This window comes from Psammomys obesus, unplaced genomic scaffold, assembly GCF_907164565.1.
Source record: "Psammomys obesus unplaced genomic scaffold, mPsaObe1.curated_primary_1811, whole genome shotgun sequence".
Taxonomy (NCBI): Eukaryota; Metazoa; Chordata; class Mammalia; order Rodentia; family Muridae; genus Psammomys; species Psammomys obesus.
The window spans coordinates 5,085,721-5,210,392 of record NW_026596466.1 but is presented as its reverse complement, the minus strand read 5'-3'; the positions used below and the strand labels follow the sequence as shown (position 1 = coordinate 5,210,392).

At 55.1% G+C, this 124,672-nt stretch overlaps 6 protein-coding genes across 8 annotated transcripts in view; 4 read left to right on the top strand and 2 right to left on the bottom strand.

Annotated features, from left to right (window-relative positions):
* LOC129670153 (cytochrome c oxidase assembly protein COX19) overlaps positions 1-5,292 on the bottom strand; it is a 6,844-nt gene extending 1,552 nt beyond the window's left edge. The window contains exons 1-2 of the mRNA XM_055598615.1: positions 5,107-5,292; positions 3,214-3,329 (exon numbers count right to left, since the gene is read on the bottom strand). Of these exons, the coding sequence (XP_055454590.1) occupies positions 3,214-3,329; positions 5,107-5,188 (198 nt within the window). The 5' untranslated portion in view covers positions 5,189-5,292. The remainder of the gene's footprint in view (positions 1-3,213; positions 3,330-5,106) is intronic.
* Positions 5,293-12,458: 7,166 nt separating this feature from the next.
* LOC129670188 (cytochrome P450 2W1) lies at positions 12,459-18,153 on the top strand. The gene is made up of 9 exons (XM_055598663.1): positions 12,459-12,641; positions 13,556-13,718; positions 13,928-14,077; positions 14,151-14,308; positions 15,768-15,938; positions 16,225-16,363; positions 16,447-16,631; positions 16,816-16,957; positions 17,070-18,153. Exons 1-9 carry the CDS (start codon positions 12,459-12,461, stop codon positions 17,255-17,257), a joined length of 1,479 nt encoding a protein of 492 aa, XP_055454638.1. The 3' UTR covers positions 17,258-18,153.
* Positions 18,154-19,862: 1,709 nt separating this feature from the next.
* CUNH7orf50 (chromosome unknown C7orf50 homolog) lies at positions 19,863-114,589 on the bottom strand. 2 transcript variants are annotated; one of them, XM_055598489.1, is made up of 5 exons: positions 114,527-114,589; positions 110,064-110,389; positions 24,681-24,871; positions 22,074-22,155; positions 19,863-20,946 (listed from the first exon to the last, which is right to left on the bottom strand). In XM_055598489.1, the coding sequence occupies exons 2-5, from the start codon at positions 110,190-110,192 to the stop codon at positions 20,773-20,775; spliced, it is 576 nt and encodes a 191-aa protein (XP_055454464.1). In that variant the 5' UTR covers positions 110,193-110,389; positions 114,527-114,589; the 3' UTR covers positions 19,863-20,772. The 2 variants fall into 2 exon arrangements, with proteins under 2 accessions (XP_055454464.1, XP_055454465.1); XM_055598490.1 differs by having other exon boundaries at positions 110,064-110,193; positions 114,527-114,567.
* On the top strand, positions 42,396-57,264 carry Gpr146 (G protein-coupled receptor 146). 2 transcript variants are annotated; one of them, XM_055598485.1, is made up of 2 exons: positions 42,396-42,477; positions 53,428-57,264. In XM_055598485.1, the coding sequence occupies exon 2, from the start codon at positions 53,453-53,455 to the stop codon at positions 54,452-54,454; it is 1,002 nt and encodes a 333-aa protein (XP_055454460.1). In that variant the 5' UTR covers positions 42,396-42,477; positions 53,428-53,452; the 3' UTR covers positions 54,455-57,264. The 2 variants fall into 2 exon arrangements, with proteins under 2 accessions (XP_055454460.1, XP_055454461.1); XM_055598486.1 differs by lacking the exon at positions 42,396-42,477 and adding an exon at positions 50,220-51,315.
* LOC129670076 (uncharacterized) lies at positions 64,962-73,905 on the top strand. The gene is made up of 3 exons (XM_055598487.1): positions 64,962-65,020; positions 65,120-65,258; positions 72,559-73,905. Exon 3 carries the CDS (start codon positions 72,579-72,581, stop codon positions 73,548-73,550), a length of 972 nt encoding a protein of 323 aa, XP_055454462.1. The 5' UTR covers positions 64,962-65,020; positions 65,120-65,258; positions 72,559-72,578; the 3' UTR covers positions 73,551-73,905.
* Positions 81,872-86,583, top strand: Gper1 (G protein-coupled estrogen receptor 1). The gene is made up of 2 exons (XM_055598484.1): positions 81,872-82,060; positions 84,383-86,583. The coding sequence occupies exon 2, from the start codon at positions 84,616-84,618 to the stop codon at positions 85,741-85,743; it is 1,128 nt and encodes a 375-aa protein (XP_055454459.1). The 5' UTR covers positions 81,872-82,060; positions 84,383-84,615; the 3' UTR covers positions 85,744-86,583.
* Positions 114,590-124,672: the final 10,083 nt, after the last annotated feature.

The following is a 124,672-nucleotide window of genomic DNA, read 5'->3' as shown; positions in this document are numbered from 1 at the left end:
ACACACACACACACACACACACACACACACACACACACACACACACAGCTCTGCAGGGACACAGGACTCCAGCCCTGGGAGGCTAGGACCTAACCACAGGTCACCTGCCCGAAGGTTGCAGGGCGTGTGTGCTGAGCGTGGCTTGTCGGTGGCTTTGAAGCCACAGATCACAAGCCCAATGTTGCTGGCCCTCACTGTCAGAGAAAAATGACCAGCCAAGGAGGACACAGTTGAGGTGACAGCTCCCGCCCCCTGCAGGCCTTCACTGGCCTGGAGCCAGCTGCCAAAAGACCAGAGGCTTCAGTTCATGGCCGTATCTGTGAGCCAAGTGTGGGGCAGAAACAGGCTGCAGGCTAGCCGGGGCTCATCACAGACTGTCCCGAAAGAGGGATAAACAAAGGGCTGGGGTGATGGCTTGCTTGGTGAAGGGCCTGCCTCGGGAGTTTGATAGCTAGGACTCGTGTCCTGAAGCCCGTCTGGGTGGCCTGTGCTTCTAACCCCCGGCTGGGGAGGTGCGGATGGGCGAACCATGGGGCCTCCACACACAGCCAAGAGGGCTGCTCAGTGAGCTCCAGGCCAGCGGGACTGTCTCAAAACATGGGGTGCGCGGCCCCTGACACCCACAGCTGGCCTTCCATGCCAACTGCAGATATGCACACATACAGAGAAACAGGGCCAAAGGAACACCTCCAGGGTGCCTCGGCCACATAAGGGGCGTACCTACAAAAATGTCTTAGGGATTTCTGCGGCTGGGGCCACTCAGATGGGCCCCGAGATGTGCTCTGGAGCCTTCCCGGGGCTTGGCCATGCCTGCCTGTCCCGGCACCACACAATCCATCCCCCGTCACCTCTGCCTCTCTGGAGGTGCAGGCAGGAGGGCTGCAAAGGAAGCCACGCTCCGAGGTTCCCGTTCCCAGGAGGCCTAAGGAGGGATACTTTGATTTTATTTTTAATTGCATTTATTTATTCATGTATTCACTCTCTCCATCTCTCTCTGTGTAGGTTCACACCTGTGCTAGGTCAACTTCAACTGTATGTTTAATGATTTCATTAGCAACCAATCTAAGAAAACAATGAACCAGCCAAGTATGCTGTCATACGCCCGTCATCCAAACACTCAAGAGGCTGAGGCAGGAGGATTGCCAGAAGTTTCAGGCCAGCCTGGGCTATTAGACCCATTAGCCTGGATACTTAAAAAATAAAGCAAAACAAAACAAAACACCAGACAAACCCATTGACATCCTTGCTTGCCTGTGTTCGCCCGGCTGAGGCCCTTCCTTCCCAGCTCGGGGACATCTGTTCTACGTGGTGCTGAGTGTGGCACAGAGTGTGGAACTGAGAGGCGTCGTTGCAGCTCACCCACTGACAAACAGGCAAGAAGTCCTTCTGCTTGTCCTCCCCAAAAGCCTTGTCAGGCCAACCAGTCACTTCCCCAGGGGCCCCAAACCAGCCTCACCCTCAGAGCAACCATAGGCAGCAGCCGCTGGCGAATCTGTGCCAGGTGCTGGGGCCAAAACAAATCTGCTTTTTTTTTTTTCTGGTGGTGGTAGTGGGGGGATACCGTAGATAGAACCCAGGGCCTCCCTTGCTCTGGAACGCATTTCACTGAGCCACCCTCAGCCCCTCACTGGGGGCATCTCAGGCACGCGCTCTACCACCGAGCCACACCCAGCCCTGTTTCTCTTATTATTTTGTGACAGGATCTCACTAAATTGCCCAGATGGTTTCTAAGCTTATTCTGTAGCCCAGGCTGACCTCAAGCTCTCCATCCCCCTGCCTCAGCTTCTTGAGCAGCTGGGGTGACAGGCCCATGTTACAGGCCCCAATATTGCTCTTACTCGCTGAATTTGCCCAGCCTGTCTGCAGGAACCTTTTGCAGACACCAGGACTCAGAGACTGAACCTGGGGAAGGCAGGAACCTGCTCGCATCCTCATTCCCAGGCCGCTATCGCTGTGGCCCTCTTCTAACACTTAACATGGCCATCTTTTGAGGCCACAGGCAGTCACCCTGAGGTTCAGTTCCAGCCGTGTGCCACCTGAAGGCAGCGAGAACACGGCACACTCACGCGCTGTTTGCGGTGGCAAGGAGAGGCCTTACAGTTACTTGTCCCCACCGCCAGAGCCAAAACACCCACACGGTGACCCCGCAAGGCCACACCTCAGGGACTTGTCTGGCTCTGTCACACACAAAAAAAGTAGGCTCAAGTGGACATCTCCCATCTGGAGAGAGTGAAGTGCCTGAATTCCTGTGTGAGCAACTCAACAGGACCCCACCCCCACACTCCCAGCTTCTTCATATTTACAGTCAGAACAGCTCTTTTCTAAGGCAAAGCTCCACAGAGTGAGGTTTCTGTTGTGTTTCCAGGTAAACTTGGGGGAGGAATGCTGTAGCATCCATCATTGCTTAAATCGCCTATTGTCCCCATGACATTCCAGGCAGCTCTCAATGGAAGACTCCGAGAGGCTTGTTCTTACGGGCTGAGAACCTGAAGGGCATGAAAACCTGTTGGCTCAGTCAGCGCTGCCGGGATCTACGATTCTGAAAGCTTAATGACGGGGGACAAAGCTCTGAGGAATGAGGGCTGCGGATAGGACTGTCACTCAGGAAGAGGTGCCCAGGGCAGCCTGGCAGCCTTGTGCCGCCTCGTCTGCTAAGCTGCGATTCCTCCGGGCAAACATCAGCCACTGTCACGTAGCCGGGCAAGGAGCTGGGTTGATAAAACGGACCCCGGTTCCCTCCCTAGAACTGGCTAGAACTTCCTGGAAGCTGGGTGTGCTGTGGGTTTCAATCCCAGCACTGGGAGGCAGAGATGGGAAAGCCCTCAGCTTGCCTGTTGCCAACCTGGCCTAATCAGTGAACCCAGGCCCTCGACAGACCCAGTTCCCAGCACCCACACGGTGGCTCACCACACACACGCACACACACACACACATAGAAAAAGAAAGAAAGAATCCAGGCGTGGTGGCACACGTCTGTAATCCCAGCACTCGGGGAGGAGAGGCAGGCAGATCTCTGTGAGTTCAAGGCTAGCCTGGTCTATAAAGTGAGTCCAGGACAGCCCAGGCTACACAGAGAAACCCTGTCTGGAAAAAAATCAAACAAACAAACAAAAAGCAGAGCAGACCCCTAGGCCTGAGCAAGGTGCAGTGACTGGTCAGGTCAGGCTGGGAGCCACAGGAAGCTGGAACCAGGAAGGACCTGTGAGGGTGTACTTGCCTTTGCATCCTGCACATTAAATACTCTTTAGATTCATTTCTGCACAAAGCGTTTTCATAATTCTTGTCACGGAGACACTTCATGAATTTTTCTTTAAAGCTTTTACATTCACCTAGGAAGAAAAGAAAGGCAGCATGCTAAGGCCTGACCTGCTCACAGGAACAGCCTTAGGAGCAGCGCTAGGGTTCCTGTCAAAATTCCTTCCCCTAGTGAGTCTGTAGGTGCGGCTCTGAGGGAGTGTGCACACTCTGAGGGAGTGAAACACATGGCATACAGTCCCTGGGGTCCGACTCCTCTGCACTTCAAAACAAGGGCCCTGGAGAGATGGCTCTCCAACGCTGGCTGCTCCCGCAGAGGACCCGAGCTTGCTTCCCAGCACCCGTACTGAGGAGCTAACAAACGCCTGCCACTCCAGCTCCAGGGCATCAAACAGCCCTCTCTGGCCACCAGGAGGGCGTCTGCACACACACGGTGCATGGACATACACTCAGAAACACATAGATGTACACACAGTTAAAAAACTAAAATAAAGCCAGCCATACCAGACACACATGCAATCCCAGCCCTTCAGAGGCAGAGGCAGGAGGATCTCTGTAAGTCTGGGGCCAGCCTGGTCTACAGAGTGAATCCAGGACATCCAGGGCTACACAGGGAAACCCTGTCTCGAAAAACAAAATGCAAAATTAATTAATAATTAATTTAAAAAGTACATTTTTAAAATGGAAATTTTACCAATGAAATGTTGGTAAAGAAATCATAGAGACGGCTCAGCAGATAAAGGTACTTGCTACCAAACCTGACAACGGGTTTGATCTCCAAGACCCACATGGTGGAAAGAGGCCCCCCTCCCCACCCCTCCACAGGTTGTCCTCTGACCACATGTGTATCATGGCACATCCCAAACACACTAAATAAATAAATATAACTTTAACGCTGTCTCTGGAACTGAGTTTCCACAATAGCTTACCTGATGCTCAGTCTATACTAACATGCTCCAGAAACACAGGGTCAGCAGCATTTCTCAGGGCTGTCCTTGTTTGGTTGTGGTAGGTTTGGGAGGGGGCTGAGGACTGAACTCAGGGCCTCCTGTTCCTGTGAGGCACCTGTTCAGCCTCTGAGCTATAGCCCCAACCCTCTCCTGGTAGTTTCTGGGGTTTGTTTTTGGTTTGGTTTTTTTTTTGTTTTTTTTTTTTTCCTTATTTCTTTTTCTCTTAATGTTTCAGTTTTCTAAAACTAACTATAGACTATAGACTTCAGAACTGTGAATGTTAACCCTCTGGGCTGGGGGCGTGGCTCACAGGTGGGGCACTTGTCGAGCATGGGCCTGTGCCCTGGCTGGTGGCTCTCTGGAATGAGGATCCTCAAGATTCGGATTCCCTGCCTGCACTTCCACAGGGCTCTGAGCAAGCCCAGCCCCCACGGCCTGAGAAGCGCCTGTAATTCTAACTGCTCTGCATCCCTAGGTTCAGTTCCTCATTACCCAAATCCAACACATATGACCCTACCATGCAGGTCTATTACCCCACGCGCTGCTCCTCAGCTTCAGCATCCCTACCTTGGCTTTCAGACCCTTGATCCGGCACCCCAGACACCGTCACATCCAACATCCAACTCCTCAGACACTCCACCTGTATCCGGTACTCTGACCCTACCACCCAGATCCTGCACCCATAACCCTGTCACACAAACCCAGCACCCCTGACCCTGGCATCCAGAGCCAGTATCCCAGACCCTGCCACTCACCTCCAATACCCCTGACCCTGGCACCTGTCACCGAGAAACAGCACTGCAGAGCCTACTACCCAGACTCAGCACCCCAGACGCTGCCACCCAGATTCAGTACCCCTAACAATGCCACCAGCAGCAGCCGGAGCCTCGCCTCGCCTCACCGAAATGGTCCAGCGGGAAGCTGCCTTTGTCTGGTGGCCGCGGTTGGAAGCTTTTGGTCCCGAAGTTCATTGCGGTCGACATGACGGCGGAATCAAGAGCAGAGAGCAGCGGCGACGCAGGACGGGCGGTCGAACACCGAGCAGGCCCAGGAAGCGCCGAGCTAGTCGAGCGCTGGGCTGGCCCCGCCCAGGCCCCGCCCTGCCCGCCCGTCCGTCCCCGCCGCGCTGTGAAAGGACCCGCGCTTTGTGGCTGCAATCAGATATTTACCAAGCAGTCATCTTTTGGTACCGATGAGCAAACAAGGCCTAAGAGGTGCAGCCGGAGGGCGTCAGTTCGTGTCCCGGGACCTTCATCCCACCCATCTTCCTACCCGGGTTTCACCGTTTGCTCAGAAGGTCTAACGAAGGCCAGAAGCTCACTAAAGAAGCGGTGGCAGCTTACTGTGGATGTTGTGACACAGTGCCACAAACAGAGGTTTTACAAACAGAGGTTAAACCAGTGTCTCACACTGGTAGTCCCAGAGCTCGGAAGGCCGAGGAAGGAGGATTGCCTGCGTGTTAGGCAAACCTGGGCTGTGCCGCAAGACCCAGTCTCACAAAACAAAACAAAATCGCATCTTCTGAGGTTCAAGACACCAGAAGCCTGAGCCTAAGGTGTGGGCCATTAGCCCTAATGTTGGCTGCTGTCCCTACGGCCTGCTCCAGGGAGCCCAGGTTACCCCGGACCCCCAGCTTCTGAGGTGTTCTGTCAATCTTGGGTAAATCTGGGCTGCTAGAACAATGCCCCTCCTGGGTGTCCATCTCTGGGCGCATCATTCTCCACGCGTCTGTATCCAAACATACCTTTTATGAGGGCATTGCCACACTGGGGTAGGGCCATCCCAACAATCTTTTTCTTTCTTTTCTTTTTTGTTTTGTTTTGTTTGAGACAGGGTTTCTCCTGTGCAGTCCTGTCTGTCCCGGAACTCTCTCTGTAGACCAGGCTGGTCTCAGCGATCCACCTGCCTCTGCCTCCCGAGTGCCGGAGTTAAAGGTGTGCTCCACCACGCTTAGCTGATCCCACCGATCTCAACCTCAGCTGCTCACACCTGCACAGCACTACTGCAAAAGAGAGCACCAGGTCCTGGGGGCTGGGATGTGCCACGCAGATCTGGGAGGAGTCTGTGGAAGTGAGATGCAGTCTACCGGTTTGCTGCTGTTGTTACGGCAGTTAACACGTGTGTCCAGCACTCCTGCTTTTCAGCTTGAGGGGGACAGAGCAGACTGCTTGTGTCCTGCCTCCCCGAACTGACTGTGGTCGTAAGATGTGTCCTGCATTTCATCCCAGTTAAAAATGGTTCCTGCACTCCACACCAGGCCAGGCCCTGGCAGTGAGCAGGATATGCATTCTAGCAGCTCCTTGGGGCCAGCTCTCCCGCTACAGTTCGTGACATCACTAATGTGCCCAGTTTTGGGGAGGAGGAGCAGCTCCCAGGGGCCTCAGTGAGGTGCTTGCTCAGCAGATCTGCCTGCCCCCTTTTACCTTGCTGGACTCCCCTCCTCCATAGGCATCCATTGGTCTCCTTGCTGGATCCCACGCTGTGTGGGAAGCCGGATTTAGCTTCCTGTGTCCAGGCCTACAGATGGCCTTGCAGAGGGATACCACCTCCCTACCCAAACCTCCAGAAAGCTGGGGAGATGGGCTTAGCAGACAAGAACACTTGCTATACAAACGTGAGGACTTGAGTTCAAATCCCCAGAGCTCACCAAAAAAAAAAAAAAAAAAAAAAAAAAAAAAAAAAAAAAGGAAAAGGCAGATGCTGTGGTCCTGTAACAGCACTGTAAGGGCTTGGTGCTGGCTGACTGCCAGCCTGGCCTGTCACAAGGGGATAAGGTGGAGAGTGGTGGTAGAGCAGCACACAGACATCCTCTGGTGTCCACACTTGCATGGGGTACACACACACATATATGTGTACATGTTCCACACACATACTTGCGCGCAAGCACGTGCACCCACAGTTAAAGGGAGACTCCAGAATGAAAAACGTACTTTGTACTTGTCTTATAAACAGCTTTTTTCCACCTTTTCTTTGCCTGGAACCAGGGGCCACACACTGAGTTACTCATTAATGCTTTTTAAGCTGTGAACAATGATGGCCTTTATAACTCAACCAGCCGGCCTTTCCACTTAAAATGAAAGGACATCTCTGTCCCTGAGGAGGCAGGATCTCTGTCAGGCAGCCCCAAAGAACCAAGAAAGCAGCAGGGGCTACGACAGCCAGCTTTGAATCCTCCATTCCTAGAAAATGGCTACTGCCTTGTCTGAGCTCTCTTCTGTTGCTTGTTTTGATTTTGGTTTTAGTTTTGGTTTAAGACAGGGTCTCACTCTATAGCTCTGGCTAGCCACAAACTCACAGAGATCTGCCTCCCTCTGCCTCCTAAGTGCTGGGTTTTCAAGTGTTATGATCAAAAGTGTACACCCTGGCCAGTGAGGGAGGTGTGTGGTGTGTGTGTGTGTGTGTGTGTGTGTGTGTGTGTGTGTGTGTGTAGTTGGATGCACCTGGGTGTGCACAGAGGCCAGAGAAGGATGTCAAGCATCTTCTTCCATATTGCTTTGAGGTGGGGGTCTCTCTCTGAACTGGAAGCTCACCATTTTGGCAAAGCTGGTTCACCAACAAGCTCTCAAGATCCACTTGTCTCTGTCCCTGCAATGGAGGCTCAGCCCTGCCTGCCTTTTTATGTGGATGCTAGAGATTCAAATTCAAGCCCTCATGGTTGTGCAAAAGAACTCACAGTTTTGACCTTAGGCTGATGATGGGAGCATGCCTATGTCCTTGGACTGTTGGTGTTCTACACCTGGGCTCTAGCACCTGCCTAGAAACACCCCCCCCCCCCCGTAAGAGGCTGTGGGCATGGCTCAGTGGTAGAGCCCCTGCCTAGACCCTCCCCCCAGTGAGGGACTGGGGTGTGGCTACAGTAGATCTCTTCTGTCCTGGCCTCTGGAGTGCTACAGTATCCCCAGAGTGTCCCTAGATCCAAGTGTGGGACATACAGACCCCTTCTGAAAGAAAGATGACATTGTATTACATGGCGGACATATGACAGGGAGCATCTGTGTTTTCACCTTCGGTGGGTATCTGGCCACCTCCACATTAGGTCAAGGCTAGATGTAGCCCGAGCCAGCCAATCAGAGCTCTGCATACCAGGATCGCCCAGGGCATCTGTCAGCCTGCCCCCACCAAGCAAATCTGATGAGAACAGACCCTCAGCGGATTGAGCAACCTTGCTGGAGACGGTTGGTGACACACCTTTCCTGGGTGTGGGGAAATTCCATAAAAATTAAAAAAGGAAATGGCCCTGGGGCTGCTGGGGATGTAGCTCAGTAAAGCTAAGATTTAATCCCCAGCGTGCGCACACACACACACACACACACACACACACACACACACACACACGAACAGCCACCAGGCATGATGGTGAACTCCTACAATGTCAGGAGAAACAGTGGGGGGGGGGGGGAAGTAGTTCAAGGTCAACCTGGGCAACACAAATAGATCCTGTCTCAAAAAACTGAGGACTGGGGATGTAATTCAAGAGCAGAGTGTTAGGTCTCAAACCTAACACTGGGGAGGGGGAGACAAACAACAAACTGGCTGAGGTGCCTATTTAACATACCAAAGCTGGCCTGACTGCCAGATTCTCCCAGCATTCCTCAGTCTCTACCTGTTACAGGGTAGGTATGGCTGGCACACCTACTTTACCTATGCCCTACCCATACTGCGCCCCCTCCTCTAAGCTTCTGGAGCCCAGGGGTTGGCCTGCTCTTCCCCCCAGCTCCCCTCTCCTGTATAACCCACCCATTTTGGTTGCCCAGCTCTTTTTGTGTACCCTCTCCTCTTCTATCTTCCCCCTCTCCTCACATAGCTCCACTCAGGGTCATGTTCACTCTGGACTCTCCCAGATGTCCCTGCCTCTGGCTATGCTCTCCCTCACATCCACAACAAACCTTCTCCTCCACCATACCCAGGAGCAGACATATCCTTCCTTTTTATTTTTTTCTTTTATAGAGCACCTATCTAGAATCCCCTATTAAGGACCTGGGGACTGAGGGTGTGGTTCAGTGGTAGAGCATCTGTCTAGAGAATCCCCCAGTGAGGGGCTGGGGTGTGGCTTGGTAGTAGAATACTTGTTCATCAAGGCCTTGGGTTTGATTCCCAGCACCACAAGAAATAATAACAAGCTCCAGCAGCCTTGTTCAGGCATCCCTTTGCTCCTATTTTGCAGCATCTCTTATGGGTATGGACAGTTCTTAGTATTACTACATAGAACAAGCTGGTCCAGAGTTCACGATCTTTCTGCCTTAGCCTCTCAGAGCCGGGATCCCAGGTGTGCTCACCTCCCTCTGTTCTACCCTCCTGTCTTTAGCACATTGCTTTGTGACAGCTTGAGACTGGGAACAATGTGAAACTTACACCCCCCAGGCCCGGCCCAGCAGAGGAGGCCGTGTCTAATTCTGGGTACACAGTCTTGTTAAAAATAGCACCAAACAATGCATGATGGGCATATGGCGGGGGACACACTGGGCTCAAGGAAGCTGTTGGGTGATGGGGTGATGATACTTGCTAGACTAATTGTGGTAATGGCCCAGACACATGTCAAAACTCATCAGGATCTGTTTTAAATTGCTCTCTCTCTCCCTCTCTCTGTCTGTTTCTCTCTCTCACACTGGTGGCTGGGGCCCTGGGCCTTGTGCATGCTCACTGAGTGATCTTCTGCTAAACTGTACCTATCTGCAGCCCAGACTGAGTGCTTCATGCATGTGGCTTAGCATTGTAAGTGTGGAGAATAGACGGGTAAGCTGTGCAAGCATGAAGACTTGTGATCCACCCCCTGTACCCAAGTAAAAAGCCAGGCAAAGAGTATGTGGCACACACTTGTAATCACAGCACTGAGGAGGCTGAAACAAAGGCCCTGGAAGGCTAGCTGGGCAGCCAGCCTCGCAGAACTGATGAGCTTCAGGCCAGTGAGGACCCTGTCTGAACAGGGGATCTGCAGGGCTCAGGGGTAAAACGCTTGCTGAGCTGAGGAGCCCAGATCCTATGTAAAAGTGATGTCCTTCCTGCCTGAAATCCCAGTGCTCCTGCAGCAAGATGGAAGGTGAGGACGGGAGAAATCCCAAAAGCCCTTAGGCCGGCTTAGCGTTTCATATGCAGCTGCAAACAGGGGATCCCGGCACAAACAAGGTGGAAGAACTGACAACACAGCCCATCCTCTGACCTCCACACACATGCTGTGGCACACGTGTGCCTTCACGTAAGCCATAAATATGCTTATAAAAAGACACCACACACACACCTTTTCTCCTCTCTCTCTCTCTCTCTCTCTCTGGAAACAGAGTTTCTCTGTGTAGTCCTGGCTGTCCTAAACTTGCTTTGTAGACCAGGCTGGCCTCAAACTCACATCAATCCACCTGCCTCTGCTTTCCTGACTGCTGGGATTAAAGGTGTGTGCTATCACACCAGGCCACACACACCCTTTCACTGGGCTGGGTGCCAGTAATCTAAACCCTAGGAAAATAGGGGCTGGAGGATTAGGAGTTCAAAGCTAGCCTCCATTACAAACTGAGCTGAATGTCAGTCTGAGCCATGTGAGACCCTGTATGAAAAAGACATATCAACAACAGCAACCACCTTCCCCCAAATAGCCCCCACGGTAGCTGGCTAGTGTTGCCTGTAATTCCAGCCCTGGGGGCGGGGGCAGAACCAGGGAGACCTGGGCTTCACCAGTCATGTTACAAGCCCAGATGCTGCAGGGGGAGCTGCCCGGATATGAGGACACTTAATTGACCCAGGCAAGTGCGGGGTGAGCCTCTGAGTTTCTCGCGCCTGCTCCTGGAGGGTCTGCAGACTCCAGCCCTGATCCCCTGACAAGCCTCTTGCCCCGGCCTGTCTGGCTTCGCTACACCTACCCTGCGCATTACCTTGTCCCTGACAGCCAGGCAGATCTCCCAGCTGCAGTGTGGACTCTACAAAACAGCATCTGCCTTGACACCCCCTCCCCCATCCAATGCATGTTCAGTGGCAAACGGACTCACAGCGGTCTTGCCCTGGGATTGTGACAGCAGAAATGTCTGCTGCTGATTTCCGTAGCCCCATTCCTGGCCAAGGCTGGCACACATCAAGTGCTCAATAAGTGCTTCCTGCAGCAATTATGGAGATGCCCCTGGCTGGGTAGGATCCCTTGGGTACTCAGTAAGTAGCCTGGGTAGCAGTTGGTTGAAGCATGACCCAGACACCCACAGTGGTGATAAGGAGCTGCCCCAGCCCGGGCTCGTGCTGTCCCAGGGACTAGACGTGCTAGGTCCCCATGCAGGTGAGACGCCGTCTAGGCTGGGCTGGGCTCCAGAGGCAATGCAGGGGAGCAAACCCGGGTGCAGCGAGTGGGGACGGCTTCTGCTTCTCCTCAGCTTGCTCAGGGTGTGGACGACACCTCAGGGGACGGGCCTCACGGCGAGGGGCCCTGCTGCTGGGGGGGGAGGGGAGTCCAGGTGCCTCGTGTTGAGGCAGGCTGTGGGAAGCAGCTCAGCTACTTCTGGTGCCAACAGCCGCCCACCCCACACAGCCCTTTCTCGCAGGGACACCTCCTCCCCAGGGAGGCCACCAGGATTTAAGAGACAGTCTGCTAGATGGCCCTTCAGTGTGTGGGTGGCCCTGCCCCTTACCCCAGGCTGCTGGGGTGAGCTCTCTCCACCTCAGCAGACACTGGCTACGTCTGAGGCCCATGGACTCTGAGGCCCTTGTGATTAGAGAGGCCCTTAATGGCTGCACAGGGCATTCAGTGTACACAGGCCCTGTTCCTGCTGGGCCCTAGGGTCTTGCCTCTGGAGGCTACAATCTGAGGACCCAAGGGCCTCTTCCTTTCAGTCTCCAAGTCTCAAACTCCCGGAAGTTTCCCTTTGATGGGAAGACTGTGTAGAACTAACACGTTTCCAGAGTTGGGGACAGAATAGACAGTGGGGTCTGACCTTGTCACTGGAACCCGGGGACACATGGAGGGATCTGGGTATCCTGGAAGCCTGGCCCCACATGGCCCAGCCTTAGACAACCTGTGAGCGGAATGCCTCGGCCCTGTACCTCCTACAGAGGTCCTTTCAGCCCCTTAACCCAGGCCCCCTGCCACAGGGGCGACCCTACATTCCACACAGCCTGTAGCTTTAAGCCTCCTGCTGGGCTGTCCCCTGCAAACTGCTTGTTCCACATTCTCGGGGTGGTGGGGTGGGTGGGGTGCCGGCACGCCCTGGGGAGGATGGCTATAAGGCAGGGCTCCCCGGGCCCCTGGAGAGCTGAGGATTTGCTACCGGGCGGGCGCTTCACATGGGTCTGCTGCTCCTGGGTGTCTGGGGGATCATGCTGTTCCTGGGGCTCTGGGGGCTACTCCGGGGCTGTGCCTGGGACCCCACCCTGGCCCCTCGGTGGCCCCCTGGGCCTCGCCCTCTGCCATTCCTGGGGAACTTGCATTTGCTGGGTGTGACCCAACAGGACCGGGCGCTGACGGAGGTAGGGTGAGCAGCCCTCTGTCACCTCGCAGCCTGGATGGTATCCCTGTCCCAGCCCAGACAGGGGAAACCAGTAGGAGATGCAAGAAGCCACGATGGGCTTGTCCCAAGGGAGCAGATTTGGAAGTGACCTAGGTTGGGGAGTGTCGTTCATTGCTGTGTGCTTGTTTCGAATGCTCTGGGACTTGGTTCTAGCCCAGCACTGCAAATAAAAGAAAGAATATATAAACAAATACAGCAGGGAAGTGCAGCCCAGGGTCAGGGTTCAGGAGTGGGGGGCAGGGTGGGCTCCCTGGGGTGTGAATGGGGGAAAGCCTGCAGGTTCGGGGACAATGAGGAAGAGCTGAAGCAGGGTAGAGCTGCATAGAGCAGTGCCCTTGTCTGAGTAGGGTGTTTCTGGGGTACGGCTTCTCCCCAGGACCCAGAAGGGATGCTAGCTGCACTGCCACTAGCCAGGGCTAAATGGTTCAGTGGGGGTTGGGGGGAGGTCCTTGAACTTTGTCTTGGGGGGGTTGTTTGCAGAGAAGTCTACATAGCTTCAGAGTTACCTTCGAGTGGCTCTGCTCCACCTTTCCTAGGGTAGATCAGATTAGACTCCAATGTGGCTGCAAGCACTGGTTTAGGGGTTCAGGCCTTGCCTCAGGGCTGAGTCTGAGGAGCAGACATCTGTAGGCCCAGCCATGGCTTTTGGGAAGACCCACACAAATTAAACTCCTGCTTTCCCAGTTTCAGCGTTTTGTCTCTGAAATGGGGAGATGGCAGTCTGACCAGTGCCCCCTCTTGGAGACTGGAGGGGCTCGTGGGGTTCCTGACAGCTCTTAATTGCCCAGCCTCCACACAGTACTGCTGTCGCTAAGCCCAGCTCTTGGAAGGCGGGTGGAGGCCGCCTGCCTGACGCCTGTCTGTCCCCACCAGCTCTCCGAAAGCTATGGGCCAGTGTTCACAGTCCACCTGGGAGCTCAGAAGACCGTGGTGCTGTCGGGCTACGAGGTGGTGAGGGAGGCCCTGGTTGGGACTGGGCATGAGCTGGCCGACCGGCCCCCAATCCCCATCTTCCAGCTCATCCAGCAAGGAAGGGGTAAGGGCACGGGGAGGGGCATTGGCCTCTTGGAGTGGTACTGGGGAGGGACAGGAGCAGTGATTGCAAACCAAGAGGAGTACGACCCGGGGTAACCTCTGAATGGGAGGAGCTTGGAGTCCAGCCAACGGCCCCCCAAAGTGGGGCCCCTGTTCCCTGCATACATCAGCAGGAGCGGCTGGCACTCACGGCTCAGGTCTACCTGGCAGGCATCTTCTTTTCTTCTGGAGCTCACTGGAGGGCAGCTCGCCAGGTCACGGTGCGCACGCTGCACAGCCTGGGTGCGGGACAGCCACCCATGGCAGCCAAGGTGCTTCAGGAGCTGGCCTGTCTTGAAGCACAGCTGGACAGCTACGGAGGTGAGTCGGGGACCAGGGTGCCCCTCCCGGCATCCCTGCCCACCTGAGGCCTGCCTTCCTCCCTGACCTCCAGGCCAGCCCTTCCCCCTGGCCCTGCTGGGCTGGGCGCCCTGCAATGTCACCTTCACGCTCCTCTTCGGCCAGCGCTTTGACTACCAGGACCCCGTGTTCGTGTCCCTGCTGAGTCTCATTGACCAGGTCATGGTCCTGTTGGGGTCACCTGGCATACAGGTGAGAGGTTGTCACCCCATAGCAGACTGAGCCCTAGTTGAGCTGGGGCGTGGGGGCAGCTCTGAACCCTGAGGTCAGGGGCGGCTGGTTCCCAGCACTGGTCCCCCTTCCCCCAGCTGTCAGCCCTGTCACTCTTCAAACAAGGGGTGCTGGGGCTGGGGACGTGGCCTCATTGGTAGAGCACTTGCCTGGCATGTATGCAGCTATGGGTTTCGTCCCCAGCACCCCATAAACCGGACCTGTGGTACACACCTGTAATCCGATCACTCTGGAAATGAGTCAGGGGCTCATAAATCCAAGGGCATCCTCATATTGAGTTTAAGGGCGGCTGAGGCTACATGAGACCCTGTTTTGCAAAACAAACATAAGATGGACAAACATATGACACTGGTGTTGGTTGGCATGTTTTGCACCAAGTCCTACGCTCCCTGGCAGCTGGGACATCTGGACCGAGCAGTCCCACCTTTCCCCATATCCCTCACAGTGACAGGAGGAGGGGAGGTCCCGGAAGGAGGTCCAGAGGTCCCGCACACCAGGCACCTTTCCTTGTATTTATTTTTTGAGAGAGGGTCTCTCTAGTCCTGACTTTCCTGGAACTATCTATGTGGACAAGGCTGGCTTCGGACTCACTGAAACCCACTTGTCTCTGCCTCCTGAGTGCTGGAACTAAAGGTGTGTGCCACCTGGCTAGGCACCTTCTTGACCACAGCCTCCTCATCACAGAAATCACAAAAAATCATCCCTGCTGATGTCCAGGGCCCTAGAGTCTAAAGAGTCCTGGCTTTGAGCTAGACACTGAAGCCTAGACATTCAGCATCCAGCACTAGCCCTTACTGCTCGGCCCTGGCTCAGACTGAGCCCCACAGGGATGGGGGGGCAGCCACTGTGGTGAGTGTGCCCTCAGGCTTGGGTTTCCACTCAGGTAGTCAGAACAAGCAGTGAGCTCAACCCCAGAGTACTCCCTGGGGGATGGAGGAGGAGGGGGTCCGGGTAGTAGAGATGGGCCTCAGCACTTTAGAGAAATATGTGGCATTTCCAGCCAGCAATTGCCAATATAGGGGCAGCTGGAATTCTGAACACTCCAGACCCACTCCACTGTAAGCCTCCCAAGACCTGTGAGCTACCCTATAGCTGTGACTCCTTCTCCATGGTAGCCATCCCTCTCCTGCCCTTCCCCTTCGTCACTGATCCCCAGGCAGCCATCACGGTTGCTTCTTGCACAGAGCCATCCAAGTGTATCAGGTCAGCTGGCTCCTTCCTGAACACCGAAATATCCTCCTGGCCCCTGGACTCCCAGGACAAGCATCCAGCACGTCTGGTGCCCTCTTGTGGCCGGGGGCAGCATTGCCCTGCCACGTTGGTCCAGAGCCTGGAGCCGGATGCGCCTGCTGATGGCTTACTCATAGGAACTGTCTGTCACCTCACCTCTACCCCACCCCGCTGTCTCGCCCACTCTCAGCTATTCAACACCTTTCCCCGGCTGGGCGCCCTGCTGCGGTTGCACAGGCCTGTCTTGAGCAAGATCGAGGAGGTGCGGGCCATCCTGAGAACCCTCCTGGAGGCTCACAGACCGCCCTTGCCAAGCGGCCGCCCCCGAAGTTATGTGGAAGCTCTTCTTCAGCAGGGCCAGGTGTGGGCAGAGCCAGGGAGTCCTCAGAGACCCGTGGTGGGCGGGGGTGGGGCCCCAGCTCAGGGGAGGGGTACTGGGTGAGGGCTCTTTCCCATCTACTGGGGACCTCTGGGAGTGTCGGTCTCCTCCTCCTCGCGCCTGGCCCCTGAGAGTACCCGGAGTGCGGAGTGCACAGTGGGGCTGGGCGGACCTCCAGGCCTGACTGCTACCCATCCTCTGGGCCACAGGACTGGGCTGGGGTTGGCTCCTCGGAGATTCAAGCCCAGTTCTGACCACCTGCCTGCAGGAGGATGACCCCGAGGACATGTTTGGTGAGGCCAATGTCCTGGCCTGCACACTGGACATGGTCATGGCTGGCACAGAGACCACGGCAGCCACGCTGCAGTGGGCAGTCTTCCTGATGGTTAAGCATCCTAGAGTGCAGGGTGAGAGTCCCTCCACGGTAGGGGGCGGAACCCCCTAGGGGTCAGGGGTGAGCATTCACCCAGAGTGCCACCCTTGGGCCTAGGTCGTGTGCAGGAGGAGCTAGACCGAGTGCTGGGCCCTGGGCGGCTACCCAAGCCGGAGGACCAGCGGGCCCTGCCCTACACTAGCGCCGTGCTGCACGAGACACAGCGGTACATCACGCTCCTGCCCCACGTGCCCCGCTGCACGGCTGCTGACGTCCAGCTGGGTGGCTACCTGCTCCCCAAGGTGGGGCCCGCCTCCTTCTTTCCTTTGACCTGGGGTTTGTAGGGGACTTCCTGGGTCTCATAGCCACCTGTGAGAGTGTGACTCCCATGTGGGGCAGGTGGGAGGAGCTCCCCCAGGCGGCACTCTGCCTCCTCCCTTCCCCTTTGAGCCCATCTGCCTACCCTGGCACCCCTCTGGCCTACAGGGCACTCCCGTGATCCCTCTGCTGACCTCGGTGCTCCTGGACAAGACCCAGTGGGAGACCCCAAGCCAGTTCAACCCACACCACTTCCTGGATGCCGAAGGCCGCTTCGTGAGGCGGGGGGCCTTCCTGCCTTTCTCCACTGGTAACCTGCTGGCCCTCAGCTTTCCGAGGGTGCCTCAACCAGCTCTCGCCCACCCCTCTCCCCTCCAGGAGCAGGGCGGGCACCCGACACAGTGCTTCAATTTCTCTTGCAGGCCGCCGCGTCTGCGTTGGGGAGAGCCTGGCCAGGACAGAGCTCTTCCTGCTGTTCGCTGGCCTCCTCCAGCGGTACCATCTGCTGCCCCCGCCCGGCCTCAGCCCGGAGGACCTGGCTCTGCGGCCCGCCCCAGCCTTCACTATGCGGCCACCTGCCCAGACCTTGAGAGCTGTGCCTAGGTCCTAGGGTGCTCACACACTGGAAAACGACCACAGCCTAGCCTACCCAGGGTGCACTGCAGGCGATGGGGCAGATGTAGTGTTCCCAGCAATGGATGATGGACAAACAGTGCCTGCACTGTCCCTCCGGACCACAGTGGGGCCAGATTGCCTGCCGGCTGGAAGCTGGCCTTTCGTCTGGGCCTCAGGGCAGGCAGGCATACCTGCCCAACCCAGCAGCCCTACTGGCTTGATATGGTGCTTGCAGAGTCCTAACCCACCTTCCGGCCTACATCCCAAATACCTCACACAGCTCCACACTCTGGTTCCCAAGGCAGCCAAATCTCCAGAACACAGGGTCCACCCCAGTCCCTTCACTGTTCCCCCCGCCCCCAGGCCCTATCGTTGGCTGCACCCAGGCTCCCACCAGGCCACGGTGGTCCCCATACCCAGATGTCTGGCCTGTAGCCCTTCCACAGCCCACAGTGTACCCTTGTACCCTCCCATCTCCCTAGGGAGAGTCTGCCAGCCAGTTTGGGGTGCTCCACCTTTGGCTGGTGCCAAGGGGACCCCAGGGGCTGCCTGAACTTGACCACAGGTGGCATTTCTGTTGTGACGACACTCTGTGGTCACCTGAGGCAGGAATGCATGAGGAAAAGAGCCTCTTCCCACTGACATCCTAGGAACCTTTCCCAGCTTCCAGATGCCAGCTCTCACTGACAGTGAGGAACCCACCACATTTCGCTTTTTGACTTGGCTCCCAAGAAACTCAGAGCTACACTTCCTGATCCTCCCACCCTGCTCCTTTGTGTTGTTTGTATTCCTGGCTTCTCAGTGTGCTCACCTGAGGCTCTGAAACTCTCAGGCTGACAGCCCAGCTCCGGCAGAGCCCTCTTCAGCAGCAGCCCTGCAGCCCCTGGTACGGCTGAGGACAGTGCGGGGCTTCCCCAAGTGGGAAAGGCCAGGGCTAGATGCCACTTTGATCAGCAGGAGCCAGCCGGAGCACGTGTGAGACCCAGATCAGGCGACACTAGGGTTGCTCCTGGCGAGGAGAGCCTGGCGGTTGGTGACAGGCTAGTGCTGACTGAAGGGACATGAATGAGTTACCCTTGGGCGCTGACGGCGCACAGCTTTAGTGCTGAAAGCACTAAGTTTAATTAAACCTGAGGTGATAGAAGTGACAGACACAGGCTGGGGACAGGGCTTTGTAGGTGAGGTCGGGTCTGGCTACAGACAGCCAGATCGCCTGGGACCCGTGACCCAGGGAGAGGTCCATGCTTTGGCTGGCTGCCTGTCTCCCCACATAGCTATAGTACTAGGCCACTGTGTCCAAGTGCTAGCGACCTGTGAGAAGACCATCCCTCTGTTTGAGAACAGCCTTTTGTGTGTGTGTGCAGCCCTGGCTATCCTGGAACTCACTCTGTAGACCAGGCTGGCCTTGAACTCAGAGAGCTGCCTGCCTTTGCCTCCATGTCCATCCTAACAGTTGACCCAGGGACAGCTCAAGTGAGCTGGTAGGCTGGTAGGCTGGCAGGGTTAGAGGGCGCTGGCCCAGCTCATCTTCTCTTCTGCCACTGGGCATGACTTGCTTAGGGATTGTGGAAGTAGGGACCGCCCTCTAGTGGCAGTAGGGTCTGAATGGCCGGCCCTGGAACCCTGGCTGCTCTCACAGGCTCCGGAGGCTGTGGAACGCCTGGCCCTCCAGGCGCTGAGGGCAGCCCGGCTTCAGCCCAGCTGTCCCATCTCCTCGCTGTGACCCATGTTCTGACCACTTGGAGCGGCACGTGGGTGGTGGAACTCTGTCCTCTGGGCTGCGGATCAGAGCAGCTGTCATCACCCGAAGGAGGGCCTTGAGGGCCTGGGCTTGTCAACATCCCACGTAGGAAATATGTGCGTGGAAGGTCACCTGAGTGCTCTGAGTGCCCAGCCACAATCCCCTCCTGCCTCCTTAACTGTGGGCTGCAGCCTGCTTGGGCAGAAAATGCCGGGCAAGGCAGACATTCTGTGCAGTGATCAAAACTCACAAGTAAAAGGTGAGGCTGGTTTGTGTCAGTCAGTGCACTCCTTTATACCAGCACTCGGGAGGGGGAGGCAGAGGCAGGTGGATCTCTGAGTTTGAGTCCAGCCTGGTCTACACAGTGGGTTCCAGGTCAGCCAGGGCTACACAGAGAAACCTTGTCTAGAAAAACGAAAAGAAAAGAAGAAAAAGAAAACAGTAAAAGGTGTTACAAATCCTGGTTGTTTCCTGGTGTCATACAGCACGATTCACCTGCAGTCTTGGTTCTGAACACACACACTATCCGCGTCCTCATGACATGTAATACACAGCCTGAAACCCCTTGGCCCAGGGCCAGGTAGTTTCAGTCTTGGGGCTTTATTTGGTTTTGAGACAGGCTTTCTCCGTGTAGCCCAGGCTGTCCTGGAACTCACTCTGTAGACTAGGCTGGCCTAGAACTCAGAGATCTGCCTGAGAGCTGGGATTATGCATGAGAGTCTCAGGGCTTTAAGGACAAAGGTTTCAGTCTTAAAGCCGCTTATGGAAAACAGCCTTCCATGGTTTTGTCTCCCCCTCAGCCTCTCAGAAACAAAGCTATGTTATCTGCAGATTGTGCCGAAATAAACAGTCATGAATATGCAAATGTGCTTTCATCTTTAATAAATTGCAAATTATATGTATTCAGAATTGTTTTAAAATAAACTTCTCATGATCTAGTATACATTTATCTGTAAACCTCTTTTATATACTTCTATAGCCAGGGGACACTTTGGTGCAAAGGGTGCTTTGGGCTGGAGAACAGGACACAGAAGGCGGACACTGCATGGCTTCCTCGAGGACCCCAGGGAACCCACTGCTCACTGAGCTAGACTTGTGTCGCCCATCCCCCGTGGCTGTCTGTGCCCTCCCTATGTGGCTTTTATGGATGACTCCATGGTCTGAAGGGAAAGTCCCCCAGTGGGAGTGGGTATGTGTTCTGATGGTGACACCAGTCCAGACAGAAATGTAAGGTCATTCGTTTCCAACAGGCTGGCTGAGACAGTCAATGAAAAATGAATGCTGCTGGCCCGTGGCTGCTGAACTGAGGAGGATCACAGAGCAGCAGCCTCTGGTAGCTTGTGGGCAGCCGCACGGGCCCAGGGTCCTCGCTACAGGCCCCTAGCGGGTCTCCCTGCAGACAGGTGAGTTACGTCTAGGCTGCACTGCAGAGGCCCTGACTGAGTACGTAGGAGACCACCACCCCAACAGCAGGGAGTCCCGGTTGATGGAGAAAGCCAGCATGGGCCAGTCTCTAAGATATACCTGGTGGGAAAACAGAATCTGTTCACAGCCACGCTGGGGCCACAGACGCGCGGGTGGCACCTCGGAGTCAGGAGACCATGTTCAAGTCTAAAGGCATCAGCTTGTAGGGAGGGGGATGGAGGGCTCTTCCCAGAACTTAGGAAGGAAGTCCTCGAGCCAGATAAGCTTCTGGAGACCTGCTTGATCCCATAGTGGTGGGAGGAGGTGGCCAGGGTGTCCTCAGGGCCCAAGGCTGCCCCCTCCCATTAGGAGAGCAGCTGCAGCACCTGCCGGAGGCGCTGCACCTTCCCCAGCGGCGGGTCTCTGGCCTCATCCATCTCCTGCATCAGGGCCTCAGCCTTCTGGATCGTCAGCTCTCGGGCACTGCCCTTCAAACCCTCGAGGTAGTTCAGCAGGGTAAAAAAGTGCTCATCAGGGACCTGGAGGGCGAAGGGGGCAGTGTTGAGGGCCAGGGCATGGGGACCCTGAGCAGTGGGCAGGCAAGGTACTCACGTGGAGACAGCAGCAATGGGAGACTGGGCTTTCTCCCCGTGTTTGCGGGGGGGCTGGGGGGACAACCTACGTCACCCTCACGATGGGGTCTCCCACCAGAGCTGTGTGCAAAGGACCCCAGACCGCCTGTTGCTCTTTGTCAGGACAAGAAGTGGGCACACGTGGGAAAGAGGCCAATGCGCAGGCTCGGCACTCCCGTGACTCAGACATTCCCTATATACATTTTAAAAACTTCTTTTCTTTTGAGACATCATCTCTAGCCCAGGCTGGCCTTGAACTTGCTAAATACCCAAGGATGACTGTACAACCCCTCATCCTTCTCCCTCTCCTGGGGCAGTGCTGGGATTACGGGTGTGTACCACCATACCCGGTTTATACAGTGCCCGCTGGGCACACGCTCCGCCCACAAGCCCCAGCCTCTGACTCTGTTTCTATTAAGATCGTCTGTTTTCAGTATATCCACCTCCGTATAGAGGAGGTGCATGTCCTTGCCTGAAGGTGGGTGGGGCTGACAGGCATGGCTCCCACTTGGTGCCTCCAAGGGGCACGCAAGGCGCATCCTACGCCCTGTGCGACAGAACAGTGACACATAAGGGGACTGCCTGCCTGCCCTGGGGGGAGGGGTGTGAAGCTCCAGCAAGACAAAGGGCTTCTGGGAGCTCAGGGTGGCTCCTGCCCCTAACTTAGCTGGGAGGCTGTTTCCAAATTCTACCGCATCCCAAGGAACCAAATCCTGCCTTGAGAAGAGCCCAGCACATGCACACTCTTGCACAGGTGCACAGGCAGGTGACACTGGGGACAAGAAAGGGATCAAGGGTCCTGGCAAACGGGTAGAGGGGACCCCACGACGCACGGGACCACAGGGGCTACGTGTGCCTACGTGTGCAGAGTCCCTCTCCTGGGTCCTCCCCGCTGTAGATGGACCTCATAGCAGGTGAGCTGCCCTCCCTGTGGAGGACCCCATCTACGTGTCCGCCCACCACACACGGCCTCTATGGGCTGAATGTCCACTGCCCATGGAGGGCCCACCCTGGCCGGACCACCGTGAGCACACCTTGTCCTCGTCATACATGTGCAGCAGGAGCCATGTCTGCCTCGTCTTCTGGAATTTCCAGCTCTCCTGCTTCCGGGCCCACCTGGGAACCAAGACAGACACTCAGGGTATGGAGAACAGTCCCGGGGCTCAGGTCACCTGAGAACATGGTGGCAGAGTCTGGCTCAGGGGGATACCCACTTTGGGGGTCCCTCAGTCTACCTGGGCTCCTACATTTGTAACATTAGGGATACAGCGCCATTTTCCAGCTCCACAATTCATTTTACAACATGAACGGGAGCTCCTTCTAGATTTCCTGAATTCATGAACTCTTTTATGCCTTTTCTTTTTTTTTTTTTGAGACAGTCTTGTATAGCCAAGCTGGCCTCAAATTCACCGTGTAATCAGGCTGATGACCATGCCTCAGTCTCTAAGTGCTGGAACTATAGAAGAGTGACAACATGCCTGGCTCAATTATTGATCTTTTCCTTTCTACTTTCATGTGTGTGCACATTTGCAAGCTTGCAGGTGTATGTGTGTGTGTGTGTGTGTGTGTGTGTGTGTAGGTCTGAGGTTGGAAATCACTGCAATCATTCTTCCAGGGGCTCTTAATCAAATGCAGATCTTGCCAATATGGCCAATCTCCCTAGCCAGTTTGGACTGGGGATTCCTAATCTCTGCCATCTGAAGATGGACTTACAGGCAGGCCCCACGCTTTTACTTGAGTTCTGGGGAGCCACACTTGATCCCCCAGCTTCTATGGTAAACGTTTTAAGGACTGAGTCCACTCCCCAGCCTTGGTTCATGAATTCATCACTGGTGTTTCTGCCTAGGCTGGGGCAGGTCTGGAACGTGCCATCATTAGTGGACATTTCCTTGCAGGCCCCTGAGTGACTGGGCATGACCACCAGCCCACCCGCCAAGTCTCTACATCCTCCTGGGCAGAGGCACCAGGGTGGAAGGACCAAGCCTGGTACTCAGCCTCGCACCTCGGGCCCTTGCTCTGGCTCTCACAGCTGCTGCACAAGGCTCACAGGCTGTCTGTCCACTGAAGCCACAGTTCCTCATCGTCCTCCTGAGCTCTACCCAATACCCACCTGAATGTTCAGCCAGGTCCAAGGAGGGGCTCAGGGTGTGCAAGGCCCTCAAAGGCAGTGAGTCATCTTCCGACTTGCGTCCTGTTTCAAGTTCCCTATACCACGTATCCCTCCACCCCTCACAAACCCTAACTCCCCGAGAACAGCTCCTCAAGAGCAGAAGAAGGCAAAGGGACAGGATCAAAGGGGAGGCAGGACACCAGCCTGAGAAAGTCAGCTAGAAGTTACATACAGACTTGCATCGCTCAAGCTGAAGCGGTTATTTGGCTGGGCTAATTCTGAACTCAGTGGGCTGCAGGGTGGAAGCAAGTGGCCCTCTGACAGGACAAAGGCACCTTCAGGTCCACCCTTGTCCCTGGCTGCTCTGTAGTTGGGAAAAGTGAGGCTGTGCCATCCACCCCGATCTGGATACAAAGGCAGAGAACGAAGGGGCATCACAGCTTAAGCACACCCGGGGGAGCAAAAGTCTTGGGTTTCCTTAAAAACTCAGTTATGTGGTGTAAACTGGTTTTTGTTTTAATCCCAAGTGTGGGATTTGGAGTTGCTTTTAGTTTGTCCACAGCTGATAACTGCCTCGGGCGGCTCAGAGAGGGGCATGGTCTTTGCTAGCTGGTTAGAGCCTCCTTCGGGCTGGGAGAGTCGAGTTATCTTTGCCAGCTGAACTCTGGGAGAGTATAAATATGAGAGAGAGCGAGAGAAAGAGAATGAGGGTTTTGAGGAGACAGACGGAGGAGGAAGAAGCTGCTTGTTCATTCCACTGCTGCCGTTTGCCTTTGCTGGACTGCTAGATATCCTGACGACTGAGGCTGGCATTTTCCCAAAGAACCAGATGAGCCGACCAGCGGGAAGGGGAAGGGGCTGGAGGGACAGCCTAGTAGTTAAGGGTGTGTACACTCTTGCACCTGGACTCCAGCTCCAGGGATTCTGACACTGTCTTCTGCCTCCAAGAGTATATGAATTCACGTGCAGGAGTGCAGAGAATTAAAAATAAAACTGCCGGTCTCAGTGGGCACGCCTTTAATCCCAGCACTCAGGAGGCAGAGGCAGGCTGATCTCTTAGTTTGAGGCCAGCCTAGTCTACAGATCGAGTCCTCCGGGATAGCCAAGGCTACACAAAGAAACCCTGACTTGAAAAACCAACAGATAAAATAAAATTTAAAAACAAACAAACAAACAAACAAACAAACAAACAAAAACACCTAGAAGATTCCTAGCTGCAGAATTGTCACAATTTAAGGACTCGTCCTCCCCACCTTCCGGAACACCCATTTTCAGTGCTCAGGTAGATGGGGGTACGTCTGCAGGCTGGGCACACAGTGGCCACAGGACAAAAGGGTAAAAAGAAAAGGGGAAGCGCCTGAGGGCAGTTCTGTGGCCATGGGAACAGACAGGGCAGCAGCTTCTCCAACACCAGTCAAAAGGTGACTGGGCTGGACCATCTACCCTTCCCCACCTGCCACAACACACCAGCCTCTGCCCAGCACCGTGGCAGTGGCAGCATGTTCTAGATTCAGCCCATGACAGTACTTACCCTTGGAGGTACTCCAGGGCCAGAACGGCAGCCGAGGGGCTGGCTGGCAGGGTCTGCACCCTGGCTGTCTGCGCCCCAGCAATGCCTGCCTCTCGCAGCCGCTTCTTCTCTTCCTTCTTCCGCTCCTTCTTCAGTTTCCTCTCCACGACCCTCCTCTCCTCTGGGGACAGCTCAGGGCTGGCCTCCCGCACCTGAAAGTCAAGGACAGGCTATCAGTGTGGGTGTGGATGTGGGCCCAGGCCAGCATACTGCCCGCCCACCCTTCTAGTCACAGTCCACAGGAGGTTCAGAAGGTCACATGTGGGAGGCAAATGTGGGGTCAGCTGAGGTGCTGGGCACCCGACAGGTGTCAAGTGGACAGATGGCAGTCTCTTCCCTTCATTGCTTCCTGAGCCCCGTGCAGTGACCACAGCAGCCATCAGAGGGCAGCAGTGCCACGGACACGGCATCTGTTCTTTTCTGGCAAAGGAGGCTGCTGGCTCTGGCCCTTCCTGAAGACCCAGGCTCTGGTGGGAGGTGGAGGGCGGCTGGCGTGGTCTCCCGCTAGGCACACCTCTCCACGAGGCCCCCCGCAGAGCGGGAGCTCAGCCACGGTAGGGCTTTGCCCGCCCTCGGGAAGCACCACTCCCGGAGGCACCTTGCCAAGGAAGTCCACGCCTGCCCTCCCTCCCTCCTCCTCCCCCGGGAGCATGCCTGAGGCCAGCACTGCAGAGGCATTCAGCAGTGCCAGAGAGCTCAAACCATGCTGTCTTTCCTGGAAAAAGCAGAAGCAGTGCTGACTCTGACGTAGCCAGCAGCCCGGAAAGGGCGTGGGGACATGAGGAAAAGAGGAACAGAGCACACCACCCCAGCCTTTCCAGGAAGGGCGTGCTGTGCTGTGACCCCAGGTTCCCAGTGGTCCCACCCCCCAGGGCTGAGTAACTGGATATGGATACAGCAAACAGAAGAGCTCCCTTGCCTTTATGTGGTGCAGGTCTTTAGCCCCAGCACTCGGGAGGCAGAGGCAGGCAGATCGCTGTGCATTCAAAACCAGCTTGGTTTACAAAGCAAGTCTGGGACAGCCAAGGCTCCACAGAGAAACCCTGGCTCAAAAAACCAAAACCAACCAACCAACCCAACACCTCCCCAAACCCAACAAAACAACAACACAAACAGAAGCGCTCCCTCCTCCGTGGGAACCCCAGACCCACAGCCCAAGCATAGGACACATCTGCTCAACAAGAGCAGTTTCCTGTCAGTCTACTGAGGAGCTGGGACAGCAGGGACTCCAGAGGCCACAGCAGGGCACCGTCCCCACACGGCAGCCTTTGCCTGGCGCCCAAGGCAAACTCTTGCTTCTCTTCCCCACAGACACCTTGCATCCCCTCAAACTGGAGAGGTTCCAATTTGAGGTGGCATTCTGGGCAGGGTGCTAGGGTCACGAAGAGGAGCCTGGGGGTGTCAACTTGGGCCCTGGGGGCAGAAGGGGAGTCTGGTTGCCCCAGCTGCCAGCTGCGTGGCTGAGTGCTGTATAAACTGCAGCACTGAAGGAAGTGGACAGGCCTCCCTGGGCAGGCCTGCCTCTGACCCCACACCACATGGGTAGCAAGGCACCACCCAGGCCAGGGTCCATCAAGGGAGCAGGCAGGGCAGCGGGGAGCAGTTTGGTGCGTGAGCTGGGGAGGGTGGGAAGCTGGTGGGTGTGATCTCTGCACAGCCCCAGGATCCTGCTCTCTGCGCCTGGAGATGCTGCCTGCACACAGACTAGCAGCAATGATGGTTCTTTGATGTCCCCTGGGGCTCTGCAGCCTATACACCCCCCTCCACTGGGAGGCCATGGACCCTGGATTGGACTGGTGCAAGAAGCCACGAAAAACCAATGGTAGACTCCAGGCTGCTCGGGAAACCGGCAGAGACACTGTCCGAATGAGACCCTGGTGGACAGGCCATCCCATGGGTTCTCTGGGGAACTGAGTCCACACGGACGCCGCACTTCTGTTCCCTACCGGGTCCCGCCTGGGACTCAGCCACATGGCGGCCTCATTATGGAACTTCGATCATCAAGTACAAGAATAACTTCCTGCTTCTGCTGCAAGTGCTCTGAGGTCCCTCTTCAGGGACCCTGCCATGCTGTCTCTAGCAGGTCTGAGCTCTCCTCCAAGGCTCTGCCACACTGTTGCCTGTCTGTCCACGATGCTAGTAACACTCTTCTAAAAGACAGACCTGCTTCCACGGTGGTGGTTCTCAACCTGGGGGTCGTGACCCCAAAGATCGTCAGGAAACAGATATATACCTTACAATCCACAACAGCAGCAAAATTTACAGTTATGAAGTAGTAACAAAAGTAATTTTATGGCTGGGGGTCACCACAACCTGAGGACATATGTTACGGGGTCCCAGCCTTAGCAAGGTTGAGAAGCACTGCTCTGCGGTAGTCTGCCTCAGGGTGCCCCATGAACGCCTCCCACCCCCACCCCACCCCCTCACACTGCCCCTCCGAGGGAGAACACGCTGGCCCCTGTGAAGACTAGAGGGAGGTCTCTATCTGTAGCCATTGGAGTAAGCACATCTCAGCACTGTGACGTCTGTGCCTTGGGATCTGATGAAGAGACAGGACAAGCAAGGCATCAGTCAAGGCAACAGAACGGGGGCTGGGACCATAGCTCAGCTGGCACAGTGTCGGAGCTCCTGGAACTGGAGTTATGGATGGTGTGATCATGTGGGCACTGAGAGTTGGAACTGGGTCCTCCGGAAGATTGACAAGTGCTCTACACCGCTAAGCCACCTGCCCAGCCCTCTGGTTTCAAGAGAGGGACTTGACATGTGGCCCAGGCTGGCAACTCTGTCTCTGCAGCCTCCGCAGTGCTAGGATGAGAGCCGCCTTTCCCCTGCTCCCCCTTTTAAAGACAGGAGCTTATATAGAGAGCCTTAAACTCTCTATATAGCGTTGCACACACATGCAGTAAAAAGCACCACAGGGTGCGGAAACGGCTCTGTGGTTTAGTGTGCTTCTTGCTCTTACAGAGGACCTGGGTTTGGTTCCTGGCATCCACATGGTGGCTCACAACCATCCAGAAGCTCCAATGCCCTCTTCTGAACTCTGTGGGAACACGTGCGGTGGGCATGGGTACTCATAGGTAAAACCCGCACCCATGTAACAGTCTAAACAAGACTTTTTCTGTTTTTGTTTTTTCGAGACAGGGTTTCTCTGAGTAGCCTTGGTTGTTCTGGGCTCACTTAGTAGACCAGGCTGGCCTTAAACTCAAGAGATCCACCTGCCTCTGCCTCCTGGAGTGCTGGGATTACAGGCGTGCACCACCTCGCCCGGCTAAAAGTAAGTTTTTTAAAACCCACAAAGTGCCGTTGCATCAGAAACATCAACTGGGGACCTCAGCCTCCTCCTGCCGGGTCTTGTCTGGACATTTCCTTTCAAAATGCTTTCCTGTCCTGCATTAAGCTCCATTTCCCTTGAGAAATGGTACTAATTTCACTTGAAAGCGCCCTGTGCACTTGTTGAAAACCTCAAACAAGATCTCCAGAGAGCTGACTGGATGAAGCCTGGCTCCTCGTTTGGGAATTTGGAGTTCCTGTCTGTCCCATGGTACAATGGGACACTTGGGTGGCCAAAATAGACTCCACACCCTGTGGAGGGTCCTTGTGTGGATGGTGGGCTGGCCACCTTGTCATCCCTACCACAGCCCAGAGGTGGCAAGGAAGCCAGTTGTGCTTGGTAGGCCAACACTTCGGGGCCACAGCAGAATCAGCACGCATTTGGGGTTTCTCCACCCACATCTGCCATCAATACTCTTGGTTTGCAGCTGAGTCAGGCCTCAACAGCCTTGGCAGCTAAATTCAAGATTGCCTGGCCCCTATTACACACTAGGAGGCCTTGGAACGCAAACAGGAGAGCAAGAGGGCCCACGACAGGGTGCCAGCCGCAGCCTGAGCTGTGAGACCAGGTCCTCATTATCCCCAAGACTCAAGGTCTCATGCGCTCATGGATTTGAGAACAGGTTCCAAGCACAGGACTTTCCATCGCTGACATACACTGGTCCGTCCATCTGCTAAGCAGCCTGATGGGGCTGGGGTTAGCTTCAAGCTGTCCCACAATTATAAAGCCCAGGCTAGCCTCCACTTGGAGGCAATCTTGCCTCAGCCTCCCCCAGTTCTGGGAGCAAATACAAACACTCTACCCAAAGGCATTCAGAAGACTCCTGGCCAGCCATTCTGGGCCACGGCAGTAATAGGAGCCTGGCCTGTCTGTGCCTGTTGTAAGGCAAGGCTGCTTCACTCTATCGCCTATGAGCAGGGCCATCCAGGTCACTGGCGTTTTCTGCCAGAGAAAGACTCTGGCTAGCGCTGTCTCTTGCCATCACCAGGTGCATGCAACCCCAGGATCAGCCTTGAACTCAGGGCGGCTGCGTGGGCTTCGCTTGTTTGTTCACAGATTTCATCAGGAACCCCTGGCTGAAACCTGTTTTTGAAGCCTCAGGGCCTGAGGAGACAGGTGAGTACGGCAGCACACCCCCTGTGCCTCAAGGCCCTCAGGGTTCCACAGAGGTCCATAGAGCACTTCTGTGTGGAAGGCTGAGAAAGGGCCTTCACCAGCTGCTGAAAGCTGGGCCGCGTCGCTTAGCTGTTACTCCATGCTTCTCTATGAAAAAGACCTACCCAGGGCAGCGTTTCTACAACATAACACCTTCAGCTCAGGTGATGCGGTCAGCATGGGGCAAAGCAGGACTTGTTCTCTCTCCTCATGGCCCAGTGTCGCTCTGGATGCCATTGTTCAAGGCCCAGAACCAGAGTCTTAGGGACCTTTCTTTACTCTGTATGCTAAGTGGGCACTCCCTGCTTGCCACACTTTTGTTTTTCAAAACATAGCATAAATAACACTCAGGATGAGAGTTCAAGGCTAGCCTAGGCTCTACAGTAAGTCTGTCCCAAAATAAAAACCTCAAAGGCTCAGTTGTAGAGGGCCAATGCCAGGAACGCTGCTTTGTAGGGTCCTTCTCCTTGGAGTAACTGAGGTCAGGGGTAAGGATAAACATGGCTGAGGACCCTCTCTCGTCCCCACCCCATCTGCGTGAGCAGAGCAGCCGCACTGGGCACATGCCTGAGGGGCAGGGAATCCAATCCTTCCACCACACACACAGGACAGCGTCCCAAGGGCATGGCAGGTGGGCTGACGGGTCTTCCGCCTACCACATACCCAGGCGGTGCCTCTGTGGCTGGGGAGTGCTCGCTGACACCCCTGCACCCGTCCACCAGCCACTGGGATGCTTTAGGTATGGCCTCCAAGTGACAGCGATGTCTGAGGGGAAGGACATGAGCCCTGTGGAGGCTGAAGGGGCTGGATGCCAAGGCCGGTGGACTCTGGTCTAGAGACAGGGTGTCTGTTCCCACTGCCCAGCCCACAGCCGTGTCTCCCCCCCCCCACGTGGAAGCAGCCCGAGTCCAGGGTCCTACAGAGATGTGCAACCTTGAGAGCCCACTCTAGTTCCCAGACTTCAGCAGACTATTGCCCAACTATGTGCACACACAGCAGCAAAGTTTTCTGAAAACAAAATGAGAAAATAATGAAGAGTGAGGAGGGATCGTGTTTTAAATGAAGCTTTTTATTAGGAGATAATTATGGAAACACAGGTGATGTGGGAAGTGACGTTGGGACAACTGCCAGGCCACGTGGTCTCTTTATCTGGTCACGCACAGTGGATTCACCTTGCTACACTGGATACACACGCCCAGGGGAACCTGGAAGGCCTGATCTCCCTTCCCTCCCTCCTCAGCATCTTAGACTTAGATGATTAAGAGGCACCTTGCTTCTTCCTCTGGAGAGGAACCAACGTCCCTTCCACTCTGAACCACGAACGGCCTGCAGAGCCGCACACCCGGCTCAGGACGGTCCTGCGCGCACAGGCTGCTGCCGAAAGCCGGCGGTCTGCGGGCGGTGTCTGCGGGCAGTGCAGGGGTGGACGCCGGCTCTGTCGTCGAGGCGCTCACAGGCAGGCACACGTGAGCTCCTGGAGGACAGGGACGGTGGCCGCCCCGTCCGCTCTGCATCCGTGCTCTCGACACCTCAGTGCCAAGGCCAAGGGTGGTGCCCACCCAGGTATTTCCTTCTAGAAGTGAGTTTTAAATGCACAAAGTGCCAGGGCACCCCTGCTTCCTCAATGAACTGAACCGAGGAACTGAGCAGCAGATCTGACGCTCCACCTGGACAGTAAGATGAAGGAGACGGAGCCATCACCAGCTGCCAGGGGAAACAAGAACCCCTGAAGTGATGCCGGGCCCAGGCTCTGTCGGGACATAGGCCCTTCTGCAGTCATGGCAGAAACATCACTTGGGGGTGGGGGAGCTTATCAGACAGGGTAAAACCTGACCGTGACCGTGAAGGGAGGATTCTGGACCCCTGAGAAGCGCCTCTCTTCCACCCCCACAGGGCCTCTAGGCTGGGAGTGCCCCCACTGCAGGAGGGCTTCCGTGGTTCTCTGACCTCAACCCACCTGACTCAGGCTGACCGGCCCCACTGACAAGCTTACAAAGGGCCCATCGGTTTTCTGGGTACTAATTCCTACGACCGCCTTACAACCTGCCATTCACAGGTCCGTCCTCCATCACTCCCCGGCCCAGCTCCACCACGGGAGCAGACACACCCCGGAGCTTGAAGAACTGGGCAGGGGCGGAGACTTTGCTGACTAGGATGAGGGGCTGGCCACAGAAGATAAACCCACCATCTCTGTCCCTTTCTTTGCCTGCAGGTCACAGGAACTGGGCCCAGCAGCTCAGCTCTGGCTAAAGTTCAAGTCTACACTCAATTAGTCCATCAGAGAAGCTCCTGGGCCAAGAGCAAGGACAGAACCAGAGAACCAGTCCCTGCCACTTGAATCTCTCTCTCTCTCTCTCTCTCTCTCTCACACACACACACACACACACACACACACACACACACACACGGTGGTGGTGGGGGACAGGGGATGACAAGACAGGCCTACACCCAGGTTTATTCAGAAGCAGCGGACAGGCAGGCCTGGAGGCTCTGCAGGCCTGGAGACGAGGAGGTCTCTGAGCAGACACCTGCAGTAGGAAACCCTGAAGGGAAGGAGTGGGGTTCTGAGACGAGGAAGCTGCACACAGCTTTCTATCTAGTCGGGCATGACAGGACTCCATGCAAAAGAGGGAGGCAGGCAGATGGGATCAACTGCCCCCTGCTACTGCGTACATTCCCATGCCGGGAAGGGCCTGCTGGCTCAGAACCCCTGTGCAGGCAGAGGCCACACCGCATCCCCGGGGCTGAGTCTGTCTCGTCTGCTTGGCTTCAGCGGCAACCTAGCTGTAGGCCTGTTTAAAAAAATGTCCTGAAGAGGCCCGCTCCTTTTGTAGTCCCTGGCTGGCTGGCTTCTCTCTAGCCAGGGCCAGGTACCCACTTCCCCTTCTCTAGAGCTTCATGCTTGCCCACCACAGAGATGGCTGCTCCCACATCCACAGGTCCCAACCCCAATCCTAGCTGAGCCTCTGAGTAGACAGACAAGGCCTTTGATTTTGCCTTCCTCTGGACAGCAGCTGTCTCCACATGCAAACCTGCCTGGTGGGCTCCCAAGTGACATTAGGCTCACGGCAGCTTTCTCGCTGTGCCTGACAGAAAGTGACTCACTAGGAACCCAGAACTACCCTGCTTCTACAGCAGAAATGTGAAGACAGCTCTGGGTCAACGAGGGCAGGGACGCCCAGAACAAACACAGAGGCACAAATGGCGAACACGGTCCGGGACAGCTGGTGCTACCTTGTTTGTGCTGATCTTGCTATTTTAAAGCAAATGGACTCGGAATGCTTTCAAGCCCATCAGGCAAAGTGCAGAGTCATCCAAGGCAGGGGCGCATACAGCTGCAACTGCAGAAAATGGTGTCTCAAGGAAAAAAACGGAACATTTATGCACAGTAAGACTTATTAAACACCAGGCTCCCGAGCTGGGGAGCAGCCTGTGACCCTATTCCTTCTGCTCCCGGCCAGGTGACGTTGCAAGTGGCGGCCTGCGAGCACAGACTGCAAAGTTCTCACCTAAGGGCCCCAACCTCACCACCTTCCCCTAGACCTTAGGAGCTCCTGCAAAAGGCGCGCCTGAGCCCCGCGCAGTGGAAAGGCGCAGTGGAGAGAGCGACCGGTCCCTGGGGAGAAAAGAGAAACCCAAGAGGCTACTGTGGCAGGCAACACCGAAATCAACGTTACACAGGACTTCATTAAGCAAGTGCCCGTAAGGTTTGCCATTACGCCCCTCCCGGAGTTCTTCACTGAGTTGCCATTTCTGGGTTAGGGCTCTGCACACACCCTACACATCCTCGATTGCCCACACGGTCGGTGGGCTGGTTAATCGGGCAAGCCATCTCAAAGCCAGCCGGCCACTAAGGCGACCAGCAGGGCCCTGGCTGCGGGCCTGGGGCGCAGGGAGCGGAGCGGTGGGAACACCGGGGCGACCTCGCGTGGCTACAGGGCGAGGCCGCCCTCCCGAGCCTCGGGGCCACCTGGCGCCGCCCGCACCCGGACGCGCACTGACCTGGCTCGCTCGCAGGCAGCCGAGAGTCGCTGGCGCGGGCTGCCAGCACCGGAGCGCTCTACAGCAGCCAGCCGGGGACTTGGCCGGAACCAGATCCAGCCGGCTGGACAGTGACGCAGGCGCGTCTGCGCCCGCGGCGTGTGGGCGTGGCCTCTGCCGGTGCACGTGCCCGCACCTCCGGGCTGCGCGTAAATCGTAAATTGGGCATGTGTGTGGCCTCATCCCTGTATAAGCAGGGCTGTGGCTGGGTTTTGCGCTGCGGACCTGGGTTCCGTAGCTCTCCACACAAAATCTGGAGGTGGAGAGGCTCTCAGCAGTTGGGAGCATTTGCTGATCTTGCAGAGGGCCCGTTGGGTTCCTAGAACCCACACATATCTGCATTTCCAGCTCCAGAGGGGCGCGCGCACGCACACACACACACCCCACACACAAAGTGAACAAACGAACGAACGAATGGATGGATGGATGGATGGATGAACAGGGACAAAAAAAAAAAAGGAAAAACCCAGCGATCCTTCTGCCTGGGCCTCTAAGTGCTGTCATTACCGGAACAAGACACCTTGCCAGGTTGGTTACGAACATGCTGCACGTCCACACCAAAGCCTCTGGACCTTGGCAGTTGGGGCAGTACGGGGACGCACCACGGCTGATGGCAGGGCATGTGGTGAAAGGAGAAAGTCTGCTCCCGAGGTTTTGAGGCTTGTGCTCTCGCCGTTCATACAGCACTGAGAGGTCCGCCCACTGTAAGCGCGGTCAGGAAGAAGGGCTGGCATTTCTGGAGACACACGGAGGAGCTGTGGCATCAGAGCGGGCCACGGACAGGGCACAGGGCACACAGTGGCAGACTCCAGTGGGGACACGGAGGTGGTTAGATCCTCTGTGCTATTTTTCCAACAAGGTAACCCCTAACTATTTCAAAATACAAAGTTGAAAATAGCAAAGGTAAAGGAGAGGGGAGAGGACTTTGTGCATTGGCTATCCTAGCTAGTGTTTTGTTTTTTTGAGGAACAGCAATTGAGAAAATGCCTCTGTTAGGCCTGTAGGCAAGTCTGTGGGTGCGTTCTTTTTCATATGTTTGTTAGTGCTTGATATGTGAAAGCCCAGGCCACTATGGGAGTGCCATCCCTGGGCAGGTGGCCCTGGGTGCTGTAAGAAAGCAAACTGGTTAGGCTGCAGAGAGGAAGGCAGTGAACAACTCTTCCTTTGGTGTCTGCTTCAGTTCTTTCCTTGAGTTCCTGTCCTGACTTCCCTCTACCCTGTGTGACCTAAAAGAAATAAACCCTTCCCTCCCCAGTTGCTTTTGCTAACTATGTTTTACCACGGTAACAGAGAGCCTAATAACTAAGACAGCTGGGATTGGCTGGGCAGCCCAGGGCACCCACCCCAGCAGAGCCACTGGCTGATGGTGACAACCTTGGGGAATGAACTCAGTGGTGGGAAGCCCTCCCTAGACTCAGCACCTCCCGGCAGACCAGCCTGGGTTTCCTCCCGCCTTCCTTTCATCAGGGTGCATCAGGTGAAAACGTGAAAATCTCAGGGGGTGGATACAGCCTAGCCCACATGACACCCACCCCCACAAAACAGCGCAGCCGGTTTCCTCCAGCCTGGTGGACAGCAGCATGCATCTCTGTGTGATGCTCACTGTGGACTTCTCCAGCGTGTGCCCATCTATACCCAGCTGGCCAGATCTGGGGATCCGGGCCCTTCATGCACATTTCTGGGGAGAGAGACAGCTGCTGCCACTTGACTGACAGGTGGGGCAAGCAGTGATTGAAAGGCAGAGTCCCAGGCACCTGCGGTGCACAGTGTGCACAGCACGAGGGAAGTGTTATCTACGTGGCTTTCCTTCCTTCCTTCCTTCCTTCCTTCCTTCCTTCCTTCCTTCCTTCCTCCCTCCCTCCCTCCCTCCCTCCCTCCCTCCCTCCCTCCCTTCCTTCCTTCCTTCCTTCCTGAGACAGAGCTTCTCTGTATAGCCTTAGCCACACAGATCTGCTGCCTCTGCATCAAAGGTGTGTGCCACCGTATCGACTAAAGGTGTGGAAAGAAAAGACACCTCCCAGTACACTCTAGTCTGTAGCCACACAGAAAGCTCCAGGGGATCCAACTGTTCCTGGGGCAACAGTGTGTGTGTGTGTGTGTGTACTCGCGCACACACACCTTTGAAGGGCCTCACTTATTTACATAATGATTTAGGGGCTGGAGAGATGGCTCAGGGGTTAAGAGCACTCCCAGAGAACTGGGGTTCGATTCCCAGCATCCATACCAGGCAGCTCACGACTGCCTGTAACTCCAGTCCCAGGGATCCCGGTGGGCACTGCTGGAACAAGGTGTATGCACAGACAGGTACACTTACTTCAATAAAGAAACAGAAGGTAAGGAGTGCCAGGGTTACGGCTGCATGTCACATCTGGCTTCCTTTTCATTTCTGCTTTTTAAGAATTCCTTTTAGATTAATTCATCTGTGTGGAGGTTGCGTCTGCACGTATGTATGTGCATGCCTGGTGCCTGTGGAGGTCACAAGAGGGCCCTGGAAATTAGCCTTCAGTCCTCTGGGAGAGCAGCGAAAGCTCTTCATGGCTGACTCATCTCTCCAGCACCTCCCCACTTCCCCTTTTCTTTTTGGAGACCTGACTGTTCTGTATGGCCCTGGCTGTTCTGGAACTCATACCAGGTTGGCCCTGAACTCACAGGGATCCACCTACCTCTACCTGGTAAGGTGTGTGCCACCATACCTGGCTTCCATTTGGTTTTTAGTTCCATGTAGACTCCAGGGACTGGACTCAGGGCATCGGGTTTGCATGGCAAGCACGTTTACTCACGGAGACAGCTCACTGGCCCAGGTCTTACTATTTCTATAAACGTTTATTTATTACTTTGGCAGGGGGTGGTGATCACCTCCTCACCCCCCACAGAAGAGCACACGCCGAGTCTCAGAGGGCAGAGGGTAATTTAAGGGAATTGGTTCTCTCCTTCTACCATGAGGGTTCCTGGGACTGAATTCAGGCTTGGCGCCAAGGGTCTTTACTGGCTAAGTCTTCTTTGCTGAGTGTGGTCTCACTCTTTAGCTCAGGATAGCCTCAAACTTAAAGCAACCCTGCTGCTTCCATGTCTGGTGGGAGTTGGGTGCAACGAAGCTCTGTGAATACAACTGAGTGCCGTCGAAGGGCGTCAGCACCAAGCTAGGTTGAGCTTGCACTGAGCTCTTGTACAAACCCTTTCAGAGCTTCGGAGAGAGATGAAAATTGTTAGGTGGGCACTGGAGATGGCTCAGCGGGAACAGTCTTGCCCTATAGACGAGGGGACCCAGGTTGGGATCCTCAGGGCTTTAGTTTCTTTTCCTGCTGTGATAAAATGTCCTGACAAAAGCAACTTAAGGGGGGACAGGTTTATTTTGGCTCACAGTTCAAGGTCAAGGCCACCATATCAGAGAAGTCAAGGCAACAGGAACTTGAAGCAGCTCACAACGTGGTGTCAGGGAACATGGCGAAATGAACGCTCAGCTCCCTCTCTCTATTTACACAGCTAAACTCCTAGACATGGGATGTTTCTGCCCATAATAAAGATGGGTCTTTTCACATTAATTAACATGCTCAAGATAATCCAGAACAGGAATGTCTGGAGGCCTGTCTCCCAGGTGACTCTAGATTCTGTCAAGCTGATGATTAACACTACCTGCCACGCCTGACATCCAAGTAAAGAGCTGGGCCTGGTTCGCTCACGTCAGTCCCAGTACTGGGGGGTGGGGACAGGACGCTCCCAGCCAGCCTAGCCTAATTAGTGAGCTCCAGGATCAGGGAGTGTACTGGCTATTTTTATGTCAACTCGGCAGAGGCTGGAGCCTCAGGAGAGAGGGACTCATTGAAAGAATGTCTCCATAGGATTGGCTGTGGTCAAGCCTGTAGGGGATTTTCTTAATTAGTGATTGGTGGGGGAGGGCCCAGCCCATTGTGGGTGGTGCCATCCCTGGGCTGGTGGTCCTGGGTTCTATAAGCAAGCAGGCTGAGCGAGCCACGATGAGCAAGCCAGTAAGCAGCACCCCTCCGTGGCCTCTGCATCAGCTCCTGCCTCCAGCTTCCCGCCCTGTTTGAGGTCCTGTCCTGACTTTCTTCGATGATGAACAGTGCTGTGGATGTACATAAACCAAACAAACACTGTCCCTCCCAAGTTGCTTTGGTAGATGGTGTTTTGTCACAGCAATAGTAACTCTAAATAAGACAGGAAGAGACTTTATATAACGAACAAGGTGGGGAGAGACAGAAAGACACCAGATATTCTGGGCTGCACACCCGTGATTGCACGAACGAATACACATTGCTGTGGCTGGACCACCCTCACGGCAGCCCACCTGTTTTGAACACTCCACAGGCTCCCTGAAGGAGCCCGACTGAAGATATCATCACAGAAACGACTGTTCACTAAACATTAGTAAATTCTAGTCCTTTTTGCCAGGTTGGAGTGGGACATGTCTTGCTTGTAGCCCAGCAGATGGCCTAGGGTTGGTACAAACAGAACCCTTTATTTGCATGCAGCCCTGCTGTGATTGGTGCGAGCACGCTCACCACACCCTTTCCTGAGTAAGCAGCGCCCTGCAGCAATGAGCTCAAGCCACCGGGGCTCTTCTTGCCTTTGTGTGTTTGTTCTGGTTTTTGGAGACTGGGAACACTCAGGCCTGAGAACTGTCCCTAGTAGCTGCTGCCCCTGCTTTGCTGATGGGTGGCTGCCTGTCTTATGCCTCTACTTCCGCTGTTCAGTGCCCATTTCAACAGCTTCTTGACCGCCGTGGCTCAGTGGCCTGGCTGGCTGCTGCCCACTGCAGGCTTTCTGTTTTTCTCTTAGCGTGTGGATGTGTGCGCACGCGTGTGTGTGTGTGTGTGTGTGTGTTGTTGTGTGGGCCCGAGCAGCCTCACTTCCCATCTGATTATCTGAGTTAAGATCTTCCACTTGGGCTTAGAGCTCACGTGACTAGTCTACCTAGCCAGCTTGCTCTAGGGAGCCTGTCTCTGCCTTCTTCACACTGGAATTACACGTCATGCCCAGCAGGCACTTAGTGGTTGATGGAGATCTGAACACGGGTCCTCACACGTGTACAACAAGCATTTTGTCCAAACCCCAGTCCCTTGCCAGCATTTTATTTTTGGCAGTGACAGCAGCAGTTGCGGGGGGCGGTTCAAGACAGATTTTCTCTGTGTAACCCTGGCTGTCCTCAAACTTAGAGATACTCCTGCCTCTGCCTTCCAAATGCTGAGACTAAAGGCATGTGCCACCACTGTCCAGCTCCTTGCCAGCCTTTTATTGGGCCCAATGCCACAGGAGGAGGGGATGGCTGTCTCCCAGCTGAGTGACTGACATGCTTATATAGTTAAAGAAGGGCACTGTCCCCAGTCACAGCAAAGCTAGCATGCAAATGAAGGCTTCTATTTGCACCAATCACAGGCTAGGTGGAGGGGCAACGCCCTCCCTGTGGCTAAAGTGCAAATAGTTACAGAGTCATCTTGAGTTTGGTTAGGCTTGTAACAGCAAAAGGTTTGGAACAAGCTGTTTGCAACAGTCCTGCCTTCAGGAGCCTGGAGCTGTCACTTGAGAGTTTAAATTTAAAGCAGCCACTGCCTTTAGGGTCATTCACTGGGCTCATTTGGTTGATAGTTCCTTTGCCCAAGGCAACCTGGCAAGCAAGGGAGCACCCAACAGCTGCCAGTTAGGGAGTCTCATTGCCCATCCCCCAGTGTCTTTGCTAATTAGATTTAAAGAGCTCATCATCAACACTAATAGTGTTACGATTTTTGCGGCGTTAGGACCTCAGCTGCCCAGCAAGAGGCGAGTGCCTGTTTCACTGGGGTCAGCCCAGAAAACCAAACAGAGCACCCCTGTGCTACATGAAGCCCAGCTCCAGCCCCTGACACTGTGCACAGGAGTGGACTTCCTACGCGCTGTTTTACAGGCACGCTCAAGGCCCCTTGTTCTTCTAGGACACAGTGTTGAGGTGGGTCAGCCTGTGGCCCTGTGTGTTTTCATCCACGCTGTCCTCCCCTGCTCTGCTACTCTCAGCTGGAATGTTCCCTGTCATTCAGTGCAATAGAATGGCCGTGAGTGACTGGGGCCCAGGCAGCAAAGGTGACCTTCTGTGGATCTGTGTGTCACACAGAGGCACACCATAGCAAGGGGTCCCTGGAGCTATTATATCCCCAAGGTGAGGCAGCAGTGTCTGTGGTATGGTGGTGTCACTCTTCCCTGCCTCCACCCTAGTCAGGAGTGGCCCAGCGGCCCTGGCAGCTGGGGAACAGTATCTGGCACACAGACCAAACAGGACAGGCTGGGGGCGAAGTCAGACACATTCATCTCTATTTTTAGCACCTGCCAGCCGGAAAACCACCTCCTTCTGCTTCCCTTTTCTCCAGCTGCTACTGCAGGGCCAGAATGTTCAGGTCTGGAGCTCCCGAAGCCTCAGGCTAGGCTGTGTGGACGGAGCAGGGCTCCCAGGGCGACAGGACAGGCTAAGGGGCTTGGTGCCTCCTGGCAGGCCCCCATGGCTGGTTGCTCCTAGCATACATGCAGGCAATTCCTGCCATTCCTGGAGTCTCCCTGAGGGCCTTGGTCAGATGCTCCATTAGCTGCAAGTCTCAGACACTCCAGTTTGTCCCCCACAGAAGACCACAGAGCAGTCTTCTCAGTGTGAACTGTGTCACTGTGTGCCAGGCTCTCCTCTGCCAAGAGCAACTAAAAGTGACCTGGGGATTATCTCGAGGCCAGAGGGCTCAGCTACAGCTGGAGATGCAGCCTGGCCCTTCTTATGTTACCGGTGGGAAGACTTACTTCCACCGAGGACAGAAAAGGCCCTGGAGAGCAGCCAGGGAAGAGAGGTCTGATGAGAAGGGATGATGGAAAGGGTGCCAGGAAGGAGCATGGCACCCATGCTGACAAAGATAAGCCCTGTGGTTCACCACACAGGAACCACAGCTTCAAGGGAACATGGACCACCCGTTCCGCTTCCAGCTCAATGGCTCCGCCTTCAGCATAAGCTGAATAATTGATCAATTGGTCAGGTGTGATGGCTTTTACCTCACATCCCGACCCGTGGGAGGCTCAGGCAGGAGGATCACAAATTCAAGGCTAGCCTGGGCTATATAGTAAGACCCTGTTCCCCTCCCTAACCCCCTAAAAGAAGTCCGAGATGCTAGGCCCTTGATGGCATTCAGTCATATTCATATAATTCTACACATAAGATATTAGATTTATTTATTGGGAGAAATCCTAACGCAGATCAGCTAGCTTTAAGTGCTCTCTGGGCGAGGCTGGCCTCGATCTTCCTGCCTTCTCAGTGTGGGGATGACAGGCATCCACCACCGTACCTTGTTCATGTGGAGGTGGGGGTGGATGCTGGGCTTTAAGCATGTTAGGAAAACATTCTAGCAACTTAGCTACACCTCCATTAACTTAAAAACATCCCCTCCCCAAGCCAAAGTGTTCCCTGGAATCAAATTTAGCCAAAGATGCACAAATGCACAAGAGAAAGTGGAGAAGAGGGGGAACCGCTGCCGCTAGGCGAGGGCAGATGTACCCCCCAGCACGGCCCCAGACCCCAGAAAGGAGCAAATTCGAAGTCTTGGCAAACAGGGCGACTCAGGTTCCTTCCCAGCAGTCCTCAGTGCCCTTGTTGTGGAATGCAGCTGATCTTATCACTGCCACTCCAGAACAGCCAGGAAGACCTGCCAAGTTCCAAGAATGTGGCCCGGGAGGGGAAGTTCCGGCGTTTCCATGGTGCTGGGCCTCAGCAGGGCACTGGGCTGCAGCATACAGACTCGTGACCACAGCGTACATGGCACGAACGAAGCCTGAGCAGGGGCCGAGCCTGACCCCTGCAGCACAAGGGAGGCCAACTCCATGCGATTTTCAAAGTCAGCCCCGGAGAATGAGATCAGACACAGCTTCACACACCGCCGCCCCGACCAAGAAGTCTAGTCCAGGACTAGATGGCACAGCGGGAGGACACTCGCTCTGGACATCAGTGTGGCGCTTCCTGTCCTGCGGCGCAGGCTGTCTGCACTGGGAGGCTGAGCTAGCCTACAGCTCTCCTCAGTCGTGAATGAAGCCTCTGACAGGTCCCTGGAGGCCTGACACTCAGAGATGGGCAATCCAGCCCAGGCTCTGACCAGAAAACCTTGAAGGCTCAGGTTCTTTATTTACAGTTCTTTTATATGTGTGCCTACGGCGGCCAGAGGTCAACTCAGCTGTCATTCCTCAGGAGCTGTCCACCTTGTCCTTATAAGACAGCATTGTTTTTTTGGGTGGTGGTGGTGGGCTGAAACAAGCAAGTAAGCTAGGCTGGCCAAGGGGCCCCAGGGACCGGCCTACCACCGCCCTAGCACTGGGAATATAGCACATGCTACCGCCCTCCGTCTTTTTGACACCAGTCCCCAGATCAAACATAGGTTCCTGTGCCTGACACTGGACTATCACTCCGGGGCCCTCCTGGACCGTCCTGTTTGGACAGTCTTGCTTTGTAACCCCAGCTGACCCAGAATTTGCTATTTAAGCCACAGCAGCCTTGGAGTTATGGCAGTCCTCTTTGCCTCTCCTCTGGAGTGCTGAGATTACGGCTGGGCACCGCCATGTCCACCTGGCTATCTCCTGTGTGTGTGTTTTGTTGTTTGTTTTTTAAGACAAGATCTCATGTGTCCCAGGATGCCCTTCAAGTCACTATGCCTCCAGGAACATCCTTGAACTTTTGACCCCTCCTGCTCTACCTCCCGAGTGTTGGGATTGCACTGTGCACCGCCTCTGGCTTATGTTTTGCCTGAAGATGGGAGGCAGGGCTTCCTGAGTTTCGGCATCCTTTCCTTGGAACTTTCACGTTGGGCAGCACTTACAGCGGGTCAGACTGCTCTCCCGAGACAGTTTCGCTTAGGAGCCTCCAGGTCCGGGAGGCTCGGGCCGTGGAAAGTACAGACTTGGATGGGGGCAGGTGCACGGCCGGCCTGCGTTCCAGCGGCCAGGGGTGGCCTCGGGGACTGGCCGGTCGGGCTGGGGGGCGGGGCCTGCGGAAACTAGGCAACGGCGCCAAGAAAGGGGCGGGGCCTCAGGAGCCGTGGGTCGGGAGAGGGGGCGGGGCCTAACGGCGTTGCTCCGAAGGGGGGGGGGGGGCCGCGGGGGTGGGGCGGGACGGAGTCACGTGTGTACACAGCCCCCGCGGCGTGCGCGCCGTGAGCTCCGCTGCCTCCTGCGAGCCCAGCTGCCCGCCCGCGGCCGGTGCGCGGGGCCGCCGCCCAGCGAGCGGTGAGTGGGGCCCGGGGCGGGGAGCCCCTGAGAGCTCCGTCCCGGGCGGGAGGGAACCGCGCCAGGCAGCGCTGGGCGGGCGCCAGGGGCCGGGCGTGCGGTCCTGAACCCCTAGCGGGCGGCGGGTCTGCTGCCCGCGTAAGAGGACGGGCTCTCCTGGGACGCTCCGGTTACCGTCTTCGTCCCTTTTGATGGTTAAGAGCGTCAGGAGATGTGGAACCTCTGTGTAGAGATAGCGGAACTTGTGCCATCCGCCTGGACAGCCACTGGGCACGGGAGGCAGTGCCAGCAACTAGAAGCCGCAGGTGAAAGGCTAGAGCTCCTGTCCGCAGGCATGCTGACTAGGGCTAACTTAGCGCCCGCTGTCCGGAACAGCACCTGCCACTTTAGCGCGCCCCGTCAGTGATTATGCTTTTGAGAGCTGCATTCCTGCTCCTGTCCTGACCCAGCAGCCGGACATCAGTTTCCACCCCCGCATCTCCGAATGTATCAGAGGCACTGAGAACCTGAGCACAAGCTAGCTTTAAATTAATACCATTGAATCGGCTCCGGACATGTCCCGAGGCCACAGGGGACCAGACACTATCACCGAGAGCGCAGAGACACTATTAATAATTACAGCAAGGGTACGGTCACATTACCCATGACCTGTCATGTAGACCTTGGAAGAACTTCCACAAGGGCCAGGGCCTCAGGTGCCTTCCAGGGCACAGTCTGTTGTGGTGCCCCTGGGACTTGTGAATGGCCTCGTGAAGAAAGGTGAGACCCAAACCTAATGGGAGGGAATTCAGGTCAGGATGTGTAGGCTGAGCAGATCCACCCGGCTGTGCGTAACTGGCGTGTGCCAAGCTGGGGGCTTGGGGGAGAGATGCCTGGTGGTTGGCAGGCTGGAGGAGGGGCTTGCTGCTCCCTGGGCTTGCTCTCCTCACCCCATGAGATCCCTTGGAATTCTGAAGTGCCAATGATTCCCTCCTTTAATGACCCCAAGATCCTGAGACACATCAAGGCCAGGCCTCTGTGGAGTTGGTGACTACAGGTCTCCAAAGTAAGTGCTCACGACTGAACTTCTGGTTTCCCTGCCCTAGTTACTTCCTCCTGCCTGCAGGCTCTTAGCTTCCCGGTAGCCAAAGCAGGGCTTTCTCTAACCCACATGTCTGGCCGGCCAGCACTGGGTCACATCTATCCGGAGGCTCTCAAAGGCCCAGGACTCCAAACCCCACAGAGGCTTCAAAGAGCAGAGGGGACTGTTTGCAGAGGGATGTGCTGAGATGTTGCTGACAGATTCCCGCATCCTAAGACAAAGCAGAGGGGCAGGGTGACATGGGGCAGGCAAGCTGTGCACCCCAGGGTCCACCCTGGGCACCCTCATACGAACCAGCAGGAATGCTAGGAGTTTCCCCGTTTGAGTTAGGACCAGAGTAAAGCTAGCGGAGGGAGGACTGTTGTGATCGGAGCAAATGTGACATGTTGAGTAAAAATTACCAGCAGAGCCGAGATAAGATGGGTGGCTTTGAGCACTTCCCTGCAGGCGAAGCCACCCCCAGTTGTTTTAAAAGCTGGGGTTCTGGTGGCCCCGATGGGGTGCATGCCTACCCAGTGACTGAAATGGAGACCTCATCTGCTTGCTCCTTGCAGTTCTAAGGGTGCCTCTATTTATTTCGTTGTCTGTCCCCCTCATCTTGTCCCCCTCCCTGTCTTGTGTCTGAAAAGGCCTCAGATTGTGACAGTCAGGGAAAGGAGTTTATCTAGTAAACGGAGCTAAAGAACCAGGTCTGTCTTCCTCCAGGTTCCCACTTAGGCAGATGTAGCCTGGTGTTGGCCTATCTGCCCCCATCCAGCTTTCCTGCAGCTGGCAGCGGGCGGCTCCTCTGCACGCAGACAGGGTGCTGTCCCAGTGTATCTGAGGCAGGCCGCCTGGCCCGTGCTCCTTTTTATGTGTTGTGAACTGTGAAAAACAAAAGGCTGTGAGAATCAAAATTACTCATGTACGTCATTCAGCTTTCTTATCACATGCCAGGAAGGCGCAGGGGTGGCTACGGGAATCAGCCTGCGCAATCCACATGCACAGAGAGCCTGCCTGCCACAGCCTCTGCCTTCCTGAGGCGTGAGCTCCCACGGCTGAGTGGTGCTTGCCAAGGCTTCTGATTGTCACTATAGAGGGACGGAAACATCTAGAAGTCATTTTTTGAAGCAATTTGTTTTAAAACTTGCAGCCAAAGTTGAGGGTCGCCTGGTGCAGAGCCAGCAAGTTGCCTCATAACAAGCCATCAGGTCCACAGCAGCTGAAGGCCTGAGGTGACCGTCCACATAGAATTTAGGAAGAATTTAGGGTGTGACCACAGACCTGTAGAGGGGGCGCCGTCTGTGTGTCCACAGTCCAGCCTGGTGTCCTTTCGTTTACATATCTTCAGCCAGGCACTGGGAAACAGCAGAAAGGCTAGAGTAGGAGATGGTGTCGTCATGCCTAGCTGAGGGCCTGTGGGGACAGGAGTCAGAGCGGTGTTCCACTAGATGAATGGGGAGCAAGGACCCAGGTAGGTCAGGACCTGTAATGAAAAATAGGCTTTTCCACTCCTCTCTCTTTTCAATGGCATTGGGTGGAATCCAGGACCGCACTGAGCATGGTGGGCAGGCGGTCTTGGGGTGACTGCTGAGTCACCCTCGGCCTTTCACTGGGGAGTCTGGGCAGATGATCTCCTGATAAGCCTCTCAGCGCTGTTTACTTGAGACAGGGTCTCTCCCAAGTTGCCCAGGCTGCTCTTACATTGTTACTCAGTAGCCCAGACTGACTTTAAACTTGGACTCATCCACCCTAGCCTCCCAAGTAGGTAGGATATCAAGCTTGTGCCACCACACCTGGTAGACAAATGGTGCCAGCCTACGTTGTGGGGCAGCAGGTTACAGAGATGCCCCTAAACAACAGAGGTGGAGTTTCCTCTGTGACAGGCAAGATGAACTATGGAGTGTTGAATGTGTGTGCGCCCAGCCACGCAGGAACAGGGGCCTGTCACTGTCCGTCTCCTCCGGGCTACTGGCTGCCCAGGGCCACAGCAAGTCACTATTTTCACTGGGTCTGGTTATGTTGTAGCTAGAGGAATTCACTAGTAACAAGCTAATTTAGGCCCCATGGACTCTTCTTTTTAAATAAAGCATAAAAAAAAAAAAAAAAAAAGTCAGTGTCTCACATGTAAGTGCTTTCACAGCTAGTCTGAGAATGGACTCCTGCCCTTGTCAATTTTGCCCACGAGCGGGCTCACTGCTGTGTACTGCGAGCAGGGAACCCTGTGAAGGGTCCACGTGGCACAGAGCCTCAAGAATTTTAAGTTACTGTCGAGCATAAAACAACCCTCCCTACCCCCAGCCCTTCCCTTCCCCATTCCGCAGAAAGCAGTGAACACAGGCCAGCGAAGCCAGTTGTTTACCCTGTGGTTTAATACTAGAGAAACATCGGGAAGCTCACTGTGCCATCATCGAGCCCCAAGCCAGAGCAGACAAGACACTTGCAGGGCCGCTGCCACCTGATGGCCATGTAGGGGGAAGCCAGAGTGACTTCTGGAAGGTCCTCCTCGACATCTGCCCTGGTGGCTGCACCTCCGCCATCGCCCATGAAGGCTCACATGCTCTAACGCCCATCCTCCCTCTACCTCCCTCTTCCATGTGTCAGTTGACAGAGTCTGAGCAAAAGGTCACAGACCAGCTTCTGTTGCTCTCATGACAGCAGGGGGGAAAGGCTAGAGCTCTGTGCCCAGTGTTTCCTGCACTTAGCAAGCACCTTGGTGCCTTAGCTCCCACCCCGTGCCACCCCCCCACCCCTGACATGCTTAGGAGGAGTCTAAAGTGGTAAGACTGAGGGACAGGATGGGAGGGGCCTGCTAGCCAGAGGGGCGTAGTCTGGAGGCAGAGGGCTGTCAGGGGAGCCTCACTCCTGCTGCCCTCTGTCACAGGAGGAGGGGCTAAGCTTCCTGAGCACCGTGCACAGTGCACAGGCTCACAGCACAGGCTAATTACCCCACGTCCATTTTCACAGTCCCTCCTGCAGCGCGGCATGCGTGAGGCCAGCATCTAATCAGTGTCTGTACGGAAGGATGCTACTTAGGGCTTGGCAGAGTGGCTCATGCCCGTAATCCCAGCAAACAGGAGGCTGAGGCAGGAGGATTATGAATTCAAGGCAAGCCTGACCTTCAGACTGAAACCCTGCTTAAGATGAAAACAACAAAAAGCCCACCCTCTATTGAAGGCTAGCACAACTGTGTCTGAAGCACCCTGATGTGGCCTGTTGGCGACATAGAGGCCGTAGGTGCTCTGAGGGGACAGGACCCATCGTGTGCCAATCCCTCTCCCATTCTAACACCAGGCCCAGTCGCCACTCTCAACTTAGCCCTTGCCACAGTTAAGGGAAAGAGCTTCTCTGATGCTCAGGTCAGGCCCCGGATCCTCTGGTGCGAAGCTGTTGACCACAGATGCTACAAGGTGGCTGTGCAGCGAGCTGCACCACAGGGCGTGTTTCACTCCGACCTGCCTGCACCCAGCTCTGAGCTGGGACCTGCTGATTGGCAGCACAGTGCCCTGGCCAGGCGCGCTTGTCTAAGGGTGAACCTGGGCTCCCAGTGCTCAGGCAGCAGTGGCAGGAGGATTACAATTTGAGGTCAGCCTGGGCTACCTAATGAGACCCTAGCCTCATCAAAGTCCAAGACCCCAAGAGTTATGTCCTCAGGACCTAGAGTGAGGCAGGGAACCTCCCCACCTGGACAGGTACCTCTTGGGACTGCGAGTCATCTCAGAACAGCTTTGCTTGTGCCAAGGACCTCGTTTTGCAGGTCCCTGTGGGCTGGGGTCCAGATGGGGTTACTTTCCCTGTCCTCATGGAAGGCCCAGGGGTGAGGGAGAAACGGGGAGGCACAGGAGAGTGCGGATGCATCAGATCTTTCCTTCTGCTAACCGAGCTTCAGGAAGGCGTCCCTGCCTTCCACCAAGAAGGGCGGAAGGGCGCTGGACACGGAGGATTGCTCAGCAGGAGACCTCAGAACCCGGAGGGTGGTGTCTGAAGGGAAAGAGCCACCGCCTATGTGCCCACCACCCACTGGCCTGCTCAGCTCCAAGTGCTAATTAGGCCTCACCCCACCCGGATGGAGGCGGTGCTCATTACCCGGCCTTTCTGTCGGGCTTGGAAAGGGTGATCAACAGGTTGGCCGAGGTCACCCCAGAGTCAGCAAGGCGGCTTGGGCAGGAAACAGGAATGCAGAGCCCCAAGTTCTTGTAGCTATTCTGAGCTGCCACCCTGGCTGGGGCGAAGGACGGTCTTTACAGCCACTGTCATTCCCTCTGGTCACCTGGCTCAGGCACCGAGGTGAGTCTCAGTGCTGGCGAGGGGCTTCACAGGCTAGAGTCACTCTCCTGCCTCCCTGGTCCTGACGCCTGCTCTGGTCCTCCAGCTGACCTCAGCCCTCTGTGACACCACGCCCTGCTCCTCCCTTTGCTGCTTTGTGGGGCTGAGGAGGAGAGAGCAGGAAGCCACCTGGCCGAGGGGTCCGAGGGGTCCGGCTGAGTGAGGACTGCTGCCACACACAGCCAGGAGTGTCCCCCTGCCCCAGTCAGGCTGGCCTCCTTGCCTTCTCCTTCGTCCCCTGCTGACTCCACATGCTGGAACCTTAAGTCCTTCAGCCTGAGGTTGTGTTAGCTGTTGCTTGTCTCATGGTGTGCACATGTGCGTGTGCATACGTGTACAAGAATGTGGAGGCCAGGGATCACTATCCGTGCACTCTTCCATCCGTCTCCATTTTATTTCTGAAGACAGTCTCGGTGGAGCTGGAGCTCACCGAGTCATCCTGATGGGCTGGCCAGCAAGCTCTGGGGATCTGCCTGTCTCTGCTTCCCCCATGCTAGAGTTACACACATACACAGTCACCCGGCTTCTCACACAAATGCTGGAGCCCAGCTCCTCTCACGTTTGCACAGCAAGCGCTTTACCAACTGATCTACCCCTTTACTCTTTTATGAATGCAATTAAGAAAACAAAAGCAAGTCTGAGAAAGGGCAAGCGATCACCAGCTTGTTAATGAGTTTGTTAATGAACGAACTGCAGTCTCCCTGGGTAGCCTGAGGCCTACGTGAGCCTAGTTCCCCTGCCCTCTTAGCTGAGCGGCAGGCTTAGGTGAGGGGGTGGTCAGCAGGACAGACATGCTGACCTACTACAGAAGAGCTCCCATTAAAGATGGCCTGGGGTTGGCCAGATCCTGAGGGTTAGTGGGCAGCACCTCCCAGGTCATGTGGGCTGCCCCAGCATCCCCTGCGGTAGACATATCCAGGCTCAGTGGAGCCTGAAGCTAGCAGGCCTTCAGAGATAGGGAGGTCAGAGGGAACCAAAGCCCACTGATGGGGTGGGGGCCACCCAGAGCTGGCTGGAAGACTTAGCAAGGTGGGGCTGTGATTGGGAGGAGCCTGTGGCTTGCCAAGTCAAGACTGGCAACCAGCAGGAGGAGTGACAGGGCATTGACTAGGAGATGGGGTCAGGGGCTGGCATGGCTTGAGAGATGTGTGGGAACCAAAAGAGACCTCGGTATGGCAGGAATTGTGGGGGAGGGTTTCAGGGATGGGAACAGCCAGAAGCAAGAATGGAAGGTGTGATGAGGGCAGGGTCTGGTGGGAAGAGGAGGAGGAGGGTAATGCTGGGAGAGATGTCTGAAAGGTGAGGGGCAGAGCACGCTCAAGCTTGGGCTGGGCTGCCAGGCAGCGCTTCGTGACTGGAGGGAATGTTTTCGCCCTGGTCCGCTGAAGAGGGGCTGCCAGCAGTTGCCAGGACCCCAGAAGTTGGGTTCTGAATAAACACTGCACTCTCTCAGGCAGCTTGCAGATGAAGATGGGCAGCAAGTAACACACTCTGGGAGCACTCTCAGGCTGACTCCACCTCTGCTGTCTCCATGTCGCTACGTGGGGTGGCACCTCTCCTGTCAGTGAGCAAAGTCAGACGTCACCTGACAGGCACAGAGTACCCCTCTCTATGGAGACCACCAGATGATCCCCCCCACTACACACACACACTGGTTTGTGATCCAGTTTCTCAGGAAGGAAATTACCAGATGGCCTGGTTAACTGGAAAGACAGCCTAGCCCTGGTCAGAGGGTGGAAACCGAATCATTGTTCGCTGGCTACAGGAAGTCCACCTTCTCCAGCAGCAAGGGGAACAGGAAGGAAGCAAAGATGCAGGGAGACAGGAACCCTGAGAGGCCTGTGAGTAGACCCACACTCACAGACCACGGGGGGCAAGCCCCCCAATAGCCTTCTATGGCTACGGAGACTGTGGCCTCAGTCGGACATTCGTTCAGGTGCCCACAGGCTCAACAGGCAGAGTCCCACTGTAGGCAGCTCCAAGAGGAACTGACTAGACTTGGGGTCCCCCTGGCCAGAGCTTACAGCCAAGCACTGACTGTCTGTGGTGCTGAGGGCTTGCCTGCTGCTCCAGCTGTCCCTCCCCAAGCCGCAGCCTATACCTTAAGGTGGGGAGGGGACACTCTCGGGGTGGCCACAGGGACATTCCCAGGGCAGAGAAGATGGGACGTAGGCTCTAATGATTACTCATGTGTGACGCAGCCCACACAGCCACTCTTCTCTTGGGATCTCCCAGTTAGGCCTGCCCAGAGAAGGCACCTCCTAGGAGCAAACATCACAGAGAGCAGTAAAGAATACCATTTTTAGAAGATAAATGAAAGCAAGCATTATCCTGGCTCTTTTTTTCTTCTTTTTTATCTAAAATAAAAGTTCTAGTAAGTAAGAAAATTTCGGAGAGCAGTTACCCCTAGCTCCTAGATGAGGCTTATCAGCTGGTCAGCACCCACAAGCTGGCAGAAACACGCCCTTCTGCAACGCATGCAGGCTGGATAAACAGCACTGTGCAGCTCTCAGACACAGGGGCCAGCAGCACGTGAACACAGAAGGAGTCCTAGCCAGACAGACACTGCTCCGCTTGCTTTCCCTAAAGCCCAGCTGCTCGCCCAGCGTGGGCCCCGAGCCCTGCCTCTTGCTCCACTTCTCACTGAAGGCCATTAGCAGTCCGGGCAGCTGCTGTGCCCACCAGCTGCATGGGGACGCAGTGGGCCAAGTGTGCCCGCCAGGCGCGCATTCTGTAGCCAAGAAGTAGCTCCCGCCTGCTTCGTGGCTGTAGGCCGACCACATGCACACACATCTGGAAACGCACGTGTGGGAGGCTTGGGACCCCCTGCCCCAGCTCTGATGTTTTCAATTCTAAGCCTGCCCTGTGCCACCGCTGTGCCATCAAAGAGCCTTGTGTGTCCCTGGGCCCGCAGTGAAAGCAGCCAGCATCTCTATGGCGGAGGCTCAGCGAGGTCCAACTATTTTTGTCCTTAGTTCTACAGACAAACGTCTGTTCAGTTCATTTCCCCAAGGGAAAAGGGAACTCAGGACTGAACTACACTGCTCTGGACCTGAGCTGCCTGTACCCAACCTGCCAGCCCTCCCTGCCCAGGGGCTGGATGCTCTGCAGGGCATATGCAGGGTGCAGCCCACCCCCGCACAGAGCAGAGGATGTGAGCACACTTGATCTGGAGGGCAGACTGTCCAAGTGACGCCTCTCCTCTCGAAACCAGCTGTAAACACAGATAGGGAGGGGCCTCCGTGCCTGCCAAGGGAGGCAGCAACTTTGTGAGTAATTGACTCAAGGAAAACAAGTGCGGCAGGCAGGAGCGTGTGCGGCGCTCACGCGTCGCTGGCTGCCGCCGCGGAGTGGCCCCAGGGTTCCCGAGAGACAGGCGCTGGCCCTGTCATGCTGCCTGTTGCTGACCTCTGGAGCCCACAGTACGAAGGAAGGAGGGACTTGAGATAAAGGTAGGAGCCTGGCGGCTGTCACTCACTGCTGCTGGCTGCCTGGGGCTGGGGATGAAGAGGCCAGGGAGGGCAGCCGTGTGGGAGGAGAGAACTGATGACCCGACACCATGGAGAGTCTCACAGACACGGAGGGACAGGGCAAATCTGAGTTCCTGGATAGGTCTGTTCAGTATATGAAGCGCTGCAGATGCAGGTCTGACTGAGCGAGGGCCCAGGCCCTGCCATCGGGGTTGGGGGCCTTGTGGGCTCTCAGCCTCTGTCTCCATGCTGAGGAAGAAGGTTAGAGGGGACCAGGTAGGAGAATCTCCATAAAGCCTGGGTTCCTAAGGCTATACCAGGTCAGCAGGAACGTGGCTGTGGGCAAGGTTCCGATAATGTGTGCTCCTGTTCAGCCACCATTGGCCACCAAAGCCAGGCAGCCTAGGAGACCTGTTTGGGGGGCTGGGTATCGAGCCTTTCATAGGAGTCGAGTGTCAGATATCCTGGGCTTCTGTGCTAAGTGCTCAGGGAGGCAGCACAGACCAGAAGGAAACAGAAAAGCAGTGCCTGCAGAGGTAACCAGAAATGACAGAGACGCCGCACGTTTAGAGACAGGAGGCGAGTTCGGGAGCAGGCCAGGACGGTGCTGGTGTACAGTACCCTCCAGCGGCCAGTCTCCAGCCCCCCGCCGCCCCGAAGCAGGCAGGGGTCACCAAGGGAAACCCGTGTGTGGTGGAGGATGCAGCAAGCACTTGTCCTGGAAGGAGGGCAGGGCTTGGCCTTGCTTTCTGTCATCCACTGCCCTCGCTGCTGGGGGCAAGGACTGTGGCGTCCTTACTCGGTGGCCGCCCATGAGCGCCTGAAGGAGGGTTCCAGCATCGCCTGCTGAGCTCAACGGCGCGTGCCTGACCAGGGGAGGGGGCAGGCTGATATCCAGCCGTGCAGCCCTCTGGAGCAGACTGTAGAGTGGGGTTCTCCACTTTCCTCCTGAAGAGCCTCCTCCTCCCCTGCCGCCAGCCCGAGCCCCAGCAGCGCCCCCACAGGGGCAGGGGCCCCTCCTCTCACCGCTGTGACCCGTGGCACAGTCAGTTCACGCCTGTGGGCCATGTAAAGCGCATGGAGAGCAGCCCCTCGGTGAGTGCTTCCTCCCGGCGGGGTCCGGGCCAGGCGGGACCAGCGCCAACACCAGCAGCCTGGCTTCCTCGCTTTGTCCCAGCACTCCGGGAAACAGGAACGCGCGCTTCCAGTGTGTCTGCTCGGGATGCTTTTTCTTTTTTGATTTTACGGGCAGGAGGTCTGGTTGAGCCAAAGTATAGCTGGAATGTCAAGTGTCCACCCCCACCCCCCAAAGAACGGGCATCCCCGAAGAGGAGGAACGCCCTCCAGAGACCCACTTGCTTGCCAAGGGGCCAGCCCCTGGCATTCGGAGGGGAATTATGTGGACACAATTCGAGTGTCCATGCTCAGCCCCCAGCTGCATCGGCCCCAGAGGCGCCTGGGCCTTCTGCTTCCGCACACCCCCAGGGCAGCAGCCCTTCCGGGCCCTTCTCTCAGGGTGCAGTGCAGGGGCTCCAGGTGTGCAACACGTGGAGCTCACGTTTGTGCGGACATGTGCTTGTGCTGGCACAGCCTGCTCCTGTGCAACGCACGCACGCACGCACGCCTCCTGTCCCCTGTGGCACCGGACATGTCTGTCCACATCCTACCAGACGGCAGGCTATGCTGATGTCTTCTACCTAAGAGAGACAGAGTGAGCGGGGACAGCCATCGGGTGGGGATGGCGGTTGGGGCAGCCTGGCACAGCCAGTGTAAGGTTCTGTGGGTTCTATCCCCAGGGAGTCCCCCAGCTGATGCCAAAAGGCAGCAGGGGCTTTGCTGGTGGTGACGAGCCACAGGCAGCGCTGTGCATTCATGGCACAGGAGGGCACACGTAACACGCTCCTAACGGTTTCTCCAAAAGCCTCTGACGGGTCACCGGGGACTTTGGTTTCCTTGGGAGTCGCACCATGGATGTCCTTGAAGTCTAGAGACCTGGCTCTCACACTCTGGCCTGGAGCCTCCTGTTCGCAGACACCTCACAGGACAGCGCTTCCTGGCGCCTGGGGACTAACCCTGTTCTTCCTCTCTCCACAGAGCTGCGGAGCTGGCGTGAGCTGCCATGTGGAGCTGTGGCCAACTCAACAGCACAGCGTGGGGTGAGGAGCCGCTGTGCCGGAACCTGCGCCTGGGGCTGTGGGTCCTGTCGCTGCTCTACCTGGGGGCAGGCGTCCCCGTGGGCCTGGGCTACAATGCCCTCCTGGTGCTGGCCAACCTGACCAGCAAGAACAGCATGACCATGCCTGACGTGTACTTCGTGAACATGGCTGTGGCGGGGCTGGTGCTCACGGCGCTGGCACCAGCGTACCTGCTGGGCCCCGTCCACTCCAGGTGGGCCCTGTGGAGTCTCAGCAGCGAGGCCCACGTCACGCTGCTCATCCTGTTCAACGTGGCCTCCCTGGTGACCATGTACTCCACGGCCCTGCTGAGCCTGGACTACTACATCGAGCGCGCCCTGCCCCGCACCTACATGGCCAGTGTGTACAACACGAGGCACGTGTGTGGCTTCGTCTGGGGAGGGGCAGTGCTCACCAGCTTTTCCTCCCTGCTCTTCTACATCTGTAGCCACGTGTCTTCTCGAATCACTGAGTGTGCCCGGATGCAGAACACGGAGGCGGCGGACGCCATCCTGGTGCTCATAGGCTACGTGGTGCCGGGTCTGGCCGTGCTGTACGCACTGGTGCTCATCTCCAGGATTGGGGAGGGAGACACGGCCCTGGACCAGGACACCAGCAGGCTGGACCCCTCGGTGCACAGGCTGCTGGTGGCGACCGTGTGCACACAGTTTGGGCTCTGGACACCTTACTACCTGAGCCTGGGGCACACGGTGCTGGCCGCTCGGGGGAGGCCCGTGGAAGGGTACTACCTGGGCATCCTGCAGGTTGCCAAGGACCTGGCCAGGTTCTTGGCCTTCTCGAGCAGCTCCGTGACGCCGCTGCTCTACCGTTACATCAACAGAGCCTTCCCCAGCAAGCTCCGGCGGCTGCTGAAGAAAATGCCCTGTGGGCGCCGGCACTGCTCCCCGGACCCTGCGGCCGTGCAGCAGGTGATGGGGCAGGCGTAGCTGGCCCCTCCCTCCCTGGTCGGCGTCAGGGACACTAAAATCCAACTGGAAGCGTAGCACTGTTCCCCAGGCGCACGGCGCTTCTGTCCCCATGCTTGAGGCAGGATGGCACAGGGGTGCATTTCTCCTGACATTTTCTATCTTCTCCTAAAAGGCCAGTCTTGGTCTTAAGCTGCAGTGTGGAAAGTGGTGGTGCCCTGTGCGAACAGGCTGCTTCTAACTAACCTTCCCACCTTCTCCCCAAGCTGTGTGCCTTCCTCCCAGGGATAGCTTCAAGGTCCATGTCCTCACAAGCAGGCTGACCCTCCCTGGTATTTGGGCTTTCTAAATGAAGTGATGAAATCTAAAGCCAGTATTTATACTTCGTATTGACACAATACTTGATTCCCCTCTTATTTTTTTGAATAGAAAGTGTTAGAAAAATGCCTCGTATTAAGATGCAGGCAGGACGGAGGAATGTGGCTGTCGCTGGTATCAGAGTTCTAGCCTGAGGACAGGACAGTGCGCCCGTGGGCCTGCTGCGCTACACGGCCATCGCTGACAGTGGCAGCGGTGGAGCACAGGCCCTCTCCCCAGCCACACAGCCTCTCCTCTACCGAGAAATGGTCTCAGTATAGGCCTGGCTTTCCAGTGCCTCAGTGTACGCACATGAAGAAATGGAAGAGAGAAAGTTCTGAGGTGATAAAGCGTTAGCTGGGCATGGATGGGAAAGGCAGGATGGTATGACAACCTGCATCAGGGGGAAGGGCCCTGCCTGGCCAGTTTCACACAGCTGTGGGGTGGTATACGACCAGGTTCACCCCCACATATGTCTGGGTCCAGGCCTCCCCCATGTGCCTCTGGGGCCGTTTGCCATCCTTGTATTTGGTAATTGTTTACTCTACCGTGGGCATGAAAAGAACTCCCTCCCTCCCCATCCTGTTGCTGCCACCACCCCATTCTTCAGGGCTACCCTGCAAGCCCACAGCTCCCTGCTCCCCATTTCCAGAGAGCTAACCTGGCTGTTTCCCCGGAAGGCTGGTGTGGTCCGGATCCGTGGCCTTCCTACATGGCCCTGAGGCTGGTCCTGGCTGCTTGGGAACTTCAGCTATGACTTAGTGGCTTTAGTTTTATCTATCTGTGCAAACTACATTTCCTCAGATGGTGACTGCCTGAATTAGTTTGCCTTAGGAGAACTAGGGAGATAGATGAAGTCCTCAGACCTGGCTATGGTCCACTGGGCATGCTCTGTGGGGCTCGGCTCCCCATGAATAAACCACAGGGCTGGGTTAGACAAGAGCCTTCAGAGTTGCTTATGGCTGTAGGGTTTTGTTTTGAGGTCTTTAAAGTGGCAAGCCTGATGTCCCCTGCCCTTCCCCACCAGGTGGGCAGCTGAGTGAAGGCCCCAAGACTCTAATGGCTGCCAGGCTTCCCATCCGGATGGCCACACTGATCACTTTAATGCTTGCTGAGGAAACAAGACCTCTCACCATGAAGGTTCTAGCTAGGCCTGGCCTGCAGGCCAACTGTAATTCTCCTATGGGTGAGAGCAAGCCCAGGGATCAAGGTCAGGGCAAGCAAAGGGCAGCCTGAGCTTTGTGGGTCATGGGGAAACGAGCTCCAGGTGGGCGGGGCCGTCTGTGACGTGGTGCCCCGTGGTGCCCCGGTTTAAAGCAGTCCCTGCCTTTGCTGACCATTTCACACTCTTTGCTCCAGGCAGAGGTCCTGGGGGACTCTGTGCCCTGGGATCCTCCATCCCAGCCATCCCAAGCAAAGTGGGGAATGGCTCAAATCACATTCCTCTGCTGCGTTTTCTCAGTGGCCTTAGGTTCAAACTGGCCAGGTTCTAGGGGACCCTTGAGGGACTGGAAGCCAGGGCCCTGTGACTGGCATCAACTGTACTTGTCCTGCAGGGGTAGCTCAGTGGACACCCGGATGCCTGCCTGGGAGTGGTGGCCATCTGCAGCGCAGACCCTTTCGCTATAGAGAGGCTCTGGAGCGAAGTGCCCTCCTGGCCAGGACCTCCTCCTTGCCCCAGCCTTCCACCACAGACACCCAAGTGCTCAAGTTACTCATGCTCTGACCTTTGCTGTCTGTGACCCTGTCCTTAGCTCATCCTGGGGGCCCCCAATGTCTGTTCCCCAAGTCTTCTGCCTTGCACCTCCCAAAGTAGGAAAGAACCTACACCACATAGAGGTTACTGCAGTGGTGTATGTGTGTGTGTGTGTGTGTGTGTGGGGTGTGTGCACTGTGTGTGTGTGGTGAGTGGGTGTGGTATGTATGTGTGGGGTGGATGTGATGTGATGTGGTATGTGTGTGTGAGAGAGACTCAGTGGTTCTTTCTTGCGTGAGTTTAAGGTGTCAGGCAGAACACTTTTCCCCAAGGATCGTTCATTTGGCTGTCATCACTTCTTGATAGTTGACGATGAATGCTTTTATTTTCATTAGCTCACACGAAAGCTTGCCACATGTCATGACTTAGGATTCCAGAGAGCGACCTTTTCTTGGGCTTCCTTCACAATGCCAGATGGCATGACACAGGAAAGCGGACCCATTGCTCCCTGGGGCAGATGTACCCAGGAACTGACAGACACCTGTTCTGTTGGGGAGAGCACATGGCAGAGGTCAGACCAGAGAGAAGTTATGACCTTAAACTGTGTGTCCAGTTCTTGGGTTTTAAGCCTGTGGGAACATATGGGCATTTTATTCCTGGCCTACGCCCCCCCCCCCCCCCGTGGATGGTTCCATTTGCCGAAATTCTGTGAATGTGAAAAAGAAACTACTGATGAGATTCACACATCTTGACGACTATTAAATTATTTAACACTCAACACCCTGCTTCCTTTTTTTTTTAATGGTGGGCAGACTCAAACTCCAGGGCTTTGTACCGGCACACCAATGTCTGATTTCCTAAAATGCGAGTTTCTAGGGGTGATGTGCATCGGGAACCAGCAAGCAAAGTGCCTTCAAACTGGTTGTTTCTTGGCTGAGGATGCAGCCCAGGGGGGGACTGCTCTAGCACACACAAAGCCCCGGTCTGGTCTCCGGCGCCTGCATGGCCCTACTGTGGTGATGTGTGCTTAGAAGCCCATTATCAGGGAGGTAAGGAGTTCAAGATCATCCTTGGCTACAGGAGACCCTCTCATAGGATAAAAAAAGGTTGCTTCAGGGCTGGAGTGATGTTAAGAGCGCTGGCTATAAGCCAGGTTTGGTGACGAACGCCTGTGATCCCAGCACTCTTCGTGGGAGGAGGCAGAGGCAGGTGGATCTCTGAGTTCAGTCTGGTCTACACAACAAGTCAGGACAGCCAGGGCTATACAGAGAAACCCTGTCTTGAAAACCACCACCACTGGCTCTTCTTCCCAAGGACCTGTATTCAATCCCCTGAACCCACACACTGGCTCCAGTTCTAGGGGATCTGTTGACACCCTCTTCTGGCCTACATGGGAACACACATAGATAAATAACACAAATCTTTCTTTAAAAGATTGTTTCCACTCATACTATAAACCTTAACATTCTAACAATTCTGTAGACTTTAACTTGTCTACAGAATTACATTAAGCGGATAGACCAAGAGCTGCTCAGATGTCACGTGCCCTGTGGTTACAAGCCTTATGGGTGACAAAGGGAACTCGGACCTGTCACTCAGCTAGCTCACAGTTACCAAGGCTACACCCACGCACCGCCCACTTCTTCCCCAAATGTCACCCATCTTTAGGCACAGGCTGAGGGTCCCCTCATGACCTACCAGCTCCACCAAGGCCCCTGGCATGTAGGGGAGGGTCCGTCCCAGCAGCACACAGTGCTGGATGACATAAGTGAACAAGTGACAGCCTGGGAATGCTGGTGCCATCAGTAAGAAGCACACAGCCTAGAGTATCCTGCCTCTCAGCCACCTGAGCCTCGGGGCAGCGAGGGAGCCAGGGTGCGCCTGGCTGATGTGTCAGGCCACAGTTAGAAAAGGGGAGAAGGCCTTACAACCTGCCCCTGCTGGAAAGCTCCACCCACCACATGCTCTGGCCACCGCACTCCCCACATCCTCCATTCCTCTCACTTCGAATTCCCTCTCCGTGTGTGTGTGTGTGTGTGTGTGTGTGTGTGTGTGTGTGTGTGCACGCACGCACGTGTGGGTCTGGAGAGGGGTGTTCGTGCATGTGGGGGTCTGAAGTTGGGGTTGGTAATATCCTTGATGGTTCTTCCTCCTTATTCACGGAGGCAGGGCCTGTCTTTTAATCAGAGCCAGGACACAGGGACATGGCTAGTCTTGGTAGCCAACTTGATTTGAGGATGCCATCTCTGTCTTCCGGGGCTGGGATTGTGGGTGGGCCACCATGCCCACTGGGCACATACATGACTTCTGGGGATCCAAACTCATGCTGTGTAGCATGTGCTTTAACAAACACCAAATCATCTCCCCAACCCCTGCTCTGAGATAGTCAGTTGGAAAAGTAAGGACAGCTAACCATACAGCTGTGCTTTCACAGCTGTGTGTCCACGAGAGCAACTGTGGAGACAGCTTGTCCTCCAAGAGGCCGTGGTGACAGGACAGGCAGACTCGACTCTGCAGCCCAGGAAGACTGGCAGTAAAGGGATGCCCACCTACCCAGACGGCACCTTGAATCTTTACAGTCACCCCAGACACCTAACGGCCTGCCTCGATGGGCCAGGAAAGGAGACAATATCTTTGGGGCCCTGGGGAACTTTCTAGAATTGTGGAAACAGTCTCTCCATTGCATGCACCTGTCAGAACCCATGAGCCAGGAACCTGGAGCTCTGTCAACTGGGTCCTGTATGGACTGACCCTCAGTGCTTCCTGAGGAGGGGACAAGGATGCAGCCCCATGCCATCACCATCATGGATAACATGACCCTGGAAGATGCAGAATCCTGAAAAGTGTTAAAGCGCTGTTGCTTTCAAGTTAGGAGCAGAGGAGCCTGCTAGGCCTTCCCCGGGTTTGTGTTTCCTGTCTCTGAGACAGGCTCGATTCCAGAGCTCCACCCAGTGGCTGTCGGTGGACTTGCTGTCAGCCTGTGGACAAGCCTCCACAGGCTGCACAGCCAGGGCAAGAGGCCAGGCGCCAGGAGAGGGCGTGTCAGGCAACCACAATTAGCTTGCCTCGCCCAAGGCTCTCCCACAGTGGCTTACACCCCAAACAGATAGTGTGGGCATCAGCTAAGTATGTGGAGCAATCCCACCGATGTCCACAACCTCCATTACAGTACAGATTTACATGGAGAAATGTTCCCATTTCTACAGTTTCTGACATGAGCTTGGGCTCCTACACAAAACTTATCCCATGATCCTCAGTGTATGTGTGTCTCTGCCACACCATGACTAAGCTGAGGAATGATGGGTCTCGGATGCAGTATGGCTCCCAGAGGGATGGAGGCTCTGTCACTGGCCATTCCTTCCCTCTGCTGTGGAGGACACTGGCATCCTAGCCAGCAGGGGCAAAGACCCCACGTGCTCCATGGTAGGGCATGGTGGTCTGTGTGCTGGTGTATGGGCTGGGCTGCTAACTACCATGTACCAGGGTCTCCCAGGCCACATCTACTGTGGAGAGGTTAGATCCTTGGCTCTCACTGAACAAACACTCCAGCCTAATTGGTGAGGTCTAGGCCAATGAAAGACCCTGCCTCAAAGGAAGTGGTTGGAGCTCCTAAAGATGAGGTTGACCTGTGGCCTCCATGCTCATGTGCACCACAGTCACCACCATCCTCCCCATTCTAAATAACCCCCAAACCTGGACAAGCTTTCTAGGCAGAGTCAGAGTTCCACAAGGAAGCTGTACATCCTTGGCAGACCACACCGTCCCGTGACAGGAAGCCAGGCAGAGCTGGAGGACCAAGTGTCGTGTTAATGGCACCCAGGAGCTGGCTCCAGGTCCCACCGCCCTCAGCAGTGGCGTGAGGCAAGTCTGAAGAACTACAACATACTGCATTCAAACTAAACCACCAGGAGTCCACTGCATGGATCAGATGAAGAGGGAGAAAGAAAGGGCACACAGGGGCATCGGGGAGGGAGCAAGCACTTCAAATAACCAAGGAAAGGGCTGGCATGATGCCACATGCCTGCACAGTCCTCTGAGAGGCTGAGCCAGGAGGATGGGAAGTTCCAGGTCAGCCTGGGATACCCTGTCTCAAAAAAAAAAAAAAAAAAAGCTGGGTGGCAGCGGTGCATGCCTTTAGTCCCAGAACTCAGGAGGCAGAGAGGCAGGTGGATCTCTGAGTTTGAGGCCAGCCTGGGAGTTGAGGGAGGAAGTTTCAGGACAGCCGGGGCTACACAGAGAAACCCTCTCAAAAAACAAAAAAAAAATTTTAAAAACAAATAAAACAATTATTGGGACGTGGCCCAGTTGGCAGAGGGCTTGCCCGGCGTGCACAAAGCCAGGAGTTTTAACCCCAGCACTTGGAGTGGGAGTTGAAGGATATAGACAGCCAGATGCCAGCCTCAAATCTGCCCCACAATTCCCAGGAAGGTGGTCACTTGGCACTGTGTTGGGACATAACAGGACGTGGGCAGCGCTCCCTTGGGGACTCTCTGCACATTCGGTCTGCAGCACCTTGTGGGAAAACCATGGCTGCCCAGGGCAGACCCAGGCCCGGCCTGCACAGACTCACTGACCACCCCATTCGAGGACTAGCTCCAGGTACACAAGACAGGAAACAGCTTGTGCCCTAAGTGTGGATGCTCGGGCCCAGCGAGCCTGTTAGGCAGTGAGCCTGTGTTACAGTAAGTGAGGGAAGATGCCAGACGGAGTGCAAAGACTCCAGAGACGGGAGGAGGTGGGAAGCAGAGATGGGGAAGAGCCAAGCCCAGCACACTGAGGATGGATGTCCCACAACAGAGAAGCACCAGGCACAGAGCCCTGTGCCACCCAGCCTGAGCCAGGACCGGATCCTCACTGGCCTTCCAACCCTTGCTCCTAATTCCAACCTCATGATGGAAAAAATGTGTACAGCTACTATGTGAACCTGTCCTCCTGACCCCTGGGCTGCCACACAGGAAGACCAAAGTCACAGCAGTCATTGGCCTCACCTTAGCTGGCGTGACGCAGTATGGCAAGATGACCCTCCACCCCTGTCCAGCCTCTGGACCACAGACTGAGTTCCTGCCACAGGCCTCCAGATGTCAAACCATCAGCTCTCCAAACTGCAGGGTCAGAGAGTACGGCCCTGGAGAAGGGCACACGGGCTTCTCCTAGAGATGCTGCCTAAAAGAGATGTGCTTGCCACCATCACCGCCCAGGCTTGCAGGGAGAAGTGCTGAGCATCTGGAGGAGATGCCCACGAAGCAGCTCACACGCATGCTATCTCTGCCCACCCCGTACACCCGCAAGACCAACACTGCAGCAGCCTCGGGCCTCAGAGGGGTTGGGGTGAGCCGCTACTCGAGCCCGGTGACGGAGCCCAGCCTTGCGCAGTGCCCCGCATAGCCAGACTAGCAGAATTAAAACACATGCCTCAAAGAAAGCTGTGCTTCAAGGGCAAAGATGGGGCGAAGTCACCACTGCCGACACAGAAAATGAAGTGACAAAGAGGGGGCCTGTCTGCTTTGTCTCCTCTCAAGTGGAATCATAAGGCGTGTGGGATTTTGGGTCACGCTCTCCCACTGAGTGTGACGTCTCAAGGACCACCCTGGTTGCTGCTGTGTGTCAGAACCTGGCCCCTCTTCATGCTGAATGACCGCCGCATGTCCGGACACACGGGTGGGCTGCCCTGGTTGCTTCCACCGCCTGGCTGTGTGAAGGCCTGCTGAGTCTGTGGGAAGGCAGGCCATCCCGTAAGCCACCCCCACTCCGCCCCCAGCTCCCAGGGCCGGACAGAGGACGCACAGCTGTGCAGTCAGAGAAGCGCCGACACCTTGCCGCCCAGACCTTCTGTGGCCGTGTGATCACAGCACAGGAGACATCAAATCGCCTTCCTGGGCGTGGTTACACACACCTTTAATTCCAGCTCTCAGGAGGCCAGCCTGGTCTACATGGTGAGTACCAGTGCAGCCAGGGTACACAGTGAGACCCTGCCTCAAAAACAACCAAATAAACAAAAAAGGAGGTGTATCCTCAAAAAGGGGACAGCCACCATGTTCATCATGAACAAATGAGGGGAGGGGAGGTCACGATGGAGGCAGCCAAAGCCTCCCAGCTGGTGGGGGCCACAGTATGGCAGAGGGCACAGAGGGAAGTCATACCTACCCTCTGACCCCTCCCACCCTACGAACACCTTCAGTGTCCCTCCCCTCCTCCCACACATCACAGACTCTGCCCTTGGTGTTGGGGACTCCTGGGGAAGGACTGTGGGCTGTGCGGGTCCTGAGCACAGGCAGCAGGAACACGCAACCTGGGGCCGAGTCTTCCTGTGTTCCCAGGGCTGCGTGAGCATGCAGTCCGGGGCCTCCTTCCTGAATTCTGAATCCCTGAGGCTGCATCTTCTTAAATCTTGCAGCAGCCTTCAAACGCAATTTGGGGACACATCTCCCTGAATTCTATTACCAGGTCAGAGCAAAAGCTCAGGGCAGCACTTGGGGGCTGACAGCCTGCACCCAGACAATCACAAGCTTAGGCAGGGGTCACCAACTTAAGAAGTCTGGTGACACCAAGGAAGTGGTTCATGCCTGGGGGCTTGCAACATTCACAGAAGCCAGTTTACCCAGAACCACCCGGAGGAGCCAACACTGCATTCCTCTGTCACGCTTCTGGGAATGCCAGCTGAGCACAGGTGCTATCATCACTCATTTCACAGCAGGGAACTACAGTCTGGAGATGGGGTGCTGAACCCCAGGGATCACACAACAGTAAATGCACACAGAGATGAGCCTCGGCAGTTCTGTCCAAGCACACACAAAAGCCAGGGACATCCCACGCCTATTCGCTTATCCTAAGAACCCGCTTGGGTCAGGCAGGAAGCAGCAGGATCTACAGACAAACAGGACCCTTGTCCTCAGGTGTAGAGGCTTGGGGAATGACATCTGTGCCCTTCAGTCCCCTCAGGGTTCCAGGGCATGAGCTGTTGAGACTGAGGCAGGCTGGCCACCTCGCTTCGGCTCAAGCAGAGCTGCAGGGCCTCCTCCCACTGGCCCCAGCAGAAGATGACAAGCTGAAGATGGCTCCAGAAGACAACACAGGGTTGTCCCTTCACCGGGGACAGGGTATGACATGCAGAGAGCACAGCAGCGGGCTTCTGCTTTCCCTTCTCAGCAGGAAAGCAGAATATGGCAAGGAGGGGGTTGTCAGCCCCAGGGTCCCCACCTTACCTCCGTGCCCTGCCCAGGCCCCGGGAGAGGGACCAGGCACTCACACAGAGGGACAAAGCCCAAGGCAGGCAAAGGAAGCTAGACTGTGAGCCCACATGACTGTCCTAGCCACATCCTACTGTGGAAGCCTGATACATGAGGGGCGTGAGACGGGCCAGAGGTCACTCGGGGACCATTCTCAGGAGTGACACAATAGGGTTTTGCAGAACTGCCAAAGGAAGGACACAGCCAGGAGTCAAATACGTAAGTACTGGGGGTGGCCTCCAACACAAAAGGGGTGGCGAGCAGCCCTTTGGGCCCCCCAGCACTTCAGTCCACGAGCTGAGCGTAGCACAGTGAACTCGTGGCCAGGAAGGAACGGAAGGCTGGCGCAGTGACGTGGGTGCCAGCCGCCCTCACCACACCAGGCAGGAAGGCGGAAAGGGAGGATGCAGCGACTGTCCCAGAGCAGAGAGGCCCCTGGGATGACACCTCAGCCATCAGGGCCCGCTCAGACGCCTCTCCCACCAGCTTCTTCCTCCCTGGGCCAGTATCTGGCATCCAGGGCTGAAAATGCACTCAAGGGAGTCCAGGTCCCCAGGTAATGGCTTTCTAAGCCCCAGGTCAGACAGCAGTGGGCAACACAGGAACTACCGAGAGGCTCAGGCACCTCACTGGCATGGCTCTCCCACAGCACTCTGGAGGAGGAAGGAAACGCCGGAGACCAGAATCACAGGGCAGCTTGGGACTGATGTGACGTCACACCAACAGCCTGCAGCGCCGTAGAAGTGTGCACACACCGGGGTGGGAGTGTGGGTAAAGACCACTGCATTTTAAGATTTTAAAGCAGTTCCCAAGACCGTTTACCTCCATGTGCCTGGGGCGCTCCCGTCAGAACCTGGCATCTCTGCTCAGCACTCCTTCCAGCCAGCACCATGGCCTCCTGGGCAAGGCCTGGTGGAGAGGATGCAGGACACCAGCAAGCCGACCAGCCTCCTGGCACCACGTCCAGGCACAGCCCTGCTCCACAACCCCGAGGTGCAGCTCTGGCCACTGGTATGCAGGGTAGTGAGGGGTGCCTGGTATTGCCTGGCATCCTGGCCCAAGTGTCCACCATCCTGAGTCTGTGTCAGGGACAAAGGGGCCAGACCCTCATCCATGTGGCAAGGTTCCAGGCGCTGCTTTGCACTGGTTGGGAGGGCTTTTCCTTGCTGGGTGGGGCTTCAGCTCCTATTTTAGGTTGCGAATGCCTTTGCCTTCTGGGAGGGACCTTCTGCTAGTGGCCAGCACACTTCTGCAAGAAAGCTCTGGAAATCCTGACTCAGACACGTCACTCCTCCACCTCAGACATAGGTTCCTTCTGATTCCTCTGGGTCACATGCTCCAACCATAGCCCGCTTAAACACAGTGTGTGGTTTGGAGGACTCCAGGCCGAATCCTGTTTTTCCTTAGGAACTGTGGGCGTCTGTGCCAGCCTGTCTTTGGCAAGTGTGGAGCAATGGAGGGAAGAGGGTGAACAGAGAGCATGCCCAGACTCAGGACAGTCCCCACTGCTGAGGGACCCTCGTGTGGACCCCAGGGCCTGGCACAGGTAAGCACTTTTTTTTTTTAATGTCTTGGGAAGGTAAAAGCCCATCTGGCCAACTTGTTCGCCTGACTCTGACTTCCCAGCATATGTGCCCAGGAGCTGTTCACAGCTGTGGGAAGTTTTCTATGGTGAAAACTTCACCATAGAAAAGTTTTCTATGGTGCAGGTCAGTTAAGTAGAACAAAATTCTAGCCTTTGGTATAGCGACGCAGCATATTCCTGAAGGAAGGGTCCGTGGTGGCTCCAGTCAGCTCCCACATGAAATGGGGACAGGCCCGAGGATGGTCAGAAAGTACAGCAAACATCAGCCGGGCTGTCGGGTTACTCGATCTGGGCAGATTTCCAGCCCTGGGGGTGGGGGAGGGCGTGGGGCGAGCTGGCGTGGCAGCATATACATAGAGAACGCTCTATAGCGGGCACACTGGAATGTGTGTGCACGGAGGCATGAAACCCCAAACAGAGGACTCTTTGGGCTGGATTGTAGCAGGGCAAGGTGGGAGCCCAGACGGCGGTAGGGGGCAGGGGCTGGAGGGGGAAGCCTTTAGAAACTGGCTTCACCACCTCGGCACAAGGTGGGCTTTGTACACGGTGGGTTAGAGTGACAGTCTTGACACGAGTCCCTGTGAGCCAAGGCAAGCAGGCCTCTAGTTGGATGTTTTGCCAAGCACTTTCAGCTGAGCCTTCCATAAAGATTCTCCTGGTGGAGGGCCTCCTTGGGGCCAGTGAGCAGAACCAAGACCAGCCATGAAGGGGCGACCCGCCGTGAAGGGCGACCCGCCTCAGCAGCTGGCTCCCTGCAGACACACGTGGACGCAGCTGAGGTCTCTCTGGCTTATGGGGACAGACACCTGCTCCTGAAACAGTCGTGAGGCATGGAACCTTTGGCCCTTCGAGCTGATCTGGTTAAGCGCCCCGTTGCCCTCCTGTCCCCTAGGCTGGGGCTCATCTGTCTGGTTCTGGCTGGCCAAAGACCTTCCTCCTGCCCACACCACTCAGGCAGGACACCATCAAGCAGTTGGCCTAAAGAGCCAGAAAGACCTGTCGCTGGAGGAAGGCCCAGCGGGGAGGTGCCATGAAGGGCAGGCTGCAGAGAGAGCCCATCAGGCTTTACTGTCAGAAGCCCCTGCCACTGTGGCGCTTCTTTGCCGGACAGTGCAGAGGGAGGGCAGGAAAAGGTCTGGTCAGGTGACTCCCCCACTCTAGTATGAAGGCACCCTCCTCAGTGGCTGCGCATGGCATCACAGCCACAGCGAGGGAATCAAGACTACTAAAACCACAACCGGCAAACATCTCTCCTGCACACCTCTCCTCCAGGCGGCCCAACACAGGAAGGCGCAGCCTCTTGCTTGGCATCCCAGAAAAATCGTGCTTTGGGGGAAAGGTGGGTCACTCACTCTGGCCCTGGGCAGCATGTGGGTTTCTACTGGACAGCCCCAAGTGGCTGCTTAGGCTACTGGACCCCAGGACAGTTGAGGGCACGTGGCACCATGACAGGGACGGTCAGCTCTAGTGCTCAGGGCTGGCACAGGGCAAGCTTGCTCCTCAGCACTGCCCAAGCTCAGCCCTGTGGGAGGGGTGCCACACACAGCCACGGTAAGGCAGAGGGTGCCGGATAACCACCAAATGCAGAGACGGCCCAGGGCCCAGGTCTCGCCATGTCTGGGTCCATGCCTATACTCTCATCTCTGGTGCTTACGGAGGAGAAAGCTGGGGAGACACAGGCCTTAGGAAACCACAAAGACTAGCACCCACTGACTATGCTGCCAGGGAAGGAGGTGGGCCAGGGCTCCTGGAAAGAGGGCTGCAGGGCATTCTGGGAGGGCCCGTGGAGAGAGGGCTGCAGGGCATGCTGGGAAGCCTAGTGCCTTGATCTGACAGCACAGGACGTTCTACTCCTTCTTACCCATTGGCCCATGGGGCTCCCACTCAGCAGGAAGTACGAAGCCTGTGTGAGGCCAGGCAGGTCTGGCAGCTGGGCCACACTGGTCACTGGACTAGTGTGTCCATCTGAATCATGGTACCTGGGGGCCAGGAGGTGTGCTGAGGCTCCTGGAGGACGGTGTCTGTGACTGTGTGCGCGTGTACACGGTCTATGCTGGTGTGTGCCTATATGAGAATCTGTTTGTAACATGTGCCTGGTATGCGCATGTTCACGCTTCTGTGTACCCAGATGCACAGCTAGCCACGGATGTGCACATGCCCACTTATGTGTTGGTGTGTGCTTGGGTGTACACTCCCGTATGCACATCTGCATGTCCACGTGCCTGGTGTGAACACATATGCGCACACATCCACATGAGGCGAAAGGCACACGCACCTTATCTGGAAAATCTGAGAAAAGCTAACAGGAGACTGCTCTTACCCTTATCTTAATGAGGCTAATTTTTTCAGTTCCTAAAACACATATAGAAACAGAAAGCCTTGGGACCAACAGGACAAACAAAGACAGACAGGCAGGCCCGTGCTTCCTACTGGGACAGCCAGTGTGTCCTACGCTGCCTTTCCAGATCCCTGGGCTGGGCAGGCTGGTGGACCCTTGCTGGCCCCACACACCACCACATCAGTCCAAGCTCCCCTCCGAGGTCACACCTCTCTGTGCAGGGCTGGCCGGGGTGTGAGTGGGACATCGGGCCACATATGTGAAGTAGACGCAGTAGCTCGCCAGCAGGTCCGCCCCAGTCTGCAGGGCAGGAGAATGGAATGGAAACATTTGCAGAGCCGAGGCCAGAGGCGCTGGACCGGCTGAGTCCTGCCAGAAGGGGGCCCAGCTGAGGGGATGAGGCCAGGTGGGGCCTGCAGGGCGGTGCACACTGGGCCGGGCACAGGAACCCACCTCTCAGGGCATCGCTGGCTTGCTGCACGGCAGCTGATGTCCACCGCACAAGCCACACTGTTCGCAGGCTCCTGGGCCCTCAGCTGGCAGTCTGGGGCAGCACAGCAAACCTGTGATTCCTCAAAGGACGCAGCCTGAGGCTGATGTGTCTGTGGAGGCAGGGAGCCAGCACATTCTTACATGACCTGTGCCTCTGCCCAGTACGCTGAGGCCACCTGACCTGCTGCACCACAAACACATAAGGCCACCCATGCTGCCCGTGGGTCACACAATAGTCTCACGCATTTCTGTCTCACCTGCTGGCAAGATCTGTAGAATAAGTGTGGCTTGGAAGGGTCTGTAAGAGCATTGCGTGCCCACGTGGGAAGGCTTTAGAAAATGCCCTGGGCCGCGCCCCTCCAATTTTCCTCCCCACCCAAGCAGTGCTGGGCCACACTTCCAGGAGCCACTCGGAAGGGCTATTTACAGAGTGATGGCCAAGAGCCATTGTAGGGACACAGCATTCCCAGACGCTGGCCTTGGGGGGCTCCCGAGGGACGCAGGGCTGACCTTGGCAGCCCTTCCGTGGCGCTCGGGAGGCCCCGGGTTCTCAGCCTGAAATGTGTCCATGGAGCGCCTGTCCCTCTTCTGTGCTGCCGCTCTAGGTCCTTTAAGGAGGTGGCTTGGGCTGTGGTAGGAAAGTAGGATGGTGTACCCTGGAAGGCTGGTGACCTCACCTGACCCGAGCGCTAGCGGCACTGCACAGAGCAGCTACGTCAGAGCCACTGTCTAGCGCTGTGTGGACGTCTCAGCGACAGGAAGAAATTACCAGTGGAGCAGGCAGGGACAACCGGGGCACACCGTGCTGGAGAGGCTGGCACCTCACGAGCACAGAAACATACCATGTGCTATTCAGGACAGGTCAGAGCTGCAGCAGATAAAGCAGATAAATGGCTGCTGCCGCTGGGTGCCAAGGGCGGCAGCGAGGGAGCTGTGTCAGGGCTGTGGCCACATTCAAGGCGGTGCCTGCCAAGAAGAGTGTGTGTCATTTCTACAGATTCTTCAAAATGGCCTCAGGGAGAGGTTCACGTTCTCTGCCAAACGAGGCTGGGCTCCCAGTGGTGTTAGCTCCCAGGCTGGCCCAGGCGAACTAAGCAGGGCCTGGCTGTCCTCCCACACAGGAACTGAGGTCCAAGTGCAATACTAGACAGAAGTACAGCACAGAGCTAGTGCAGAGCAGTACTCAACGAGAACGCAGGGAGCCAAGCTCGGGCTGGCTTCCCCTTGCAGCCCCGAGGCCTCTCTCGCCCTCTCTCCATCCCATCTGGGGCTGACAGTGGAGGACGGGGAGGGAGTTGAGGAACTGTCAAGGTTACAGAGAAACTCAGGACACAGGGTGCCAGGAGAAGGCTGGAGACGGAAGCGTAGATTGTGGAAGGTTTGACAGTAGAGGCCTTGTCGGGTAGAACATGGCAGTAAAGGGGCCAGGTGGTCCCAGGTGCTGGCTAGGTCTGACGGCACGTGACCATGGGCTCCCGAGAAAGGATGGACCCACCTGACCTCAACAAAGACAGGGCCAAGGATGGTAGCCGGATGCGTGGCACACAGGGAGGTCGCACCGCATGAAGTAGGAGGCTCCTGGCTACTCCCCAGGACAGGCCTGGGGCGCTCTGCGGGCCAGTGAGGGAGATATGTTCAGTGTGCATGGGTGTCCAGTCACTCCCAAGGGACGAAAGCACAACATGTCACTTCTGTGAGGCCCTCAAGGAGCAGGGCTGGGTACAGGAAGCAGGGACCCCAAGCATGGCTGTGTGTGACAGTGTCCACCTCTCAGCAATCCATCCTTGCCTTTCGCATTCCCAGCTGGGAAGGGGTGTAGGTACCCAGCACATAGCTGGAATGCTGAGACCCGAGACCTGAGGTGATGAAGCCGGAATACCACCCTGTGTGGGCCCAGATGGCACGCAGGACCTGAGCAAGGCTCCTCCACTCGGGTGGCAGGGTGGACGAAATCACACAGGGACCAGAGGCAGGCCACAGCCAGAGAGAGGCAGATCTGATGGATAGCCAAGGACGCAGTGCCAGCGGCACGCCACACACTCGGGACACGGAACGGCTGCAGGGATACATCAGCTGTCGGCTCAGCAGCTCTGCTTCTGACCGTGGTCAGAGATCACAGGATGACTTCCCATTCCACCTCACAAGACAGACTTCAAATTGCTTCCTCCAGGGCCAGCCATGACTCTTCATTTCCACGCCGCCGGCTCCATAAGCACCGGCAGCTGGAAGCCATCATGGCCACGGCTGTGTCTTTTCAGACTGAAAAAGATAGATACGACGAGGGGCCCACAGGGCCCCGGGGAGAAGCAAGGGCAGGCGGCGGCAGTGCCGTTAACACCGGAACACCTCAGACTCATCAGATAAGCCCAGTCCAGTGTGGCATCACGGGGCCAGGAACAGTCACCTTCCTGCTCCTTGAGACACCTGGCGAGAACTGTCCTCTGGGCCTGAAGACAGACAGGCTGAACATGAAGGCACGGTCCAGCAAGTGACCTGATGACTGTGTCGGTGTCCTTTAGCCTAGAGCTTAAGAGGCCTGTGGACAGGCAGGGGCTGGCGTGGACTCCAGACTCTATAATAGTGTGCACAGTGAAATGATCAAAATTAGCTTAAAAAAAAATTACAGGGGCTGGGGAGATGGCTTGGTGGTTTAAGAGCACTGGCTACTCTTCCAGAGGACCTTGGTTCGATTCCTAGCAACCACATGATGGCTCACAACCGTTTTTAACTTAAGTCCGGGGATCTGACACCCAGTTCTGATATCAGCGGGCACCAACCACAAACATAGTACATAGACATACACACAGGTAAGTGATAAAAAACCTCTAAAAGCAAAGAGCCTGGGGCCGGCTCAGTGGCTGAGAGTGCTGGCTGCTTTCCTGAGTAACCCCAGTTCCAGGGAAGACGCCCCGCTCCCCTCTGGTCTCCTCAGGCACATGCACTTGAGCGCACACACCACACAGCATAAAGACTCCCGCCCGTAAATTCTCCCTGGGAGAAGACTCTCTCCATCCCCCTCGACACACAGCACTCTCCCCAGCCCGTCCCCCCTCCATGTTTTGTATATACAACAGCTGTTGTGGCCTGTGGTTTCTGCTATTGTACAGAAGCACAGATTCTTTACATGTCATAGTGGGAGGCATGGCAGCAAGCAGCAGGCACCTGAGGTACAAGCATGAGACAGGGAGGGGAGGGAGGGAGGGGGAGGACACAGGGGAAGGAAGGGAGAAGGGAGGGAGAGGGAGGGAGGGGGAGGGCACAGGGGTAGGAAGGGAGAGGGGAGGGTAAAGGGGGAGGGAAGAGGAAGGGGAGGAAAAGTGAGGGAGAGGGGAAGGGAGGGAGAAGGAGAGAGACAGGAAGGGAGGAGGAGGAAGAGGGGAGGGAAGGAGGGGAGGGAGAGAGGGGAGGGAAGGAAGAGAGAAAGCAAACTGAAAGTGGGGCTAGGCTTTCTCCCCTCAGAGTGAGCCCTCAGTGACATGCTTCCTCCAGCAATGCCATAACTCCTAAGTCTCCCCAAACAGCATCACCAACGGGAACCAAGTATTCAGATGCCTGAGCCTAAGGTAGACCACCGCAGATCTACACAAAGCCTCAGTCTGTAAACAGAGCCGGGGCATCACGGCAGATTACAGCCATACTGTGTGCATCAGCCAGCCCAGGCCAACACACACACACACACATACACACGCACAGACATGTTGACCATCTTCAGAGCAAACAAAAGCTGGCTTTGGAGAGAGGCCAGCCTTCAGGAACCCCATTAAAATTATGGCTCCTTTTATCGCCCTCAACCTCCTTTGAACAAACAGCAATACTATTTCCTAGCCTTCACTACTATTTAGTTCAATTTTTACAGGGAGGAAGGGGCCATTTGTGTGGAAACAAAATTATTTCATTTACCAAAGATGGACCGGCAGAGCGCTGGGGCTGTCAGCATCCTTATTTAATGCTCTGCCCAGGAATTTACAGCTACTGAGGGAGTTCTAGCCAATAGGACGGGAGGTCTGGCCACCCCAGGGAACTCCCACAACATCCCATCCTCCATGACACGCCAATCTGGTTTCTAGAACAAGGTCTCTACAAAGGTCAAACCCAGCCTGAACCTTCTAGAATGTCTAAGAGTCTTAAAGGCAAAGGCCCGCCTGTACCCAGCAATGTCGGCAGGGACTGGTGACTCAGTGCTGAGGCCCCCAGGACCCTGCTCCTGGGCCACAGTTAGCCGCTGAGCAGCAGCGGGGTCCTCGTGGGTCAGCGGTGAGGGCGCCTGGGGCTTCTCGCTCCACCCTGCACCTGTGAACACCAGGCCTGTTGGCGATGTCTGACCTGAGACCTTGCTCTTGACACCAAGCCTGTCCCCGACATCCTCCATTCCTGCAGGCTGGCCCTCACTGGGCCAGCCACGAGGCCACACAGCATGCGCTTCTGTTGCAGGTCTGACAGCTCTCCTGAAGATGGACCGCCACAACATGTCCTGGGTGCGCTACCCGAGCCAGGTGTCCCCGGCCGTGGAGGACGTCATTGCGGCACAGAGCGTCACCTCTAGGTGCACGCATGTCTACGTGGCAGTGTGTGTCCCGCTGAGCCTGGCGGCAGGGCTCTTCAGTCTGAGCGTGTTCATCCGGGACCGTGCTAGGCTGGGGGTGCTGGACAGGCTCCTTGCGAGCCTCACGGTCACCAGCATCTTGGTGACCCTACTGTCCCTCAGCGCTGCTACCCGGCCTGACTACATGCACACGACAAACCTGGGCTGCGGGGCGCTCTCATTCTTCTCCAACGTCTGCTACTTCACAGCCCAGTACCTGCAGGGAGCCACGCTTGCCCTGACCCTTCTGCCGGGATCTTCGGGCTGCCGGCTCTTGGCGAGGCCTGTGGCAAGCCTCGCTGCCATCGGGGGCTGTGCTGTCTGTAGCTCGCTCGTCCTGGTGTCCCTGCTGGGCACATCTGGGGAGCTGCACACGACTGCCATGTGCCAGGTGGACCCGCTGACTGCATGGCCGGAATACGAGATTGTCAAGTTCAGTCTGGGCTTCGCACTTGCTCTGACCTTCCAGGTTGGTCTCTTCTTCCTGCGGGCCATGAAGCCGGCCTGGCGGGTGGCTCCGGCTCAGGGGGACACGGCCTCTGGGCGCTGGGTGGTACTGGCCGTGGCTCTCAACATGCTTGCCTGCAGACTCTTCTCCAATGCGGTCCTCCTGCATCGGGCACAGCTGAAGCTTCGGAAGGACGTCGGCGCCCCGAGGGATGAGCTGCTCATGAACCTCGCCGAGCTGGCCCTGTCTGCCGAGAGCTGCAACAACTCCGTGGCCGTCGCCCTCCTCCACACACCATGCCGGCTCCGACTGCTGGGCCTGCTTGAGCGCCTCACGCAGCGATGCCGGCAGGGGCTGGACAACAACATGGCCTTGAACAGAGTAGGGGGCTAGACAGAGCCTGCCTGCTGGCGCAGGCCACGGCCCTCGCCGGAGTGTTCCCTGAGAGCTTGAGCAGGGTCAAGGGCTTCGGATGGTGCTTACAGAACACTGGCATGTCTGTCCTCACCTCCACCTATGCAAAACAAGAGTTTCTCTTCCCAGACCAACAGTCAGAGCTTGAGGGACATGGTGACGTGGGCTGACCAAGGGCCATGGGTCTGCCGGAGGGTGCTCTGACTATAACACCCACATGTAACCACCTCGCCCGCTGGCTCCATTCAATAGATGCGTCTGCCGACATAGGAAAGGTGCGGTGGGAATAAACACAACTCTAACGTTTCGTTTCTTGAGACAGGATCTCCCTACAGCCTCGGATGGTCTAGACTCTGAATCCCCCTGCCTCAGCCTCCCTAGTGCAGGGACTACGTCATCACACCTGGCTTCTTAGTCACTCTGTAGGGATGTTACATTCTGGCCCTACGCAGCTGTTGCCAGCTGGCCTTCACGTGCCCGAGAATTTGGGCAACAGAATTCCTGCCAAAAACCTTCTTTGGGTTCACCTTTTAAAACCTCGTCATCGCTGGGGCTGGAGAGATGGCTCGGCAGTCAGGAGCCCACTGTGTTCTTGCTGTGTTCAGTTCCAGCAGCCCCCTCTACCTACTCCAGGGGGAGCCAACGCTTTCTTCCACGGGTACTTGCACTCATGTGCAAATACCACCACACACATACACACGAGAATTCATGCATGCACGCACACATGCACAGTTTAAAAGAATGCAAATACACCTTTAAGAAATTCCGTCATAATCACTGGCTTGTCAAAGCTGTCACCCATAAGTAAAAGGTCACATCCAGTGACAACAGTGTCACAGTGGCTGCTGAGAGGTCCAGAAAGCCCCATGTTGGAAGTCTGGTCATCAGCGGGGTTCTGTGAGAAATTTGTAAGAGGGGAAGCCCAATGGCCAACGGCCCCAGGCCGTCCCCTGGCCTCTTCCAGGCTCTCTGTATCAATGTGTGATCTCTTCTGTCCAGTGTGCTGTTCCCACTGTCCCACAGCTCCTCCCACCGTCCCATCAGCTCCTCCTACAATCCCATCCATACCCACTGAGACCCGTGACCCCATCCTTTCTTCCACCACCACAATTCCTTCCGGTCCCACCGGGACCCCTTCAGCTCACACCACTTCAGCCACAGTTCCATCTGCCCCGGCTACGCTTCATCTGCTGTGCCAGAACCCAGCAAGGGCCTTGCAGAGACTAGCCTGGCGGGCTACCTGAGCTTAGATTGCCAACTGCTGAGGCTGTCAACTACCAAGACCCTTCTTTATGAAGTAAGTCCCCAGCCTCAGCTATGTTGCCAGAGCAAGGAAAAGTTGACTAAACGTCCACACTCCAAGACATCTCTGCCCTCTGGCTAGAGAGGGGCAGCCCTCTGGAAGCTCTGGGTTAGCTCAGCACACAGCCAGCCATCAGCTGCCCCTGGACCAGCCTTGTAGACCCTCTCTCCACTTGCATTCGATGGAGCCAGAGTTGAGCTGACTGCCATGCAGGTTCTGGGGTGCTCTCCCCATGTGGTGCCCTCTTCTCCAAGTGTTGTACCCAAAAATACCAACTCACCCACCCTTCCAGAAATCCCGTCTCTGTCCCCTCCGCTGACCACACACAGCCTGTCCCGCTCCTCTCAGACCTCCTTCCTGTTCTGTGGCCCAGAGGATGCGTTGGGCAGGAAGCTGGCAAACCAGGGCATGATCCTGTTGGGACTGAATTCTGCATGGCGGGTCCTCCTGGTGTCACAACAGCCATCTGACATTTGGCCAGGTTCTTGGGGGCTCCTCACATTCACACTGGCAGATGTGGAGGCTGCTAAGTTAATTTATAAACACCTGCCACGATGGATGACCATCGTGGCTCGGAAGAAGAGAGGCGGCACCCTCCACCCCCACCCCCACGTGTGCTCACGCTACTGGGAGCAGTGGCCCAGGGCAGGGGCAGAAAACAGGACAAGCCGCAGCCTCAACCCACTAAGCTCCGCAGCACTCCAGGATTTAGAAATCTGACCACAAAAAGGTGCAGTGACAGCTTTCAAAGGGTGGGATCCTGGTTTTTCAGCTGCAGAGTATAGTCCAGAGACAACCTCAGTGTCATTTTTCACAAAGTGTCCAGCATTTTGTTAAGGTTTATTTATCTTTAGTGTCTGTATATGGGTGTTTTGGCTGCATATGTGGCTGTGTCACCTGTGTGCAGTGCCTGAGGAGGCCAGAAGAGGGCGCTGACCTCCTAGGACCGCAGATGGTTGTGACTGGCCATCTGGGTGCTGGGTATTGAACCCGGATTCCCTGAAAGAGCAGACAGTGCTCTTAACCTCTGAGCCACCTCTCCAGCCCACTGCCCCCTGTGGCCCTGAAATCTGCCTATTAGGTTAGGCTGGTTGGCCAGCGAGCTCCAGAGATCCACTGTGCCTCCTTGGCACTGGGACTACAACGTAGGCCACCACACCTGACTTTAGAAAGTTCCGGGGAGCCAGGGATGGGGGCCAGTGGATGGCGGTGGCAGTTCAGGCCTTTAATCCCAGCACTCAGGAGGCAGAAGTAGGCAGATCTCTGTGAGTCAGAGGCCAGGCTGGTCTATAGAGTGAGTTCCGGGGTAGCCAGGGCTACACAGAGAAATCCTGGGGTCGGGAGGGCAGTTTCCAGGGGAGCCAGCGCCCTCTTCTGGTCACCTCAGGTACTGCACACACGTGATGCAGCCCTTCGCGTGCAAGCAAAAACACCCGCCTGCATTAAGTAGATAGCTATTTACTCGTTTTTATTATTGTACAGACGCACACACAGCACACCTGTGAGGACCTGACGACAACCTGCAGAACTTGGTTCTCTCCTTCTACCATGAGGGGACAGGGACTTAACTCAGGGCATCAGGCTTGGCAGCAAATGCTTTGGCCTGCTGAGCCCTCTCCAGCTACACCTGATTTTTGTGCATGGGGTTTGGAGATCAAACTCAGTTTTCCTTGCAAGGACTTTACTGACTGCGTTCTCTCTCTAGACCTAGACTTCCGTGCTTTAAAAAGACAATAAGCTGGGTGTGGTGGTGCATGTCTGTGATTCCAGCACTCGATTCAGTCGGCTCAACTAAAAGGATCTGAGTCCAAGGCCTGCCTGGGGTACATATAAAGACCCTGCCTTAAACAAAACAATGACACCAATAAAAACAACAAAAATGGAGTGGAGGCTCCAAACAATTAAAACCTCGGAGATCTGATTGGGGGAGGGGCTCCAGTGTTGGAGCAGCAAGAGGCTGTAAGCTACACCAAGGCCCTATGAGAAAGATCCTGAGCCAGTCTCCCCAGCAAGCCCTAGCCCGGGTTAGGCCCGCTAGATTCTGTCTTTCTGTGTCTTGGCCTGGCCATATACCCATTATGTCATAAACTCTTAATAACTACTAAGAGCAAGGAAGGGTCTTTCTACCTGAGGAACCGAGAGGAAGCTCTAGAGCAAAGGAGACATCTCAGATGTAGGTCTCAGGGCTGAGTCAGGGCAAGGGTGCAGGAAATCTCAGTGTTGACGGAAACCTGGAACTGATCGTGAGGGGGAGAGACCCCCGTGGAGGCCACGTCTCTGTCTACGAAGGGACCCACCTCCAGCACTCCTTCCCGAGCCTGACTCCACTACCACACCCGTGTGTCAGTGTCCCCCTGAATAGTACGCAGGGGCCCTCCGCTGCCATCTGCACTCTGAGCTATACACACTCAACTTCTGGTTGTCAACACTCTCCAGGAATCAAAGGAAGCAACCAGAATGCTCCCGGCAACCGTGAAAGGGGCCCAGCTGTCAACACTGTGAAGCCACCGAAACGGCTCCCTGCGGGCACATGGCTGTGAGTTCTGGGCGCTGGAGGAAGGGGGGGGGGGCAGGTGGCAGCTGCAGGGCCGGGCTAGGACACGCTCCTGGGGCTGTAAATTCCTTCCCACATTGGAAGATAAGGCTACAGAGCTGGCTTTTTCTGGGAAACAGCCCAGATGGATGGGGATGGCACCTGGAGTGCGCACCTGGGATGTCTGCCTGGGGGAGGCCTCCCGAACCACACAGGACCAGGACCACAGTGCCTCGATGCCTGCAGGGCAGAGACGCCCACTCCACAGCCCCGGGCCAGGCCCATCTGGATCCTGGTGAGGGTGCCTCCCTTGAGGTGTGGTTTTCCTGGCCACCATCTCACGAGAGTTGGGGAGGCTGAGTCACAGCTGGGCACCGAGCCTGACACAACAGCCTTTCCAGGCCAGCGTGAGCAGACAGGGCACAGCGAGAGCAGCTTGGCCTCGGCCTCCCACGCTGGTCAGTGGTACCTGACCGGCGGGACCCAGCCAGGCGCTCAGCCTCCAGCTCTGGTTCTTCCTTCATAAAGAAGATGCCTGCCTCTTGCCCACTAAACACTTACATATCTGAGTCCAGTGTTAACTGTCCTGAAGCACCCAGTGCTGCAGAGTTAGAAGTCAGCGACGTCTCCAGGCCGGGGCTGGAGCTCCTGCCTCTCCTGAGTCTGGACAGCTAAAGACTGGGGTCCGGGGAGATGCTGGTGAAGATGCGTGGGGAGCTGACCCCAGATCCACAGCACCACACAGAAAGCTGTGTGCAGCGTCGCACGCCTACAGCCCGGTGCTGGGAGTGGAGACGGGCGGGGTGCCCCTGACTCTCATTGGCTGGCCAGCCTAGCCGGGTCAGCAAGCTCTGGGTACACTGAGAAATCCCATCTCAAAAACTAAGGTGGGCAGTGACGGAGGAAGCACTGGGCATAGGCCTCTACACAGGCACACAAGCATAACACACTCCAAACACACAAACATATACACAGAATGCATGCAAGGGTTGCAGACTGGAAGCACACGGGCAAACTTCTCCAACACCTGTGCTGTGTTCCCCGACCTACGCGGCCTGGCACTTCAGGGGCAAGGCAAGCCCCGTGAGCAGGTCCTACACATGCTTTTGATGGGCAGACTGCCTCGCAGTTAGGACCCAGAAGCGCCAAGAGTACTGCCGGCTGGCTCAAATAAATGGCTGTCACTCTGGGGTCCTAACAGGTGGCTGTCTAAGAGGGAGGGTGGCCTCAGCGACAAAAGGAAGCTACCTGCCTCACTCCCAAGAAAATGGAAAGGTTATCACCTGTGGGTGTCGCAGAAGAGCTATGAATGTGTCCAACACACTTGTTGGTGATTACAGTGTCAAAGGGCCTCTGCAGAGCCGGCTCACGCCATATCCAGGTGACCACCGAGCGGTGGGAAGGGAGCCAGGCAATGGTGCGCACTGGCCGTGCTCAGAGTCTGGAACCATGCCCCCTGAGGGGTCTTACCGTCAAGCAGGAGGTGATGCTAGACGCTCGAGGTGCCAGGGCTCCTGTGTGCTGCGGAAGAGGGCAGGAAGACCAACAGAGAGAAGCGGGGGGAGGCGGGCCCAGCACTGGGGGACTACGGGTCCCTGGAGGCACTCTGGACCCTGACCTGCGTTGTGTGCTGAGGAGCTCCTGGGAGGGGTTTCTGAGGTGAAAACAAACGGCGCCTGCTCCTCATATGTGAGCCTGTCTGTCTACTGAATAGGTGTGGGCCCATCACACCGGGCTTCCTCTCAAGTCTCTCCCTTTTGCCTGGAGTCACACGTCAGGGGTGAATTCAGCAGCCGGGGCCCTTCCTTGCCTGGTACACCAGCCAGTGTAGGTTCCTCAGACACAACATCATTATAACCAACTGTAGACGCACACACAGAACTCATTACTGAGCCCACGCAGACATCCACCCCGTGTGGGAACAAGCAGATCAGAAAGGACATGAGCATGGCTGGCGCAAGGGCAATGGCCCCGGCCCAGACTCAGCCACTGGCCTTGCCTTCTCCTACAAACGCTCACACTGTGTCCCTCAGGCTCTGGCCTCCGTCAAGAAACCAAGCCAGAGGCAGCCCAGCTCTGAAGGAGGGCTCACCGAGACTCCACTGGAGAGCACTGTGGGGCAAGTGCAGAGGAAGCCCTCACTAAACACTGTACCGCTGTACTGATGGAACCTTCTTCAAGGCCGCTCTCATTCCTATCCATGCAAAAACCCCTTCTGCCTGGGTCCTGCCCTGCCTGTTAGCACAGTGATGGACACAGGGCATGGCTGCCTGCTAGGTTAAAGGGAAGGCTGGGCTTAGGGTGGGACGCCGCCGGACACTTGAGCTTCGAAGCCTGCACCTGTGCATGGTGTCAGAGCACCTCAAGGGACCCCAAGAACCCAGAAGCAGTGAAGGCCCTCTCGGTGCTCCAGCACCACGGAACCCCAAGCACGGGCTTACAAGAGTCGGGAATTTTTAAGGGAGCAGCTATTTTTAAGTGGCACGCCTTGGCTATTTCAAGGCTTGGGTCTCGGTTTTATTTATTTGATTCAAAAGGAAGCTGTGTTTTTTCATGATCTGTTTCTTTCAAGACGGTGTCGCAGGCGTGTTTTAATGTTGACGTCATCCCGACTCGGCAAGCTGGTCACAGGATACTGAAGGGCCGATGGGCTCTTTATCCTGCCGCTCAAAGGAGGAAAAGCTAAAGCCCTAATTGGGTCTTCTACGGCTCGAAGGGGCCCCGATTTAGTATTTTTCCATTAAAAATAAAAATTTTAATGGAATTCTGCTTAAAGATCTGTACATTTCCAAAAATACACGTCCCAAAGATTCTAAGCCAGTAACCTATAAAAACCCACCAAGCATGTCTGCAGCAGGAGGCTAGGCCCGCAGGCACAGGACAGCAGAGCAATGTTCCCTAGTCTCCCCCAAAGCTGTCCGCACGCAGGTAACGGCTTCATTTTTAAAAAATCATTTTATGTGTACGAGTGCTTTACCTGTATATGTGTCTATGTACCACCTGTGTGCCTGGCTCCTGGGGACCGAGAGGGAGCAGGTCCCCTAAGACTGGAGTTAGGGATGACAGCCAGCCACCATGCGAGTGCTGGGAACGGGACCGTGTCCTCTTCAACTTTAACTGCTGAGCCATCTCCAGTACCTGCTTCTTCCTGCTGCATACAGGTTCCCTCTGGGGGAGCAGCGCATGGAGGTTCTGCTGTCCTCAGCCAGCAGAAGCATGCAATACTCATGCTCAGACACAAATGCCCGCCCAAGGTACTCACATCACAGCTCCAGGACGACAGCACAGGGGCTGCGCTGAGGGGAGCGCTGGAGGGAAAGCCCGAGGGGGGCCGCACTGAGCAGCTGAAGGGGGAGCCCTGGGGGCGGGGGGCCTCTGCCAGCCTAGTGAGCCCCGGCCCATGAGAGACCCTGCCTCAAAAAAAAAAAAAAAAAAAAAAAAAAAAAAAAAAGGGGGGGGTGGAGCGATAGCTCAGTGGATAAGAGCATTGTCTTCTTCTCCTAGAGGTCCTGAGTTCAGCTCCCAGCAACCACGTAATGGCTTACCACCATCTGATGCCCTCTTCAGACAGAACACTCATCCATAAAATAAACAAATAAAAATCTTAAAAAAAAAAAAACAACCAAGGTGGACAGAACCCGAGGAATAACAAGTGAGATTCTCCAGCCTCCACACACATGCACATACATGAACACGCACACACACTCAGATCAAAAGGAGAACGTTCAGATGAGACCAGTTAACTCTCAGTTATTATGACTACCAAATACCTTGACTGGGGAGCTCAGGTGGGGGCTGCCTGAGGCCTGGCCACGGGTGAAGGCCCCTCCCCGGCACCGGTCTCTGCTCCAGGCAATGCTGTGGATGAAAGTCCAACAACCGGAAGGGGGGGGTGCTTGGGGATGACAGTCAGTGACAAGGTCGAGGGACCCTCTAGCCTGGGTCTCCCCAACCTTAGCTGTACAACTAGAAACAGAGAAGACAGGCGGCTCAGCGGACCCTGGACCCAGCTAACAGCAGAGCAGAAACCCACCTGGAGTCCTAATTTCTGATGAAAACGGGCTTCCCGCCGCAGCATCCATGGGAGAATGGTAGCTGGCACTCACTGTGCCTCTGGAGCCCTACCAGGCTGACTGAAGAAACTCAGTGTTCAGTTTTAAAGTCAGCAGCAGCTAAAACAAGCGAGGGCACCATCGCTTGCTTCAACAAACGAGGAAGGATTCTTAGACAACATATATTATAATACTTCGTATTTCAAATAAATTTGTCAGTGGGTGAAACACAGCAGCCGCACTGGAAACTTCCATAAACTACGTGTCCAGTGGGACCGTTTTCACTGTGTACATGCGGGAGGAAAAAAACAGCCAGCAGAAAAATGGTTAATGCTAGCCTTCAAAGGAGGCTGGCCACAGCCCAGTGAGTAGGCTTGGGAAGTCTATAAAGGAGGCGCTGTGCCAAGGGGGCCAGACGCTGCTGCTGGACAGCCACAAGCATCTCGAGCCTGCTCCCTTCTCGGCAGGTCTCTCTCCTTGGCCTCTCCCGCTGAACCCCTGCTGGGTGTCATGCCCAAGCTGCTGCACGCCCAGGGTCAGGCCCCTGTGGGCGAGCTCCAGGTGCACCTCCAGGAGATGGACCAGTGACACCGTGGCACAGGTAAGATTCACCCTTGTGCCCAGGTTCCGGGCCTGCGTCTGGCTGGGCACCTCTCGCTGTGGTGGGACAGGAATGGTGGAAGAGCGGGCACTCCTCAGCCTCCAGGGACAGCATGCTCGGTGTGGCCAAGGCTGGGGTTCTGCCCGGTGCGGGCAGCAGCGCGCCCAGCTACACCCCGTAACAGCACGTTGCTGCCGCTCTTGGTCTGCCAAGGGAGGCTTGGTGGCTTAGAACTGTTCCAGGGACAGGGGCCTCGCAAAGCTTGCAGAAACCTGGCCTGTTTCCCCAGACCTGGACACACAACAGAAAATCGGGACACTAACACTGATCACTGGACTAACTGAGCAGCAACTTAGAGGAAGGACAGAACCTAGGGTGTCGCTTCCGCCATGCTCCCACCAGAATGGCTGGTCAGGTCCAGGGAGCAAGCTGCCTGAGGGCTCTGCCCCCCCCCCTTAAGCTGTGGCCTCTGAGTGCCAACATTTACACACTCTGGGAGGGTGCTTTAACATTTGGAGGTTTTGTCTGTATGTTTGGGGGCAGGGTCTCACTACGGAGCTCTGACTAGCCTGAAACTCACGACATAGCCTGGGCTGGCCTTGAACTTAGAGCTCCCCGTGTCTCTGACTCCTTTGTGCTGGGATTAGCGTGTGCACCGGGCCCAGTTGTCTGAAGGGAGGCCCTCCGCACTGTAGGTGGACTGTAGAGTGGCGCTTCTGTGGCTCAGATGGGCGCGACCCTGAAGGATGGGTTGCCCACATACACCCACACTTCCAGGCCAGGATGTGGCCATGGCACTGAGCGGCCCCTCCTTCTTGTACTTTAAAGAATCAGGACTTCGGGAGAAAGGCCAATACACCTCTGGCTTGCTCTTGCTTCACCTCAAAACCAAATTCATCCCCGTGAGGAAAGCAACAGAGATGCATTTCCAGGAGCCAAGCCTGTTGGCTTTATCTTACCCTGACCGTGTGTGAGGAAGCTGGCTAGGAGCTGCGCCGCCCAGGGCAATGCGGACACTGAGTAGCATTCTGGCTTCCCCCAGCACACTCCCACACAGTGACAGCCCGGGTCTCCAGTCACTGCCAGTGCTGCTGAAAACCCGGGCCACCCCACAGAGAACGCTGGAGCACAGAGGCCAACAGGCTAGGAAACATCCCCAGCCATGAAGGACGAAACTCAGCTTCCTGGCTACAGCATCTGGGATGTTAGGTTTCACAGTGCTCTGTGAAAAGGAAAAAATGCTTCTTTCCTTCCTCTCTCCCTTCCTCCCTCCCTCCCTCCTTTCCTTTCTTCATTCCTTCCTTCCTTATTCCCTGGAATGGGGTCTCGGGCTGTTGCCGAGGAAGTCTCAAACTCCTGGGTCCAAGGGCTGGGGGGATGAGGAGTCATTCTCAACTCTTTAGTGAGTTTGAGGACAGTCTGGACTACATGAGACCCTGCCTCAAAAAAAAAAAAAACAAAAAAAACAAAAACAGCGTGTGGGCCAGGTGATGGTGATACATGCCTTTAATCCCAGCGTCAGGAGGCAGGCGGATCTCTGTGAGTTCAAGGCCAGCCACGGCTACACAGAGAAACCCTGTCTCAGGAAAAACAGAACAATACAGTTGTTTATATGCGTGTACATGTGTGTATGCATGAATGCATGTGCGTGTGTGTGCACATGTGGGAGAGTGTGTGTATGTATGAGTGCGTGGCTGCATGTGACGCTGAAGGCGGAACCCACAGCGCTCCTGTGCCGGGGAAATGTTCGACCACTGAGCTACATCCCAGTCCTCAAATAACAATTTTTATTCTTCACTTGTTTTCGTTTACATGGGGGGGGGGCAGGCGTTTATTCCCGGCACCCACACTCGGTACTGCCACTAGTAAAAGAGCAAAACTTCTCTTTCCACTTTACTGCAAGAGAAAAAGCAGCTCCCGTGCCATGGGCTTCTTGGCCTACCTTTGAGAAAGACTGGGTTTTTCCCTTCCCATGTCCCCTCTCTCTCCTGCAGCTGCTGAAGCTAACGGGACTTCCTGTCTCAGCAAACAGTAGTTTTCCTCAAATTCCCACACCACACATTCATGTTATTTCATGAGCCAGCGATGTGGTGGGGCCCGCTGCATCTCCCATGACTCACAGCCTGTCATCAACGCAAACCACCAACTGTGGATGCCCTTGGGGACAGAAAAGGACACTTCTACATCCTTCTCTTCTGCTGCAGCTCAGGGGCACCCTGAGCCAGGGTCCAGGCAGGCACCGCCATCCCTCCCGAACCACACTGGCTCCCTCCGGATGCCGGAGGTTCTAGACGCCTAACCTTGCCGTGTCTGCCTCCACAGGTGCCCAGAGAGCAAGTGGGTAGCAGGGGTGGCTGCCCAGCCCTGTCCAGGCATCAGGCACCCTGTCTGCCCATCTGGTTTTCTGAGACTAGACTAACAGGCTCCCAGGACAATCCTTTGCAAACGCCTGGCTCACTTGCAAGAGAATCACCTTTCTTGGTGAAGATGGAGCTGTCGCTAAGAACAGACTTCTGTGACCCTTTCAGCAGGCCCTGAAAGCGCCGAGGGAAGCCATGGATGCCTCCACTACAGCCCAGAATGTTGGCATGGAGATCTACCTAGGTCCTGGGTGGCCAGCCCCTTCCAACGCCACCTCCGTGGCCCTCAACCTGTCCGTGCCGCCGCAGGGCGACAGCCCAGGGAACCTCACTGGGAACCTGTCTGAGCACCAGCAGTACGTGATTGCCCTCTTCCTCTCCTGCCTCTACACCATCTTCCTCTTCCCCATCGGCTTCGTGGGCAACATCCTCATCCTGGTGGTGAACATCAGCTTCCGGGAGAAGATGGCCATCCCAGACCTGTACTTCATCAACCTGGCAGCCGCAGACCTCATCCTGGTGGTGGACTCGCTCATTGAGGTGTTCAACCTGGACGAGCAGTACTACGACATCGCGGTGCTCTGCACCTTCATGTCCCTCTTCCTGCAGATCAACATGTACAGCAGCGTCTTCTTCCTCACCTGGATGAGCTTCGACCGCTACCTGGCGCTGGCCAGGGCCATGCGCTGTGGCCTCCTCCGCACCAAGCACCACGCGCGCCTCAGCTGCGGCCTCATCTGGATGGCCTCGGTGTCCGCCACCCTGGTGCCCTTCACAGCCGTGCACCTGCGGCACACCGAGGAGGCCTGCTTCTGCTTTGCCGACGTCAGAGAGGTGCAGTGGCTGGAGGTCACCCTGGGCTTCATCGTGCCCTTCGCCATCATTGGCCTCTGCTACTCCCTCATCGTTCGGGCCCTGGTCCGGGCCCACCGGCACCGAGGCCTGCGCCCACGCCGGCAGAAAGCCCTGCGGATGATCTTTGCCGTGGTCCTCGTCTTCTTCATCTGCTGGCTGCCGGAGAACATCTTCATCAGCGTGCACCTCCTGCAGTGGACGCAGCCAGGGGACACTCCCTGCAAGCAGTCCTTCCGCCACGCCTACCCCTTGACGGGCCACATCGTCAACCTCGCGGCCTTCTCCAACAGCTGCCTGAACCCCCTCATCTACAGCTTCCTGGGAGAGACCTTCAGGGACAAGCTGAGGCTGTACGTGGAGCAGAAGACAAGCCTGCCAGCTCTGAACCGCTTCTGCCACGCCACGCTCAAGGCCGTCATTCCTGACAGCACGGAGCAGTCAGAGGTGAAGTTCAGCAGTGCTGTGTGAGGGGGACCTCCCAGACGGAGGAGGAACGGCCGGTGCTCAGGAGCTGCACACCTGGCCCAGGCGGTGGCTGACCCCCGTGGCTTGGGGAACGCCACAATGCTGGGTCATCTCTGGCTGCAGGGATCCTTCCTGACTGTCCGGCTCATGTTGATGCCATCCAGATTCAGGGGCCCGAGGCAGCAGGTCACATGACATTGACCTCTGACCTCAAACGGCACCTTGAAGGCCTGCTGCCTGGTTGTCTCTCCATAGCCTCTGTCCCCAGAAGACAACTCTGCTGTGATGGGCAGCCAGAAGGATAGGCCACCCAACGGGGCCACCAGTCACACTTCTGCTCCAGGCCTGCCACGTGGGTGGAAGAGGCTAGAGACTGGGTGTATGACCCAGACCCAAACTGGCTACATTTCCTTTGCTTGTGATATATAACTGACCATGCACATGCTGTCCAGTGCAGCAAACCTTAAGACACCGGAGCCTTCTTCCTGTCTCCCAGAAGGCCTCGGGGTCACCCCAGACGCCACTCCTAACTCCTGAGTGGCCAGCATATCCGAGCTGAGAAAGGCCCTTTAACAAAACGCCTGGCTGCTCTGGGATGTCCACCCCCCCCCCACACACACACAATGCCTGTTTACAAAGGTGTCCGCCGGTGTGGAGGTGGAAGGCTGTGGGTGCTCTGTGTGGGTCAGTGGGTGCTGCAGTGAGTGTGGGGCTGAGGGACTCGCCTCCACAGAAAACAAAACTGGGAGCCGTGAGATGCAAATGGATCTTATTAAAATGTAAAAAAGAAAGAAAGAAAATCGGTGTTCATGCAGTGTCTGTGAATAAAGCGCAGTCTCTTGGCGACTCTGCTGTGCTCTGCACTTCTTTCGGCGGTGAGGAGGCGTGGGTGAGGAGGCATGAGTGAGGGACGCACACCAGTACAGGCAGCCCACAGCCTCACACACCTATGTGCCACTCTCAGGACCCGCTTGCGCACCAACGGTCACCCCAGCCTGCTGGCTACACCTGGCACTTCTGGGATCGGGTGGGCCACATCCTGTGTTTCACCTGGGCACCAAACGTGGCTTCCCTGTAACTCACACTGACAGTCACACTTCGCCTCAGTCAGGGGTCTGCACAGGACGGCTATCTGTCCCGTCCCTAGGAGACTCCGGACTGTTATGTGTGCCCAGGGCTGGGAGTCACAGGGCATGCCTGGGGCCAGGACAGAGGGACTCTCTGGCCCTGCATCACAGGCTCAGCCTCCACTCCCGACCACCCCCCTGGGTAGCTGCCCATGGTAGGAGGCCCACTGCTCTAGCCAAGGACCCTGGGGTCTCTAGACTCTACAGAGTGTAGGAGCTGGGGCAGGACCTTAGGGGAACACATGAGGTAACATGGCAGTGACAGAAATGACTCACTTTGTCTCTAAAGAATATGCTATTTTCCATTCAAACCTATGACCCTGCCTTTTTATTCTGATAACAAGCTGTATTTATAGATAAGCCTAAGTAAGTGAAAAGGTAGGTGATATTTAAGGCATTAAGTTAAATATTAAAGGTATTTAATTATCTTTCCAGATATTTAAGAACAGTATCTGGAAAGAGAACAGGAAGTTTAGTGGACTTGGCAGGGCCAAGAGTTAGCCAACTACACAGGACACAGATTCCCTCTGCCTCGGTTCTCTGTCAGACACAGCTTGTGCAGGGTGGCATGGCTACCAGCCTGGAATGAGTCCCTGCTGAGAACAAGTCTTCAATAACCAGAGCATCTGTCCCCAGCTTTCACCAGAGTCCTATGCAGGGCTGGCTTTCTACCTGGGCGGGACGTGAGGACCAGTCACCTCCAGGAAGAACCGGCCGGTGAAGAACCAGCTGGTGTGTGCCTCTGTCTTGCAGAGCTCCACAACTCAGGTAGGAGTGCTCGACTCCACTCCAGCCAAGCCTTCAAGGTACGCAGAGCTCATGCCGCCCTTGCCAAACCAAGAGGTGTAAGACCTCGTTAGCAGCCTCGGAGCCCCAGGTGATGCGGGCAGCTCTCACGGGGCTCCTACGGACAGGCGCAAAGTGGGGCTTACAGTGGAGGCTGGCAAGTGTGGCTGCAAACCCTGACGGGGTGACATCACTGTACATGTTCACTGCAAGTTGCCTCGCTTGACCTCAGTGATGGTGACAGAAACAGACCCCACCCATTCCCAGTCACGGAAGAAGGCAAGGCTGGGCCGCAACTTCCCAAGTGTGCCTACGTGAGAGGCATCTTTCCGGCTGTCCTCGGGCCAGTGTGAGGCACAGATGTCTGAAATCAGCTTTGGTTAGGGAGGCAGCCAAGGCCTCGGAAAGAGGACAACAGCCCCCTGGGACCCCTGTGCTTTTCATATAGAGAAAAAACTAGATGCTCAGAGTCTGTGAACGCTCAGAACCATGGACAACAGAGGATGGGGCTGGGAACAGAACCTCAGCCTCCAGCACCCACACTGTCTCTACAGAGCACTTGGCAGCTCTGTGACAGGGAAGAAAGAGCCTGGACAGCCGGGGAGCCAGCGCACCCAGAGGGCAGCCAGGGTCACCCTTTCCTCTTTACAGCTACAACACCAGGCCGACAATTCACTGCACCTGCGTGAAATCCTAGAACACCTCTCAAGAGACAGCACCCCTTCCTCATGGCCAGCCAGCCTTATGTCAGCGGCACAGGACAGGCCTGCTCTTTGCTGCACATGGCCGCAGCCCAATGTAATGCCACCTCCTCTCTGAGGCTCCTGAGTGGAGGCTTCTGCAAGCTAGGTTTCGACAGGCTGGAGGCAGAGAGGGTTGGAACCCAGCTCCTGCCTCCTCTGTGCCTCAAAGCACACTTGCCATCTGCAGACGTTAGAACTGCTCTGGGGATGGGTGGGGTGGATGACCCAGCCCCGGGCAGGGTGGCTAAAAGGGTAAGGCGAGGTCGAAGGCTGAACCTAGGGGGACAGGACAGGGCAGAGGTGGCTGGCTCTTTGGGGCCCTGTGCAGCCCATTTGACCCCCCTCAAGAGTGTGTCCGGGAGCTGAGCTGAGGCTAACACAATTATTCTTGGCAGGAACACCACAAGATAAAATCAAGGCGTTTTAATTGCACTGCTGTTTCCTGGTAACCTGGCTCACTCCTGCGTACAAATGTAGTTCAGACCCTAGGAGGAGCAGAGGCAGCCACCGTGGGCACAGAAAACCTGCTTAGAACTGGAAACCATTCCATCACCTTCTCACAGCTGAAATAATGCGCTCTGCCTGCACCCCAGCCCACCCGTCTTCCCGGGCCCCGGCCAGCAAGACCTGAGCTACAATTAATCGTCTCCTCCCTGCTTCCGAGGGACGAAGGGGGCCAGCCACCCAGCTGCGAGGGAGAGGCTTCTAAAACTCATAAAGGATAATCGGCAAGCTTGACAGCACACTTGTCTTTTGGGATTCTCCCCCCAAAGGCCTATGTAGTGGCGCAGTGTGGACGCTCTTCGGCCGCAGTCCTGAACACGAACCACGAGCACACAGCAGCCTCCCCTCCACTCCTTCGCAACACTTGGGAAATTCAGTCCCAAGCGTCTCTGCTTCATTAATGCTTTTTTAAAATTTGTGTGCACATGTGTATGGTGTCAGCAGGGGGGTGGGGAGGGGAAGTTGCTTGTGTGGAGGTCAGAGGCCAATTTAGGATGTCTTCCCCTAATCAAACTCGATAATAAAGATCTTTATTTTTTTCAGACAGAGTCTCTCACTGAGCAGTGACCCCAGGGATCTGCCTGTACACACACACGCTCACGCACGCCCCTTAGAGACCTGGCATGTTCGGGGTGGGAGCGCTGGAGCATGTGGTTCTCAGTGAGAAAGGCTCTGGGGGGACAAGGTCACACCCAGGACAGAGGAGATGGCCTCAGGTCCTCCCATGGGCCAAACTGGGATGATCTGAGCATCAGGGTAATTAAGAGGAGTCAACAGCTACAAACAGTTATGGACTATTAACGAGCAACCATGACTCCACTCCAGTAATAACTGGATAAATATAACTTACATAATAAATACAATGTAATAAGAAGCCAAGCAATGAGCCAGAGCGTGGGCACCGGGAGGAGGAGGCAGCCTATGGGAAGAGCTGGCAGGCAGGAGAGCGGATCCGGAGTAAGCCCAGTCCCTCAGCAGCCTTCCCAAGGGTTCACTCATGTGGCCACAAGCCCCCCGGTGAGGGAGCGAGGCACCTGCAAAGCCCAACTTATTAGAGCAGGGCGCTCCCACGGAGCAGACGGCGCGGCCCCTCCTGGGTGGCCACACTGGCATCATGGAGGACGGGGAGTCCAGACAGTGGAGAGAGGCAGGGAAGCATACACCTGATCCAACCGGACAGCATCAGGAAAAACCAAAGTGGTGACAAGGAGCCGGCGCACACCACAGTGATGAACAAAGACTGAGTTCCAGTGAAAAGGGGCATGGAATGCAATGCAAGATCCCCAGTCAAAAAAAAAAAGGGGTGGGGGTGAGAGAGGGCTGGAGACCCGGGTGGGATGGGCTACAACCAGGGCCTGATGCACGAGGCTCACCTGTAATCGCGGCACATGGGAGGTGGGGGCAGGAAGGACAGGCATCCAAGTCCAGCTTGGGTCTCACAAGCCCATCTCAAACAAACAAACAAACAAATGCACGCCGCAAAGGCTACTGGGGAGCTTAAGGTTGGGTACCAAGGCCCAGTTTCCTGAGCCTGCCTCATGTGCTGTATAATGTAACTACTTTCCGCACCCTCGGCAACCAGTGAGACAGCCAAAGGTAAAGGACATTCTGGGGCTGAGAGATAGCTCAGAGGGTCAAAAACGCTTGCTGCCTAAGCACGAGGACGTGAGTTCAAGCCACAGCACTGATGTGAAAAGCCAAGCCTTACTCATGTGCCTTACCCAGGGCGGGCGGGGAAGCGGAAGCATGACACGGGGTGACACCCTCGTCAGGAAGCTGCTCTGCGCTGGACTCTCCTTATGCACGTCCCTCTCGCCTGGCTCTGCGGTCCCTTCCACGCAGAGGAGAGCCACCTACGCTGCTTGCACTTGCCATTAGCAGCTGCAAAGCGTGTTCTGAACAAGGGCAGCTTAAGCCATCTGGAATCCCCGAAGCCATCCTCCAGCATTTACTGGGAAGCTCCTAATTAAAGTTTTCTCTTCTCACTTACTGCCTGGTAATTCCAGCTTTATTTTCTCTTTCACAGTGGGAAACTAATTATCCGGGGTGCCTTTCCATAGGCTTTTCAATTAAAAACAGGGGGAAAGCACGTTGGTAAAATGAAAGTGGGGGGCGGGCAGTCATTCTCTGCATTCACTCACACAGAGGCAAAGGCCAGTTCTCTGTCCCGGAGGGCAGGCTCTCCAGGGAGGCAGGACACCTATGCACAGCGTCAGCCAGCTAGCAGCCCAGGGCCGAGACTGATGGCCCAGCCATTGCTGTCCAGCAGCAAGGTACAGAGAAGGCCAGTCACACCCCTCACTCTGCAAGGCCGACGCCTCCCTGGGGATAACACCGCTGAAGACTGGGGTGGGGAGGGAGATGTGTCCATCAACCAGCAAGAGCCTCCATCCGCACCCCTGGGACTGGCCAACACTAGGAGAAAACGGAGCATGCCACCCGGGGTGCTGCCACCGGTGGGAACGCCAGCTTCCCTCAGACCGGAGAAGGGCTCCTACTGTACCAAGCAGGCCAGGAGTGGTGGTGCATGGAGGCTGAGGCAGGAGGACTTTGAGTTTGAGGTCAACCTGGCCTAACCTAGCTCAGAAAACCAAGGGCTTGGGTGGGAAGTGGGGAGGCGGCTCTGTTGATAAAGTGTTTGCTTTGCAAGCACAAGGTCCCGGGTTCCTTACTTAACAAAGCCAGGCATGGTGGCCTCCGTTTGTTATCCTGGCCATGGACACTCCATCACACCCCAAGTGTCCGTCACTCTGGGAAGCCATTTCTAAGACATCTTGCTCACCAGGCACAGATTGAGGGTCAGGAGAACACTTCGAGCCTGGAAGTGCTCGGGTTGGCATGCCCTCTGGGAATGAGTCCTGGGCAGAGGGTTCAGGGGTGCTGAGAAGTGAGGGAAAAGGGCTCCTCAGAGCTGGAGAGACCCTTCCAGCCCCAGATGAGCTGCCGGACGGCCAAGGCAACTTGCTTGGCGCAGCAGAAGCCTAGAGGCACACCAAAGGTGCCCTCTCGCAGACACAAGAGAGAGAGCAAGCGCACGCGTGCACGCACGCACGCGCACACACACACACACACACACACACACACACAGAAGGGTGCTCATGCGCACACTACAGCTCAGTGTCCTCACACATCCGACCTGGTGGCGGAGGAGCAGGTCATCTGCTGGGCTAATCTGCCTGCAGCCATTGTGCAGAGGGTGGGGCCCATTTGAAAGCCACAGGAACAGGGAACAAAAAAGGCCCCAAACCAGCCTGTGTCCTACCCTGGGGTGGGATCCACCCGAAACTTATCACAAGAAGTCAGCTGTGGGTCCTGGAGCCGTCCCAGCTGTGCGCCCGGGGAGCTGGCTCTGCTGAGGGCTAATGCGTCCCTCGGGAGAAGACACAATGGAGTAAGTGGCAGCTAAGCCCGAGGCCTCCTCCTCTCCCCTCCCCCACAGCCGGGGCCTCCTCTCATGGGATCTGTCCTCCCCAGACAGCTGCAGCATCATGACAGTGCAGGGCTGACATGGGCTAGGACAGTCCCAGCCCAGGCCTGCATGGAGCCACCTCACGGAGCACGCGCTCAGAGGAGGCCTGGGCTTCTTGTCCTGCAGGCTCCGGCAGCCCCACCAGCATCAACAGAACAGAAGTTATGCAGGGCGCTCAGGCCTTAGAAACTCAGTCCTCCTCACCCTTGGAAAGAGCACCCTTCACAAATGGAGAGAGGAGCGGAGACTGTCGTCCCCCCCCCCCCCCCCCACGCCCAAGCAGTGGCTAAGCCGGCTGAATCCACAGTCACCAGCCTGGGCTTTGTCTCATGGAAACCCTTCTCCAGGAGGTGACTAGCCAGGAAACACCCCTGGTTCAAACGTGGCGGCCTCTAACAAGGCAGGGCACCCCTTCAGTAGATGGGCAGCGCGCACGCGCGCGCACACACACACACACACACACACACACACACACACACGAATGCCTTAAAGGCACAGCATCCAGGTTGATTTTCGGAAGCAAGCTCCCAGGGCTGGCCACCCGAGCAGGCGTCAGGAGAGCCCGGACACCTCCAGCCTTCTAACGTGTGTGTGCACATGCATACACACTCAGTGTCGTGCACAGGCAGGCACACATGGGTACAAAGCCATTTGTCTGGCATGGACACACACAGGCATAAACCTATTCCCATGAACTCAGGCACACACACACACACACACACACACACACACACACACACAGGCACCCAGGGCCCATGACGAAGTGCTATTCGTGCACACATGGTTAAAGAGCCTGGCCAACTCAGCGTTGTCAAGGCAACAGCACATCCTGCACTCTGCTGCTGTAGCAACGTGAACTCACACAACCCCAGTTTGGGGAACAGTGTGGGGGGTGGGTGAGATCCTCCCATCAGCTCCTGCCAGCCCCTTCCTGCCAGTCACACCCTTTGAGGCCCCCTCCCCCGTGCGGATGGCACCTGTCACCTGGAGTGGCTAACACACAGAATTCAGCCGAAGAGACAGGCCTCTTCTCTAGGAATGACTTCTGGTTAGTCCCTGACCCTTTCTGCTCTCATTTTACATTTCCTTTCAGAATGGCCAGAGGTGGCATGGAGGAGGCAGCCTGGCCAAGCAGCAGGACCTGTGGCCTTAGCCTAATGCCCTGGACCAGCAGTGACCAGTTGGTGGGCGCTGAGTAAGTGGCCAGGAGGCTGCAATGGCTGGATGAGCTCACTCTGCTGGCTAACCTGGCAGACATAGAGTCACAGGGTGAAACATCCCTGAGAGAGGCCAGACTTCCACCACGTGAAGCCCAGGTACAGTGGAAGCTGAGCTGTGCCGTTGGACACACACCCCTGGAGGCAATGCGTGGGCTGACTGACGCAGCTCGGCTGGGCTGGGCTCAGGAAGCCGCTGTTTGCTCCTGTGAAGTTTTTAAAGCGAGGAGCCCGGGGCACGGCTCCAGTACCAGCTCAATTGTGTTCAAACTGATGCTCAGTTCAGAGCCGAGGCCCACACACACATTGCTGACGCTCCTGGCACACCAGGGTCTCACTCCTTCAGGAAAGCCAAAGCGATGTCAAAGCACAGCCCACCTTCCACAAACCCGAAGTCTGAAGGGCCGCTAGAAAGGCACGTGATTCCAGTACAGCCAGACAGGCCTGGAAACTCCTCGGGCCGGTGGAGGGGAAGGAGAGACCATGGCCCGCTCTGAGTTACCTAACTGCCTTCTGAGCCAGCCTCAGGGCCTCTCAAGCTTCGTAGCCTTGCAGGAGTTTGGGTGCAGAGACCTTTCTTCAGTTTCCCGGGTGTCACCCTGCTGCCACCCCTAAGGGGACACTGTCATCACAGTAGCACAGAACTGAAGGCTCTTCCAAGCTCTCAGCAGCTCAGCCCCAAATATCAGCCTGGGCTTTCGGCTTCCCATCCGATATGGGCAGACAATTCCACCTTAAAAACACATGAAACCCAACTGGAGAGATGGCCCAAGCAGTAAAGCCATGGCCAGGGAAGCATGATCTCTGAGCTGGGATGCCAGCTTAGTCAACAGACGGTGTGTTGGCGGAATGGCGGAGACAGGAGGATTTCTTTGGCTCACTGGCCAACCAGTCTTGCTGGGTCAGTGAACTGCAGGTTCAGTGAGAAGACCTTACCTCACATAAATAACAATTATGATGAGAGTCCGGTGAGATAGCTCAGTAAAAATGCCTGCCACCCAAGCACGAGTGCCTGACTCTGGATGCCCGACGCCCACGTAAAAAGTTAGGTGTGACATGTTCGTGTAATCCTAGCACCGGGGAAGCGGAGATGGGAAGATCCCTGGGGCTTGCTGGCCAGCCGGTCGAGTCAAATCCATGAGCTGTAGGTTCAGGGAGAGAACCTGTCTCAAATTAACTAATTAAGAGGGGCTGGCAAGATGGCTCAGAGAAGTTCCTACTGCTGTTGCTGAGGTCCTGAGCTTGGTTCCCAACATCACAGTGAGTGGCTCACAACCGCTGTTTCTCCAGCTCCAGGAGATCAGACGCCCTCTTCTGGACTCCAAAGACACCTCCCCCCCTCTCTCTCCCCCCCCCCCTCTCTCTCTCCCCTAAAAAGTAAAGATGAAATCTTTCTCTCCCCACCCCCCTCTCTCTCTCTCCCCTAAAAAGTAAAGATGAAATCTTAATAGGAAGGTGGAGAGTGATTTTGGAAGGCACCCAATCTGTCTTCTACACAGAGGCTCACCTCCAGGATGAGATGTTTCGGCGCCTGTGTCCAGCCAGGGAAAAGGAGGCCCCCAATTTGCTCCTTACAGTTCTATCACCTCACCTCCGTTTTTGAGGTAGAGCCAATTTCAAACTCTAAGTACCAGGGATGACCAGGACCGACTGACCCTCCTCTACCCGCCCCCGTGCTGTGATAACAGCATCCACATGCTGGCCGGGGAGAACTCAGGGCTGCCTGCACGCCAGGCCAGGGCCTCACTCTCAGTGAAGTCACACCACAGCCCTGGTTCTAGTAAAGTCCCACACAGCAATCTCATGTCTGAGCAAAGTGACAGAGCAGTGCTTCGGGCACAACTGTTTGTCCTGAGGAGGGACAGAAAATACCACAGATTGGATTTCTGACAAAACATGAGCGGCAAGGAAAAGTCAGTTTATATGCATGAAACATCGCCAGCCTTTGTCCCCCGATGCAAATCCACACTTCCCTCCAGACACGCTGGCGACACGCGCTGGAGGGAACCCGGACAGAAGCAGCAGCACAAGGACCCACGGGGCAGCTGGGCGAAGAGCTGCCCCAGGAGGCCAACAGGACGTCAGCGGGCAGGATCCTGGCACAGCAGGGCACAGCTGGCACTGGGTCAGGAGGGATGCGAGAGCCCCCCCACACACACACACGGATGCTCCAGCCCCCACACACACACACACACAAACACACACGGATGCTCCAGCCCACACACACACGCGCTCGAACCTCCCGGCAGCATCTGTGCCACAGGGGCGGAACAACACGACATCGCCTGGGAAAATGCATTTTGGAGCCACCGAGAGGGGGTGGCAGGTCACGGTGCTTGCCCCATAAGCCCAACACCCGGGTCTGACCTCCTAGACCCAATGTGACGCTGAAGGAGAGCACTCAACAAAGTTATCCCCTGACCACAAAGTTATACCCTAACCTGCTGTGGCATGGTTAGCACGTATACACGCAAGCGTGCTCACACACAAACGACAGTGAATACTTTTTTCAAAGCACGGTCTCGGAGCACCTGAGCTGAGAGAGCTGTCATCACAACCCGCCCTCGAGTCACACTTCTAGTTCCCGGTGGCACAGGCTGGACTGTAGACCTGCTCAAGCTCGATTTCCCAAGCCGTGAGCTGGTCAGACGCTCTCACTTACGACCTAATTTAATAATAGCAAATGCATTCCTACTGCTCAGCCGGGGGTGTGGGGGAGGGCAGAGAAACCGGGCGCCCTGGGGCAAGAGCCGAACATGGTTCGAGCGTCCTAACTGCCGATGTTATAAGTCTTTATTGTGGATTTCTTTTCAGTGTGAAGTGTGTGTGGAAGCCAGAAATCGACGGTGGATCTGCTCCTCAAACATTCCCCACCTTACTGTTTTTAGATAGGGTCTCTCCCTGGACCCGGCGCTCAGCAGTTCAGCGTAACGAGGCAGCTAGTGAGCCCCAGGATTCTCCCGGCCCTGGGCTTCCAGGCACACACCACCATGTCTGGACTTTTAAATGGGTGCTCGGGACCAAACCTAGGTCCTCATGCTTACACACCAAGCACCTTCCAGAAGGAGCCATCTCCCAACCTTAAGCTCTTCTTTAAAGTGAGATAGGGTAGTTTTTTGACAGTTGTCCCTTCTCCAGCATCCCGATGGCCTTCAGAGCAGGTGTCACAGGGCCAGCTGGAATGCCCCATTACAGCCGGTTTCTGCCGACGAGCCACCAACACTCTGCCACTGCCAGTCCAGGTGCAAACAGCCCGGGCCAGCTGTCAGTGACCTCTCAATGGCCTGGCAGCCTTTCCTACCCAAGACGGAGGGGTGTGCCCGCCAGGTAGCTCCATGAAAGCCCAGATTGGTGGAAACAGGCTTCATTTGCATAAAGGTTCGCTGTGATTGGTGCAGACAGCCCCCTATGGCTATAGAAGCAGGCTGGTAGGCTCACTTTGGGGCATGCCCAAAGATGTCCCCCCACCATCACCCAGCAGCTTCCGGTGGTATAGCTTTAGGCCAGGAAGGGCTTCTCTCCAGCACTAGTCTTTCTTCATCCTTAGGAGAATGGGCTGGGCTGGTACCACAAAGAAAGGAAACCAACAGTGACATCAAGAGGCTAAAGAGCTCTGCTGAGTGGTCGGGCAGACACCACAGGAGCGGAGGTGAAGACAGTGAAGGCTGGGCAGAGTTGAGGATGAGAAACCTCAGGCCCTGGTGGCTGGCACCCCAGAGAGCTGCCAAGCCTTAAGTGCTGGCAGCCCTGTTACCTGAGACCCAAGGGCTTTGCAAGCCTGTCCCTGTGGGTCAAAAGGTCCCGATACCAAGACCTGCATGAGAGCTGGAACTGCGCAGGGCCACCCCTGTTACTGCCTGCTGCCACCGCCACCCAACCTGCCAGGAGCCCAGGGGAAGCCACCCCAGTACCTGAGCGGAATAACCTAGAGTGAGAATCCCCAGGCAAAAGGGAATCTCTGGCTTCTAGAAAGTTTGGAACATCAAGCCTCCATATCTGCCTGTCCAGCTCCTGGCCTTGGACATCTGAGGGGCGAGGACAGATCTTGTGAGGGTGCCAGGCTTGGGAACCTCAGTATCACCTGTAACTAGTCCCATGCTATCATCTCCTGTGTCCCCTCTCAGGAGTCCAGCAATCAGCCGAACGGCCTGAACCAAGGCCACAGAGCCTGCCACAAGAGCGCCCAGCTGTTCTGAGCACAGGCAGGGCTCCTGCCCAGGGCCATGGAACCAGGAGCAAACACTCATGGCAAGGCCCAGTCTGCTTTGGCTTTAACAGTCCTCGAGGAGGGCGCTAGCTGCCACCCTTGGCTTGTTAGGGCCTAGCACACCTAGGAGAGGAAGCTCTGAGTGAGCCTGCCAGGTCTAGAAGGGGCTGAGAGGAGGATTACACCAACTGAAACTCTCACACTAATTCTAAATTCTTACTCAGGAGCGGGGATGAGCAAAAAGGATAAGATAAAAAGTGAAATAAAAAGTAAAAAGAGGTGGTGCACACCCATGATCCCAGCACTCGGGAGGCAGAGGCAGGCAGATCTCTATGAGTTCGAGGTCAGCCTGGTCTACAAAGCGAGTTCCAGGACAGCCAGGGCTACACAGAGAAACCCTGTCTAGAAAAATAAAAACAAACAAGGGAACAAGAAGAAAAAAACACTCATCCAGCTTCCTGACTCCAGATGCAAAATGTGAGCAGCCGCCTCCTTCTGCCTCCATGCCTTCCTACTGTGACGACACTCAAACCAGGAGCCAGATAAACCCTTCCTCCCTCACGTGGCTTCTGGGGGAAATTTCACCACAGCAAGGGAACAACCCCCATCACCAGGGAATGCTGAAAGAACCTCCACCCACCACGGAGAGGTTAGTGGCCTCGAGAGGCTTACCGGGCTCCCGAAGGCCACACCTTCCCCATGCTCAGTCAGTCATCTACGTGACCCTGAGACCCAGTCTCACTCGGACAAGCACCTGTCACACCCAGATGGCAACTGGGCAGTGAAAAGCAGCCCTCATCAAGTCACCAAAAGCTCCCGACAGGGCACCCACTGGGCTTGCCAGTAGCCATTCCTGGAGCTACGCAAGCAAAGCCAGACACAGCCAGTTCGTGCTCTGAACAGCGGGAGATGCGAGCTCAGTTCCTGGGAAAGTGTCTTCAAAGCCACAACTGTTTTCCCAGCTGTGGACGCTCCACCCTGGGAAATCTTTCCATGCCGTTACAAGAATAATTCTGAAATGACTGTACAAACACGCAAGCCTGCACCCCTCATCCTGGTATTTGAGTCTCCACACAGGAGAGCTTCCTGGAGCGCCTGTGCGGGGCGGGCGGGGCGGGCGGGGCCCACACCGCCTGTGAGCATCAGGGCGTCCCTGGGCTCAGCTGCCTGGCTTCAGCCAGGGCCTGTGAGGCCTCAGAGCCACCGAGAAGGTGAAACCACCCGGCGGACTGCCCCACACAGGACGCATTCTATAGTCTGTGCAATCTACGGAGGAAGGGGAACAGCCGAGACGCAGCAAGCCCTCAGAGCGGCGCAGAACGCTCGGGAGAGAAGATGGACCCACCACAAACGGAGTCCGAGCACCTGGAGGGATAAAGTGTGGCACTACAGACGCAGAAACAAGACATCACGTGTCCAATAGCCTTTAAGACAGTAACTCACGGCACACCCACCCAGGGCCAAGAGGAAGAGCAGGCCTCTGAAGGACAGGCTGGACCGGAAGCCGGGCCGGGCTGCCATCAGGCTGTGCGCAGCTTTGCCCGAATGAAAGCTCAAGGCATTAGCCCAGGCCACCCGGCTGCTTCCGGGACGGGACACACCCTGGTGCCTGCGAACGAGACACTTCGGCTGCTGGCCCACGTGTCTCAGTGTCACCTTGGCCATTTATGTTCTGGCAGTTAATCTTGACCGGCAAGTTGACAGTAGGCAGAATCATCTAGGAGCCAAGTGCCTGGCAACGACTGCCTGCGAAGAGAGGTTTCTAGAGAGGGTCACTTGGGAGAAGGCGGACTCAGCCTGAATGTGGGTGGCGCCATCCCACAGACTGGGGTCCTGGACTGAGTAAAAAGGAAAATTGGAACTGGGCACCAGCATTCACCTGCCGCCTGCGTATCTCAGGTGACCAGGCATCTCACACTCCCGCCACTGCGTCTCCCCACCACAGTGGACTGTACCCGGAATTCAAATAAACCCTTCCTCCTTTAAGTTGCCCAATTGCCAGGTATTTTGTGAACAAGTTGAGATAAGTAACTAATTCACTCAGCCCCAAAACCAACAGAGTTCGAGGGCCAGAGAGCAGGCTCAGCGGTCAAAAAGCACTGGCTGCAGAGGACCTGGGTTCAAGTACCAGCACCCACATGACCATATACAACTATCAGGTTCCAGGGCATCCAGCGCCCTCTTCTGGCCTCTGCAGGCACTGCAACATGCTGCACAGACACATGCAGGTAAAACAAGCATTCACATTAAAGAAATTCTTCAAAAATTAAAAAAAAAAAATCCCTGTTCTAAAAGTGTGATCAGCTGTGCTTTGGGCACAGACGAAGTCTGTGACAAAGCTCAGCGTGAAGCAGGCACGGTCAGCCACGCCTGAGGAGAAAATGACAAAAAGGATATAAGATATACGGTACAAACTTTTCCATGTTTTTTGGTACTTTTACAATGGTTCATTTTATTTTAACGGGGGCAGGAAGCTTTGTTTTGAAAAATTAAGAATGTGGCTGCTCTGTAACTGGGCTCAGTTGGTAGAGGGCTTGACTGGTGTTGCCAGGTCCTGCGTTCTGTGCTACCCAACACTACCGAAATGGATGAAGAAAAGCTAGACAGACCACAGGACAGAGCTCCTGGAGGCCCCTAACCAACCCAACAAAAGCCCAGCATTCAGCAGGGGTTCTGGAAAGAGGAGGGGAAAGGAGGGTCGAGAATACAAGGTCAGCCTTGCCAGTGTGAAACTGTCATGAAAACAAAACGGTTCAGCAGGTAAAGGGCAAGCAGGAGGACCTGTGCCTGCGTGCCCAGGACACATGTACAAAGCTGGCCGTACAGCACCCATCTGTAATGCCAGCACGCCGGTGGAGGTGGGAAGCGGAGACAAGAGGGCCCAGCAGCGGACAGACCAGCTAGCTAGCCTGGTATTCATAGTAGTGAACAAGGAAACCTACTAAAGAAAAGTCTCTCTCTCTCTCTCTCTCTCTCTCTCTCTCTCTCTCACACACACACACACACACACACACACACACACACACACGGAGAAAAAACAAGTAATCTCTCCCCCAAATGCAGATATGATATTCAGCTGGGCACCCTTCCTCTTCCACTCGGAGACGGGGAAGGAGGTCGAATCTCAACAGCTAAGCGCAGCAGCCCCTCTTTGAGGAATCACCCCAAGGCAGAGCAGGCCTTTTCAGCAGTTGCTTGCCAGCAATGCCCCGTGAAGGAGCCAGCCTCATACCATGCCAAGGCCTGACATCATTGTCTTTCCACAGAATGATTTGTGGAATTCCTAGGGGATGGGGGAAGGAGGGAGACACACCCATTCTGCTTTTCATCTCTTTCTGTCTGGCTTCAGGACATGGAAAAAACACTTCATTAGTCCCCAACTCCTAGAGACCCGAAGCTTCTAAGAACCACCTTCATCACCCAGCGGAGCCTCTTTCCCCACTGCACACAGCCTGGTTGGAACCGTACCCTTACCCAGCCGGGCATCCATGAGAAGAGAGCGTCTCCAGGCCTGCCCTGAAGGCAGAGTGGGGCCTTTTCCCACCAGCACCTCCTTCATTCGAAAGCTGGACCCACGCAGGTTTCCAGGCCCAGAGCAGGGCAGTGACCGGGCCCGGGGGCCACAGGACACCCTTGGCCTGAAAAATTAAGAATGTGGCTGCTCTGTAACTGGGCTCAGTTGGTAGAGGGCTTGACTGGCGTTGCCAGGTCCTGCGTTCTGTGCCCAACACTACCGAAATGGATGAAGAAAAGCTAGACAAACCACAGGACAGAGCTCCTGGAGGCCCCTAACCAACCCAACAAAAGCCCAGCATTCAGCAGGGCAGAATGTCTCCCTCTCTCTTTCCCTTTCCTTGCTGGCCAGACTCCCCTGCCTGGAACTTCTAGGATAAACTTTATTTCATTGTATTGCGGTGGGGGAGGGGCGCACAGGTCACCCAGAGTTTGTTTCGTTGAGTTGGTCTCTCTCCTTCCATGTTGACCTGAGAACAAACTCAGGGCAAGGGCCTGTACCTCCTGATCCCTCTCACCAGTCCCCTCCCCCACGTGCCAAGCTTTCCACATGGGCTCTGGGAGGGGGGGCAGGACTCAGCCCCCCATGGTTTATTATGTGGCAAGCACTGTACTGACTGAGCCATCTCTCTGATCCAATGTCATTCTTCTGACACCCTACTAATTCACTCAGTGTGGGCAGGTGTGAACTTCCTCCGTTTCTTATGGATATCTGACACAGTCTTTCACAAATTCCTCAAACCTCAGCATGTCCGTCTGGAAACCGCTGCACCTCTTCCGCTCTGCCCTGCTGGGCCGGCCGGCCACTCTCTCTGTCCACCTCTCCTCACACCTGCTTCCGCACACCTGCCCTCTCGGGGACTTCCCCCCAGCTGCACTCCACATTCGCACGCTCTCTCCAGCCCCGTCTCGTCTCTGACCTCACTGCTCATGTCAGCTTCCACGCTTGTACTTGGCTTCCAGCGATTCTGTTTGATTCTTCAACCCTACCTCTTATGAGCTGGGCTTACAAATGCCTTGACCGCCCTGGGCCCAGGCTCCTGAACTCTGTTATCTGCCTGGCCGGCTGGCTTACAGCCGGGTTGCTTTCCTGTTGTGGAATGTACTCTTCTGCCTCCTGTGGGGTCCATGAATTCCCCTGGCCCACACAAAACTTCCCAACGGGGCCTTCCCACATGGTGGAGATGGGACAAATTTGGGTCCTGTACCAAAACGTGCTATACTCCTGGGATCCCGAATCTACATGAGTGATTTTCCGCTCTCAGTCTTGAATATCTCTGGGCCAGAAAGGAGCTAGGATTCTGTAATTCACATCAAAATAATAATAATAATATTAATAATAATAGTAGTTTATTGGGTGCCCTACAAGAGGCCGTGGGCTGGCCTGCAACCAGAGCACACTTGCACACTGTGATTCACACTCTGAAGACAAGACTGAGGGGAGGTGCGCACACCAGTCATCCTTTCACACAGGGCACTGAGACAGGGGGATCACAATGCCGGAACAGCCTGGAAGAATAAAAACCGTGTCAAAAACTGAGAGGAAGGGCAGCTGGGAAGATGCCTCAGCTGGTAAAGCCCCCGTGCTACAAGCATGAGGAACTGAGTCTGGATCCCAAGCACTCAAGTTAAAAAAAAAAAAAAAGGCTGTGTGTGGCTGTGCGTGGGCCTTTAGCCCCAGCACTGGATAGGTGGAGAGGGAGCCCTAGGATTTGATGGACAGCTAGTTTAGCCAATCAGCAAGCTCTGGGTTCAGTGAGCGATTCTGTCTCAAAAACAAGATGAAGTATGACTGAGGCAGACAGCCGACACCAACCTCTACCCTTGGCACACCATATCTATGTTCATACACACAAGCGAGCAGACAAGCAGAAGAGAAAAGAGAGCCGGGTGCACGCCTTTGACCCCAGTACTCAGGAGGCCAAGCCATGCAGATCTCTGTGAGTTCCAACCCAGCAAGATCCTGTCTCAAAAAAACAACCATAATAAAACATAATAGAGAGAAGACTAAAGGGAAGGAGGGAAGAGAGTGAAATGGAGCCCTGTCAATGGGAAGCAGGGCACAGAGTATGTTCACGACAATGCCCAGGCTGGTGCGCGGTTCACACTCTCCCACGCACACCACAGAGACGGTACCGGGCACTGAACACTCCAAAACTCCGCCATAGTGCACCCCAAGGAGACAGAACTGCTCTTCGCTTCTCCTGTGCACTTTTCTGCACTTGCTAATTATTTTTACATCGATCATGTGCAGCTCAGGAAAAACAACAGACATTTTCCAGTTACGTTGGCTGGGTTACTCTCTATCAGGCTTGAGGACGCGCAGCACAGAAACACCACCCTGGCTGACCGAGGCGCACACTCAGAGCAGTGCACACTTCGGGACACAGACGGCATGGGGCTGGGGAGGGGTGGGTCTTGTTTTCTTTGGAGCAGAGTGAGCACTGTCAGGTTTCCACAGTGAGGACAACTGGCCACCAGCTCCTCCACTGACCTGACCCAGGGCTGGGGACAAAGACGGAGAGGCTCCTGAGCTTGGGCAGAGGCTGGCGAACGCCAAACTGCTGGCTCTGAGTGGGGTCGCATGGTGGCCACCCCTAAAAGCCCCAGAAGAAAGAGATAAAGATGCACCGCATAAACCAGGTCTGGTGGTACATGCCTTTGATCCCAACACTCGGGGGAGGCAGGCTGTGGATAACTGTGAGTTCTAGGCCAGCAAGTCCCCAACTTAAGAGAAGAAGAAGAACAACAACAACTCCGCGACCCACACAGCCAAAAGAGAAAGGGAGGGTGCTGCAGGCCCGGAGAACATCTGACTTGCTCAGGGTTAGTGATTCCCACTGGAGAGAAAAGCGCACTCCTAAAAACTGTACCATGCAGGAACTACACCCTGGCACTACCACACAGAAACAAAAGCCTGCGGCCACAAACACTTACATCAGTTTTAGTCCCAAAAGCAAGGATCCCATAAGCCCTTAGCCCTGGCTCTGTAAGTGGATGAGGGCCAAGGCAGTTGGCTGTGTCATGTGCGCTCTGGTTGCACGGGAACATGCTCACACAAACACACAAGGTACGGCAAACTCCTGAGGCCCTGTGACTCAGACGTCATCACTGCGGGCCCCAACACACGGCACCAGCTGTCACTGTAGGAAACTGGGTGAAGGGTACTTGGGACCGCCTTCTGTATAGTTTTGCAACTTCCTAAGAATCTACCAGAATCTGAAAAAAATAATTTCTAGGGAAACGGCGGGCAAGCCCCAATGGTATCCTCCTCCCTGCCCACCCCACCCCCAACCCTGAGTGTCACTGCCAGCCTGGCATGGGCGGGTCCCAACATGAGAGTTACAAAGTTTTCAACTGTCACTTCGGCCCATGGGCTTCGACCCAAATTATCCCAGGTTGGGCCGGCTCCACGGTGTGAAGGCAACGGCAGACAGGCTACACAGATGCCAGCTTCCTGAGGCCAGTTCTGCTGCAGCCCCAGACATCATCAATCCATGACATGCCGGCACAGGCCTCTGTCTTTGGCCTCCACTAGAATTCAAGCTCTCGCCAAGCTCCTCTGGGGTTTCTAGGCAGGATCCCTTTATCTTGGTTTGTACTCACTTAACCCAGCAGCTGCCACCAGGAGATCAGTTGGCAGTAGCCCCCCAGGGAGACAAAAGATGAAGGCCAAGCGGCTGGTGATACACAGCAGCCTGGACAGCAGCCTGTCTCCTGTGGGCTAGGATGACCTCAGAAGGTCACGGACCCTGAACACAGCACCCCCGTGGTGTTTAGTCCCATCTGTGAAGACACATGTGCTGCTGTGATGCTCTTCAAAGCACCACTCAGACCCCACATCTCCTGAGCCCTGTGCAGAGCAGTGCCCCTGGCAACCTCCCAACAGCAGGGACACACGGCCCTCACTCCTTCCCACCGCAAGCCAGGTCGGCCCTGTCAGGCTGGGAGAGAAGTCCCTGCTGCTGAGACACACGGGCAGGCCATCCTCTCCCTGGGGAGCAACCACTGGGCTGTCCAGTTAGGGGGCCAGGAGTCCCACAGGGCAGGGCCCCCGTCTGCAGCAGCATTCTGTGGCAGCACAGCTGGGTGTCGCTGGAGGGTACAGGCAAGGAAGGTGCCTGGCTACAGAGGCCTCCGCACCCGGGACCTCAGAAACACGAACCACAGGCCCTGCTCAGTGCAGCCAACAGCCTGCCAGGCTGGGGAGCAGCTGGGTGGCAAGGCGCCTGCCTAGAATGCCTGGTGAGGGGCTGGGGGCGGGGCTCGCCGTAGAGGCTGAGCGTAGCATACCATAGGTTCAATCCCAGTGCTAGACAAAATGAAATAAAAGTAAAATAATAAAAGCTGAACACTCAGCCAAAGATAGCTGATGAATGGACAATGAGTGTTAAGACAGATGTTCATGAAACGCTAAGTAAAATCACATGAGAAATGAACATTGTTGTTGCTGCTGCTGTCTAGGATTTCTTGAGTATTAGTGGTTTTTTCCTTCTTTGGAACTTTCTGGTTTGGTTTTTATTTGTGAGTGTATGTGTGTGTGTTCTTATAGCTTATCTTTTTACTTGCTTTTATTTTTAATACTTATTATTATTCCAGAATTTCCTATCATTTCCACCCCACACATTCCTGATACCAGCTCCTCCCCGGACCCTCCCTCTCAACTTCACAACCTTTGCTTTAATACTGTTGCACAGAAGCATACAGATGTATATACAAACACATTCTGCTGACCCATATGTACGTGGGTCACCCATATGTATGTGTGTTTAAGGATGGCCACTTGGGGACACTTACCGGGGGAGGTCCCTGTGCAGACAGTACCCCCTGAGGCAGGACTCATGTAACTCAGAGTGGCTTCCGATTTGCTATAGCCAAGGATAGCCCTGAGCTCCTGATCCTCCTGCCTCTGCCTTCTGAGGGCTGCCAGGATTACAGGCTTGCACCACTCAGTGTATTTGGTTTATGCCAAGCTGGCAATGGAGCGCAGGGCTTTGTGTGCACTAAGCAAGTGCTCTATAACCCAAGGCAAGCCGCATCCTTTAAACAGACTGTGCTTGTCAGCTGAGCACTAAGAACCACCCAAGGTGGCTCACGCCTGCAATCCCGGCACAGGGAGGCTAGTGCAGGAGACTGAAACAACAGAGCCAACTGTCAGATACTAAGATAAGCACACGGCCACGGAGGGGCTGCCAATCAGAGCCCCCGGCCTCCTGCTGGGTATGCTGTGGCACTGTTACTGGTTCCCAGATGCATGCACCAGCACCACGATACAACAACCCTGGTGCCGGAATTCCCTGGAGAGCTGACGCACATGGAGGCTCACGTAGACGCCCACGGCATGTCCCCAAGACCCCAGTACTCTAGAAATGGGCCAAAGGTCCAAAATGGTACAGGGAAACAAATGCAGGGACCGCCAGAGCAGGCGCCTGCAACCACTGAGGAGAGAATGGTCACAGGGGACAGCACAGCCAGCGGCAGGCCGGCGTGACAAGGTTTCCCAAGGCAAACATCCCGAAGGAACCCACGCAGCCTGGTGTGCAGAGTGCTGAGTCAGCCTCTAAGCCCGGTTAGTGCAAAGGCTGGCAGTGTGAGTCGGCTTCTGGCCGCTGTCATGCAGACTGGCACCACTCACCCAGGCCAGCACAGCGCAGTGTCTCAGCACAGCGGTCTCCAGGCTGTAAGACTCCCAAGTCCTTCCAGATGGCCTCCTAAGAAGCTGTGCCCACATGCTCGTGACTTTCTGAAGAGCCGCAGTCCAGCCGCAAAGCCAGCAGGTCTGATGGCTTCCATGCAGCCTGAGCCCACCAGGAAGGACCCACTGTGGACAAGAAAGGTGCCCCAGGGGGCCTGAGTGCCACTGGCTGGCCATGGTCAGATTCTTTGGTGTGGTGTGCGCACACATGTCAGAGTCCCACCTTCGCCCTTGTGATGAAGTTTGTCACCCGTGGCTGCCCTGCTGTGTCTAAGGGTTCTGACTTCTAAGTCTTTGGTTGGCAGAGGAAACAAACATAGTCAAGGGCCCCAGACGGCAATGTTCCTGTACTTTATTATTATCCTGGCCCTAACTACAGCGTAGTCTCAAAAAGAACAACAACAACAAAGTGTGTGGGGGAGGGGAGGCTTCGTTCCCTTCTCCAATGACTACACATCCAGCCCTACTGGTCCTGGGATGGGACAGTCTGGTCCCCACAGCTGACCTACTGCCACCACCCTTTCACCAGCATTCACTGTATGATGCAGGGAGAGAAGGAGGCAGTTTCTGAAACACAGCCACTTGCTGGCTTGCCCCAGCTCAAACGGGGGCCAAGCGAGCCAGTGTGGCCCAGCCTGGGGTCCAATCCGCCCTTCCCGAGAGCAAGTGCCACCTTCAGCTTCATCCGCAGATCTGCTGTGGGAAGTCTGTCTGGAAAGACTGAGGCAGAGATAGAACCTAGGCTCCAGGATGGACTTCCCACAGCAGACACAGACAAGATGGCTACGGTAAGGCCCACAGACATGCTGCCTGTGGGAATCCAGGGACAACATGGCCAGAGCTTTCTCAGACTAGCAGCCAGAAAACAGGAACCAAGATGCCAGGTGGGTGTCTGAACTCTCTCCCTGTCAGGAGAACCACAAACCACTCACTTCTCCAGGGCTCAGGGTCAGGGCTGGCGCAAGCACAGGCTGGGGCAAGGTGCCCACGCCCTCTAGGCCTCGGCACCAGGACCCAGAGGGCCGTGGCCCAAGCATGCAGCAGCTTTACAGAGCCCAGAGCCCCAAGTGGAACTTGAGCTCCATGGAAACCACTCCCCAAGGGGCAATGAAGTTCCCAGCACTTGGGGACACTTGGGCGGTCTTGGCGCAGGCACAGAGCGCTGAACTGTGGGAAGTGGCTGCACAGGGCCTGGGAGCTCCCCACATGGACAGTTCTAGGAGGACAATGGAGTGGCCCAAGTAGGGACAGAGGCTTCTTCCTTCCCTGCTGCAGAGTCCAGAGGTTCATCTGGAGCCACAGGGGGAAAGGACCAGACCAACAGAGTACTTTTCCATGAGTTCCTGGGTGACTGGACTGCAGTGCTGCGGGCCTTGAGACCCATCCTTCTTGAACACTTAGGTTCAGCTCTCCCTACTTTTCCTCTAAAAAATATGCCTGACGCATCCTTCTGACAATTTCCCATGAGAGCTGAAGGAAGAAATGTTTTCGTCCACAGAGATCAGCATTCTTAAGCAGGATAAGGCCTCATTCTGTATGCAAGACTGGCTTCCAGAAACATGAGAAAAGGATCTCAGGGCCTGAGTACCCAGCTACAGTCCTACATCACAGTGGCACAGAGAAGGGCTGCCCCCAGCCGAGGACCGCGCCCTGGTCATCTCTCCTGCTTCCTTTCAGCAGGAGTGTGGCTGCCGACCCCTGCTGCCAGGCCCCTGCTGCCCAGGCTGCCAGGAAGCCCCTGCCCCAGAAGACCAGTGCGCTCGGGCCTCCTCCAGAGACCCGTGGAACAGCTAGAGCTCCTAAAGCCAGAAAAGCAAACACAGCCTGCGGCTCTCCTGGAAACTCCAGGCTCTGAATCAGACCAAGATGCAACACAAGGAAGACCTGAAGACCAAGATGCAACACAAGGAAGACCCTGGAGCACTTCCTGAAGCCCACGGCAGGGGCAGCTCTCGCGCAAACATTCTGTTTTCTGCAAGTGGGGAGGCTGAGACCAGGCATGTAGCTGAGCTCCCACTTAGCATGGGCCAGGCCCTGGGTTCCAGCCCCAGTGTGGTGGGATAGAAAAGGCCGGGTATAAAAATCACACACTTCAGAGGCGGTGGGTTTGCAGATTTGAGGCCTATTTGCGCTATGTAACCAGAGAACTACAAGTCCCACAAAGCCCAGCCATGGCATCTGGATCTGACCAGAGTTTATTTCATGTTAACTGACAAATCTGGGAAATTAGTATCTGATGGTGTCTAGAGGGCTTGAAGCACAAAAAAAAAAAAAAAAAAAAAAAAAAGCTCACTGTCAATGAAAGAGTTTAATACCTAGAAGTTCCAAGGTAACAAAAAGACTTTACATGTTGACATTGAAACACATTTATGGCCTGCGATATAGCTCAGCAGTGCTTGCAGTCAGCAACGGTGGGAAAGCACTGAATTCCATGAGTTAGCCTCTGACCTAAACACACACACCATGAAGGTACATGCAGGCAAACATAAACAAATGTAAAAAAAACCAAACAAGCCAAAATCTTTACATTTAGATGTTATCTGCAGACACATGGCAAACACAAGTTACACGGTGAAAAACAAGCCTACGTAACCTTGGGCCATGCTCGCACCCTCTCTCAGTGGTGCCACAGTCAGTTATTTGGGCCTAGGATGGCTCAGTGGGTAAAGGTGATTGCCGCCAAGCCTGACTGACAACCTGAGTTTGATCCCTGGAATGTCATTACAGAAGAAGAGCCTGGACTCTGGCATCTACTGACCCCCAGACAGGCACCAGGGGTGTGAGGATACACACAAGAGTGAGGCTTTCTCACAAACATGGAGGATTCTGTTTGTTTTCTGGTGCAGGGCCTCCCACATGCTGGGCAAGCGCTCTAGTCCCTGCTCTTGAATTTTTAGACCCTAGGCACACACCAAATCGGCAAACTTCCTGGGAGTACAGGCAGGAGGCCCGAGCGCCCAGACCTCCTCCTGGCCAGTCCACAGGAAACGTGGGTGCCCGAGCAGCAGCCATGTCTCATGGCTGCGTCGGGAAGCGGCGAGCAGACCCGTGTGACTGCTTACCTCGGGGCCGGCTGCCTCTTTGCGGGGCTTGGCTTCAGGTGCACTCGGCGTCTCTTCTGCTGGAGTTACCTTCTGCTTTTTACTCTTCTTCCCTGAGTCTTCAGGACCTTTCTTCTTGTGTTTTGCCATCCTGGAAGAGACAGCACAGGCCAACCAATGGCAGGAAGGAAGAGGCCTGGTGTCACAGAGTGCTGTGTTGTCACACACGGTGGAGAGGACGCTTTCTCAGAGTAATACAAACGGAGCTTTAAATTAAAGAAGCTAGCCAGAGCAATGGCTGATGACCAAGTGTTTCCTTTGCAACCAGGAGGGCTTAACTTTGAGTCCTGGAGTTAAAAAAAAAAAAAAAAAAAAAAAAAAAGTCAGGTGTGGCAGCGCAAAAGCCAGGGGAGGTGAGGTGGAGACACAAGCATCCTCCGAGCACACTGTCCAGCCTAGCAGAACTGGTGAGCTCCAGGCTTAGCGAGAGACTACATCTCAAATCCCGGCACTCGGGAGGCAGAGGCAGGGGGATCTCTGTGAGTTCGAGGCCAGCCTGGTCTACAGAGTGAGTTCCAGTCAGCCTGGGCTACACAAAGAAACCTGTCTCAAAAAAAAAACAAAATAAAATTTAAAAATTAAAAAAAAAAAAAGATGGAGATCAATAAAGATACCCGATGGTCCTCCCACCTGCACATACACGCGCTCAGGTGTGCGTACACACATGAACATACAACATGTGTGCACATATGTGTGTACACGCATGAACACACGTACATACAAACTATCAAACATTAAAGTTAAGAGAAGACCAAAGCACACAGCATTGTGGCTCAGCAATGGCCACTGTCTTCCAGGAGTTCCCCTTTAACATGAATGCCTAAGTTTTCCTTCCCTTTGACTTTGCGACAGGGTTTTGCTAACTGGTTCAGGCTGACCTCTTCAGCTCACTATGCAGCCTAGGCGGTTATTGAACTTGTGATCCCAGCACCTGGGAGGCTGAGGCAGGAGGACTGTCACTAGTCCATGGCTGGCCTAAACTATTCAGCCAAGAGCCTGCCTCTCTGGCCACGGTGGCACATATCTGTAACCCCAGTACTTGGGGCTCAGTAGTAGAAGGACCATAAGATGTTCGAGATCAGCTCAGAATGGACAAGTGAAAACTTAAAACAAAACAATGACCCAGCACTTGGAAAACAGGCAGGTGAATCTCTGTGAGTTGGAGGCCAGGCTGGTCTACAGAGTGAGCCCAGGACACATAGGGCTACACAGAGAAACCCTGTCTCAAACAACCAAAAACCAACCCCCCATTCCAAAAAATAATAATAATTATAGGGCTGGAGATCTACTGAGTGGTAGAAAGGTCCCAGATGCAAAAACAGAAAAAGAGAAAAAGAAGAGAAAAAAAAAAAAAGTGAAAAAGAGAGGAAGGAGCAGCACAGTGGGGAGGATAGGAGAGATCTAGAAGCCGTGGGCACACCCAGAGAACAGATGGGCAGCCATGTAACCCTTGTCTGTGGGGCAGAGCCTCGAGCATGTCCAGCAGACCTGCAGCCCAGGCTGGCGGGCATCAGGGTATCCCTGGCCCGCTTGGGGCCGATGACGGCACACGGAAAGAATGTTACTACTTTAGAATCAGAAAACTCCAAGCTCTCGTTATATATTTTTAATTAAGCCTCCTTGTTTGAAAAGAAAAAAGAAAAAGAATATTTGAAGCCAAAGGCTACAAATTTCAATTAGCGGTATAATAAGAAATCTTAAAAGAAGGACAGAATGTTGACACAGGGGCACTGAAAATAAGGGTGGTGACGCCAGCCAATTACCTTGTTAGAGAAATAAGAAAAGTTCAGCAAATATTTGCACACTGCTTAGTCGCGAAGGAGGCCTGAGCTCACCCTGGAAGTCCGCATTAAAGAGGCAATCACGAAGTCTATTTGCGAAAAGAAGGAAAGAGATGGTTCTACCCTATGGGGTTCTATGGGACAGCAGCTCGCAACTGAGTATTTGTTCTAGAAAATACCTGCTCTTGTTCGTGGTCAAGTGACTTTCAACGAGAGTACCAAGACAATTCAAAGAGCGATCTATTCACCATGAGCAGAAGACAGCTGGAGAGCCATGGGGAACTAAGTCAGGACAGACCAAGCCCCGCATGTAAAAGGGCCAAAGCCTAAATACACAATACAGGGTCTCACAGTGTAGACCAGGCTGACCTTGAACTCACAGAGCTCTGCCTGCTTCTGCCTCCTGAGAGCCGGGATTGAAGGCGAGGAAAGCTGCATTTAGCGGGCCAAGCCTAAAATTCTTAAGATTTCCTGAGGTGAACCCTCATGGCCCTGGAGAACACTCAGGTAAAATACCAACAACTAGACAGTCTACGAAAACGTAACCTGGACTACAGCACAACTGAAAACTTCTGCCTTGGGCTGGAGAGAGATTCAGTGGTTAAGACCTCTTAGAGAAGACCCAAGTTCAGTTCCCAGCCCCTGTGTCAGGTGGCTCACAACCAACTATAACGCCTCTGGACACACACAACTAAAAATGAGTATACAGGGGCTGGAGGAGTGGCTCAGAGGTTAAGAGCACTTACTACTCGTGCAGAGGACCTGGGTTCGGTTCCCAGCACCCACATGGTGGCTCACAACTGCCTGGAGCTCTTCTATCACCACCTCCCCCCCGACGCACACCACTGTATCCAGCTTCTTATGTAAGTCCTGGGAATCGAACTCAAGTCTCCAAGCTTTTGCAGCAAGCAAGCGCTCTTACCCACTTGAACTCCAGCTGTAGGAGAGGTCTGATGCTTCTTCTGACCTTTAGGGGACCCTACACACAAGGTACACATACCTACACTCAGTTACACACACACAGACACACACAGACACACAAATAAGCAATTTTTTAGAAAATTACAATAATAAAACAAATTTAAAAGCGTCTAACAAGCAAACAGTGCTGGCAAGAAAGACAGCTCAGAGCATGGGGGGGCGTGTCTACCAATCACATGAATAACAAGAAATTTGCACGTAGTGCCTGAGAAGAACTTTTTGGTTTTCGAGACATGGTTTCTCGGTAACCCTGGCTGTCCTGGAACTCCTCTGTAGACCAGGCTGGCCTCAAACTCAAAGGGATCCGTTTGCCTCTGCCTCCGAAGCACTGGGATTAAAGGGGTACACCGCCGCCGCCCCAGGTGAGAACTCTGGTGATTAACGTGGGGAATGGGGGTGGGGCAGCAGTACGGCTCAGCAGGCGAAGGCACTTGGCACTGAGCCCGACAACCTGAGCTCCATGCCAGCCTCGCCTAAGGTGAGTTCCAGGCCAGTGAGAGGCCCTGTCACAGAAATAAAAGGTGGATGGCTTCTGGTGAGCACCTAAGGCTGACCTCTGGCACACACACACTGCGAATTTGAGAATGGGCAAAGATCTTCAACAGACACTGAAGAACATGAAAAGATGCCCAACTTCACTAGTCATCTGGGAAATGAAAAACCAAAGACACTGGCTGCTTCATGCAGCCACTAAAATATGAAGAAGACAGGGCAGGACTTCTCAGCAGGTAAAAGCTTGCCCCACATCTTGACAACCTGAGTTCGATTCCTGGGACTTACATACGAAACTGGCTGCGGCGGTGTGCATCTCTGACCTCACCTCGGAGACAGAAGAGTAAGCCTGGGGGAGGCAGTGCAGCAGCAGAAACCAGAAAGACTAAGCCTCCACAAGGTCAGGGAAGCGAACAGACCTCCTAAAGCTGCCTCCACCCGAGACCACTAATCTTCTCCAGGCCAGAACCCCGGCTCCCTAGATCCAAGATTCCTGTTCTGACCTGTTACGTCCCAGAGCCTTGAGTGACACCAATACATAAAAGGAAACCAAAGAATCTTTTCGCTTTTTTGAAACGGTGTCTCACTCGGTCAACAAGGCTGGACTGGAGCTGCCAGCAATTCTCCTGCCTCAGCCTCCAGGATGCTGAGATTACAGCCGTGTTTGGCCAAACTTGTAAGAATGGATGGAAGGACTGTTGGCTGCATGGATAGATGAGGAGGTGGCTGGGTGGATGAAGGATGTGGATGGGTGGGTGGGTGGGTGAATGGATGGATGGATGGATGGACGGACGGATGGATAGGTGGGTGATGGATGGATGGATGGGTGGGTGGGTGGGTGGACGGATGAGTGGCTGGGTGGATGAAGGATGTGGATGGGTGTGTGGATGGATAAATGGATGGGTGGATGGGTGGGTGGATGGGTGGATGGATGGATGGATAGATAGGTGGGTGGATGAGGAGTGAACGTTTAAGTGGGTGGAGGGGTGGGCGAATGGATTGGTGGATGCATGTATCCATAGGGGTAAATGGGTAGGTGGGTGGCTGAATGGATCTAAGGAGATCCATTCTCCTTAGATGGAAGGCCAGGGCCAGGAAGACACGCACAGCCAGCCCCAGGACGCCGTCTCCCCGGCGGCTGCAAACCCCCCGCACCCGCCGACCACGCACCTGCAGGTTCACTCTCGTACACCTCTGCCACGCGCCTCCAGCACCAGCTAGGCAGGTTCCGCGCCGTCCCGCCCTCGAAGAGCGGAGCTGTCCATTGGACAGCGCCCACGTCCGTCTTCCAGCCAGCCAATAGCCACCGCATGGGCGGAAGCCAGGCCTGGCGCAGGATATGGCGTCATCTCTCGGCGCTGAGGGTACCGACTGTTGCTGGGGCAACTCCCGGTGGCTTGGACGCGTGCGGCTGCTGATGCTGGGCGGGGCGGGGGACCGCCGCTCTTAGAATTCCAGCGTGTTAAAGCTTGTGAATCTGAGGGCGGTCGTGCTTGGAGGTGCACGCCTGTCGTCCCAGCACTAGGGAGGCCAACGCAGGAGGGTTCGGAGTTCAAGACTATCCTCAGCTACGTTGGGAGTTCGAAGCCAGACTAAAGTGTATGCGACCCTGTTGTTGGGGAACATGCCTATAATCCCAGGACGGAAGGGATGGAGGAAGGAGCCGCATAAAAAATTATGTCCCAACCTGGGACATGTGATATCTTGTCTCCAAAAGCCAAAATAGGACCAGTGAGGTGGCTCAGAGGGTAAAACTGCTTGTTGTAAAGCTTACTAACCTTAGTTTGATGCCCAGGATTCACATATGGGAAGCAAAACCAACTCCCACCAGTTGTCTTCTGACCTCCAAACACACACACACACAAAGTAAAAACTTTCTAAAGATCAAGGGTTTGGGAAAGAACAGAGGTTTAAGAATGAAAACAAAAGGATAGGATCCTTAGAATAGTCAGTGTCCCAGCTGGAAACAGTGTTGTGCAAGCTATATACATACATATATATGTATTATGCACACACACACACAGAGGTGATTAAGATTGAATCTAAAGGGCTGGGGGTAGCTGTCACTGGCCTTGTAACAGTAGGCCCCTACACCTTAGCACAACTGACTCCATGATGGGAATACCATTCAGGCCCTAAAGCTCAGCACATAGACAGCAGCACCTGCCAAAACTGAGACTCAGATCTAATCCATCAAAGTCCGCATAGCTCTGGGAAAGTCTCAGTGTGGGCTAACCTTGCTTCTTAGCTCCTTAGTTCCGCTTCTGGCTAACTGTTCTTGTTAACTGGAGTGTGTTTACTCAGAACGTGGTTTCTGTGCTTGAAAGCTCACCCTGAGGAAGGCTCAGTACTGCGCTGGGATCTCACCACGCACCATGGCTGCTGACCAGCTAGTAAACACTTCCTATCGACTTAAACCCGTGTCCGAGTAGTCTTCTCCCACAACAGCCTTTAATGCCAGCACTCAGGAGCCAGGAGCAAGTGGACCTCTATGAGTGGGAAGCCAGCCTGGTCTGCAGAGAGAGTTCCAGACCAGCTAAGGCTACATAGTCAGACCCAGCCTCAAAAAAATCAGAAGGTGATGTAATCAAAGTTGAAGCCCTTGCCGGTCCCCTGGATTCTCTCCTTAGCAACACAATAGTAATATTAGTAGTAGTTTTTACACTTTATCTGGTAGCATAGGGATACATGATGTCTCAGGAAAAAAAAAAAAAAAAGGAAGGAAGAGAGGGAGGGAGGGAGGGAGGGAGGGAGGGAGGAAGCCAGGCCTGTTGTCAATGTTGTAATCACAGTACCGGGGAGGGAAAGATCCTGAAGGCTCAGGGTCCAGGGAGGGAGGAGGGTGGGCAAGATGGGTCCTGTTCTGTGGAAGCACACTGCAGTAGCAGTAAAGCATGATGAGGGCGATGAACAGGAGGGAAAAATAAGATTAAATTCTGCGCACTTGGCCTGCTGTGCAAGCCATTTTGTCTTGAGGGGTTAGTTGATCCTAAAAGAGACCACTAAAGAGCTGGAAACCAGAAGGAGATTCTGACAGACTTGGGGGCCCAGATTCCGACACTGGGCCTTTGAGTTGGATCCCACAGAGGCAACTGTGTGGGAGAGAGCCTGAAGCAACAAGAACTGAGCATGGCTGGCGTTTGCTGTGAAGGTGGCCAGCACAGAGCAAATAATCCATCTATATAAAGATATGCTGTCTGAAAATAGCCACGAGCCAGGCGTAGGGCCGGAATGTGTATGACCATGAACGGGCCTCATTTTCTGGGAATCTCAAACAAGCTGGCCAACTGCCTTTACAGTGAAGAAGATGCCCCAATGTCCTGCATCCCTCAGGGCTGGAGTTTTAGCTTGTCAACCATAACTCTCTCAGATGCCACTCGGGACCCATCCTGTAGACTTTTTTTTTTTTCCAGTTCCTTAGCAACCCTCAGAGCAGTGTTTCTCAAGCTGTGGGTCATGACCTTTGGGTCACATGACATTTTCACAGGGGTCACTTGAGACCATTGGAAAACACACATATTTACTCATAACAGTAGCAACATTACAGTTACAAAGTAGCAACAAAAACAAAGTAAGGGTCTCCATGCTAGGGAAGTTGAGAACCTCTTTCTTGGAGGTAACCACTTCAAACCTAGCAGAACACTGTGTCTGACTACCTGAAGGACAGGGAGAGGTCGTTCTTTGAGAAGCCACACCCATGCTCTGTGGCCTCGATTTCTCCCTGTGTACCTCTTCTCAAAATTCATGTTAGGAGCGTCATTTCGGAAGCCAGGCATGGTGACCCATGCCTTTAATCCCCACACATGGGAGACAAAGGCAGGAGAATCTCTGTGGGTTCGAGAGGCCAGCCTGGTCTACATATCAAATTCCAGGCTCTACAAAAAGAGGCCATGTCTCAAACAAACAAACAAAAACCAAAACATTTGTCATTGGGGGGAGCTAAAGAGATGGACCAGCAGTTAAGATACTCGTTGCTCTTACAGAGGACTGAAGTTTGATTCCCAGCACCCATACGGTGGTTCACAGCCATTTGTAACTCCGCTTCTAAGGATCTGATACACGCACACAAGTAGGCAAAATATTCACAGGCCGATAAATAAATCTAAACAAAATTTTTTAAAAAAAAAAAGAATGTTCTTTTTTATGGTGTGTGCCTGTGTATGAAGTGTATGAAGCGCTCGTGGGCGCATGCGTGCCGGGGTGCACATGAGGAGGCCACGGGATTGATTTGAGGAGGAGCTTCTCTCCTCCCACCTTACATGGGACCCAGGGTCTGAACTCAGGTCGGCAGGCTTCAGCAGCAAGCCTCTTTACCTGCCGAACTGAACTGTCCGGCCCTAAGAATGTCTTTTAATGAACCCCGACTCACACTGACTCACTCCTGATATGCTTTTCTGGGTCAAAGGCAAGGATCTTGGCTTTGCCTGAAAGGCAGCCTCTGCCAAGCTGTTGGAAGCAAAGGGTAAAAACCTGCCTCTATCCTGCCTCCACGGACACTTCTACAAGATGACAGCTTGGAGCCAGGCATGGGAGCCCACACCTGTCATCCCAGAATGTGGGTGGCTGAGGCAGGAGGATGGCAAATTCCCCTGGTTTGTTGTGCAAAGAACGGTGTTTTGGTTTGGGTTTTTGGTTTGTTTGTTTGTTTGTGTCTCTGTGTAGCCCTGGCTGTCCTAGAACTAACCCTGTAGACCAGGCTGGCCTTGAACTCAGAGAGCCACCTGCCTCTGTATGCTGGACTGAAGGCTCAATTCTTTCCCTTTCAACTTTCATGTGTATGTGTTGGAGACAGGGCTCCTGCTATGCAGGCTGTGTCCAGACTGGCCGTGTAGTGGCGGGTGACATTGAACTCCTGAGCCTTCTGTCTCCACCTCCTCTGTGCTGGGATTACACTGAATCATCACACTCAGTTCACATGATGCCGGGAATTGGACTCAGGGCTTCTTGCATGCTCCCTGAGCATCTAGCAAGCTATATCCCCAGCTCATCCAGGGACTGAAGCATTTTACAGATCTTTCCCAACTGCTGTCTCCATATGTACTTGGGGAATTCAGAACTTCCTGTTCTGCTCTACCTGGCTGGGGTTTTCTGTGTGTGTGTGTGTTGTATGTGATATGTGTGTGTACACACAGGTATGGAGGCCAGAGGTCTTCATCAGGTATTCACCTCTAATTCTTTGCCCTGTTACTCTTTGAGACAGGGTCTCTCACTGGATCCAGAGCTCACAGATTCATCAAGGCTGCCTCACCAGTGAGCTCCAGCAATCCTCCTGTCTCTGTGTCTCCAGTGCAAAAATTACACAGGAGAACCATCACGCCTGGCTTAAAAACGTGGACTCTGAGGTTCAAAACTCACGCCCTCATCTGTACCCAGCAGATGCTTTAGCAACCTCGGCAGCTCCGGGCCCACGGTTGCTCCGAATCTGAACCTACAATACTGACCTCCCTACTTCCGGAGGCAAGCTGGCTGCTTTGTTTCTAATCAGGATCAGCCCCGCCATGCAGACTAATTCAGGGACGGCAACAGACACTGTCAGGATGTCAGATCATCCAAATCTGCTCTCCATCGATCTGCATCTGCTTCTTTCCCCCTGCGCACGCTAAGTACCTCAGGCTAGCCTCAAACCCACACTCCTTCTGCCTCAGCCTCCCCGGCTCTGTGAGGACAGGTGTATGCTGCCACGCCCTGCCTTTTGAGCCCAGGCTTCAGCGTGGATTATGTGTGCGTGTGTCTCAGTTTCGCCCCATCTCTTCTCTGGAGCTCACTAGGTTTATCACTAAGTGTTCTGTCTTTATTGATTGTACAAATGGTGTTTTCTCTCCCATTCTGTCTCCTGGATGCTGTTCGTGATAATAAAAGCTCTTGATGGCTGGGCTGTTTTCTGTCCTACCAAATTACCGCCTTCTCTAATTGTTTGGAGAAGGAGTAGACATTTATGATCTCAAGGAAACTGCGCTTTTCCCGGCTCCATCCATCTCTGTGTTCCTTTGTGTGAGCGTGCGCTGTGTATAAGCATGTGCATCTGTGTTTGCATGTGTGCTGATGTATATGTGCGCTCACATGCGCTGAGGCCAGAGGTCAACGTCAGGTCACCGTCAGGTCACCGTCCTCAGTCCTACCGTAAGTTTCTTTTTCAGGTGGAGCTCTGGCTAGCCTGGAACTATGCAGACCAGACGACCCTCAAACTCACAGAAATCCTCCTGCTCCTCCTGCTCTGCCTCCTTGGTTAAAGGCAAGCAGCACCATGACTAGCTCTAGCTTATTCTTTGAGAGTCTCTCCCTGGACCTGGCGCTCTCCGGTTCTTCTTGACTAGCTCTTGTCTCCCTCTGTTATCTCCTTCTTCCTCCCAGGTCATAGGCCCTGAGCTTCGTGTCAGCCCAATACCACCCTTCTCTCTGTCTCTCTGTCCCCCTCTTTCTTCTCTCTCTCCCAGGTTTACTGTTACAGTAGATTTTATCTAACTAAGGCTGGGTGGGGTGACTCCAGCCCATCATTCCACACTGGGAACCTGGGGCAGGAGGATGGAAAAGTCTATATGTGGCCCGGATCAGGGAATTAGATCCTATCTCAAAAACACAAAAGCCAACCCACACGGTCGGTCACCCTTCTTTCTGCTACCCAAGCAGTTTCACACCTCGACACCATCCTGGCTCCCCTTACCATGACTACACTGCTGCTTTACTTTTAACACTTCCATTACTGGGAGGCTGGAGAGATGGCTCAGTGGTTAGGAGCACTGTCTGCTCTTCCAAAGGACCTGAGTTCAATTCCCAGCATCCAGATGGCAGGTCACAACTGTCTCCAATTCCATGGATTCTGACACCTTCATACCAATGCACAAAGAATAAAATTAAATAAATTATTTTTAAACACTTCCATTTTTGAGCCACAGTGTGGAGGTCAGAGGGCAACTTGCAAGATTAGATTCTCTCCTTCCACCAGGTGAATCGAGGGGCTCAAACTCAGATCAAAAGGCTTGGTGACAAGTGCCTTTACCCAAGGACCCATCTTGCCAGCCCAGGAAATGCATATTTAAATTGACCTCGTTACTCTTCTGAAAACTCTAAAAATAAAAACCAATAATGACCCTGCTCTGGGCTTGCAGCTTAACTGAATAAAGACCGGAAATGCGCTTCGCCTGTGGCCTTAGCTGTGTGATGACCGCACACAGCACTGCTGGTCCAGCCCACAGTTGCGACATCCTTCAGGCCACTGTCCAAGGCCCTGGCCCAAGCTCAGACTGAATAAAACCTGTGTGCCTTTCCTTTCTTTGTTTCCTCTGTTTGTTTGTCTGCTGTGTGCACTATCTCTAGGCAGATGCCAGAGACAGTGAACAGCTTCTCTGAACATTTAACTAACAGCCACATGCTCAAGTCCCTTGGGGATAGTGACTGTAAATTATGTTTAATCCCTCATTTATTGTGAGTGCAAGTGCACACGGGCCCATGGCACCTGTGTGAGGCTCAGAGAACAACTTGTGTGGTTGCTTTCGTGGTTGTCAACCTGACTGTATGTGAAACTGACTTTAAAAACAAACAAAAAAGACTGGGCAGTGGTGGTGCACTCCTTTAATCCGGCTCTCGGGACGGGTCTACAGAGAGTTCCAGGACAGCCAGGGCTACACAGAGAAACCCTGTCTCAAACCCAAACCAAACCAAACAAAAACAAAACTGGAGCACACCTGTCGGTATAATGTTCTTTTGGAATGTATACACTTTACCCTTGTTCATTCAAATGCTGATTTCTCTTCCCCACTATCTGGTTTCAATCTGGACATTGCGTTGTGATGCTTAAAGCATCACCTGCCTCAAGTCCGTGTAAAGATGCCACCATTTGTTCTCTGTATTGTCAATAAAACAACCAGCCAATGCTGAGCAATAGAGAGAACAGGGTGGACATCCTGGTCCAGAGTGGAGGAGAAGGAAGTGAGTAGGGGGAGTCAGGGAGGAGAGATTGGCAGGAGAGGACTTGAAACCAGGAGGAGAGATGAACCAGACCTAAGATATGACTAAAAACAAGTATAATGTGTGAAATCTGAATGGGAAGAAGCTATGCAGGCTTGGAGGTTTAGGATGGACTAACTGTTGCCCAGCACTGTGCTCTAGGTTAATTAAATAAATCCTAGTCTCTGTGTGGTGATTTGGGTATACAGCTGGTTTAGGAATAACCGCTGCTTAGCTAAAAGATAAATCAATAATAAATGTTAATTATAGACAACACACACCTGTGAGGGATTTTAAATTATCTGTCTGTGTGTGGTTATGTGCATGTGAGTGTAGGTGCCCACAGAGGCCAGAGGGTCCTCTGAGAGTCCCTAGAGCTCATGGTGAATAGCCTGATGTGGGTGCTGGGAGTCATACCTGATCCGCTAGAAAAGCAATATGTGCTCTGAGCCGCTGCACCAGGAAAACGAGTCACTCCAGGCCAGCTTCTCCCTCACACGCCTCTCAAGACCCTTGAAAGCTTGGGCTGGGGCTGGCTCAGTGGGTACAGCGCCTGCTGCACAAGTGTGGAGACAGGAGTTCAGACCCCTAGAACCCAAGAGAACAACAGTCAGGCGTGGGGGATGCCAGTAACCACAGTGCATGGGAGGCAGAGACGGCAGCCTGACGAGTGAACTCAGGATCCAACTGAGAGAGGCTGCCTCAGTGAATAAAGTGGAGGAAGACGCCTGATATCAACTTCAGGCCTACACGTCAATACATACACGTGCCCACACACACACGTATGTACACTACACACACTTACACAGGTACCCACATATACACACCACAACACACATACACACGTACCCACATATACACATATGCACACCACACACAGACTTGTACGCCAGAGATGACGTCAAGGATCGTCCTTTCCCAGCTAACTCCTCCACAGAGCTTCTTCCCAACCTCACTTTGGCGTGAGGATCGGGAGACCCTCGTGGGTGCCCAGCTGCGGAAATGAGGCAAGGCGGGTGCTGGATACAGGCTCCCGGGGACCACCTAGCTCTTCCTGCCTCGAGGAAAGCCTGAGGCCCTGCCAGCCTCCACCCAACAAAGGCCTTTTGCTGACATCTTGTGAAAAGGACGGAAACTGCAGCTCCTGAGCCAGCGCAGCTTGCCCATTGTTCCTAGGTTCTGGCCTGAAAGACAGCCAGGCGCTGGACCCCACCCAAAGATGGGTTGGATGTGTCTGTTCAGGAAGGGAGGAGGCAGCCAAGGCAGGGAGAATGCCCCTCCCAAAGCCAGGCCTCTGAGCGTAAGGTGTGAGAGCGATTAAAAGTGCGTCTGTCCCGCGAGAGGCAGGGCGCCTCTGGGGAACCACCAGCCCTTCCAGCCGATGTCACACATCCCAAGCTGTCTCCACAAAGAGGCGGTGGAGGCCGGGCAGGGCCAGGCAATGGAAGCGCTCAGTCCAAGCACTCGCAGAAGCAGGCAGATCTCTGTGAGTTCCAGGCCAGCCTGGTCTACAAATCTAGTCTAGCACAGCCAGAGTCACACAGAGAAACTCTGCCTCAAACCCCCTCCCCCCCCCCCCAAAAAAAAAAAAAAAGAAAGAAAGAAAGAAACAAAGAGGCCGACAGGTGTGGGGTAATCCCAGCACTCTAGCACTTAGGAGACTGAGGCAGGAGGATTTCAAACTCAAGGCTAGCCTGGGCTACATACTGTGATTCTGCAAAAGCAAAGCAAAGCAGAACAAAACAACAACATAAACCCATAAAACAGCTTCCAGGGTTGGAGACATAGCTCCCAGGTCAAGAGCGGCTGCTCTTCCAGAGGACCTGGGCTCCACTCCCGGCACGCACATGGCGGCTCAAGCACTGCCATGTTCCAGGAGATAGGACACCCTCTTCTGACCGCCAGAGACACGAGGCACACACTAGGTGCGCAGAAATGGGCAGGTGAAGCACCCAGGCGTGCACGCACATGAGCTCGTAACTGAAGGCTGGTTTACACCCTGGAGAGGCAGGGCTGCAGCCTTGATGCTCTAGTGAGCGGCTGAGTGGCCACTGCACAGCAGCTGTGCAGTCCTGTCAGCAGCAACAGGGATGGGGGCTCCAGCCCGTCACTTGTGGCAGCCCAAGGGATGTCTGTAAACCTTTTTTCTGTTTGTTTTTAAATAAAGATTTACTTTTAAGTATATGGGTGTTCTGTCTGCTTGCTGTCTGTGCACCTTGGCATGCAGTGCCTGCATGGACCAGGAGAGGGCGCCAGATTCCCCAGAACTAGAATTGCTGACGGTTGCCAGCCACCTTGTGGATGCTGGGAATGGAACCTGCTCCCTCTGGGAGAGGTGCCAGTGCTCAGCAAGCACTGAGCCATCTCTCCAGCCCCAAATTTCCTTAAAGCTTTTAGGGACCTTGATTCAGGTAAAACAGGATCCTTGGCTTCAATGCAGGAAAATATTTCAGGACGAGCCAGTGAGAAGCAGAGTTGGAGTTAATCAAAACTGGAAAGCGGGTTGGGGGCCGTAGCTCACTCACTGAGCATGGCTGAAGCCCTGGGTTCCATCATCAGCACTTCTGGAACTGAGCATAGGAACGAATGTCTCTAAATCCTAGCGCCTGGACAGTGGAGGGAAGAGTTCAAGATAACCCTTGAGGTCAAGCATGGACACTTGACACATTATTTCAAAAATAAAACAAAACAAAAACCAGACAGGTGTGGTGGCTCACACCCTTAGTCTCAGCCTTTGGGAGGAAGAGGCAGAGCAGATCTCTGAGTTCAGAAGCCACTGTCCGGAAGGGTACATAGTGACACATTGTCACACAACAATAAAAACAAAGAGGAAGTCATTAAACAAACCACACCGAGACAGTGGGTGTGAGGTTCTTAGTTTTTAAAGGACTTACATTTGTGTTTATGTGTGTCTGGCTTGCCAGTGTATGTTCACCATGCGGATGCCTGATGCCTGCAGAGGTCAGAAGAGGGCATCAGCTCCTTGAGAACTGGCGTTAAAGACAGTTGTGGGCCGTCGTGTGGGTGCTGAGACTTGAACCTGGGTCCTCTGAACCTGAGCCAAGACTATGGGGTTCTTAGAGATCCGTGGTTAAGCGTCCTCATGGGGACTATATGCAGAATGTTGGCAGCTTTTGGAATTTTGTTAATTAACGGGTTTTTAGGGGACACCCCTTCCATCTCTACTCTTTCCTACAGCTGAAGTCATGGGGTGGCTCTCGGGTGTCTTTACTGGAAAATAATCTTTTTACAGAGATTTTTTCATTACGTGTATGTATGTGTGTGGCTGTGTGCACATGTGGGTACAGGTACCAATGGAGACGAGAAGAGGGCGCCAGAGTAACAATCTGAGCTGCCAGACATGGGTGCTGG

Coding starts and splice junctions, on each gene's coding strand:
- LOC129670188 (XM_055598663.1), top strand. CDS start 12,459: ATGGGTCTGCTGCTCCTGGGTGTCTGGGGGATCATGCTGTTCCTGGGG. Junction 16,364..16,446: donor TAAGCATCCTAGAGTGCAGG/GTGAGAGTCCCT, acceptor CCTTGGGCCTAG/GTCGTGTGCAGGAGGAGCTA. Junction 16,632..16,815: donor GTGGCTACCTGCTCCCCAAG/GTGGGGCCCGCC, acceptor TCTGGCCTACAG/GGCACTCCCGTGATCCCTCT.
- Gpr146 (XM_055598485.1), top strand. CDS start 53,453: ATGTGGAGCTGTGGCCAACTCAACAGCACAGCGTGGGGTGAGGAGCCG.
- LOC129670076 (XM_055598487.1), top strand. CDS start 72,579: ATGGACCGCCACAACATGTCCTGGGTGCGCTACCCGAGCCAGGTGTCC.
- Gper1 (XM_055598484.1), top strand. CDS start 84,616: ATGGATGCCTCCACTACAGCCCAGAATGTTGGCATGGAGATCTACCTA.
- CUNH7orf50 (XM_055598489.1), bottom strand. CDS start 110,192: ATGGCAAAACACAAGAAGAAAGGTCCTGAAGACTCAGGGAAGAAGAGT. Junction 22,156..24,680: donor GCCCTGGAGTACCTCCAAGG/GTAAGTACTGTC, acceptor CTTGGTTCCCAG/GTGGGCCCGGAAGCAGGAGA. Junction 20,947..22,073: donor ACATGTATGACGAGGACAAG/GTGTGCTCACGG, acceptor TTCGCCCTCCAG/GTCCCTGATGAGCACTTTTT.